Consider the following 128880-nt stretch of genomic DNA (forward strand, 5'->3'; position numbering starts at 1 on the left):
AATAATAATCCGCACCCTGCTTTCCTTTCTAAACTGGACATTGTCCTAGAAGGCGAGTTACTGATCTTCTAAGCACAAAAAATGTAAGCTGCATCAGATAAAACCCGAACATATGAGACACCCAGTCTAAAATCCAAAGCAATAAATTCCGATAATATCCCAAAAATCAAACACAGAAGGCAGCAGCGTAAAAACATTAAAATTAAAACAGCTAATTAATATCAGCTCCAGACTCGGAGGATGAACACAGCTGGCTCCATATTTCAGCTCCTTTATTTCGCTTGCAGCTTCCTGCCCCTGCTGCTGAGTCCGCACTGAAAAATTGCTGCCAGAGGGTAGGACTTGAACCAGTGGCTTCAAAGTCCTGGAACGAAGAATGCGGGGAGCACCGACCAAACCAGCTGGGAACTTGGGGATGAGGGGCGTGGTTTGTACCTGTTGATCCAGAAGAGAGGGGAGATCAATGCATGTTGTTGTGTTTAGTTGTTTAGTCATGTCCGACTCTTCGTGACCCCATGGACCAGAGCACGCCAGGCACTCCTGTCTTCCACTGCCTCCCGCAGTTTGGTCAAACTCATGCTGGTAGCTTCGAGAACACTGTCCCACCATCTCGTCCTCTGTCGTCCCCTTCTCCTTGCGCCCTCCATCTTTCCCAACATCAGGGTCTTTTCCAGGGAGTCTTCTCTTCTCCTGAGGTGGCCAAAGTCTTGGAGCCTCAGCTTCAGGATCTGTCCTTCCAGTGAGCACTCAGGGCTGATTTCCTTCCGAATGGAGAGGTTTGATCTTCTTGCAGTCCATGGGACTCTCGAGAGTCTCCTCCAGCACCATAATTCAATGATCAATGCGTAGCTGTCAACTTTTCCCTTTTCTTGCGAGGAATCCTATTCAGAGTAAGGGAATTTCCCTTAAAAAAAGGGAAATGTTGGCAGCTATGGATCGATGGCGGCCACGATGGCTCAGGCGGGGAGGCCCAGGATAGAGTAAGCAAGCGAGCAGAAGCAGGCTTTTAAGACTGTAAACATTTTGAGGAATGGATGAGTCCTAAGCGTGGGAAAAGAAGCGAAGGCCATTTCGACAGCAGAGGTGGAAAGGACCACGGAAGAGGAGATTATGTAGGCCGTTCCAAAGAGGGGAAAGCCCTTAAGTGCATTCTAGGAAAGCAGGAATTGCAAAGCCAGGCCTGGCTAAGGAAGAAGGATGGCTCTGGCAAAGAGTTGACACGACAAGGGAGTAACAGCTCCCAGACGACCAGCTGGGATGTTTGTGCAGCAAAAACCCCTGGCCCCTGGGAAGGCAGAGTTGATGGACTGTAGCACAAGCAATGTGGGCAGGAGACTCTTTCTTCAGAGGCAAGAACGGAGGTCCAAAAGGCATGTTTCTGTTCAGAGTGTCAGCCGGCCACGTCCTCCATCCAGAGTACTGTACTCCATTCCGTCTGTCCCCTGGTTTCCCATTCCCTGTTATGTACTGAAGTTCTCACCCTGGGCCAGCAGGAGGATACTGTAGATAGTTATGCAAATAAGGGATGGAAAGTGACGTTCAGTGATTGGACAGTTTTAGAAAATTGTTACAGTTACGTTGTACTGGAGCTCTATATAAGCAGGCTGGCTGAACCCTTCAGTTCAGTTTTGTTCTGGCCTGTGAATAAACAAGAACTGTTTGAAGAATTGCTGTGTCGTCTGATATGTTCACCCACAACATAACATTAGCGCATTTCTTATAAACGCCATCTCCAACTCCTCAAAAGATTCCATCAACCGTGTCTCCGAAAAATTCTACACATCACCTGGGAAGACAGGCGAACTCATGCCAGTGTACTGGAAGAATCAAGGATGTTGGAGCAATGATCCGTCAACATCAACTTTGTTGGACTGGTCATGTTATGCAGATGTCTGATGATCGTCTTCCAAAGCAACTACTCTATTCCAAACTTAAAAATGGAAAGCATAATGCTGGTGGCCAACAAAAGAGGTTCAAAGACTCTCTCAAGGCAAATCTTTAAAAATGTAGTGTAAACACTGACAACCGGGAAACACTGGCCTGCGATCGCTCCAGTTGGCAACCACAGTATCCATAAGGATATAAGGAAGACTTGCAGGATCAGGCAAAAGACCCATCTAGTCTAGCGTCCTGTTCTTGATCTAAGGTGGCAGCTGAAACGGCTTGTTCCCTGCACTTTTTTGTTTTGTTTCCTAAGTTAAACACAGTTATTGCTTCGATAGCCTTGGCCTTAAGGCGGTTTGCGCGTGTGATTTTCTGACAGGCAAAGGCAAAAGAGAGCCATTTGTTGAAACAAATTGGGCAAACTGAGCCTAATAGTTGCATAAACTACACAGGGCTCTTGTTCAAGGGCAAAGCCGAAAGGGGATTAAGAGGCCATCGCTAATGAGGTTTTCCTGCTCCTTGAAATTATATCCCTCCCGCAATGTGCTAAAGGCTGGGGGTCCAAGCCCCAATTTGCTTCAAAAGATCTGGGACCCTGAACACACACAAGCAAAGGGAGTAACTGATATTCTTAACATATATCCTATACTTGAAGCCATGTCCACATAATAATCCCCCTTCCTTGCCCATATGGAGAGCTCTCAACGACACAAAACGCAAAAACCTTTTAGCACGGGAGAGATTTGCTGTCTGAGCTGGTTTTCTAAATGTTCCCATCCTTCAGGCGTGAGGAAAGCTTTCAGTCAAGAGGATATTTCCAATGGAACAACATTCCCGGGGGGCTGTTTGCCCAGTGGTGGGTGGGACCAGGGGGGAAAGGTGGGGAGGAAGAGAGTCAAAAGTACGAGCAGCAAAAGACATGGTTCTTGCCTTTGTGCAAACCCCTACATCCCAGTTGTTGCAAAAATCAGGTGCTTCGATATCCCACACATCCCTTGATCCATGGGTGTGTTGTTGTTCTTTGGTCATTTAGTCGTGTCCGACTGTTTGTGACCCCCTGGACCAGAGCACGCCAAGCACTCCTGTCTTCCACTGCCTCCCGCAGTTTGGTCAAACTCATGCTGGTAGCTTCGAGAACACTGTCCCACCATCTCGTCCTCCATCGTCCCCTTCTCCTTGTGCCCTCCATCTTTCCCAACATCAGGGTCTTTTCCAGGGAGTCTTCTCTTCTCATGAGGTGGCCAAAGTCTTGGAGCCTCAGCTTCAGGATCTGACCTTCCAGTGAGCACTCAGGGCTGATTTCCTTCAGAAGGGAGAGGTTTGATCTTCTTGCAGTCCATGGGACTCTCAAGAGTCTCCTCCAGCACCAGAATTCAAAAGCATCAATTCTTCGGCGATCAGCCTTCTTTATGGTCCAGCTCTCACTTCCATACATCACTACTGGGAAAACCATAGCGTTGACTATACAGGCCTTTGTCGGCTAGGTGATGTCTCTGCTTTTTAAGATGCTGTCCAGGATTTTTGTTCTTTTTTATTGTTGTTGTTGTTAATGGATAGGACCTCCCTATTTTCATCAGGGAAATGTTGTAGGGTTATTTGCAGATGTATAGCTGAGTTCTTCAGGAACCCCTGGAACAAAATTGATTATTTTTTGTTTGTTTGTTTTTAAGAGTGTGATTTTATTCCAAATGCAGAAATCTGAATTTCCTTGAGGCAGGATTTGCAGGGACCGAGGACGTTTGCATAGATTGCAGCTGGTACTTTGGACGTGGGAGACATCCCACAGACTTATGTAAGGATCCGGTTAGTTAGACGATGAACCAGAAGGCTGCAAAAATCCCATCCATCTCTTTCCCCAAACTAAGCATAGGAACAGAAAAGGCATGTGCTACCCTCTTCAGGTAGTGACACCAAACTGCATGTAAGCAATTTTTTTAAGGACATAATTTTCATTTACCGGTATATTCAATTCTCTTTTTTCTCCACAGAGCTTTGCACAAGTTTTAAGTGGAGCCTTTAGCCTATCCCATTACGGCTTTGACATTTTGTACCTTTTAAAATCATAGCCACTGGGCCTATCACCTCCTGGCAAATAGAAGGGGAAGAAATGGAGGCAGTGAGAGATTTTACTTTCTTGGGCTCCGTGATCACTGCAGATGGTTACAGCAGCCACGAAATTAAAAGACGCCTGCTTCTTGGGAGAAAAGCTATGACAAACCTAGACAGCATCTTAAAAGGCAGAGACCTCACCTTGCCAACAAAGGTCCGTATAGTAAAAGCTATGGTTTCCCCAGTAGTGATGTATGGAAGTGAGAGCTGGACCATAAAGAAGGCTGATCACCGAAGAATGGATGCTTTTGAATTCTGGTGCTGGAGGAGACTCTTGAGAGCCCCATGGACTGCAAGAAGATCAAACCTCTCCATTCTGAAGGAAATCAGCCCTGAGTGCTCACTGGAAGGACAGATCCTGAAGCTGAGGCTCCAAGACTTTGGCCACCTCATGAGAAGAGAAGACTCCCTGGAAAAGACCCTGATGTTGGGAAAGATGGAGGGCACAAGGAGAAGGGGACAACAGAGGACGAGATGGTGGGACAGTGTTCTCAAAGCTACGAACATGAGTCTGACCCAACTGCGGGAGGCAGTGGAAGACAGGAGTGCCTGGCCTGCTCTGGTCCAGGGGGTCACGAAGAGGCGGACACGACTAAACGACTAAGCAACAACAACCTTTTAAAATTGCTGCTGCAACATTTTGCTAGTGGTAGTCTTATTGAGGTTTTTTAAATGAATGAGTGAGTGAATGAATGAATAAATAAATAAAAAATAAAATAAAATAAAATAAAATAAAATAAAATAAAATAAAATAAAATAAAATAAATAAAATAAAATAAAATAAAGTTTTATTGAATTTTATCTTTTTCCATAAATCACATCGAGGTTTGCTGCTTCCCAAACACAAAATCAATGACATTTTTATTCTTTCTCCCGTCAATAATAATAATAATAGTAATAATAATAATAATAATTTATTTATACCCCGCCCAATTCCAATGAAGCCCCGCCCACCGAGGCCCCGCCCACCCGCTTCCCCCCAATCCCAACCCGCCTTTTCCCCTAAGCCCCGCCTCTCCTTCCCAACCTTCTCTCCCTCGCAAGGTAAAAAACAGCGGTGGGAGCTTAGACGGAAACTTCCGGCAGGGGGCGCTGGAATCCTTCGCCCCTCTTCCTCCTGAGTCTGCGTCGCTCTAGGAACCTCGGCCTCCGCGCTGCAGGAAGCGGAAGCGGCCGGGGAGCTTCCGGTTTGGGACCGGAAGCGGCGGAAGCCACGCTGTGCGGCTGCAGGGGGGTCGCGCTCCCTGTCTGAGTTGCCCGTCAGGCGGAGGGTGTGGGCCGGGGGGGGCTGTGGGGGTGCGGCCCTCGCCCCCGCCCCAATGGAGGCTGCTGGGGTGGCCCCTATCAGAGCCCAGTGAGTATTAGGGTGCCCCCCTCCGCACCCCAAACCTTCCCTAGACCCCCCCCCTCCTTCTTTCCCTGCCCAGGTTCTGGACCCCAAGGAAGATAGTATCTCCTGCACTGACAGGCAGCGCCTCCTCTGGGATTCGGGGTGGGGGGCGTGTGACCTTGGAATGTTAATTATAATTATAATTTATTTTCTATTCCCTGCCCATCTGGCTGGGTTTGCCCAGCCACTCTGGCCAGCTACTATTAGAAGATTACCATGGGCCTGCCCAGTCCTAGGCTGATGCCCAAATTATCATCATCATTATTATTATTATTATTATTATTATTATTATTATTATTTTATACCCCAGCCATTCTGGGCAGCTCCCATTAGAATATTACCTTGGGCCTGCCCAGTCCTAGGCTGCTGATGCCCAAATTATTATTATTATTATTATTATTATTATTATTATTATTATTATTTTATACCCCGCCCATCTGGCTGGGTTTCCCCAGCTACTCTGCGCAGCTCCCATTAGAATATTACCTTGGGCCTGCCCAGTCCTAGGCTGCTGATGCCCAAATTATTATTATTATTATTATTATTATTATTCTTCTTATTATTATTATTATTTTATACCACACCCATCTGGCTGGGTTTCCCCAGCTACTCTGCGCAGCTCCCATTAGAATATTGCCACGGGCCTGCCCACTCCTAGGCTGATGCCCAAATTATTATTATTATTATTATTATTATTATTATTATTTTATGCCACAGCCATCTGGCTGGGTTTCCCCAGCTACTCTGCGCACCTCCCATTAGAATATTACCATGGGCCTGCCCAGTCCTAGGCTGATGCCCAAATTATTATTATTATTATTATTATTATTTTATACCCCGCCCATCTGGCTGAGTTTCCCCAGCCACTCTGGGCAGCTCCCATTAGAATATTGCCACGGACCTGCCCAGTCCTTGGCTGATGCCCAAATAATAATAATAATTTATTATTTATACCCTGGGTTTCCCCAGCCACTCTTGGTGCCTCCCAGCAGAATATTATACACACGGTAAATACATCAAACATTTAAAAACTTCCCTAAACAGGGCTGCCTTCAGATGTCATCTAAAAGTCAGATAGTTGTTTATTTCCTTGACATCTGAGAGATTTAAGATTGTGATCAATGGTTGCAAAGCAAATGGTATCTCGGTAGCTTTGCAAGATGTGCAGCAGGGCTTTCTTTGCAGGAGGATCCCAAACTCCTATGAATGCCTCTGTTTGAATGTTTCCTAAGCCCATAACCTTCGTTCATGACACAAAATCTCTGATGGGTCATTTTCTCTCTTAAAAAGACAAAGCTTCCGAAACATGTATGCACAGAGCTTCTTGGAGCATGTGGGGGGTTTTCATTTTTATTTGAGAGCCCACAGCGTGGTGTAGTGACTAGAGTATTAAACTAGGACCTGGGAGATAAAGGTAAAGGGGCCCCCAACCATTAGGTCCAGTCGTGACTGACTCTGGGGTTGCGGTGCTCATCTCGCTTTATTGGCCGAGGGAGCCAGCGTACAACTTCCGGGTCATGTGGCCAGCATGACTTAAGCCGCTTCTGGCGAACCAGAGCAGTGCACAGAAACGCCGTTTACCTTCCTGCCAGAGCGGTACCTATTTATCTACTTGCACTTTGACGTGCTTTCAAACTGCTAGGTTGGCAGGAGCAGGGACCGAGCAATGGGAGCTCACCCTGTCATGGGGATTCGAACCGCCGACCTTCTGATCGGCACGTCCTAGGCTCTGTGGTTTAACCCACAGCACCACCCGCGTCCCTAGGACCTGGGAGACCTGGGTTCAAATCCCCTCTCAGCCATGAAACTCAGTGGGTGACCTTGGAGTCAGTCACAGTCTCTCAGCCTTCACAGGATTGTGGGAAGGATAAAATGGGGAGGAGGCAGACGAACATGTATGCAATCCTGAGACCACTGGAGAAAAGATGGAAAATAAATGCAATAATGAATAAACTATAAAAAAGTTCTTGGGGGTTGGGGTGCAGATTCTTCTGATGGGAAGTATTTTTGTCACCGTGTGGTAAAATAGAACCCTTATACAGTGGTACCTTGGTTCTTGAACTTAATCCGTTCTGGGAGTCCGATTGACTCCCAAAACTGTTCAAAAACCAAGGCATGACTTCCGATTGGCTGCAGGAGTGTCCTGCACTCAATCGGAAGCCGCGTCAGACGTTTGGCTTCCGAAAAACGTTCACAAACAGGAAAACTTAGTTCCAAGTTTGCAGTGTTCAGGAGCCAATTTGTTCAACAACTAAGCTGTTCGGGAACCAAGGTACCACTGTATTTAAGTTGTGAGTTAAAAACCGGTAAATCACAAAAATGTAGCCCTCTAGTGACTCTATGAAGCGTCACTTGTAGGTGATGTGGTGTGGACACGGAGCTTCACAACTCTTCTCCCCTATAGGTACCTCTCTACGAAAGAAAAGTTCCACACGTACCTTGATCGGGAAGGGGAGGTGACGAATGAGAAAGATGGCGATGTGCTAGCTGCAGAGGACAGTGCAGAGAGTAATACCGGTGGAGACCTGAATGAGCCTCCTGCCAAACTGCAGAAGCTGGGAAAAGATGGAAGCAATGCAGAAGAAAAGAGCCTGCCGGAAGAGGAAAACAGAAGTGCGAAGGAGCCTCAGGGCCCAAAGAGGGCCCGGGGGCAGAATAAGGGCCGCCCTTGCATGAAGCCGACGCACTATGAAAAGAACCGCCTCTGCCCTTCAGTCGTCCAGGTAAACTATGTGTGAGGATGATTAGGACTTGATGAACAGATTGACAAAATTTGAGAGCTCCTAGCCCTGTTAATGGCATGGGGATGTGGGTGGCGCTGTGGTCTAAACCTTGCCGACCGGAAGGTTGGTGGCTCGAATCCCCGTGACGGGGCGAGCTCCCATTGCTCGGTCCCAGCTCCTGCCAACCTAGCAGTTTGAAAGCTCGCCAGCGCAAGTAGATAAATAGGTACCACTCCGGCAGGAAGGTAAACTACGTTTCCGTGCGCTCTGGTTTCCGTCACGAAAGCCAGAGATCAGGCATAGATAAGAAAGTAATAGGGATGAAGAAAAATTGAAAAGGTGAAAATAAAGATTCTTACTGGGAATATATGTATATAACAACATCGATGATGGTTTGTATTTCTTAAAAATCGAATGTTCTTGATAAGATTTTTGTTTTAACTCTATTCTTTCTTTTCTTTATCTTTTTCCTTTCCTTTTCTATTTTTTGGTGTAGATCTTTTCATTACAACAGAACATTGTATTTTCATTATGTGTAATTTTAAATGTGTAAATAAAGATATATTTCTTTAAGGTTTTTGCCACAGGTCACTTGTTAGACGTGATGGGATTAAGGGACGCGGGTGGCGCTGTGTTTTAAACCACAGAGCCTAGGACTTGCCGCTCAGAAGGTTGGCGGTTTGAATCCCCGCGACGGGGTGAGCTCCCGTTGCTTGGTCCCTGCTCCTGCCAACCTAGCAGTTCGAAAGCACCCCAAAAAGTACAAGTAGATAAATAGGTACCGTTCTGGCGGGAAGGTAAACAGTGTTTCCGTGCGCTGCTCCAGAAGCGGCTTAGTCATGCTGGCCACATGACCCGGAAGCTGTACGCCGGCTCCCTCGGCCAGTAAAGCGAGATGAGTAACCCCAGAGTCGGTCACGACTGGACCTAGTGGTCAGGGGTCCCTTTACCTTTTAAAGAGGAGGTTGCTGAATTGTAGGGTGTAAGATGACCAGGGCGTGACCTGCAACTTCATACTGTATATATATTTAAAAACCTATGCTACCCTCCTTTAAAACAGCCTCTTTCTCTTGTTGAAGGAACGGGCCGATAAGTGCTTCTTTGGCTCACGCTGCCGTTTCCTACACAGCGTCAAAGAATATATGGCCACCAAGCCGCCGGACCTGGGAGACACCTGCATACTCTTCAAGATGTTTGGCAGGTGCATGTATGGGGTCACCTGCCGGTTTGCTGCAGCCCACCTGGGCGAGGACTACGAGAACGTCATAGATGAAGGCCTCTTGAAGCAGTGGGAGGGGAAGCCGCCAGCCGTGAAGAACAGCCTGGGCAAAGACCTCCAGCAGCAGCTGCGCAAAAAGAAGTTTCCTTTCGAGAAGTCCAACCAGTACCTCTGCCGCTTAGCTAAGCCCAACCACGCGAAGGGGGATGGGAGCCAAGCAGCGGTCCCACACCCCGCCGTGGGGAGAGAGGCCGCGGACTCTTCCGCCTCCCCAGGAAGCGTGGATCTCAGAGCTCCAGGAGAAAAGGCGGCAAAGGTTGCTCCTTCCTCGCCAAAAGAAGGTCCCACGGTGGAGGAACCGGAGAGCCCAAGTCAGCCGCTGGCCGCAGTGGAATCCGCACTCAAAACGTCTGGGGTTGTGACAGATGAAGATCTTGTGAAACTTCGACCGTGTGAGAAGAGGAAGGTAAGGGCTGTTTGTGTTACCATACGCAGTCATACCTCAGGTTACAGACGCTTCAGGTTGCGTTTTTGTGGGTTACGGACACGCCGAAACTCAGAAGTACCAGAACGGTTTACCTCCGGGTTTCGGCTGTCGCGCATGCGCAGAAGCGCTAAATCGTGCTTTGCGCAGAAGTGCCGAATGGCAACCCATGCGTACGCAGATGCGACACTGCGGGTTGCGGACGTGCCTCCCGCATGGAACACGTTCGCAACCTGAGCATCCACTGTATATATTTTTTTAGTTATTCAGAGCGACGCAGAGGTTTCACCCTCAAACCTCAGGGATGAATTAGATGAATTAGACTCCACACACAGGACTTGAAGATGAATCTTTACAGTGGTACCTAGGGTTACATACGCTTCAGGTTACATACACTTCAGGTTACATACTCCGCTAACCCAGAAATAGTGCTTCAGGTGAAGAACCTTGCTTCAGGATTGCCAATGCAATTCTGGGCTGCATCAATAGGAGTATAGCATCTAGATCAAGGGAAGTAATAGCGCCACTGTATTCTGCTCTGGTCAGACCTCACCTGGAGTACTGTGTCCAGTTCTGGGCACCACAGTTCAAGAAGGACACTGACAAACTGGAACGTGTCCAGAGGAGGGCAACCAAAATGGTCAAAGGCCTGGAAACGATGCCTTATGAGGAACGGCAAAGGGAGCTGGGCATGTTTAGCCTGGAGAAGAGGAGGTTAAGGGGTGATATGATAGCCATGTTCAAATATATAGAAGGATGTCACATAGAGGAGGGAGAAAGGTTGTTTTCTGCTGCTCCAGAGAAGCGGACACGGAGCAATGGACTACAAGAAAGAAGATTCCACCTAAACATGAGGAAGAACTTCCTGACAGTAAGAGCTGTTCGACAGTGGAATTTGCTGCCAAGGAGTGTGGTGGAGTCTCCTACTTTGGAGGTCTTTAAGCAGAGGCTTGACAACCATATGTCAGGAGTGCTCTGATGGTGTTTCCTGCTTGGCAGGGGGTTGGACTCGATGGCCCTTGTGGTCTCTTCCGACTCTATGATTCTATGATTCTATTCTATGATAGGATAAGAACAGAAATCGTGCTCCGGCAGTGCGGCAGCAGCAGGAGGCCCCATTAGCTAAAGTGGTGCTTCAGGTTGAGAACAGTTTCAGGTTAAGAACGGACCTCCGGAACGAATTAAGTACTTAACCTGAGGTACCACTGTACTTGTCAGGATGTCAACAATTGAGCAGTTTGCATTATTCATATATATTAAGTCCAGTGCAATGCATTTCTCGCCCTTGTGCCCAAGAGACGGTTTAGTCCTTTTGCTTTCAAAACTCATTCATGTGACCCCCTGGACCAGAGCACGCTAGGCACTCCTGTCTTCCACTGCCTCCCACAGTTTGGTCAAACTCATGCTGGTTGCTTCGAGAACTCTGTCCCACCATCTCGTCCTCTGTTGTCCCCTTCTCCTTGTGCCCTCCATCTTTCCCAGCATCAGGGTCTTTTCCAGGGAGTCTTCTCTTCTCATGAGGTGGCCAAAGTAACATTCGTAGCAGTGCATAAATTATTAGCCCACACCTTACGCTTCCTGACACATGACTTGCATTTTCATGATTTTGTCTTACAGCTAGATCTCAGCGAGAAGCTCTATTTAGCTCCTTTAACAACGGTAGGTAGATGTTTGTTTGTTTGTTTTATAGATCTTCCGTCATTGTAGGGATAATCGCGGAGTGGGCATTGGGGTCCGGAGGGAGCACACTCCCCACCAGCAGGCAGCCACAGTCTGCCTGCATGTGTGACCCTGGGGTGCCGGGCACATCCCCCCCCCCCAGACAAGCCACAGCTGTCTGAACATTGTTCCCTCTGTCTGACCTTTTGCGGTCTCAGCAGTCTGCGGTGTCTTGTCTGTAACCTTTGTCCCTGAGACCTTTTGTCTCCTTCGTCATACACTGTGCAGGGGGAAAATGACGCTGTGGAAACAGGTGCCAAAATAACTTTGTACCACCCCACGATCTCGGGACTGGAAGATGTGTAAAGGTCACAGCCCAAAATGTATTTGCCTGGCTTGCATATTTGTCTCAATAAAAGGAGGCGCCACAGGGCTGGCGGGCAGCTTGCATGCAGCTCACCTGTGCGCAGCTCACTGATGATCACCCCCAGTCTTGTGCCTTCACTTCACTTCATCACAAGATCTCGGGGTGGTTTACAACCTAAAAATACAAGGTAAAAGCACACATAAATACAGTGGTGCCTCGCAAGACAAAAAGAATCCGTTCTGTGATTCTCTTCGTCTAGCGGTTTTTTCGTCTTGCGAAGCAAGCCCATTGACGGATTAGTGGATTAGCGCTTTTAGCGGCTTATCTGCTGATCGGATCAGCTGATTAGCGGCTTAGAAAAAGGGGGGGAAGGAGAAAAAAAACAGCAGGAACTCGCAAGACATTGTCGTCTTGCGAAGCAAGCCCATAGGAGATTTGTTTTGCGAAGCACCTCCAAAACAGAAAACTCTTTCGTCTAGCGAGTTTTCCGTCTTGCGAGGCATTCGTCCTGCGGGGCACCACTGTACAGTCGTACCTTGGTTCTCGAACAGCCTACTTCACGAACAACTTAGAACCCGAACGTCGCAAACCCGGAAGTGATGTGTGTGTAAGAGAGAGAGAGATCTCTCTTGAAAGATCACGCTGATTGGGGCAGTGGGGAGAAGCGTTTTAGGGGTAGTTTTTCAACAGCCTGGAACGGATTAATCCGTTTTGCATTACTTCCTGTGGGAAAGCGTGCCTTGGTTTTGGAACGCTTTGGTTTTGGAACAGACTTCCGGAACGGATTAAGTTCGAGAACCAAGGTATCGGAACATCTGGTTAGGAACAGGTGAAAAGCTGGAATTGTGAATTGGTTGAAATGGATGAAGAGGCCTGGCACTTAGCTGCAGCGCCAGCAGCTATTCCCATTCAGCCCTCACATGCTTCATGTTGTGAGATCGGGCCGTGTCTTTGTTTAGACGTGGTGTCTTGCTTGTGCTGGCTTGAGACCTGCCCCGAGGCAACCGTAACCCTCCATTCTCCTGATTTCTTCCGGGGATTTCAGTGCGGCAACCTTCCTTTCCGAAGAATATGCAAGCGGTTTGGGGCGGACGTCACCTGCGGCGAGATGGCCGTTTGCACGAACCTGCTCCAGGGGCAGTCGTCCGAGTGGGCATTGCTGAAGAGACACAACACGGAGGATCTCTTTGGCGTTCAGGTAGATTGAAGGCAGACTCGCAATACTGGGGGGGCGGGGGAGAGAGAACAGGAGTAAGCCGCTTCTGAGGCTAAGGGAGATGGCCTTGCTGGTCGTCTCCTGGCTGCCGTCTTCTGCCTGGCTGCCATGATGCTCAGAAAGTGGTCCCAGTTCCCCATGGCTGGTGGCAGAGGCCGGACTGTTCTCCCTTTCACCTCTGCCTTCCCACAACCGCTGGAGGTTGGAGAAGAGAGTTCTTCCTGTTGGGAGGAGAGGAAGAGAGAAAGCTCTCTGCAGCTCCTGAAGGAGCGTCTCCACCCCCATCGTTCTACCCAGACACTGAGGACCTTCTGGTGGTTCCCTCACTGCAAGAAGCAAAGTTGCAGGGAACCCGGCAGAGGGCCTTCTCAGTGGTGGCGCCCACCCTATGGAACGCCCTCCCATCAGATGTCAAAGAAATACCGTATTTTTCGCTCTATAACACGCACCCGACCATAACACGCACATAGTTTTTAGAGGAGGAAAACAAGAAAAAAAATATTCTAAATGAAACAGTGGATGTATAATTTTTGTGGTTCATGCTGTGGCCACAGACATGTGATCTGATGGTGAGTTTGGGGTAGCCCAATGCAAAAATCCTGAGGATTCATGTGGATCCGTGCTTTGTAACCATGTTTTTGCACCACTGCGGCCCCAGGCAACAGTAGATGCGTGATTTTTTTGGTGCAAGCTGTAGCCATGGACATGCTATGTGATCTGATGGTGAATTTGGGGTGACCCAGTGCAAAAATCCTGAGGATCCATGTGGATCCGTGCTTTGTAACCAGGCTCTTTGTCCCTCTCTTTTCCCCACTCAGTGGCTCTTCTCCCGCTTTGCTGTTTCAAAGCGAGCAAAGCGAGCCACGGAGGAGGGAAGGAAGGGGAACCATGGATCCTCTGCTCACGACTGCAGCAGATCCCCCCGTCATCCGTAGGCATTCGCTCCATAACACGCACAGACATTTCCCCTTACTTTCTAGGAGGAAAAAAGTGAGTGTTATGGAGCAAAAAATACGGTAAACAACTATCAGACTTTTAGAAGACATCTGAAGGCAGCTTTTAATATCTGATGAATTACTGTATTTTAGTATTCTGCTGGAAGCCGCCCAGGGTGGCTGGGGAAGCCCAGCCAGATGGGCGGGGTATAAATTATTATTATTATTATTATTATTATTATTATTATTCATCCTCCTCTGGCTGATAGATGCTCCCGCATGGGAAGCTAATAGGTCTCGCTTTCCCTCCCCTCCAGGAATTCCCTTTTAAGGCCATCTTTAACCAAAAGCCATTGCCAGCTCCATTTGGTAGCAGAAGTAAAGGTGGAAGATGATATACTTTTGTTGGGGGTTGTTTTGTTTTTAGTACTGTCTCCTTGTTCTGGGTATTATAAACCCTCGTTTGGAGTTGCCTTGTTCTCCTAAACGATGGTTGACACTGGCCATAGTTGGTTGCGTTTAGACATAGCAGGCTGGGGCCAAGGCAGAAGCTCCCAAACTCCTTGCAGCACTGGAGGGAGGAGTGGTGATCAGCCATGATGCTCATGCGATTTGCACTAAACCGTAGTCTTAAGTCTGCCATGCCTGTCTTTTCACTATATTCTATTGATACGCTTTCTTTTGATTTACGTAATTCATGCTGAGTGGCGTGCAGACCTCAAAAGGCAAGTTGGGGAATTCTTGCAGATAAATAGTTTGGCACACGTGCAATGCCTATAAGCTGCTCTCGTGAGTTGGGGCACCCCTTTGACCCTCTTTCACCCCACGCCTCTGCAGCTGGAAGGAGCGTTCCCAGACACCATGACCAAGTGCGCAGAGCTTCTCAACCGGACCATCGAAGTGGATTTTGTGGACATCAATGTGGGCTGCCCTATCGACCTCATCTATAACAAGGTATCCCATTAAGCCCTTCAAGCACGCTAGTGCTTTCAAGCACTAAAAAGGTAAAGGTAAAGGACCCCTGACAGTTAAGTCCAGTAGCGAACGATTCTGGGGTTGCGGCGCTCATCTCGCTTTATTGGCCATGGGAGCCGGCGTTTGTCCGCAGACAGTCTTGTGGCCAGCATGACTAAGCCGCTTCTGGCGAACCAGAGCAGCGCACGGAAACGCCGTTTACCTTCCCGCCGGAGCGGTACCTATTTATCTACTTGCACTTTGATGTGCTTTCGAACTGCTAGGTTGGCAGGAGCAGGGACTGAGCAACGGGAGCTCACCCCGTCGCAGGGATTCGAACTGCCAACCTTCTGATCGGCAAGCCCTAGGCTCAGTGGTTTAGACCACAGCAGTGGTGCTGGCCACATGACCTGGAAAAACTGTCTGTGGACAAACGCCGGCTCCCTCAGCCTGTAAAGCGAGATGAGCGCCGCAACCCCAAAGTCGTCCACGAATGGACTGAACTGTCAGGGGTCCCTTACCTTTAAGTTTCCCTTCACAATTCAACTCAGCCCGTTACTTAGCTTGGGAGCGATGGGGAGCCTCAAAGGAACTTCTCCAAGTCTTACAAAATTGCAGCCCACCTTTTTTTTCTTTTTAAAGTAAAAGTTCTGCCAAGTTGACACCTCTCCCTCCTTCAAGCTGATGGACCTGTGGCAAAACCTCTGGGAAGCCCAGACCATCAAGGACCAAAATAGGTTCTGAGATTATGACCTTCACCCTCCCGCCCCCAGTGATCTTTCAAAACGCGCTTCACTCTACTCTCCTTTCTCTTCCCAGGGGGGAGGATGTGGCTTAATGAGCCGTCCCAACAAGTTTGAGCAGATTGTCCGAGGCATGAACTACGTAAGTTGGTGTGTGTTTTTTCCCCCCTTGGCTGGCTCCTAGCAGTACTGGATTTCATTCGTGCTTCTGTTCCCCCGCGTTGCTCCTTCTTGCAACCACAGTCATCCTCTTCGTATCAGCTTTGCACAGCGTCACATAATCTGCAAGCTTTGACCCGTTTATTGGCCCCTGCTTTGTGGCGAATGTGTCCAGGGCCCAGGGCAGACCAGCAAGATGGGTGGCGTATCATAATCATCACAAGATTATGATTACAAGGCCCTTGTGGTGGGGCATGGGGTTCTTCGGTAATCGATACGATAATCTTTATTGTCATTGTCCCATACAGAACAACGAAATTGAAAACAATCTACATAAGACATTCAAAGGCCAACAAGCCTGCTATCACAGCTATCCCAACCTGGTTAGCCCCCTAAAAGCTCTGATACCCCATAATGCAATATACTCCCATAGGGACTACCTTGCACTGCGTTTAAAACCAAAATCGCATTTAAACAGAAAGTGTTTCTCAGGCGGCTAGTCCTAGTCTTTATAACCCTGTACCTACTTCCAGAAGCTGAAAGAGATCATTTCCGGGGTGCGCACTGTCCTGCGCTATCTCTGCAGCTTTCTTATGGCACCTGGAAGCGTAGATTTGATCCAAAGTGGGAAGAGTGCACCCAATTATTCTCTCCGCAGTCTCTACAACCCTGGACAGCATTGTGTTTTCCCTGACCGTGCAGCTCCCAAGCCACTCTCAGTCGTGTGGGGCTGGCTTTTGAGTTCCCCACCTGGTACAGAAGTCGCTGGTCTCAAAAAGGGATTGCTCTACTCTGTGGCCCCCTCTGTGCATTCTCAGAGCAGCTGTTGGGGAAAGCTTTCGGCAAAGGAATCTCCAGAGTCCTGGACTCGTCGCTCTCAGGTTCGGCTTCCAAGGCACACTTCGCTTGGCTCATCGTTCCTCTTTTCCTCGGCAGGTGCTAGATGTTCCCTTGACGGTGAAGATCCGGACCGGGGTGCAGGAGAAAACCAACCTGGCTCACAAGCTGATTCCCAGCATCCGGGAGTGGGGTGCCTCTATGGTCACGGTACCGTAGCCTTCCTTAAGCCACGTTCAGATGAGCAGTAACTTCATTTAAAAAATAAATAAATGCACACACCCTACTAGATCAGACTAAAGTTACACCATCTAGCCCAGGGGTTGTCAACCTGGTCGCTACCGCCCATTTGTGGGCATTTCAGGATTCTAGGTGGGTGGTAGGGAGTTCTACCGCACAAACCGAATCCTTCCATTGAGCACTGGTAAGGAAATGCGGGACGCAGGTGGCGCTGTGGGTTAAAGCCTCAGCGCCTAGGGCTTGCCGATCGAAAGGTCGGCGGTTCGAATCCCCGCGGCGGGGTGCGCTCCCGCTGCTCGGTCCCAGCGCCTGCCAACCTAGCAGTTCGAAAGCACATCAAGTGCAAGTAGATAAATAGGTACCACTCCACCGGGAAGGTAAACGGCGTTCCGTGTGCTGCGCTGGCTCGCCAGATGCAGCTTTGTCACGCTGGCCACGTGACCCGGAAGTGTCTCCGGACAGCGCTGGCCCCCGGCCTATAGATGTGAGATGGGCGCACAAACCCCAGAGTCTGTCAAGACTGGCCCGCTCGGGCAGGGGTACCTTTACCTTTACCTTTAAGGAAATTTTATCATCAAGAAAGATGCATCGGTGGGTGGTAGGTATAAAAAGGTTGACTACCCCTGATCTGAGGGACACAGGTGGCACTGTGGGGGTTGGTAGACCACATCTCTGTTCTTACCTAAACATTTCAAAAAGCGGTGTGTCAACTGTCCCTTTTCTTTTCTTTTTTTTAATAAATAATTTTTATTAAATTTCCAATTAACAAACCAATCTTATCACATTAGTTATACCAAGTTATACCAGTACATAATAAACTCCAAATAATTAGCCAGATTTTAAAATTTTTGTTGGGGGTACCCATGCTTTGAGTTCAGTAAGGGTCTAATCATCTCATATTTCTGCTGCTTTGATATTCACAAGTCCCATCTTCCCATCTCCTTGCTGTTATCCTTTTTCTTCTTAATAACCTCCGAGTCTTTCCACAAGCAAGTTGAATCAAGCATTATTTATGTTTCTGTGTGAACTTTGTAACACTCTCCCGTAATTCATCTGACACGGTGATCCAAAAGTCCAAAAGTCCTGTGCGAGTGGCAGACGCCATTTTTGACAGTTCTGATGAAATACAGTCTGAGCATCTGCTCCTTAATTTTCCCAGACCAGTTGCACCATAAATTAGCCTTTCCAGGGGAGTTTTCGCCCATTCAGATTTACAATCCTCACATAGTAGCAGAACAATGGCTCAGCGCCCCCTTTGACTATAAATATCGCAACAAAGTCTGTCTCGTAATGGCAAATCTCATAACTACGCAACAGGAAAGCCTTTCTCTTTCCAGATCTTCCACAAAACAAAGTCCTTAGTTAATGTTACAGATGGGTAGCCGTGTTGGTCTGCCATAGTCAAAATAAAAAAATTCCTTCCTGTAGCACCTTAAAGACCAACTAAGTTAGTTCTTGGTATAAGCTTTCGTGTGCATGCACACTTCTTCAGATACACTGTATCTTAGTTAATGTTTTCATTTCCACACAGTTTGTTTTCCAATCTCACTTGCTATCGATCAGTCATGTGACGGTTCTTCTAGGGGAGGGGTTGTTAAGTAAAGCATATTGAAAAAGAAAGAAGTATTTCCCCCCTTCCATTCCGTTTCCCCATACCGACATAGCTGTGATTCTTTGCTGCAGTCTTCTGTTCGTTCCATCCCATCACTCTTTAACTTCTCGTCGGTAGATTTAATTAGCAGATAAAACACCCTTTCCTTCGCTCAAAGCATGTGCATTTACTCACATCCGATTGTCAACTGTCCCTTTTCTGACCCCGTTAGCTTCATGGCCGGTCAAGGGAGCAGCGGTACACAAAGGCGGCAAACTGGGAGTACATAGCAGAATGCGCAAAAATTGCCAGTCCGATGCCTCTTTTCGGTAGGTAGTTCTACAGAGAGGGCGCCACCACTGAGAAGGCCCTCTGCCTGGCAAAACAGCATCTGAAGCATTGGGGATGGCTTGGGTGACCCCTGAATTATTATTTTTTTTTCCTTTTGGCGCAGGGAACGGAGATATCTTGTCTTTCGAAGATGCAAATCAAGCCATGCAGAGTGGAGTTTCAGGAATTATGATTGCTCGGCAAGTGTCTTCCCTTCGTTTTGGGTGGTCTGGAGGAGAAAGCACCTTTCGTTACCCTTGTGGGGTTTTTTCCAAGCGGAAGGTCCAGGTGCAATCTCTGCCTTCTCCAACTATGGTTGAGAAAAACTCACACCTAAAACCCTGGAAAGCCAGTCAATGGCTATGTTCAGACACAATTCTAAGCCTTGGATCAGCCTTGAGCAATTTAGTCTGTGTGTGATCTCTGCTTGTGCACGCAGCTCAAGTTCTCCTGCAGTTGGCTTACAGTTGTGTAGCTTGCTTTACTCCAAGTTGCAACACGCATTAGCATGCAGCTCACGTACAGATGTAAGGTCCTTTGTGGCTTAGGTGTTGTGTTAAAGCTCAGCCAGTGAAGACAGTACAGTCGTACCTTCGTTTTCAAACAGCTTAGTTCCCAGATGTTTTGGCTCCTGAGTACCACAAACCTGGAAGTGGCGGTTCCGGTTTGCAAACTACCGTATTTTTTGCTCTATAAGACTCACTTTTTCCCTCCTAAAAAGTAAGGGGAAATGTGTGTGCATCTTACGGAGCGAATGTAGGCTGCGCAGCTATCCCAGAAGCCAAAACAGCATGAGGGATTGCTGCTTTCACTGCTGTTCTGGCTTCTGAGAGTCAGAATATTTTTTTTTCTTGTTTTCCTCCTCCAAAAACTAGGTGCGTCTTGTGGAAGTTGAACGTCCGGGGCTTCCTTGGCTTCTGATTGGCTGCAGGAGCTCCCTGCAGCCAATCGGAAGCCGCGGTTGGGTTTCTGAACGTTTTGGAAGTTGAATGGACTTCTGAAACAGATTCCGTTTGACTACCAAGGTTCTACTTCCAAGGTAGTAACTTAGATGGTCCGGCACAGAGTTCACTGAGTTCCAAGGCTAAAAATGTACCGTATTTTTCGCTCTATAGGACGCACTTTTTCCCCTTCAAAAATGAAGGGGAAATGTGTGTGCGTCCTATGGAGCGAAGACGCCATAGCCCCGCGACCCTCTCCCGGCTGGAGAGGTGACGCGCGGCTATGGCAGGAGCCTCTCCGCTGCGCCTTTCCGCTGCTCCCTGACCTGCTCTTTGGGGCTGGTGGTGGGCTTCCCCCCGCCAGCCCCAAAGAGCAGGTCGAAAGGAACCTGAAGCCTGGAGAGCGAGAGGGGTCAGTGCACACCGACCCCTCTCACTCTCCAGGCTTCCAAGGTAGCCGCCTGAACGGCACCTTGTTTTAGAGCGGGAAAACAAGAGGGGGAAAGGTCTCCCCCTCTCTGTGCAGCGCCTCCTGCCGCTTCGCTGAAGGGGCGCTGGGCAGAGAGGGGGAGATTTTTTTGGTTGTTGTTCTCCCCCCTCTAAAACAAAGTGCGTCCTATTGTCTGGTGCGTCCTATGGTGCGAAAAATACGGTACCAGTGTATGAAGGCAGGTTCACAACTTCATTTCCCAGCCCCAAAGGACTAACGTTAAGATTGCCACTAGAAAATCATTTCCAGCTGTAATAGCAGAAGCAGGCGTGGCTGTCACAGAAGACAGAGGAGGCGTGGATCCTCATTTTGAAATAATACATGGAGCTAAACAGAAAGAAAAGAGAATAATCCTGGGCCTTGCTGAACATAACACTATACAGTAATGGTCGGGGGGGTGAGGAGGAGGAGAGACGTGCTTAAGATCCACGTGGTCGATCATACGGTAGCCTAAGACCACATTATAACCACGTCTTCCTAAAGGACATGGGTCAGGTATCTGCCACTGCCGCTGTTACTACCCCTGCACACAATTCCGTCTTTTGCTATTGTTCATTGGTCATGCATCTGTTTGCAAGGAGAAGGCTTCAGTTCGGTCCCTGGCATATGGGAAAAGGCTCCGAGGGGATCACCGACTGGCAAATTGCCCTCTCCCATTCCCTTAGATTTTGCTGGTGGTGGGGCTGTTTGACCATGGAATCACCTGGGGGTATTGAATCATAATGATGGGATACTTTTGAATCCCCATAGTTACCCTAGTGGGTTCTCGCTGTGCAATCTAGATGGCAAAAATATTCGGTGACGTTCTTGTGTTTCTCCTCGCACACTTACGTTCTGCCAGGGCGGCAGGAATACCGCTCGGGGACTTGGCTCTAGAACCTGAGCATTTCCGTGCATGTGTACGCGTGGATTCTGTTCATGGTTTTCTCACGGCGGTCGTTCTTCCGGGTCACAGGGGGGCGCTGATCAAGCCCTGGATCTTCACTGAAATCAAAGAGCAGCGGCACTGGGACATCTCGTCGGGAGAGAGGCTCGACATCCTCAAGGACTTCACCAACTACGGCTTGGAGCATTGGGGATCAGACACGCAGGGAGTGGAGAAGACCAGGAAGTTTCTGCTGGAGTGGCTCTCCTTTCTCTGCAGGTAGAAGCTCCTCCTCAGCCCTTACTAAGTCATTGCATTTCGCCTTTCCATCCAGGTATTAAGAACAGCTGGCCTTGGGTTCTTGTAAGGAACTTATGGCAGTTCAGGTGCGAAACTTTTTGTTAGGTAGCAAGACTGGATCCTGCAACAAACATCTTAACACACCACTAAGTTTCTGCTGTGTGTGACACGCTGCAGGGACTTCCTACCCATCAGCTGCTTCTTAGGCTTTGGAGATTTTGAGAAACAAGTCCATGTACTTTAAAAGCCTAGCTTGACACCGGGGAAAGCTAGAAGCTTGCTGCTAACGACGACCAGATACGGTGGATGTTTTTTAAAGCACTGTATACCATATTTTTCGCTCCATAGGACGCACCAGACCATAGGAGGGGGAGAATGGGGGGGGGATTTCTTGTTCTCCCCCTCTAAAACAAGGTGCGTTCAAGGTACATTCACCTGAGCTTGTGGGGTTGGCGGTGGAGGGAAGCGCTGCTTCCCCCCACCGCCAGCCTCAAAGATCCCTGAAGCCTTTGGAGCGCAGCGCCCCGCTGCCCTACAGAGGTTTGCGCGCAGCCGTCCCCAAGCTAGAGCAGCGAGATGGAGCCCTCTGTCTTGCTGTTCTGGTTTGGGAACAGCCTTGCTAGCTTCTGCAGGAGAGCGGGGTGAAGGCACCGTCCCCAAACTAGAGCAACGAGACGGAGCGCTCCGCAGTGCTCCGTCTTCCTGTTCTGGCTTTGGGCTTAGCGGCGCAGCCTGCATTCGCTCTATAGGACGCACACACATTTCCCCTTAATTTTTGGAGGGGGAAATGTGCGTCCTATAGAACGAAAAATACGGTATATGCCTGCCAAGTGTGAGTTCATAATATCACTGCAATTAAAATTGGGGCAGCATCAAGAGAGATAGCTGCTGCCGCTTCTTCTTTCTTTATTCCTCAGTGGTGTTTTCTCCTCCCACTTACTCAAAAAGGCAGGGCTTTGCAGCAGCCTTGTTTTGATTCTGCCCTGTATCTCCCATGCTTATAGCTGCAGCTAGATTTTGAATAAGCCTAACTTCTGGGGTGAGTGGGAAGAGCAACCAAGATGAGGCTGTTCTCCTGCTATCATGGAAAACGAGTCTTCCTTTCTTTCTTCTTTGGCACTTTGGCAGCCTGGAATGCGGTTGGCGCTGTGGTCTAAACCACTGAATCTCTTGGGCTTGCCGATTAGAAGGTCGGCAGTTCGAATCCCTGCAATGGGGTGAGCTCCTGTTGCTCTGTCCCAGCTCCTGCCAACCTAGCAGTTTGAAAGCACGCCAGTGCAAGTAGATAAATAGGTACCGCTGCGGCGGGAAGGTAAATGGCATTTCCGTGCGCTCTGGTTTCTGTCATGGTGTCCCGTTGCGCCAGAAGTGGTTGAGTCCTGCTGGCCACATGACCTGGAAAGCTGTCTGTGGACAAATGCCGGCTCCCTCGGCCTGAAAGCAAGATGAGCACCGCAACCCCATAGTTGCCTTTCTCTGGACTTAACCGTCCAGGGGTCCTTTACCTTTACTTTTTTACTTTGGCAGGTACATTCCAGCCGGCTTACTGGAACGCCTGCCTCAGAGGATTAACGAAAGACCCCCTTACTACATGGGCCGGGACTATTTGGAGACCTTAATGGCAAGCCAGAACGTGGGTGACTGGATTAAGATCAGGTAAAAAGGGTTTGAACGTTTGCCAAACAGTTGACAGTTTTCTGTGCATGTTAAGCACACAACTACATTAGCTATGTAGAAGTGAGGAGGAAGAGAGGGGGAGAAAAGATTATTTCAGCTGCTACGAAGGCAGAAATGTGGGTTTTGGCCCTTGAAGGGAGTGACTAGTTAAAGCTAGAAGTGGACCCTATTGCATCTGATGCAACATAAACCATGGGGCTTCCTATCTCCCAAATCCATAAGACGGCCAGTGGGAAGGGAACGTTTGTGTCCCAAACCAGGACAAAACTCTTCTAGCCCAGCTGTGTGGGAAGAGAAAGCTCAGATCACTCGGCTGTGAATCTCACTCAGATGACCTTGGGCTAGTCCTGATCTCCCAGCCTAATTTGCCTCACGAGCTTGTTGTGAGGCGCAAATCTCACTCTCAGCTCTTCCGAGGAACAAGAAGTACGAAAAGGGCAGTGCAAATTCTCTCCCAACATCCCAGCTGAATTGCCTTCCTCTCTGTCATTCTTTTCATAGTTCCTTATAGAAATTGGGGGAATGGCGTGCAGCGGTCTAAAAAGTGCACCTCTGAGATTTCTGTCACGGCATTTTTGCGCCCTATGGGGTTTTCATCTCGTAATAAGAGTTCAGTAGCCTGTCGCTACAGTGGGTTAAACCACAGAGCCTAGGACTTGCCGATCAGAAGGTCGGCGGATCGAATCCCCGCGACGGATTGAGCTCCCGTTGCTCGGTCCCTGCTCCTGCCAACCTCGCAGTTCGAAAGCTCGTCAAAGTGCAAGTAGATAAATAGGTACCGCTCCGGCGGGAAGGTAAACGGCGTTTCCGTGCGCTGCTCTGGTTCGCCAGAAGCGGCTTAGTCCTGCTGACCACATGACCCGGAAGCTGTACGCCGGCTCCCTTAGCCAATAAAGCGAGATGAGCGCCGCAACCCCAGACTTGGTCACAACTGGACCTAATGGTCAGGGGTCCCTTTACCTTTACAGCCTGTCATGCACAAAGTATCATCGCAGGTGTGTGTGCTGTTGGAAGAATCTAGAGACGTGTCTGCAGTTTTCCCAATTTTTCCTCCTTGCAGTGAGATGCTTCTGGGTCCGGTTCCTGCCAGCTTCACTTTCCTTCCAAAACACAAGGCAAATTCTTACAAGTAGGAGGACCGTCGTTGGGGGAAGCACTGTCTCCAATGCACATCTTGCATATCTCTTGGTTTTGAATAATAATAAAAAAGTTCTATTTTTGATTTGGCTGCTGTGTGATTTCCCCTGACAACCTCTCCTGGACATTTCAAGACTGCACCGATCCAGTATACATGCATTTCATTGTCTGATCCAGGGCGAAGGGGAGCGGTTGGCTGTTAAATAGCACATATGGAGTCCAGAGGGAAAAGTCTTAACAATGGTTTCAACTGGGGAAAGGGACAAAGAGGTTTTGCCCTGCCTTATGCATTGCAGGAAGACGTTCAGCGAAACATACAGGAGGAAAACTCCCGCAGAATCGCACAGCCAATTAGAGGAGTTTCAACCTCAGCATCATGCCACTCTCAACACTCCCCACTCCTTTAGGTGGAGAATGGTTAACCCCTTAAGTTATAAAACTCTTGGGGGCCAGTCGCCACCTCTTGTCAGCTGAACCTACTTACAGGGTGGTGGTTGTGGATAAAATGGGAAGGATAAATATGCCCATCTTGAGCAGCTCAGAGGAAAAGGTGGGTAGCAGAAATAATATTATTGCAGCATAGTATTATTTAGACCTTCCAAGTGTCCTTATTTTCCAGGGACAGTCCTGGATTTACTGAAGCCGTTCCGGTTTCTGATTTAATCCCGGGATGTCTTGCTTTTTCTTAGAACGCCTCTATTTTCACGACAGAAATGTTGGAGGGGATAGAGTTATCTGACCCCCGAGCCAAGAAGATAAGTCACTATAAACAGGAGTGCCCAAACTTTTTCCAAAGAGAACCAGATTTGATGAAGTGAACATGCGTGGGGGCTGACCAAAGTTGTTGAACTTTATTTACGATTTTATCCCATAGTTCTTGAGTCTTTTTAGGATTGAAGTTGTTGAGATTTTTATAGGATTTGACCCCAAGAAATAAACTGCCACAGGGGCTGAATAAAACCGGATTATGCCCCCAAAACGAACTTTGGACATGCTTGCTATAAAACCTTTGGAAGACACCTGAAGGGAAGTTTTTAAATGTTTAATGTTTCATTATCGCTTTTAAAGTCAAACCTCGGCTCCCGAATGCCTCCGTTACCATATGTCTCAGCTACCAGATACCGAAAACCCAGAAGTGTTCCAGTTTGTGAATGTTTTTCGGAAGCCAAACGTCCGACACGGCTTCCGATTGAGTGCAGAAAGCTCCTGCATCCATTGGAAGCCGCACCTCGGTTGTCAAACATTTCAGAAGCCAAACAGGCTCCCAGAACGGATTAAGTTCAGCAACCGAGGTTTGATTGTATATATGTTGGAAGCTGCTCAGAGCGGCTGGGGCAACCCAATCCGATGGGCGGGGCATAAATAATAAAATTGAAATGTTGGCTAGTATGTATCATTGCAGGCAAATGCTTTCTCTGTACGCTTGCTTAAAAAAAAAAACCTCACTCCTGCTCAGACAGCTCTAGAAAGTTGAGGTGGTTTTAATCTGTTTTATAGCCTTTTGACTTTTCTTATTAAAGTATGGCTGTGGTTATTGTTGTTATTATTTGGTCTTTTCATATACCTCTTTGAAGGTTTGTTTTCAATATTCAATCGATATATATATATACAGTGGTACCTCGGGTTAAGTACTTGATTCGTTCCGGAGGTCCGTTCTTAACCTGAAACTGTTCTTAACCTGAAGCACCACTTTAGCGAATGGGGCCTCCTGCTGCCGCCGCACGATTTCTGTTCTCATCCTGAAGCAAAGTTCTTAACCTGAAGCACTATTTCTGGGTTAGTGAAGTCTGTAACCTGAAGCATATGTAACCTGAGGTACCACTGTGTGTATGTGTGTGTGTGTATATGTGTGTGTGTATACACACACACATATATATGAAATTAATAATAATAATAATACAGTGGTACCTTGGGTTAAGTACTTAATTTGTTTTGGAGGTCCGTTCTTAACCTGAAACTGTTATTAACCTGAAGCACCACTTTAATGGGGCCTCCTGCTGCTGCCACTGCATGATTTCTGTTCTCATCGTGAAGCAAAGTTCTTAACCTGAAGCACTATTTCTGGGTTAGTGAAGTCTGTAACCTGAAGTGTATGTAACCTGAGGTACACACGCACGCACATATATAATAATAATAACATAGCAAATTAATATACGGTATAATAATAAATGAATGACTATAATAATTTATTAATAATAAATATATATTAAATATGTTAAATAAAAAAATATATATTAAATATGTTAAATAATAAATATATATTAAATAGTAAATATATATTAAATATGTTAAATAATAAATGTATATAAAATATGTTAAATAATAAATGTATATTAAATATGTTAAATAACATATATTTTAAATATTTTAAATAATAAATATATATTAAATATGTTAAATAACAAATATATTTTAAATATGTGAAATAATAAATATATATTAAATATATTAAATAATACATATATATTAAATATGTGAAATAATAAATATATATTAAAGATATTAAATAATAAATATATATTAGATATGTTAAATAACAAAAACATATTAAATAATAAATATATATTAAATATGTTAAATAATAAATATATATTAAATATGTTAAATATATATTAAATAATAAATATATATTAAATATGTTAAATAATAAATATATATTAAATAATAAATATATATTAAATATGTTAAATAATAAATATATATTAAATAATAAATATATATTTAAATATGTTAAATAATAAATATATATTAAATAATAAATATATATTAAATATGTTAAATAATAAATATATATTAAAGATATTAAATAATAAATATATAAATAATAATTAATGAATGGAAATAAAATAACACAAATCAATGAAGATAAAAGGCGAAGGAACTCCCCCTTCCCCGCTCCCCCCCCCCATTCCTCACGTCGAGCGCCTCCTCCATGAGGACTAGCGCCCCGCCTCGCCCGCCTCCCTTCCCAGCGTCCGTTACAGGGCAACGGCTCGCGCTCTCCCTCCGCGCCGTCTCCTCGGCGACGCGACACCCGCCTCCCCCTCGCCTCCCCATTGGTCCGCACCTCCTCCCCCCCTCCTCCCGCCATCGGCATCTCTCCATTGGCCCGGGCCATCCCGCGCCGCCATTGGCCGAGTCGGCTGCCCGTCCCCGGAGCAGCGGTGAGGGGAGGGGTTTCCGGTTCCGGCGTGGCGGCGGCGGCGGCGGTTGTAGCGCAGGAGGGAAAGGAAAAGGAGACTGTGGCTGGCGGGCGGGGGGTGGGAGGAGGGCAGGGCGAGCGCGCTGAGGCGAGGCCGGCGGGAGAGGCGCAGCAGGCCCCGAACCATGAGGCGGCGGCGGCGGCCTGAGGAGGAGGCGGAGCAGCAGCCGAAGCCGCAGCCCTGAGGGGAAGCCAGGCTAGGCCCGAAAGCCCAGCAGGACGGGAAGAGAAAGAGGCGGGCGGGCAGGCCGGGCCCAGCCATGGACAATCAGGTGAGGCGACGGGGGGGAGGGGCCGCTCTCGCCCCGCCCTCCCGCTCCCCAAGAAGGGGGCGTGGCTTGGCTGCATTGGCTGCCCTGGCAGGCCCCGCCCCCCGCCTGCTGGAAAGGGGGCGGGGCTTTGGCGGCCCTGAGAGGGGGCGTGGCGGTGCCGCAGAGCCCTGGCTCCTCCCCCGTGGTGGGCGGGGCCTTTTTTACCTGCTGGCCTTTTTCACCCTCGTCGCTAAGCCCCTCCCATCACACACACACGGAAGGGGGCGTGGCTCTGCCTCTGTGGGCTGCCAGCTGCCAAAGGGGCGTGGCTTGTCACCCTTGGGTTTGTGGAGTTGGGAAAGGGACCCCCAGGATCATCTAGTCTGACCCCCCTTCTCGCGATGCAGGGATTATTATTATTATTATTTTCATACCTTTCCGAGCACAATTAGTATGGACTGTCTCACCATAACGGTGCATGCTCTGGTTATCTCCCGCTTGGACTACTGCAATGCGCTCTATGTGGGGCTGCCTTTGAAGGTGACCCGGAAACTACAACTAATCCAGAATGCGGCAGCTAGACTGGTGACCGGGAGCGCCCGCCGAGACCATATAGCTCCGGTCCTGAAAGACCTATATTGACTCTCAGGATGTTTCCGAGCACAATTCAAAGTGTTGGTGCTGACCTTGAAAGCCCTAAACGGCCTCAGTCCAGTAGACCTGAAGGAGCATCTCCACCCCCATCATTCTGCCCGGATGCTGAGGTCCAGCGCCGAGGGCCTTCTGGCGGTTCCCTCATTGCGAGAAGCAAACCTACAGGGAACCAGGCAGAGGGCCTTCTCGGTGGTGGCGCCCGCCCTGTGGAACGCCCTCTCACCAGATGTCAAAGAGAAAAATAACTACCAAACTTTTAGAAGACATCTGAAGGCAGCCCTGTTTAGGGAAGTTTTTAATGTTTAATAGGTTCTTGTATTTTAGTGTTTTGTTGGAAGCTGCCCAGCCCAGAGTGGCTGGGGAAACCCAGCCAGATGGGCGGGGTATAAATAATAAATTATTATTATTATTATTATTATTATTATTTGCCCAACAGTATAGCTCCCTCCTCCAGTTACTGAAATGGGGAGAGAACAGGCCCCTCTCCTCCAGAGTTTGGAAAGAGGAGCTGCCACGATCCAGGAAGGGTGTGTGGCTTTGCTCCATCCAAAGGCTGGGAACCCCCCCCCAAAAAAAAAAAGAGTAAGGACTGGAATGCTTGGGGGAGATGAGTGGCTCCTCCTCCATCCCAGCCCATATCTGAGGGAGTGGAGTTTGTTTTCTGCTGCCCAAAGGCACAGTTCTGTTTTGTGGAGCTCCATTGTTCTGTTCTTTGCTCACCCCTCCATTCTATTAGCTGGGAAAAGAGGTGTTTCCACTCTTGGAAGTGGGTGTGTCTCCCTGAGAAGGGGAGGAGCTTGCGACACAAAATTAGGGTAAGTGAGAGAGACTTGGGGGAGTTTTGAGTTCTTGGAGCCCGACCCTTTCTCAGTGGGGATGGAGGATGCTTGGAGAAGGAGGGCGGACAGCTGCCCCCTCCCCTTTCATGTACAGACGCTTTGGGTTGTGCGATTTCGGGTTGCACACCGCACTGAACCCGGAAGTACTGGAACAGGTTATTTCTGGGTTTCAGCGCTTGCGTAAGTGCCGAAGCGCTAAACCGCGCTTTGCGCATGCGCAGAAGTACCGAATCGCAACCTGCGCGTGCGCAGACGTGGCGCTGCAGGTTGCGAACGTGCTTCCTGCACGGATCACGTTCACAACCCAAGCATCCACTGTACATGTAAGTATATCTCTGTGTGTATATACACTAGCATGTATATCTGCACGTACACCCCAAAAATAAGATGAGGAAAGAGGGTTTTGCTTGCACGTATTGTCTTGTTGCAGTCTATGCAGCAGCTTCGTACAGTAGACCAACTAGTATTGTTTTCATACTTCTCACGGTTGCCCAAGGCATGGCATGCCTAACGCTACCTGTTTTTAAGTTCATGGCAGAAGGCAGTGTTCAAACAAGGAGCTTCACAGCTGTTACTCATAGCATTCCTACTAGGCCTGCATGCCCGTGTTGCACAGATAGGCCTTTGCTGACCTCCTGTCTATATAGCTGATTATATACTGGATCACCATTACTGTGTATCAGTACAGTGGTGCCCCGCAAGACGAATGCCTCGCAAGACGAAAGACTCGCTAGACGAAAGAGTTTTCCGTTTTGGAGGTGCTTCGCAAAACGAATCTCCTATGGGCTTGCTTCGCAAGACGACAATGTCTTGCGAGTTCCTGCGGTTTTTTTTTTCCTTTTCCCCACCTTTTGCTAAGCCGCTTATCAGCTGATCCGATCAGCCGATAATAGCGCTAATCCGCTAATCCGTCAATAGGCTTGCTTCGCAAGACGAAAAAACCGCTAGATGAAGAGAATCACAGAACGGATTCTTTTCGTCTTGCGAGGCACCACTGGCTATAATAACAGCTTTGTGTATTTGAAATGCAGTTATTTAGATAGCAACTACTGTATGTCATATATGTGTATATTCAGCAAGAATGGGCACATGTGTCTGTATACACACTTTATATTTTATGTTTTTTGAATATCTTTAAATTTTCAAATCAGCAAACGCAGGCTACATGGGCAGCACGTTCCACACACATGCTGAAATATGCATTATATTGAATACACATTATATAAACACACAAGCACATACAACTGGCTACATGTGAATACTTCTGTGTTCATGTAAGCCTGTATCTAATTTATCTAAAACGTTTTGTAGCATGTAGCAAGGGGTACGTGATGTTTATATAAATGTATATTTGATACAGTTTGCATATTGGATGTAAGATAAGGAGGCAGACTTACTCTTCTTGGTTATCAATGAACTTGTTCCTACATGGCTGTTCCACCACTTGATATCTTAACTGCGAAGTAGTCATTACAGTTCTAACACCAGAGGCCCATTTTTCATATCTCCTCGAAGGCTGTGTGTGTCAGCAGTTCCCAGACATAGAGGTCTGATTCATTCTTGATTTCTTGCCTCCTGAATCACTGGTAGCTGAAAGGTGAATAGACTCCACTGCAAAGCCCTGTGTTTTGAGGAGATGCGAGGAATTCTCCTTGCAATGTTTTGTCTGCAATAGCCCATCCACACATGCAAGTTACTTGTGGATATTGCAGTTACCAAACAATAACCATGTCTGTGTCACCTAGAGCGGTTCTCAAACTCTGGTCTGCGGCCCACAGATTTCATTCATGTGGTCTGTGGCATTTCTGCAATAAATCATATTGATTTTAGCTGCAGTTTTATTGCTTATATTGTATTCTATTGCACTACAGTTTGTATTTTGTAGAATTCAACTCGTAATACCATAAAAGAAAAAGAAATAAAAGAAACAATTAGAAATGCAATTTAAAATCAGGCAGCACATTGTAATTGCTACAGTAGGAAAGAAAAACATTAAGTGATTCGCCAAGACCCCCAGCAGTTTTCAAGTGGTCCATGGCGAGTAAAGGTTTGGAAACCACTGCCGTAAAGGCAACCAGGACATCCCCGTTTGCAGTCTTCAAATAATGTTCATATTTATGTGACCTCTCTAAAACGCACACTGATGTTCTGGATGCATCACTGCACATATACAAGGATCCACCGGTAAATACATTTTTTGTTCTGGCACAAGCACAAAAGGAGAGTCTCTTCCTTTCTTGTGTTCCTGGAGAAACATGAGGACTCTCTGTGATGCCAGGCCCACATAAGAAGCATGGAAGATGGAAGTAATGCAAGGACTGTCCCTGGTGTTGTGTTGAACATGGGAGATGCTTGGGAGAGCCGTGAGAAAGCTTCCTGCTGAATATATGAAGCTTAGCTCCATTCCTATCCTCGGCTGCGGAGGAAGGCAAGGGGCTCACACACACACCTGGGCTCGCCCTTGAACTCATATCATGTCAGAAGACTCTTATCCCCTTTAAGGGGAGCATTTTGACAAGAGCAGGTTACCAAGGGGAGCCCAGATTTGTTGACACCTGCACAAATATTAGCCCTTTCATTCTCAGGGACTGTATTTTAACAATACAATTAAAGGGAAGACCAACCTTTGCCCTTCCTTCTTACATATTTTTGGGGATTTCCTTACTAGGAAGTGACCCAGGTTCACTTCCCTGCTCTGCCGCAGACCTTGCTGGGTGCTTGTGTTTCGGTTGAGGATGCTCAGCAAGACTGATACGGAAGCAGGACAACACTCGATCACAATAGGATGTTGAGTGAGAGGTCTGCACTATGAAGCCAGTAACAGGAGAGAGGAAGTCTTCTGAAAGTAAAATATGTCAGTGCCTCATGCTTTGCCATCATGTGTGTCCACCTTAATGCCCCCAAAGTATCTGTGCACTGCAAGATGCGCGTGGTTCAGGTGCATGTCCATAGCTGTCAACCTTCCCTTTTTTTGTGGGAAATTCCCTTATTCCAGCACTGCTTCCCGCTGCTATCCCGGATTGTTAGATATCGTGTAGACGGTCCCCGGGACAGGGGAGGCTGCTGATCCCTTATTTTCGAGGCTGCCAATCCCTTATTTTCAAATCTGAAAGTTGACAGCTATGTGCATGTCCAGCTTGTGCCCCTGTTCAATGCTGCTCTTTTGACTACAGTGGTGCCCCGCAAGACGAATGCCTCGCAAGACGGAAAACTCGCTAGACGAAAGAGTTTTCCGTTTTGGAGGTGCTTCGCAAAACAAATTTCCTATGGGCTTGCTTCGCAAGACGACAATGGCTTGCGAGTTCCTGCTGGGGTTTCCCCCCCCCTTTTTCTAAGCCGCTTATCAGCTGATCCGATCAGCAGATAAGCCGCTAATAGCGCTAATCCGCTAATCCGTCAATGGGCTTGCTTCGCAAGACGAAAAAACTGCTAGACGAAGAGAATCACGGAACGGATTCTTTTCGTCTTACGAGGCACCACTGTACTTGCAGTGGGAGCTCAAGGGACCCGTTCTTTTGGGGGGGAGTGGAAATGCTGGCTAGTTCCAAACATGCACCACCTTTGGATATGCACCTTATCCATATCTGCATTCAGTCATAGAATTGGTGGGTGACTTTCAGACCATCTAATTCAGGCGTAGGACACCCTCGGTCCTCAGGATGTTGCTAAACTATAACGTCTGTCAGCCCCAGCCACCTTAACCAATAGTCAGGGATGACAGAAGTGGCTGTTCAAGCAACATACAGAGGGTCAAAGGTTTCGCAGACATGACCAAATCCGGCCTCTTGCATCCCCCAAAGATGCAGCTTCCACTGGAAGACCAATGGAAGGCCAATGGTCCTGTTGTCAAACTCTTCCATCAAGAAGCTCCCACTGTTCAGCAGAACTCTGTTCTCCTGTAACTTCCATCCATAGTCCTGTGCTCCGAGGCAGCGTTCAACCTTTCGCCATGAGGCATACCGTATCAGGGGTACTGTATTTCTTCTTGTCGCTGCTGCGTCTCGACTTTGACATTCCTAGATGTTGCCTGTCTCCATTCCGTAACTCCCTTTGCCTCCCTAGTGCACGGTCCAGGTGAAGTTGGAGCTGGGGCACCGCGCCCAGCTACGGAAGAAGCCCACCACCGAGGGGTTCACCCATGACTGGATGGTGTTTGTGCGTGGCCCAGAACAATTCGAGATCCAGCACTTTGTGGAGAGGGTGGTCTTCCGGTTGCATCAGAGCTTCCCTAAACCGAAACGTGGTGAGTTCATGTGTGTGCGCCGTATTTTTCGCTCTGTAAGCGCACCAGACCACAAGACGCACCTAGTTTTTGGAGGAGGAAAACAAGAAAAAGAAATATTCTGAATCTCAGAAGCCAGAACAGCAAGAGGGATCGCTGCGCAGTGAAAGCAGCGATCCCTCTTGCTGTTCTGGCTTCTGGGATAGCTGCGCAGCCTGCATTCGCTCCATAAGACGCACACACATTTCCCCTTTTTAGGAGGGGAAAAGTGAGTCTAATAGAGCAAAAAATACAGTAGCTTTCTCTGTAGGTGTGTTCTGCCATACTTCAAAGCACACAAGCGCTCCCATTGGGGACAGAGTACACAATGCAAGCCCTGCCCTCATCCCCCCTCCCAATACCCAACTGCTAACACCAAGATATGCTCAGTCCCTGACAACCTCCATGTTGAATGGAATCTGCCAGGGGCTTCTCCTTGTCTTTGCTTGAACACAACCAAAATGCCTCTTGTTGTTGGGGAATCCTCAACCACAGAACAGTGAAGGGTACCCTGCTCTTCATCAGTAGAAACCCCCTGTAGACCTTCCCCAGTCAGCACAGGGGTTGTTGTCGGCTGTTCATGGGAGTGCTTTGGGGTGCGTGGCTTGCTTGAGAATTCCTGCACCACCCATCCACATATGCAGGGTTGGATCCAGCGCTGGTCGTACTCAGAGTAAGTCTATTGAAAGGATGTACATGGCCTGTTTGGGTCCGTTCATTTCAGTGACTGTGCTCCGAGTAGGATTTAGCTAGATTCAGCAGCCCACAGAATTCACAGGTTTTGACAAATGCCTGAACTCTCAGCGAGCTAGAAGTACCTGCAGGCCAGAAGTGAATGGCTCCTTTCTCACTGCAGTCCTGCTCCTTGAGTGAGAACAATTGTTGGCCTAACACGTGGGTAGAATAGAATAGAATAGAATAGAATAGAATAGAATAGAATAGAATAGAATCATAGAGTTGGAAGAGACCACAAGGGCCATCGAGTCCAACCCCCTGCCAAGCAGGAAACAACCTAAGGCCCGGGGGCTGGATCCGGCCCAATCCCCTTCTAAATCCAGCCCACGGACGGTCCAGGAATCAGCATATTTTTACAAGGACAGAATGTGTGCTTTTATTGAAAATGCATCTCTGGGTTATTTGTGGGCCATAGGAATTCGTTCATTTATTTTTTCAAAATATAGTCCGGCCCCCCACAAGGTCTGAGGGACAGTGGGCCGGCCCCCTCCTGAAAAAGTTTGCTGGCCCCTGGCCCAATACAAGGACGCTATGCTCGATGCGTTATCATCATCTCCATATTGGACTGTGAGAGACCCCTGTCTGAAACCCTGGAGAGCTGCTGCCGGCCCGTGTAGACAGTACTGAACTAGGTGGGTCAGAGGTCCAACAAGATACCAAGGTCCAAGGCAGCTTCCTATGTTCCTGTAATAGGTTATTGTTTTCAATAGTGTATCACTCTGTAAGCCTTGTAAGCCTTACAACAGACCTGCAATTGCGATCTGTATTGCTATCCCCATTCTCTAGGTAGGTGTGGAGATGCTCAGATTGGCAAAGAAAGAGAAGCTTGCCTAAGGCGACATAGCATAGAAGCTAGCCAACCTGTATGTTTCTTCTGCGATCCAACAGCCCTGAAGTTTTAATACTTAATTTCTGCTTTTCTTCTCAGTTTGCAAAGAACCTCCTTATAAAGTGGAGGAGTCTGGCTATGCTGGCTTCATTATGCCCATTGAAGTCCACTTCAAAAACAAGGTATCATTTCAATCTCTCCTCCTTGCCGTCCCCGGGCTCCCTTCTTGCGTTCCCTTAAAACATGCGGCAAACTCAGCGGGCTGGCCAGCCCCTACATCAATGTAGCTGAACCGCATTGGCCCAACCCAAGTTTTTATCCAGGTCCAGTTATCATTTAACCTGCTCGTTTTGAAGCAATGAGACGGTCTGTGCATTTCATGCACATTTTCATGCGTTGATCTATCATGGGATCTCCAGATAAGCAAATGACCTCCCTGATCTGCCTCTTTTCTCCTTGTCTTTCACATCTCTGCATCTCTTTGTGGGGAGGTCTCCAGTGTGCTGCTCACAGGCACAACAGCAACTTCAGACACCTCCCAAGACCCCCTGTCCCTCCAAAATTCTTCTTTTTTTAAATTAAATTAGTTTTTGTTGATGGGAGTGTTCGGTCTCTTCTGTTTGTTTCGTTTCTTAAGCAAATGTATTGATCACTTTGCAGCATAAAGCCACTGAAGCAATGTTCCATGTAACATAAGTGTTGGTATTTTGACTTTGTTGGGGCTGGTTCTGAGCATTGCCAGTTTTTCTTTTGCTAAATAGATATTCTGCGGTGCCCGCAACAGATTATTAGAATTCCAAATGTGTCCTGGGCCCAAAAAAGTTGGGATCCCCGCCTTGGTATTCAGATTTTAAAGCAGGCATTCCCAGACTCAGCCTTCCAGATGTTTTGGGACTACAACTCCCATCATCCCTAGCTAACAGGACCAGTGGTCAGGGGTGATGGGAATTGTAGTCCCAAAACATCTGGAGGGCTGAGTTTGGGGGTGCCTGTTTTAAAAGCAGGTAGAACAGTGAATAGATTGTGTTGGCCCCAAACCAACACCCTAGAATATGTAACCTTCCTCTGACTTTGGTTGGTACCTGATCTTTGCGCCGTTATCCATGATGAGATAAAAGTCCAGGCCCGATTGCTGTGAGGGCTGCCCCTAATACCCATCTGGGAAACCTTTCGGCTCAGTACTGCAGTCAGGCTGCAAACTGGAACCTGCAGAATGGAGCTGTGTTCTTGCCAGTCCTCCAGGATCCGCCCTGCCCACCACTGTGCCTGGAAGGTACACTTCAGAGTGCACATTTTGACCTACGCAGCCAAAAGCTTTTGGGCCCGGGATAGGCTGTTCCCATACAAGCCTTGCTGTGTTTGAAGTTTCAGCTGGGTTGCCCTCTATGTCTGCTGTGTTTTGTTCTGCGTTTGTTTCCTATCTTCCTAGTGTGTTTCAGGATTGTTCTAAGCCATGGCAGGGACCGGGGCAAAAAGAGAGTCATGTCTGAATGTCGGTACAGCAATAAGTAACCAAACAAACCCCTGTGTTGCAAAGAGAACGTCAGCAATGTCTAGGCAACACGATGATCATGTACATACGCAATAGACAATCTTTATAGAATTCCTTTAAACCATAACAAGTACAAAATCATCTTTAGTCTCAAAGTCTCTGAAAATCTTTACATGAAGTGAGGCACCAGACTTTGCACGATGAAAGACAAGCTGTGAAGCTTTGTGTGTTCAGCAAATATGATGTCCAACAGTAAGCAGTGACTACATTATTACACGAGCACTGTTCCACAGCAATTGATATTTTCATTTACATACATTCATTCAAAATAAGATGGGTTTATGAAGCAATTCTATATCTTCCCACCACGGTGACAAAGAATTCTACGAAACATTAGTCAGTATCCAGAATCACTGTTCAGTGTTGGACATCATATTTGCTGAATACACAAAGCTTCACAGCTTGTCTTTCATCGTACAAAGTTTGGTAAAAGGTAAAGGGACCCCTGACCATTAGGTCCAGTCGTGGCCGACTCTGGGGTTGCGACACTCATCTCGCTTTATTGGCCGAGGGAGCCGGCGCTTGTCCGCAGACAGCTTCCGGGTCATGTGGCCAGCAGGACTAAGCCGCTTCTTGCGAACCAGAGCAGCACATGGAAACACCGTTTACCTTCCCGCTGGAGCGGTACCTATTTATCTACTTGCACTTTGTGCTTTTGAACTGCTAGGTTGGTAGGAGCTGGGACCGAGCGATGGGAGCTCACCCCGTCATTGCGGGGATTTGAACCGCCGACCTTCTGATCGGCAAGTCCTAGGCTCAGTGGTTTAGACCACAGCACCACCCGTGTCCCTAAGGGAAAACTAGGGGGAGGGACTAATCCGAGGGGACTCACCCCGTCGCAGGGATTTGAACTGCCGACCTTCTGATCGGCAAGGCCTAGGCTCTGTGGTTTAACCCACAGCGCCACCTGCGTCCCACAAAGTTTGGTACCTCACTTCATTTAAAGATTTTCAGAGACTTTGAGACTAACGATTATTTTGTACTTGTTATGGTTTGAAGGAATTCTATAAAGATGTGGTCTGTTGCGTATGTACATGGTCATCGTGTTGCCTAGACATTGCTGAATGTCTGTATAGGCAACCCTGAGCTAGAAGTGCCCAAAGCCTGACTCAAGATAAGGCATCTCCCTGCGTTGGTATATATAGTTGTTAAAACCCCTTCATGAGGCTTTTCCTCCTTTGCTTTCAGGAGGAACCGAAGAAAGTTTGCTTCACCTACGATCTTTTCTTGAACCTGGAGGGGAATCCGCCCGTCAACCACCTGCGCTGTGAGAAGCTGACCTTCAACAACCCCACCAAGGAATTCCGCCGAAAACTAATCAGGGCTGGTGGGGTGAGTAGCCAAGACAGATGCGTCCTGGTCTTTGCATGCTCAGTGTCATGGCTGTTTGCTGTTCTTTGGATCGCTCTAGCCAAAAGCTCATAGCCGAATGGGTTTTGTGAAGTGCTGTTACGCTCTTTATTTCTAGGCTGGGAAACAGGGTGAGGGTGATAGAGGTTTGTTGTGTGGTGCAGAGAAAATGACTGGATAATATGATAAAATGACTGGAAAATATGAAGAACAGAGGTTCTGACGAACGGATTATTAAAAGCGTGTGAGGTAAACGGTGGAAGTCTTTTTTTAAAAAAAACTAAGGTAGGGACGCGGGTGGCGCTGTGGGCTAAAGCCTCAACGCCTAGGGCTTGCCGATCGAAAGGTCGGCGGTTCGAATCCCCGCGGCGGGGTGCGCTCCCGCTGCTCGGTCCCAGCGCCTGCCCACCTAGCAGTTCGAAAGCACCCCCGGGGGCAAGTAGATAAATAGGTACCGCTTACCAGCGGGAAGGTAAACGGCGTTCCGTGTGCGGCTCTGGCTCGCCAGAGCAGCGTTGTCACGCTGGCCACGTGACCCGGAAGTGTCCCCCGGACAGCGCTGGCCCCCGGCCAATAGATGTGAGATGGGCGCACAAACCCCAGAGTCTGTCAAGACTGGCCCGTTCGGGCAGGGGTACCTTTTACCTTTAAGGTAGGTAAGGACAAGATGAAATTATGCAATTGAATATAAATATAGATGGGAAATGGCTATGTATTGTGAGTACTTATCTACTTTTAAAAATTTTCACTTACGACCTTTTCTTTTACTTCTTTATTCTTCCTTTGTTCTTTTTTCTGATATCTTATCTTTCATTTCACTGCTTTATTGTGAATAGCATTTTATAGAGCTATAAATAACTGTAAATATGATAAGAGACAAAATATTCTCTAATTATTTTTCCTTGGTTAGATGTATTTTCTTTTTATTTTGTATTTTATTTTGTTCTGAATATGTATGTTTTCTAATTTGTACTTAATAAAAATATTATTTTTTAAAAAAAGAAAATGACCAGATAGGGGATTTCTGGAATTTGCTGGCACAAAGGTGTGGAACAGCATTAATATCCAAGTTGTCTCTCCTTAGGTGGTGGTCATGCCAGAAGGGGCCGAAACAGTGTCCAGGCCAAGTCCTGACTACCCCATGTTACCCACAATACCGCTCTCTGCCTTCTCTGATCCGAAAAAGACCAAACCGCCCCATGGGTCAAAGGTGAGTCGCTTAGGAAGAGTGTGGGAATATCCTTCCAAAATGATGAGGTCTAGAATCTTTCGTTGTTCCCATTCTGCAGAGACACTAAAGCCCTCCGAAGAGGCATAGAATTATGTGCACACTATATATACTGTATTTTTTGCTCTATAAGACTCACTTTTTCCCTCCTAAAAAGTAAGGGGAAATGTGTGTGCGTCTTATGGAGCGAATTGCAGGCTGCGCAGCTATCGCTGAAGCCGGAACAGCAAGAGGGAGAGCTGCGCAGCGAAAGCAGCGATCCCTCTTGCTGTTCTGACTTCTGGGACAGCCGCGCGAAGCCTCTTCAGGGCAACAGGAGGAACGCTTCGCTTCACTGGAGAGGCGCTGCGCAGAGAGGGAAAGCTGCACAGCGCCCCTTCAGCGAAGCGGGAGGAGAAATGGAGCCCCTTCCGTTTCTCCTTCCGCTTTGCTGGGGAAGCGCTGCACAGATTCAGAATAATTTTTTTCTTGTTTTCCTCTAAAACTAGGTGCGTCTTATGGTCAGGTGCGTCTTATAGAGCGAAAAATACGGTAGCTGATTATCTGAATGCTTCCTGCATGGTGGCTTTCCCTTTGGAGGAAGATTCCATTTTCTCCGCAGAACCCAATCCTTTCTTACAGGACGGGATAATTAAACTTTGCTGGTCTTTTCATTTCTCCACCGGTTCTTAGGAGGCCAACAAAGATGGCAGCAAAGCTTCCAAGCCACACAAGGTCACCCGAGAGCATCGCGAGAGGCCCAGGAAAGACTCGGAGAGCAAAAACTCCTCCAGAGACCTTGAAAGGGAGCCGGGTAAACCTGTGAAGGACTCCTCCAGGAAACCCACTGAGAACAAGGTGCCCAAAGAGGAGAAGACCCTCCCGAAAGCTGCTTTCAAGGAGCCCAAGCTGGCTCTGAAGGAGCCCAAGCTAGAGAACACGTCGCCAAAGGGTGGTCCTCCACCGCCGGACATGAAGCCTTCCAGCAAAAGGCCCTCTACGGTGGAGTCTCCAAAACCCAGCGCTAAGAAGCCGAAGAAGAGCAGCTCCAAAGGAGCCAAGACCGTCCCGGCAACGTCTCCTCGGACTTCGTCTTACGCCGAGAAGAAGCCAGCCAAGGAGAAGCCGAGCGCCAAAGTGGAGAAGATGAAAACGGAGACGGAAACGAAGGCAATCAAAAAACCCATGGAGGTGGCGGTGGCAGAGGACTCCAATTCCGAGGATGAAGCTTCCCTGAAGTCAGAGGTGAGGGGCCTGTTCTCTTCCCTGCAAGGCCAGGCAGGGCTGCGCTGTATGGTGTCTACTGAGTGTAGGCAATTGCTGTATTTTTTGCTCTATAGGAGTCACTTTTTCCCTCCTAAAAAGTAAGGGGAAATGTGTGTGCGTCTTATGGAGCGAATGCAGGCTGCGCAGCTATCCCAGAAGCCAGAACAGCAAGAGGGATTGCTGCTTTCGCTGCGCAGAGATCCCTCTTGCTGTTCTGGCTTCTGAGATTCAGAATATTTGTTTTCTTGTTTTCCTCCTCCAAAAACCAGGGGCGTCTTGTGGTCTGGTGCGTCTTATAGAGCGAAAAATACGGTAAATACAATCCATGCTGAAGACCTGGAGCTCTTGTTGAGTTTCAGTCCTGCACATGCCTTCTCTGCCCTCTAGTCTGCTGACATTTCTTCTTAGGATTCGTAAAGGCTTTTCAGAATGCAGGGAAACCCTAGAGGTGAGGTACAATGGTGGTTTCCCTCACTACCATCCTAAAATACTTAAGAAATGGCCAGTTTCCCCCCTCTAAGATTCCAGCCTGAGAGGGCTCCTGGGGAGCTGAATGGTTTTTCAAATCTTTTTCTTTAACCGTATTTAAAAACAAAAATGGTTATGCCACTCTTTTCTCCAATGTGATCAGGACATGCATAAATAAATAATATTTTTATTATTCCTGTGCAGACCATCTGACTGCTTGCCCCAGCCGCTCAACAAATATTAAAAATGCAACGAAACTTAGGGCATTCAAAACTTAATTGCAGCCACTGCATTGGCTGTCACAGGCAGCCCAAGCACTGACTAGACCAGAGTCGGCAAGGTTTACCCCGCCTGGGCCGGTTCACTCCAGCGGAGAGCCCTGGTGGACCACGATTTCTGGCGTCCTAGTCTGTGCAGACGCGATTTCCAGCACCGCAGAAGCGAGCCCCCGTGGCGCGCTGCGCCGGTTTAGCGCAGCGGGCGGGGACTTGCCGAGCAGGCAGCTTAGTTGGGGGGTGGCTCGTGGGCTGGTTAAACGACCCCCGTGGGCCCCCTTTGACCCATGGGCCCTAGGTTGCCGACCCTTGGGCTAGACTGTCAGGGAACTGACATCAGAGGCACGGGAGAAGGAGAGGGTCTCTGATTCTGCAGGAGAAGGTCCCGGCGCTAGGGGGAGACTCAGCTGGGAAAGAGGGGAAGAGAATGAGTGTAACACCAGGGATCCAGGAGAGCAACGGGACAGGGAGGTGCAGGGCCTCCAGGACTCTTCGTTGGAAGTGAGTGAGGAGAGCCCAAGCACCCCGCTGCCCACACCCACCCTGCGCAGGAGACTCCCGCGCAGTGAGAGGAGGAGACGCTTAGGCGTCAAACAACTCTTATGTTGGCAACGCTTTAAGAAACGCCCGCAGACAGATTCTACGAGTGACTAAGGGCAGCCACGCTGAGATGGGCTGTGCAGTCCGGAGGGTTTAACCAGGCAATCCGATGCTCAAACGAGGCAGGATTACGCACGAGTAACTCCCAACCACTACATAGACCCTGGTCACTTTAGCTTGTAACCTGCCCTGGGACCTCAGGGTGAAGGCTGGGTAATAAATTGTGATTGTTAGTAGTGGTCCATAGTGCCACCCCGTACTCTCCATCATTCTTACCACATGTTCCAGAACTGGGTCACGGAAGAAGGTCTGGCCTTCCACCCTAGGAAACCTTGGCTCCAGTCAAACCACCCGCACACCACCCTCGGGCTCAGGGTGGATTTGATTTAAATTACAGTGGTACCTCTGGTTACGTACTTAATTCGTTCTGGAGGTCCATTCTTAACCTGAAACTGTTCTTAACCTGAAGCACCACTTTAGCTAATGGGGCCTCCTGCTGCTGCCGCACGATTTCTGTTTTCATCCTGAAGCAAACTTCTTAACCCAAGGTACTATTTCTGGGTTGGCGGAGTCTGTAACCTGAAGCATCTGTAACCCGAGGTACCACTGTAATCGATTTAAATCACTAGTCAGTAAGACTTGATTTACATCTTCTTTTTACAGAAAGACTCCTTCTTGCTGGTATAATCTTACTATTTAAAGGTAAAGGTAAAGGGACCCCTGACCATTAGGTCCAGTCGTGGCCGACTCTGGGGTTGCTGCGCTCATCTCGCTTTATTGGCTGATGGAGCCGGCGTACAGCTTCTGGGTCATGTGGCCAGCAGGACTAAGCCGCTTCTGGCAAACCAGAGCAGCGCACGGAAATGCCGTTTACCTTCCCACCGGAGCGGTACCTATTTATCTACTTGCACTTTGAGGTGCTTTTGAACTGCTAGGTTGGCAGGAGCAGGGACCGAGCAATGGGAGCTCACCCCGTCGCGGGGATTCGAATGACCAACCTTCTGATCGGCAAGTCCTAGGCTCTGTGGTTTAACCCACAGCGCCACCCGCGTCCCTTAATCTTACTATTTACAACCAGACAAAGGTTTCATTTTTGAAATAATAAAATTTCAGAGTAGCTTTTACAGTTATATAAAAAAAATACTGATTTGGTTATAATATTAGAAATTCTATATTATTATTGTGAGGTTTTATAAGTTAACTGTTTATATTTGGACAGCTTTCCTGCTGTACTTTATTGGAAGGAGAAAAACAATCATTTCCTTTGTAACAATTTAAACTATATTTAACTAAAAACTGTAACATTATAGCATTTGTATCCATGTTTGTTAACTGATGTGGTTAAACCTTTTTTTTAAAAAAAAAAGACTGGGTTTTAGCACACATGAAAAACTTGAAACAAATCCTTATTTCCTGATGAATAGTCTTTGGACTATAATGTAACTTAAATTGAACACTATCTTTAGAAAGATATTTTTTTTCTCCAAAAGTATTTTATTTTAAAAATCCACTTTAAATAAAAAAAAAAAATCGGATTTAAATTTTTAAAAATACTTTTTTATTATTTTTCATTGATTTTTCTCCACTCTACTCTGGCTCTTACACCTTAAGTCACCCTTGGACAAACAAAGGAAAGGAAGATAGGAATGCTTCCAAAGTAAGGAAATAGCAAGATGAATAAAGAAAAAAGAGTAAGAGGAGGACAACCTCCTCTTGTTTGGGGAGAAAAAACTTATTAGCAATGAAAGTTAGGATGCATCAAATGCCATGTACTGAGAGCAGGGGTCAGCAAGCTTTTTCAGCAGAAACACTATTTACATTCCCGCCAGAGTGGTACCTATTTATCTACTTGCACTTTGACATGCTTTCGAGCTACTAGGTGGGCAGGAGCAGGGACCAAGCAACGAGAGCTCACCCCGTCACGGGGATTCGAACCACCGACCTTCTGATCAGCAGGGTTAGACCACAGAGCCTATTACAGCTGTGTCCCTCCCCCCAACAACATGAGGATCCAACTTATCCCTATCTTTCTTAAGTCCTGAGAAGAAGCTTGACCAGACTTCCAAGTCTGTGATGTAATCCTCTTGGTTACTAAAGGACAAAACTGAAGAACCTTCCATAGGAAATAAAAGAAATTGGGCTGGGCTGCCATCTCTCTCTCTGCCATTCTGCTATAAGGACCAAAGGGTTGAAATTAATTCTCTCTCTTCTTCCTTTCTCTGTGCCGACTGAAGTCCGCCCCATCCAGCCCTTCCAACTCCAGCTCCAGCTCCGACTCCAGCTCCGACTCTGATTTCGAGCCATCTCAGAACCACAGCCAAGGTGCGTTGCTGTTTGGAAATCTCACGTGAGTCTTGGTGTCAATTAAGCCTACGATGCCTCCCCCCCAAGTGTGAGGTTTTTGCTTGTCATACTGGCCCAATAATAGCCACTGGTTCATAAAACCCGGCAGTCAACGTTGTGCTGCCTGAATGTTTGAAAGCACTTAGCTAAAGGCACAGAAAAGCTTGACAAGGGCTGATGTAAGTCAAGTGACTGAGCTGGAAAACTGGAAGCGCCCAGTTTAGGCCCCCTTAGGTGGTCCAGTGGACCATAAAGAAGGCTGATCTCCGAAGAATTGATTCTTTTGAATTCTGGTGCTGGAGGAGACTCTTGAGAGTCCCATGGACTGCAAGAAGATCAAAGCTATCCATTCTGAAGGAAATCAGCCCTGAGGGCTCACTGGAAGGACAGATCCTGAAGCTGAGGCTCCAAGACTTTGGCCACCTCAGAAGAAGAGAAGACTCCCTGGAAAAGACCCTGATGTTGGGAAAGATGGAGGGCACAAGGAGAAGGGGAAGACAGAGGACGAGATGGTGGGACAGGGTTCTCGAAGCTACCAGCATGAGTCTGACCAAACTGCGGGAGGCAGTGGGAGACAGAAGTGCCTGGTGTGCTCTGGTCCAGGGGGTCGCGAAGAGTTGGACACGACCAAACAACAACAGGTGGTCCATGGCAAGTCATTCTCTCTCAGCCTCAATTGGTGCTGAACTAAATCCACCTACATCAGCCATCTTTTAGCACAACCCTGTGAGGTGGTTCAGCGCCAACTGAGGCTGAGAGAGAGTCACTTGCCCTTGGCCACCTAAGGGGGACTAAACTGAGTGCTTCCAGTTTTCCAGGTCAGTCTCTTGACTTACATCAGCCCTTGTCAAGGTTTTCCTGTGCCTTCAGTGAAGTAGCTTCCTTTTTTAAAATACCGCCGCTGTAGAAAGTCGTGCCACTTGGCTAGACATAAACGCGGCAGCCTCACCAGTTCCCCGAAAACCCCAGACAGCTGCTGTCTGCCAGCAGAGACCAGCCTCCTCCAACCCTTTAGGCTCCCGGTCTTTCAGTCAGCATGGCCGGTCATCGAAGAGTTGCAAAAATAACTGCTCGCCTGAGGGAATCTTTAGAAAAGTTGCTGCTTTTTCCACCTCCCTTCGCAAAAAAAGGCCATGTTAGGCTAGCAAAAGACTGCCAGGGCAGGAGGAACTGATTTGCAAAGTTAGCCATGACTCGCTTCACCTATATCCTTTCCACCTGGCACAATTTCACCACAATTAGGTGCAGTAATACGGCGGGGGGCAGGGGGAGAGAATATTCTGCTTTGGCCAGATGTTGCAGGTGTCGAGGTCCTCAAATTGTTCATCTCTGGTTACTTGGGAAGCAGATAGTTGCGTGTTCGCCCCACCCCTGGTGGGAGCCGTAACATGGCTGCTCTTCTGGGTGGGGGGGTTATCAACAAACGGAAGCAAATGTGGGTCTACATCAGAAGCAGCAGTGGTGATAAGTGATAAGCTTCTAGCCTTTGAGGCTGTCAAGGTGATAGTCCTGACTGATAAAAACAAATCGTTAGTATTAATTCTGCCATTTTTTGGTACTAAACAATAATACTTAGTATTTGTCAGGGGCTTCTCTAAAGTGTTTTGCATTATCTTGCTGTAATCCCTACAACAAACCTGCAAGGTCAGTGTGATCCCCGGATGGTTTGACGGGTGGGGTTTGAGTCTGAGAGAAAAGGTCTTGCCTAAGTCTGCCTTTGCCACAAGTCTGTGGCAGATGCAAGATTTGAAATGAGGACTTCCTGAATCACAGTGCCATCTCTCCACTGCTATGTCAAATCACCTCTCTGACATATGTGCTTGCCTCTTGCCTCTTCTCTCTCCCACCCCCCTTAAAAATGAATTCAGGACACAAGCTGACGGATGGGTTAACTGGCGTGCAGGTGGGGGCACCCAAGGGAGAAGGCAGAGCCATGTGATCACCAGTCTTGGAGCGGACAGCTTCAAATAGTCAAATGTTTGCAACCTTCTCTCTTCCTGGAATCCGGAAGACAGTCTTCCAAGCTTCTACTGCTTGGGTGGGAGACCTTTGGCTCTCCATATGACTCTAAACTGGGTCGCGGGTGGCGCTGTGGGTTAAACCACAGACCCTAGGACTTGCCGATCAGAAGGTCGGCGGTTCGAATCCCCGCGACGGGGTGAGCTCCCGTTGCTCGGTCCCTGCTCCTGCCCACCTAGCAGTTTGAAAGCACGTCCAAGTGCAAGTAGATAAATAGGTACCGCTCCAGCCGGAAGGTAAACGGCGTTTCCGTGCACTGCTCTGGTTCGCCAGAAGTGGCTTAGTCCTGCTGGCCATATGATCTGTACACCGGCTCCCTCGGCCAATAAAGCGAGATGAGCGCCGCAACCCCTGAGTCGGCCACGACTCGACCTAATGGTCAGGGGTCCTTTCCCTTTATGTCTCTAAACTACAGCTCCCACCAGTCATCTCTGGCCATTGGCCATTCTTGCTAGGACTTGTGGGGGTTGTAGTTGAGTGTCTGGAGAGCTATAGATTCCCCACTCCTGCTGTACTCGGCTCCTTGTATCACACTTAACTACCACCACCATTGCAGGTGCAACAAACAGAGCAACTGTCCACACGTAAAAGTGCCTCCACAGATGTAAACAAGGTTTATTTATAACAGGCTTCCCAATGGTGTTTAAAACTCTGTGGACAAGTATTTTGGAGGCAGGGAACTTGTTGTTCGGTTTTCGAGCGTCTCGGAAGCCAAACTTTTCAGTTTCCGAACCCCGAAAACCCGGAAGTAATTGCTTCCGTTTTCGAACGCGCCTTGGAAGTCAAATGGCTTCCGAAGCGCGTTTCTCCATTTTCTCCATTGAAATGGCCTACCGTCCATTGCGCCTCAATCGTTGAATGTTTCAGAAGCTGAAGGATCTTCCGGAACGGATTACGTTCAACAACCGAGGTTCCACAGTAGAAGGTTTCTAAACCCGTTTCTTTTTGTTCTGAAATGTCTGATGGTAACACAGTGATTTTGCTGTCAAACCGGAGAGATGGGAGGGGGACTTGGGAGAGTCTCAAAATGTCTGCTTGCCTGTAGGGCAGACCCAAACCACCTGTGTCTCTCCATGCTTGTATGTGTGTTCTGCATTGTGTTCTGTGGCTCAACAGCCACCCTGTTTACTGTTCTAGACAGGTAGAACAACAAACTAAACAGGCCTTGTGGTGGGCCACTCTTCCTGTCTTCGGTTAGGCTGTGTTTGGCTTGGGGAGCCCTCAAACTGTGCCAACCTGTGGCACAGTGGGAACTGAACAGAGCCCAAATGGACAGTGCCTGGTAAGCAGCCCAGCACAACTCCGCTTAGCGTTGAACCTTAGTTTCCCTGTCCTGTGCCCATTTTTAAACTGGCTTTCCTGGCTTCTGAACCCCAGGGCCTCTACGCTCCATGGTCGAGGACTTGCAGTCAGAAGAGTCTGACGACGATGACAGTTCTTCTGGGGAAGAGCCGGCGGTCAAGGCAGCTCCCATCAGCAGGGATGCGAGGTGAGAGCAGCCCGGGTTTATTTATGTGCTGTTTTTGCCTGTGTTTAAGGGCAATCATGGTACCCCCAAAACAGCTCACAGTTCGGCTTACAGAAACACAGAATGAAAGGCAGGGGAAAATGGAAATGGAAACTGATGGAAATGGAAACAGGAAGAGATGCCCACGAAAGAAGAATGGAGGATGAAACTGATGGAATACGCAGAAATGGACAGATTGACGGGGAGAATTAGGAACCAACGTGACCAGAGATTCTCCGAGGACTGGAAGAAATTTACAGAGTATAGCAGAGTATATCAAAAATTTCTGTGACGAGCAAATAACGTTCGTTGGCTTTCAAGAAGCTCTGTGAAATTACTGTTAGAAATATTGTTTTAAAAAATATGATGTGATTAAGAGTATTTGAGTGCAATATAATATTGGGAAATGTGAGACGAGGATAAAAAATAAACGGAAAATTATCAGACAAGCTGAGGGAAGTTCTGGAAAAAAGGGTTTAAGTTAAAAATGGATGTATAAGTTTGTAAAAATGTTGTTTTTTTATGGAAAATCTAGTAAAAAATATTTATTTTTTAAAAAAGAATGAAAGGCGGGGGGACAGGTAGAGAAGGGAGTTTAGTCCTCAAGGCCAGAACTGTTGGGGCCACCTGACCTTCCAGTGATTTTGTTTGAACAGCAGTTGTTAGCTCTTGTACATTTGGCTGATGAATGGGGTCAGGGTGGCCTTTCCCCCTCCCTCCTGCAGCCCCAGAGTAGCTATCTGTTGGCACACACTACTCTCTCTGGCAAGGAGGGAGTCAGGGGAGTCTCTTCCCTGCAGCCTTCTTCTTTTCTGGCTGGTGGTTGGGGCTAGGGTGGTCTTCCAGGCAAGCAGGGGGAGCAGCCCCTGGCAGTTTGGTTCGCTTAGCCAGTGGCAGAAGCCAGAGTTCACTGCCCTTCTTTTCTGCCGTCCCAGCACAACCGTCGGATGCAATTGGCCGTCTTTTGTGTAGCTGTTGCCTAAAGCAAACAAAAGACGTGGGGGTCAAGCTTTCGTGACTTATTTGACCTGAACAGATTGTTCAGGGTTTTCATAAGAGTGCGTCACGGGGCACGTCGAGTTTTAGCCAGTTCTAGTTCTACTCAGAAATGAACGAATATGATGAAATTGGGCCCATTAATATCTGGGAGTGCTCTGAGTAAAACCGGCAGTGAATGCAACCCTTTGCTGCCTGTGGAGGGGATGGAAGAGAAGCAGCAGAGGAGGCAGCCTTTTGCCGTCACCCCATCAAGCTCAGGATTGTGTGCACCCGGCATTAGCCAACGTGGTGCCCTCCAGATGATGTCAGCCCCTTCCAGCTCCCATCGGCCACAGCCAGCATGGCCCAGTGGTCAGAGGTGATGGCAACTTTTGTCCAGTAGCTTCCGGAGGCTGCCGCAATGACGAACCTCAGCTCTGCACTGGCTGGTTGCTGCATTCTGGGCATTCATCCTCAAGCTGCTTGCTTACAAAGCACTGGCTGCAGCCACTGAGCTACTGGAGACAGAGAGCGACCTGTCCAGAACGTGGGAGCGGAGCTTCCTGCTTAACCTTGCAGCCTTCCAGGGCAAGTGTGGGAAGCCTGTAGCCCTCCAGTGAACTACAACTCCCAGCAAGCGCGGCCAGTGGCTACGGATGAGGATGAAAATTATATCTCAGCAACATCTGGAGGGGGAAAGGTTCCCCCATACCTGTCCTGGAAGGCTGCCCCCATCGTCCAGTCCGGACACTGAGGTCCAGCTCCGAGGGCCTTCTGGCGGTTCCCTCACGGTGAGAAGTGAGGTTACAGGGAACCGGACACAGGGCCTTCTCGGTGGTGGCGCCCGCCCTGCGGAACAGCCTCCCATTAGATGTCAAGGAAATTAAGAACTATGTTTGACTTGCTTGGATGGCATTTGAAGGACGAGGAGGTTAAGTCTGTTATGATTCACTGGGCCAAAGATTTTGGGTATAATATACAGCTGAGCGATTGGGTAAAATTATGGAAAGAAGGTTTGAAATTTACTGCATGCAATGCCCTAAAAGAAAATGTGATGAAAATGATGTATAGATGGTATATAACACCTGTTAAGTTAGCAAAAATTGGGAAGTTTTTGATGTTTGTTGTGTTATTGTGTTTTTAATATTTTGTTGGGAGCTGCTAATCCAGTCAGATGGGCATTGTATTATTATTATTATTATTATTATTATTATTATTATTATTATTATTATTACCTCTTCAGGCTCAGCCACAGCGATAGCGACAGTGACAACAGTGAGGACTCCTGCCTTCCAAGTCGGGAGCCTCCGCCCAACCAGAAATTACCCCCTTCTAACAATAAGGTAATTGTGCAGCAAAGGCAGTTTGGCTTCCTACTCACCCCAGCTGTCTGGAATTTGGCCCAGGTATACTAAAGGAGCGCAAGGCTGGGGTGCAGGGGCGGGGAACACAGTTGTAGGAGTGGCTGTTTTTGTTTCGTAAGCAGCGGAGAAAGTTGAGCAGAGGAAACAGAAGGAGAAAGGACCAAAGGGAAAAAGGCTACAGATAGTAATAGCAAGGGAAGATTGGAAGAAGTTCATTTATCGGAGGAAGCAGGGAAGGAATTGGAGCTGTTTGGTCCTGTCCTCTCGAGGGGACTAAGAACACCTGTGAGGGTAGGCATAGGCAAACTCAGCCCTCCAGATGTTTTGGGACTACAATTCCCATCATAGAATCATAGAGTTGGAAGAGACCACAAGGGCCATCGAGTCCAACCCCCTGCTAAGCAGGAAACACCATCAGAGCACTCCTGACATATGGTTGTCAAGCCTCTGCTGAAAGACCTCCAAAGTAGGAGACTCCACCACACTCCTTGGCAGCAAATTCCACTGTCAAACAGCTCTTACTGTCAGGAAGTTCTTCCTAATGTTTAGGTGGAATCTTCTTTCTTGTAGTTTGCATCCATTGCTCCGTGTCCGCTTCTCTGGAGCAGCAGAAAACAAGCTTTCTCCCTCCTCTATGTGACATCCTTTTATATATTTGAACATGGCTATCATATCACCCCTTAACCTCCTCTTCTCCAGGCTAAACATGCCCAGCTCCCTTAACCGTTCCTCATAAGGCATCGTTTCCAGGCCTTTGACCATTTTGGTTGCCCTCCTCTGCACACGTTCCAGTTTGTCACATTCCAGTTTGTCATCATCCCTGACCACTGATCCTGTTAACTAGGGATGATGGGAGTTGTAGTCCCAAAACATCTGGAGGGTCGAGTTTGCCTATGCCTGTGCAAGGATGTTGAAACAAGGCAGGAACAGAAATCAGGGTGCGTTGCGAGCTCGTTTCAACAAATCGTTTAACTAACCGCAGTTCGGGTTCAGGCATAAGCTGCTGTTAGTTTTAAGGCAGGCAGAGGATGTTCCAAATATCTTCCTTGCAGCCACCCACAAGCCAAAGGCTTGGTCACATAGGGTCAGTGCTATGTTTTGGTGGCGGGGTTTGTAAATAGGGGCGCAAGACACCCAAACAATTGATGACCTCCCCTCTCAGCAGAGACAGAGTACAGAACCCTGTAGGAGAAACCACTATCCCCATTTTGCCATCTTCTCCAAACTGGATGCAGCTCTTGGGATTGAAATCCATGGAGGATACTGGGTTCAAGAAGGCTGCTGGTTGGCATGAGGGCATCTCTTGAGATCATATCTGAGTAGAGATTTGAATGAGGACCTTTGCTTGTTTCCTGCTCCTTGCCCCTACTCCCACGCTGAATCGATCTTGTTTGGGGAGCTCTGGCTGGTGGTGGGGAAATTCCTCATGGGGGTGGGGGGCAGAATTGACTCCTCGTTTGTTATAAGAAGGGGAGAGAACCTGTTTTTGTGCCTGGTTTCCAGTTTGAAGGAGCACAGTCTTTGCAGCTTATCGTGGCTCTGCTGCAACGGTTGCCCTTTGTCCCCTCTGAGCTGGCTTGTGAGCGCGTTCCCCTTCTTTAACTGCTTTCAGGTAACTGGGAGGAAGAGTCCAGAGTCCTGCAGCAAGCCAGAAAAGATTCTGAAGAAAGGGACCTATGACAAGGTACCTCCATGGAGAGGGGCATTTAAATTGCGGGAGGGAGGGAGGGGAAGAAGGAGAAGCCATCTGTTGGCAGAGGGAGCCCTTTGCCGCTCAGGACAAACCAAGCCAGCCCTAACAAGGCTCAAGCCACATCTTTTCAAATGTGCAAAGCTGTCTTCTGCAGAGCCAGGCCATTAGTTCATACCCAATATTGTCTCCTCTGGCAGGCAGCAGCTCCCTGGCTGCCTTTCCTAGCCCTGCTAGATTTGAGAGCTCCCAGTACTTCTCCTCCCACACCCAAGCTTCTCCCTGGGCAGCAGGAAGGGGATATACTGATTCTTTTTTACTTGATTTCGGAGGGGGCCCATTTATTGCCTTTCTGTCATCAGGTGTGGCCAAATCCCAAGAGACTGTGATCAGAGAGTTTAAAACTGGCAGTGATCTACCCCATTTTGGGGGGGTTCAGGTCAAAGTTGTTGAGCTTCTTTGGGAGTCAGTGATCTACCACAGACGTCCAGTGATCTACCACCAGTAGGTCACAATCTAGATCTACCTGTTGGACGTGCCTGATCTAGATGGTGGGTGCAGGAAATCAGGTTCCTTTTTATTTTTCTCCTTTGAAACAAAAGGAGAGGATCTGGTCTTTTTATAAGGAAACTTCATACAGAGTAGGTGCGTTGCTGCTGCTTTTGTTGTTGTTGCTGGAGCAAAGCTTCAAATAGCCCTGTTGTTCAGCCCTAGCAGCAACACGGGCTCTGCTACCAGAGACGCTTTAATGCAATTGTGGCCCTCCAGACATTGCTGAACAACAACTCCCATCATCCCTGGTCATTGGTCATGTTTGCAGGGACCGGTGGGAGCTGTAGTTCTACAACATCTGGAGACCCAAATGTTCCCCCATACCTCCTTTAATGGATGCCAGAGATTATACCTGCACTGCTTGTATGCATACAAGACTTGCCTTCCCATTTTCTTTTCGGCTGGTTTTTGCTTTGCCGTTTCCCCTCCAGCCCCCAACCCTTTGCACAACTCCACAATGTGCTAATTTGTAATACAGGAGTTCTAATTCACTGGACATCACTCCTAACCCACCCAACCCACTGAGTCCATTTTTTTTTTTTTTTTTTTTGCAAAGGAGGACAAAATCCTTCCCCACTGTCCACCCGAACTGGCACCAGCGTATTTGCCCTTCAGGCTATGGGGGGGGGGTGAGCATTAATCAGCTTTTTGTTGGCGAGAGGTCTGAAAACCTCAAGATTCAGAGTTCTCCTTGCTAATGTTCCTTCTTCCCTCTCCCAAGGCCTACACTGATGAGTTGGTGGAACTTCATCGGAGGCTGATGGCTTTACGGGAACGAAATGTTCTTCAGCAGGTAAGGACATGTTAGGTGGTTTTTTGGTGTGGGATGCAAGTTGAAGCCAGAGTAGAATGTTAAACGGTCTCTTTTGCCACAGTGCAATGAGTGGTGCTTCTTTTGCTGTTTTCAGATTATCTTCTTCAGGCACCTTATGCATATATCCAACAGTAACCTGTAGTTATTATTATAATTAGTAGTTTTGTGGCCCTGCAAATTCAACAGAAGCTGTCCTGGGAGCACATACGGGTCTCAAAAGTTGGATAGGCTAGCAGTTTGAAAGCTAAATACAGAGGTGCCCCGCAAGACGAATGCCTCGCAAGACGGAAAACTCGCTAGACGAAAGAGTTTTCCGTTTTGGAGGTGCTTCGCAAAACGAATCTCCTACGGGCTTGCTTCGCAAGACGACAATGTCTTGCGAGTTCCTGCTGGTTTTTTTCCCTTCCCCCCCCTTTTGCTAAGACGCTAAGCTGCTTATCAGTTGATCCGATCAGCAGAAAAGCCGCTAATAGCGCTAATCCGCTAATCCGTCAATGGGCTTGCTTCGCAAGACGAAAAAACCGCTAGACGAAGAGAATCACAGAACGGATTCTTTTCATCTTGCGAGGCACCACTGTACTGAAATGCATCCCCCCCCCCCAATAACTATATGGAGGCGAAGGACAGAGAGATTTCTGATGAAGTGATTCTGTGATTTTTTTTCCCCCCTTGAAGTCCTCGGAAGACTTTTTGTGAGTCTTCTTGTTCCTGCCCCCAGGCAGATGTGGGGTCTTCCTTTGCCTTGCCATGGCTGTCTTCACACCTTTCAAATCAGCAATCCCGCTTGAATTACAGTGGTACCTCGGGTTACAGGCGCTTCAGGTTACAGACTCCGCTAACCCAGAAATAGTACCTCGGGTTAAGAACTTTGCTTCAGGATGCATTCGTGCTCTGGCGGCGCGGCGGCAGCAGGAGGCCCCATTAGCTAAAGTGGTGCTTCAGGTGAAGAACAGTTTCGGGTTAAGTATGGACCTCTGGAACGAATTAAGTACTTAACCCGAGGTACCACTGTACTATTAGCCTTGCCCACAAGTAATGTCTAATTGGGATAAATACATCTCTAGCCAGGAAAAGTGTTCTGCCAGCAGGACTTAGATAAGCATCAGGTACCAGTCTTTGATGTCTCCCAATTTGCTATTGCCTTGTTGTTCTGCTGCAATACAGCCAAGGTAGTTTGTGTCCTATGCCACGAAGCAGCCTTTCATGGAGACAAGAGGGTCAGACCAAGGAAGCGGGGGGGGGGGGAGCACTGCACATGGCTTTTTAAAATGGCGCACAAAGTGTGGACGATTGGTCCCCGTCTGAATTTCCGCAGTGGGACAGGCAGTGAGAGAGAGAGAGCAAGGGCAGAGAACAAACTCTCTGCGTTGCGTTGGCACAGAATATTGGTGTCTCACAGACCTAACATATAGAATAAGAGAACAAGAAGAGCATACGTTTAAAGAAGATTGGAAAACATTTATTGAATATATGGAGGGAAATTGTGCACATTTGAAAACGCTGGCGGCATTAAGATAAATTCAACTGCGTAGATAAGTTTTGATGGATGGAATAATGGAATACCGAATGGTTTAGTTTATGTAAAATATGCAGGGATTTATGTTATGTGAAATGAACCGTGGGAAGAGAAGAAGGGAAGTCATTGATATTTTAAGGTGGTTTAAATGACTCTTCTAAAATGTAAAACAGAAAATTTAATAAGGGGGGGGGAGAATATTTGTGTCTCACTCCGATCCTTTTCCTCCCCGGCCCAGATTGTAAATCTCATTGAGGAAACGGGACATTTCAATGTCACCAACACAACCTTCGACTTTGACTTATTCTCCTTGGACGAAACGACCGTCCGCAAGCTGCAGAGCTACCTGGAGGCCGTGGCTACGTGACCCTTGGCTTCCGAAGTGGGACGCTTTTTTTTGAAACCAGAATCCCCGTCTCTTCGGTACCAGGAAATGGACTCGTGGACCTTGGCCGCCGCCTTATCCTCTCGATTCACCTGAAGCACTGCCTTAGGGATCAGCCACGCTCTAGGAACACGCTGTTGTTGCTGCTGCTGCCGCCGCCGCTTCTGCCGCTGCCGCCACCAGCCACGCTCCTCCTCTTGGGCTTCAGCCTGAGCGCTCGCCCTTGGCGGACCTGTCCTCCTCCGCTTCAGAAGCTTTGCTTGGAATTGGTAGAGTAAAAGCTGCGCTGGTCCTAGCCGCGACACCGCGCTCTCCTTGGTTGTTTGGTTGTTGCTGGTTTTTTAATTCCGGCTTTTTAAATTTTAGAAACGAGATTCTCTTATGTGTGTGTGTTTTTTAAACAAAAAGAAATGCACGTTGGAGGCATCCTCTTTTTAAGTTCGGGATAAAACTCAGCTGTCGTTTCTGCGCGGAACCTACGGACGTGAAAGCAACCTGGCCTGCAGGCGTCGCGAGGCTTGCCCCCCCACCCCCCTTTGTCTCTTCCCGCTGCCTCTCACCCCAGGTCACATGGAGAGACGATCAGATCAGGGCAGGCGTTGGTGCAGCCGACTTGCCCAGAGGACCGCCACCCTTGTTGGGGCCAGTGGAGTATTGTGGGGCGGGTTCTGTGTCCCGGGTGCAGCAGCACCCCGGCCTGAACTTGCTCCTCTGCGTGTGGGACGATTTCCGAAACGTACTTGCGCCCGCTGACGGCGCCCGCCATCTCGCACTTGAGGCTTTCGATGTGGTGCTGGAATCTGGTTCCCCAAGCAAGAGCCTTGTTCCTTTTCCCCCTGTTTGATCTGCTTTAACTGTAAGGACTATGTTACTGTACGCTGTCCTGTCCTGTCATTCATATATATGTATATATGAATGACGTATACATATCTATATATATGTCATTTATATATATATATATAAGTGTAAGAAGGGCCTAATTGGGTCTTAAGGTCTCAAAAGGGGTTGTGTAGGGGTTTTGCGTGGGGGAGGCATTGATATTTTGTTTCTGTTTCCGTTTCGTTTTTTAAAAGTTGCAGGGGGAGGGGGGGTAAAGTACAGCTCAACCCGTTTCTTCAACATACCTGTGGGCAGATATATATATTTTTTGCATATGGAAACCAAGCAAATATCCTGAAGATATCTCTCTTTTTTTCTCCCTCCGTTCCCCAAAAGGGACCGATCTGTGTTGCTCTTTCTTCTTTTCCTTCTTTGCCATCAGTGTTCAAATAACCTTTTGCCAAAATGCGTTTACCGCCATTGCCCGTTTTGCGGAGAAGCGTTCCCCACCCACCCACACCCCCCGCTGGTTTCTGCGAAAGCAGTTGGCCCAGGGGTGGGGAAGAGACGAACTAACTCTGAGAGTTTGTCTTTCTTTTAAAACACCTGCACGGTTTTGAAAACAGACTTTGGCAGGTGCTGGACAACACTAATTGGAATATTTGTCAGTATTCCTTGCTTGGCTAAGTTTTGGTGCAGGGGGTGTATCCGGTAGGGGGAGGACCCTGAAGTATGCAGAAACTCCCCACCCCCATACGCAAACACACACGGTTTTAGCATTTTGGAGGCGCAGCTTACCTTCCAAACCAGAGTCTTAAATCTTTTGCCAAATGTTACAGGACTACTGGTGGTGGTGGTGACGCTGTTTGTGTTGCGGCAGGTGGGATGGGGGGTGGCCAGAAGATTTTGCTTTGAGCTCTCTTAGGAGTCCTAAAATGAGTGCGGGGGGGGGGGGTTGGGGCTTTGCGGCTTGTGTGTTGAGTCACGCTAGTTGTGTTGGGGGGGGCGGAGGCGGTGTTTTTTAAACCTGCCACTCTTAGTCTCTTCCGGGTTCCTTCCCCACTTCCCCCACCCCATGCAAAAGTTACAACTCTTATGTGGCAATAAGCTGATCTGCGTTAGGTCATGTTGACCCCGAATCCTGTTTTGAGCTTTCCTTTTTTAACTTCTTGTCCGTGTGGTCTTGTTTGTCTTTATAAAATGCCAACTTCCAGAGCTGCTCTGTTGCAATGACTCATCTGCTTCTCGTATCTGGCCAGTCGTTCCGAGCCTCAGAATTTGGGGAATTCCAGAGAAGACTCTGCTGTGCCAACAGAAAAGAAACTGAGAATAGTAGGAGAGCTTTCTGTGTTTGTGGAGGTGCTTCCACTTTGATGGGGGCGCTGCTAGTGGAGGGAGGGGGCTTGTGAGGCATGGGCGCCTAGTTCTTTCTCAAAGTTCCCCAAGGGTTTCTGGGTGCCTAATGAATTGGGCTGAAAGGGGTTCCCAGTGTGGCAAAATTTTACTTCTACACCACTCTTTACCCAGGTGGGGGACGTACTCTTAAATAAAACACAGAACCAGTTCTTACCACACCTGGCAGGATGGAAGAGACTAAACAACCCTTACCTAGAGATGATTTGTGGTTAATGACTGGGGGACATAATTGAGGAAGAAAATTGACCTTGAGCAGCATCTGCTGGGGGAAATGGAATTGGGGTTAAATGGAATTGAAGAGAGAATGATTTGGGATGGGATGCAATTTAACTGAATTAATTTATCTGGGGCTTGCCTCTGACTGGCTCGCCTCTAAATTTGTGTGTATACCTATGTCTGAGCGTGTGTATGTATACGTATAGATATACACCCACACACATTTGTGCCCCCGGATTTGTTACAAGGACCTGGCAGCACCCCTGGAGCTCAGCAACGCTGCCTTGCTGGGCTTGGGGTTAGCAGGCAACACGGATGCCGTGGATGAGGCCTGCTCCCAGCCGTGGGTACTGTGAGGCCTCCTCCTTTCCAAAGCAAGAACAGGCACAGCTCTCTCCGGCTCCCGAAACACTCCGCTTTTGCCAGTATCCATTCATTCCAGATGTTGTTGTCTCTTTGCGTTTGGAAGTTGCCTTGAGAACAAAAGGCGCCCGAGGGGGGTGGCGGAGAAGCCTCTCCCCTCCGTGCTTCCTCCTAGATGTTGCCCCCCGCTAGGCAGCTGCGTTCTTGGGTGAGCGAGAAGAGGTGGGGGCTCTCTTTGGTCAGGGCAGCCTCGCCCGAAACTTAAGTATTAATCGCTCAGGGGGGTGCGGAATGAACATTTGTAAGAAGTTGGGGAGGGTGTTTTCTTCCACTATTTAAAAATGTATTTTATAGGTTTTGTTTTTTAAAGAACGACCCCCACTTCCTCTCGCCCCATTGGTGCCCCTTGTAGCTGTTTTGGTCACCAAAGGACTTCCTTGTGATCTGATTTCCCCCCCTTCCTTTTCTCCCCCAACCTCCTCTCCTACTCCTTTTTATTTCCAAAAGCCTTTGAGGCTTTACAGCTGGGACTGGAGCCCAAATGCCGGTTGCGCAGACTTGGGGTTTTATGATTCTGGTGTTCCATCTTCCTCCTTCTCCTCCTCCATTCCGTTGTAGATTCTTTCTCTTAGAATGGCTGCTGTGTTTGTGGGTCCATTGTGGTGTTCGTGTGTGTGTGTGTGTGTGTGTGTGTGTTGAGTGAGAGCGTCCATGGGTAGCTGTAACACAGATGGGGAGACTGGATGGTTTTACCTATCTCTGGCGTCTGAAAAACCGCCCCAAAGGGAAGCGTAGTGAGGAATGGGGGGGGGTCTTTCCAAAGGGGTGTCTTCTTTAGGATCTTTCTCTCTCTCCTCCCCCTCCTCTTTCGTTCCTTGAAACTGACAGCGCTTTAAGTCTGTTACCTGTCTTTCGGTTTTTGTATTAAAGGGCCTGTTTCGGGGAATGGTTAAAATGGATGGTGTTTTTGGTTGGGCAAACCCGATCTCTCTCTCTCCACCTAAATCTTCGTATTCTGCTTGTCCTCTTCATTTTGGCCCAATGGTGTTAAGTAGATGTGAGATGTTAGGAGTTTTAAAGCTGTGGGATGGGTGGGGAGGGGGAAGGAAGTGTTTTCAGTAGATGTGGAAATTTTAGAGACTTGAAAGCTATTTCCCCCGTTTGTTTTGTTTTTAAGAGGAATTTGGGGAAAAGCAAAATATATGCAATGCTGCCACTTTAAAAAGAGTCTGGAATGAATTCTATACATCTCAGAGCACAAAAACCCTACAGCTATAAGCATGGGCTCTTTCCGTTTTCCATTCAAATAATTATTATAGATACGTTTCAGTGTTAACAGCTGCACAGTACCTGATTCAGGCATCTAAATGGCTGCTTGTATGATCCCCTGTGGCAGTGCTACAATCTGGAGGTTCTTACGCCATCTGTGCGCTGCTAAGATTTAACGGGTAGGTCTGGGGTGATAAAGGGCTCTCTTTTAAAAGCAGAAATGCAACACTGTAGAGTGGCAACGTAAAGACTTGTTTCACGGGTCCACAAACCACTCTGCGGTTTTTACAATCCAGTGGTGTACACAGTTTTATGAAATAAATCAATACGCTTGGCAGCGCTGAGCGCATGTATAATATTCTGACAAGTGTGGCACAGAAGAAAGGAGGCAGCCCCTACAGTCATGCGGAGCTTTGGAGGCGCTCAGATAATAGGAAATACTGTATTTTTTGCTCTATAGGATGCACCAGACAATAGGAGGGGAAGAACAGGAAAAAAAATTCTCCCCCTCTGCTCAGCGCCCCTTCAGCAAAGTGGTAGGAGAAACGGAGCCCCATTTCTCCTCCCGCTTCGCTGAAGGGGCGCTGCGCAGAGAGGGAAAACTGTGCAGCGCCTCTCCAGCGAAGCCTGGAGAACAAGAGGGAAGCGCTCCGGGGGCTTCGGGCTTCAGGCGGCTATCCGCAAGCCTTCAGAGCGCAGCGGGAACGCCTGCTGTGCTCCGAAAGCTTGTGGATAGCTGCCTGAAGCCCCCGGAGCACAGCGGGAGTTCCTGCTGTGCTCCGGGGGCTTCAGGCGGCTTCAGCGAAAGCAACGCAAAGCCTCCGGAGCGCGGGGGGAGCTCTCCCTCTGCGCTTCGGAGGCTTTGCGTTGCTATCGCTGAAGCCAAGGAGCCTGCACTCGCTCCATAAGACGCACACACATTTCCCCTTAATACGGTAGATGAAGTTTGGCCTTTGAGACTCTCTGCCACGTCAGATGAGATCCCGGCCTTCTGTGATTTGAGGGGGGAGCAACCTGGCCTTATGTCAGGCCCCAGTAGCTGTGCCATTTCAGCTGGCTGCCTCCCAAGGCTAACTGATGAAATTGGTGGGCTGGTCTCGCAGCTTGGCTTCATCTACCAGAATGTTTTTTAAGCCTGGCCTCTTTTTTGCCACTTAGCAAATAGGACTGAAAATGAAAATAGGAACAAACTGACGGTGCAATTCAGCCAGAGTGCAAGTTCTGCTTGAGCTGAGGAACGGTAGGAATGGAAGGAATGTTTTGTTTCTAGTGGGGAAAGCTCACAGGGGGGCACCCTTTTTAATGCAACAAACGTTAATTTTAGCTACTGCTCAGAACAAATATTTCAAAAGTGTTTGGTTCCCCCCCCCCCAGACTTCCCATTTTTAAATGTGCCAGGCAGAAGGAAAGATTTGTGCTCCAAATTCGCTTGGGTTTCCCCGCAGGCCTGGTGTCCATTCCTGGTACTCAGCAGAGATTTAGAGAGCTTCCATCTGCTGTACCCATGACTTACAGGAAGCATTTTAGCCACAAGAACCTTGGAACCAGCTGAGAGACACACAGCTTTTCCGTTACCCATTTCAGCTGCTCCGTCCTCTCCCCCCAGCTGTTGGGAAGAGATGAGGGTCTGAGTTCATCGCTCAAAGTGGGACCCGTCTCCAAAAAAAAGTTCTGCCCTCCGTGAAGTTTGCCCCCCACCCCCATGTTCTGTCCCAACAGCAAGCCAAAAGTGCCCCCCAGTCTGTTTCCACTTTGGTGATGTTTTTTGAAACACCGCTGCTACTTCGACAGGGGAGGTGCGCCCACCCATGGAAAGAAATAGGATTTTTAAAGTGTTTTTAATTATGGCCAGATCTGCGCCATCGGAGGTGCTTCTGGTCTTCGAAGCATCCTAGGAAGATCTGTCCGTCGTGTTAAAAGTTGTGTGTCCACTGCCATTTCGTGCTAGAGCAGAACTGAGTTTGAAAGGTGCTGTCGGTTCCGGAATTAATCTTCCTGAGAATCTCAGGACTTTCCTTTTTTCCAAAAAAAAAAAAAAAAGTTAAAATCGGCAAGATTCCAGTTCGTATTCTTACCAGTAGGTGGTGAGGGCTAGCTAAGGTTTCCTGTGGTTACGGGAGGAGCTTTTCATATCTCTTTGCCACTCCCCCTGATTAGCAATACCAGAAGAATATGCAAATTAATTAAGAGAAATTGCATATAATGTATACAGGTTGCAGTATTCAGATTCCCCCCTCCCTTTTTATTGTAAAGTACGCATATCCCTAACCATGCTCCTTGAATAGTCATAACATATATCTAATTTTAATTGGCTGTGGGTGTCATGAGTGTGTAAAGGCCTTGAGAACAAAAAAAAAAAAAAGAGGTGGGAGTTTTGCACTCTTGAAGGAAGCGACGGAGTACTTGATCCTCTCGCTGGTGTGTAATTTTTTTAAGGCTGTCTTCTGCTGGAAGCAAAGGTATTAAATACCTGGTCTATGTACAGAGGATATTAAAAGTACTTTGGGGCTGGGGAGGGCGGGGAAGGGAATTTATTTGGTCTGGTGTAATAAATGAACCCTAGCCCATTATTCCGAAATGAAACCTGGAAAGGCGGGAGGGGTGGGGGTGGGGGAATGTTTGTAATAAGTTAAGGGATTGGGGTTTTTTTTTGTCCTGACTTTTACGCCTTTTTTTTGTTTTGTTAAATTTGTGAAATTTATGGAGGAGTTTTATAGGAAAAAGAAAACATGAAATAAAGGTGAGAGTCACAAGCGGCGGCATTTTTTGTGATGTTTCTCTTGATGGTCTCCATTTCCACCACCACCACCACCTAGAGCAGGGGTCAGCAGACTTTTTCAGCAGGGGGCCGGTCCACTGTCCCTCAGACCTTGTGGGGGGCTGGACTATATTTTGAAGGGGGGGAAATGAACAAATTCCTATGCCCCACAAATAACCCAGAGATGCAAGCACACATTCTACTCATGTAAAAACACGCTGATTCCCGGACCGTCCGCGGGCTGGATTGAGAAGGCGATTTGGGCCGGATCTGGCTCCCGGGCTAGTTTGCCTACCCATGCTGTAGACCAGTGTTTTTCAACCACTGTTCCGTGGCACACTAGTGTGCCGTGAGATGTTGCCTGGTGTGCCGTGGGAAAAATTGAAAAATTTGAAAGATTTTTTTAAAAAAGTCAATTTTTCGCCCACTTGGCGGGCGCCGGACTGTGTCCACCCTATTTTCCATCCGTCCTGGGTGGGGATCAGATCGGATGGGATCGGATGAGAGCGGACAGGCGGTCCGCTCTCATCCGATTCCCCATAGAGAGCAGCGGGGCTCTGACATCTCCCTCTCCGCACACAGTGGTGGTGTGCCTCGTGATTTTTTTCATGAAACAAGTGTGCCTTTGCCCAAAAAAGGTTGAAAAACACTGACCTAGAGCTTCAGCTGGAGCCTGTTTCCTTTGGACTCTACTTCCCCCATAAGTTCCCACCCATCTCTTCCTGTGTGTTCCAAATTTCTTGGAGTACATTTTTCTTAGAAATGTTGTGAAAGTGGCCACCTCTGAAAAATCTGCCACCATCCTTTCTCTCTCCCACTCTACACACAAACACACACGCTGTCCCGGAACAATGCTAGTAGGTCTGTCGCATTGTGGAGGATGCAAAACCTGAAAAGGGGTGGGGGGAACTGTGCTTCTCACCTCTGCTAACAACATCCCATAACTTGGAACGGAAGGCAGCCATCTTGGTTGTGTGAGAAATGGGACCTAAGCAGAGCCCAGGCAGAACATACAGTAGCTGGCGCTCAAGAAGAGTTTGGATTTGATATCCCGCCTTTCTCTCCCTTTAAGGAGTCTCAAAGCAGCTAACATTCTCCTTTCCCTTCCTCCCCCACAACAAACACTCTGTGAGGTGAGTGGGGCTGAGAGGCTTCAGAGAAGTGTGACTGGCCCAAGGTCACCCAGCAGCTGCATGTGGAGGAGCGGGGAAGCGAACCCGGTTCCCCAGATTACGAGTCCACCGCTCTTAACCACTACACCACGCTGGCTCTCTCAAGCAATGGTTTCTCGCCCACATAAAAGTAAAGGTACCCCTGCCCGTACGGGCCAGTCGTGTCCGACTCTAGGGTTGTGCGCCCATCTCACTTAAGAGGCCGGGAGCCAGCGCTGTCCGGAGACACTTCCGGGTCACGTGGCCAGCGTGACGAAGCTGCTCTGGCGAGCCAGCACCAGCGCAGCACACGGAAACGCCGTTTACCTTCCCACTATAACATACACACACACACACACAGATTGTGCCTTTTAAGTTATGAGCATGACAAACTCCATGAACAATCGGAGATAGTTGAAAGATACAGATAATTGTGACTCAACTCATCTTCCCTGTAACAGTTGTGCCCTGGTTTTGAACTGCATCTCAGTGTTTGACTCTGCCACTAAAACTTAAGCATAAAATTCATCTGAGTTCCACCCATGAGGCAAGGTGAGGCAACTGCCTCGGGCGGCAGGATTCAATGGGGCAGCAGATTTTATTTATTTTTATTAAACTTGTATACCGCCCTATACCCGTAGATTTCAGAGCAGTTCACACACACAAAAATCACAGAAAAATCAAGTTGCAGAACAGTTTGTGGGAATATTCTCCCCAAATTTCCCAACTCTTTTTTTTTTTTAATCATGAGATACAATTGCCTTGAAGTTTCAGAATGAAGGTGGAAAATAAAATAAAACCTCCAGCAAGTCTTAATGGTTTATAAACTGGTAACGTTTATAATGTCATCAATGTCATACATTTTTATTTTTTTGTATTTTTATTTTTATTTTTCAAACGTTTTCACTATAATCTTCACATTGTTTCATGAGTTGACTCCCCACCCCAACTTCCAAAGTGTTTCTGCTCAAACCTTTTCTCGTTTAATACACATTTAAAGCACACTGGGCTCCCCCCCCCCCAAAGAATCTTGGCTATTTTAGTTTGCGGAAGATGCTGGGAATTGTAGCTCCGTGAGGGGTAAACTGTTCTCGAGACGGGGACGAAAACCATGTGCTTTGAAACTGTTATATGTGCAATGTGGATGCAATTCCCCACAGCTGTGAGACCTGGGCCATATAATAATAATAATAATAATAATAATAATAATAATAATAATAATAATAATAATAATTTTTATTTATGCCCCGCCCTCCCCAGCCAAGGCCGGGCTCAGAGCGGCTTACAAGCAATAATAAAAACAAGTTGAATGATTACAACTTAAAAACAAAATTAAAATACAACATTAAAATATTGAAATATTAAAATGTAGCCTCATCGCAGGAGGAGAAAGGAAAAGGAAAAAAGAAAGAGCGGGAGGGAATCAAAATGGCTCCAAGCCAAAGGCCAGGCGGAACAACTCTGTCTTACAGGCCCTGCGGAAAGAAATCAGATCCTGCAGGGCCCTGGTTTCATGAGGCAGAGCGTTCCACCGGGCCGGAGCCAGTGTTGAAAAGACCCTGGCTCTGGTTGAAGCTAATTTGACTTCCTTAGGGCCCGGGACCACTAGGGTGTTGCTATTTATGGACCTTAAAGTCCTCCGTGGGGCATACCGGGAGAGGCAGTCCCGTAGGTACGAGGGTCCTAGACTGTGAAGGGCTTTAAAGGTCAAAACCAGCACCTTAAATCTGACCCTGTACTCCACCAGGAGCCAGTGCAGCTGGAAAAGCACTGGGTGAATATGCTCCCATGGCAGAGACCCCGTGAGGAGCCTCGCTGCTGCATTCTGCACCCGCTGGAGTTTCTGGGCCAGCTTCAAGGGCAGCCCCGCGTAGAGCGAATTGCAGTAGTCAAGCCTGGAGGTGACCGTCGCATGGATCACAGAAGAGTTTGGACAGGAAGACCAAAACAATCAGCCAGGCAACCTTCAGTGGAGATTTCCTCATCTTCTACAGTCTGCTGGCGATTCCCAGAAGCCTGCCTGGCTAAGGCAATGAGCCACAAGGGGCTTTGTGGGTGTTTTGCTCTAACTAATCCACAAAGTAGCCTGTTAATAATGATCGCCAAATGTTGCTGTTTTAAAGAGCAAAGTCTGTACTCTGCTTTTTAAAACAGCAACATTGTTAAATATTTTTAAATAACAATTGCAAAATGGTTTTTGTTTTTTTTAATAATAAACCATTTAGTAAGGGCTTTGTTTTTAAAGGGAGGCGGGTGGCGCTGTGGGTTAAACCACAGAGCCTAGGACTTGCCGATCAGAAGGTCGGTGGTTCGAATCCCCGTGACGGGGTGAGCTCCTGTTGTTCGGTTCCAGCTCCTGCCAACTTAGCAGTTCAAAAGCACGTCACGTGCAAGTAGATAAATTGGTACCACTCCAGCGGTAAGGTAAACGACGTTTACGTGCGCTGCTCTGGTTCCCCAGAAGCGGCTTAGTCATGCTGGCCACATGACCCGGAAGCTGTACACCGGCTCCCTCGGCCAATAAAGCAAGATGAGCACCGCAACCCCAGAGTCGGTCATGACTGGACCTAATGGTCAGGGGTCCCTTTATCTTTTACCTTTTTTAAAAAAGTAGCAGGTGATTAAATACAGTGCAATAAATGTTTCCGAGAGGAAACTCCCATCATATAATTATATTGCCCTTCACAACAGGATACAACAGGGACTCTTACCGTGCCCATAACAACATTATTTTTCTTGGGGGAGAGGGTTTCCTATTACGATCATTTCACTGGAAGATAACGGATATTTCTGCGGAAAATAATAATCATATCGGGTGCCGCCTCCCACCTTGAACAATCGTTTGAATACGGATATCATATAGTAAATGAGACCATGGGCGTAGGCAGGAATTTTGTTGGCGGGGTCGGGTGGGGGCAGAACTGACGTGACTGCTCAGTTAAGTATTTAAATATTATTTCTATCGTTTTACTTTATCTAGTGGGGGCAGTTCCCCCCCCGGCAACGCCCATGGATGAGACCATTTAGTTTGGAGGGGCGGGTGGGGAGAATCTGCACTGCGCTTGGGGAAAAAATCAATAAAACTTCAGCTGCTACTGCTTTCGTTTGTTTTTTAGTTAGTTCCGGGCGTTTTGTGAAAGAGTCTTGCGATAATAATAAATAATAATATTTTTTTTATTTATACCCCCCCTCCCCAGCCAAGACCGGGCCCAGGGCGGCTAACAACCAATAATAAAAACCAGTTGATTAAAATACAATTTAAAGAAAGACCTCACAAAATAAACAACTTGTAGCATGCAGGGAAGCTTTTAATGTTTTTATGCAGTATGTATTTTAATATTTTGTTGGAAGCCGCCCAGAGTGGCTGGGGAAGCCCAGCCAGATGGGCGGGGTATTAATTAATTTATTATTATTAAAATAAAAAATTCCTTCCAGTGGCACCTTAAAGACCAACTAAGTTAGTTCTTGGTATGAGCTTTCGTGTGCATGCACACTTCTTCAGATACACATTTATTATTATTATTATTAGGCTTGCATCAACCACTACCGTCGCATCACGCAGCCAGGAGTTCCGCGGGCCACTCGCCTTATACTTAAAACTGGTCTCCCGCCTCCGGTTTTCACCCCCCCCCCCTTCATTCCCCCTGCCCCCCTCGTCCAGGAGCCACAATCCAGAGACACGTGGCGGCGGGCTTCCCATTCATTCGCTGCCAGCCGCTCGCCCATCCATTCATTCATTCACTCATTCATTCAGCTAAGCGGGGAGGTCAATGACCGGGGGTTACTCGGCAGCGATACATAAAGAGGCGCTCGCGCGTGCGCAGAAGGAGGGCGTGGCCGCCGGCTGGTGAATGAAGCGCAGCTGAGCCTCTCGCCCGCTCCCAAGATGGCGTCGCCTGCCTCGCGCGCCCGCCCTCCAGCCAATGGCAAGGGCAGCGACCGATGTGGAACTGAAGGCCACGCCCCCCGTTTTACAAGCCACGCCTCCAGCCTATTAAAGGGGCCGCGCACGCCGCTTGTTCTGCGGCAGAAGCTATTCTCAAGACGGCAGGTAAGAGGTGGGGAGATTTAGCTCAGTTTTTCCTCCTTTTTTGCGGGTGGGGGAGGTTTGTGGAGTGGAATGTGTACTTTTTGGAGCTGGGGACAATTTTGTGTGCTTCATTTGCCTCTATGGGAGGAGGGGTTAAAAATACAGACAAATTCAATTAATAATCATAAATGTTTGGGAGGAAATAAGACAGTAAAGAACAAATGAGAAACTAAATATTGATGTATGCATTTTTTATTTGGTAATTAGATTTACCAAATAAATCTGTATTGTTTCTTTGTAACATATTGTTACAATATGTAACAATATGTTACATATTGTATTGTTTTTTGTAACATAAAATCATTCAGTAAACATTATTTGTAAAATAATAATAATAATAATAATAATAATAATAATAATAATAATAATAATAATAAATATGAATGGCTGCAATTCAGCTTTATTGTACATTCCTTGATAGTTGAGGAAGCTGCCCTGGGGTTTTATTGTAGGGTAAAGAGAGTTGTAAAACATGTCGTTCCCCCCAGTGGTGTAGCTTGGGGGGTGCAGGGGGGGCCGGCCACACCGGGTGCAACATCTGGGGGGGGTTAGGGGCACAAATCCACAGGTTAGGGGGCGCAAATTACTTGCCTTGCCCCGGGTGCTGACAACCCACGCTACGCCACTGGTTCCCCCCCACCTCTCAACTTTTGGTTAATTATAAACCGTTTTTAAAAATATTGGCGTTTTAATATTAACCCGCCCTTGGAACTTAGGTGTGAAGGTATATGAGTTAATGATATATAGGGTGTTATAGCTGCTTCTGGGAGTGGTAGTAAAAAATTAAGAGCACATTGCATTTAAATGGGGTGTATATGAGGCTTCGGTTTCCTGGGGGCTCTTCCTTTTAAACTGGTTTCTGGGTGGGGAGGGGGGCTGTGTACCGTGGTTTATAGCAACTTTTTTTCAAGAGCTCCAGGATTTGGGGGGTGGCTTGAAAAACCCCTCATTGAGGAAACTGGCTGCGCCTGTACCTTAAGGGTCCCTAACAGAGAAAGGGGAAAAGGGGTCCACGCAGTGTTACTTTGGGTGGGTGGGGGTGAGTTGAAGCTTTGTGAGAAATGGGTGGGAAGGGGGCTGGCTGGGGGCAGATGTTCAGCCCTGATAGACATTTGTACCCTAAACGCTTAAAGAAAAGGGGGGAACAGCTATAAATTGAACTGTAAGCAGCTGCAAGGCATTAAAATAATGCCCTGAAATGAGTTCAGGTTTGCAGGAGTTCAGCCCGCCCCCTGCTAAACCTCCCAGTTTTATCAACCCTGTGAGGTAGACTTAGACAGATGGAGATTAGTTATCCCCTGAGCATTGCAGGATGGCAGAACTGTGCCTCCCCCCCCAACCCATGTTATGAGACTCCATTTCCCAGCAGCCAACACGATCAATCGTCAAGGAACGATGGGCTTTATTGGGAACTGAATTAATTGACTCTCCCTCTTTCCTTCTTTTCATATACAATCGTTGAATGCAACTCTTTTCTGGGTTTTCTTCCCCATTGTACCTCCATTTTATTTATTTTTCCTGTTCCTATATGCATTTTTCATCTGTCACACTTACCGTTTTTACTGTGTTCGTATTATCATTTATTTCAAGCGGGGGTGAGAGCTGTTGTTAAGTCACATTTGAAGCAAGGGCAGAGTGAAAACTGAAATTCTGGGCTCCCGTTCTCCCCTGCCCCATCCACTGTCTCTTGCCTGTACAGTGGTACCTCGGGTTAAGTACTTAATTCGTTCCGGAGATCCCGTTCTTAACCTGAAACTGTTCTTAACCTGAAGCACCGCTTTAGCTAATGGGGCCTCCTGCTGCTGCCACTGCGCCGCCGGAGCACAATTTCTGTTCTCATCCTGAAGCAAAGTTCTTAACCTGAAGCACTATTTCTGGGTTAGCGGAGTCTGTAACCTGAAGCGTATGTAACCCGAAGTACCACTGTATGTGTATTTTGTATGGAAGCCTATGTATCTTTATCTCTCCCACGGAAAACGATGCTCTTACCGTAAACCTCTGATCCTCCTTTTAAAATGAAGGCTGCTGAGAGGCGAGCTAGCCGTCTTATTTTGAGAAAGGAGGTCACTTTTTGCAAAGCGTTTTTCGTGCCCCTTTCCTCTGCGATGTCATCCATTTTGGGGGGTGGGTCAGATTTGGGGGCTGAGGTCTCCCTTCCGCAGAATCAGCCGGGGTGTTTTGGGGAGAGGAAGAGGGACAGCCCAGAGTCGACGTACCACACTTTGAAGCAATACTTGCTAAAGAAGGGGCCATTTAGGTGCGACATCCGGAATTTGAAAAATTACCTTTGCTTCAGCACATTTGCTGCGAGAGAGCAGGAAATGTTGTCATTTTTAACTCCGGGAGAGGTGTGTGGGTGTCTCTCTTCTGTGACTGATGTCGCTGGCTTTCGTCTCCAAAGCAGAAGTCGCTGGTGTCGATGCAAAAATACAACTTGCTTTTTCTCTTCCTCTCTTGGGAACTGGCTCTCTTGCAGACAAAAATGCAGATCTAGCGAAGCCTTCCTTTTTCTCAATTCATCTGCTAGTAAAAAGGTAAAGGGACCCCTGACCGTTAAGTCCAGTCGCAGATGACTCTGGGGTTGTGGCGCTCATCTCGCTTTACTGGCCAAGGGAGCTGGCGTTCGTCCGTAGACAGATTTTCCGGGTCATGTGGCCAGCAAGACTAAGCCACTTCTGGCGAAACCAGAGCAGCGCATGGAAACACTGTTTACCTTCCCACTGGAGTGGTACCTATTTATCTACTTGCACTGCATGCTTTTGAACTGCTAGGTTGGCAGGAGCAGGGACTGAGCAACGGGAGCTCACCCCGTCATCGCGGGGATTCAAACCGCCGACCTTCTGATCAGCAAACCCTAGGCTCTGTGGTTTAGACCACAGCGCCACCCACATCCTGTGCTCATCTGCTGGTAGTTCCTTGTTACTCGTCGGTTAGCGCATATAGTCCAGCATTCTGTTGGTACCTCGGGTTAAGTACTTAATTTGGTCCGGAGGGCCGTTCTTAACCTGAAACTGTTCTTAACCTGAAGCACCATTTTAGCTAACGGGGCCTCCTGCTGCTGCCACTGCGCCGCCGGAGCACGATTTCTGTTCTCATTCTGAAGCAAAGTTCTTAACCCGAGGTATTATTTCTGGGTTAGCGGAGTCTGTAACCTGAAGCGTATGTAACCCAAGGTACCACTGTATGGTGAACTCCAAATGCACAGCATATTCTTAAAAAAAAAATTTAATCTGAAAGTTGGTGGGTGTTGACCAGGCTGTAACTCACCTTTTGTGCCCAGTGCCTGTAGCTTAATTTGCTCAGCGCAGCTGATTTCAGTTAACAGCTTTGTAACACTAAAGGGGACGTGGGCGGCGCTGTGGGTTAAACCACAGAGCCTAGGACTTGCCGATCAGAAGGTCAGCAGTTCGAATCCCTGCGACGGGGCGAGCTCCCGTTGCTCGGTCCCTGCTCCTGCCAACCTAGCAGTTCAAAAGCACGTCAAAGTGCAAGTAGATAAATAGGTACCACTCTGGCGGGAAGGTAAACGGCGTTTCCGTGCGCTGCTCTTATTCGCCAGAAGCGGCTTAGTCATGCTGGCCACATGACCCGGAAGCTGTACGCCGGCTTCCTCGGCCAATAAAGTGAGATGAGCGCCGCAACCCCAGAGTCGTCCGCGACTGGACCTAATGGTCAGGGGTCCCTTTACCTTTACCTTACTGTGTTTGCTGCTCGCCCCGCTCCAAAAAAAGGTCTGGTTAGCTTCTATCTTTTAAATTTAAGCAATAAGGACAATAGATGCGTGAAAAGAAGGCAACTTTTAAAAAATCGCTTACAGTAAGGCTTTATTGCTCATAAACAAGATGAATTGCAGTGATGTCTGGTCAGACACTTTCTGGCTTTGGCTGTTTTTAAGATTAGGTAATTAAAATTGCCCCATTTTCCTGTATTTTGCTGGTTTTACTCTATTGGACCAGATTTGCTCAAAACAGTTACTTTTTGCCACTTTTTGGCATTGTAGCTCCTTCCTCTTCTGTGGGACGGCAGAGCCATCCCCTTTGCATGCACAAAAAAATCTTAGTTCCAAATTTTGTTGTCTCCTGACTGGGCTGAGCGAAACAACTTCTCGGAAGCAGGTGTCATTTAGTGTGGGCAACATAAGGTTGCCTGTGCCTCCATGGACAGCTGTGAGTCCAAAATGACTCCCAGGCTTCGCACCCGGTCCTTCAGGGACACAGTGACCCCATTCAGGACCAGGGAGTCCCCCACACCCGCCCACCCCCTGTCCCCCCAAAACAACCGTACATTTCCATGAAAAAGCTTTACGGCAATTCCCCCCCAGTTCCCTGGAGCGGTAAACAAAGTAAGGGCAAAAATATAACCGAGAAGAGGGAGAGAAATCACCCTGGAGACCTCACTAGGGTATTTTTCCCCAAGAGTGGAGATGTTGGTCTTACTGTTAACATTCGATATCTCATCAAACTTTGCAGTTTTATCACCTTGGAATAATACCCCGGATCCACATACAGACCCTCTTAAACTTGTTCTGACCCATTAAAAAACTGGGTACATAGGTGATGGCATCATACACTTACAGTGGTACCTCGAGTTAAGTACTTAATTCGTTCTGGAGATCCGTTCTTAAGCTGAAACTGTTCTTAACCTGAAGCACCACTTTAGCTAATGGGGCCTGCCGCCGTGCCACCAGAGCACGATTTCTGTTCTCATCCTGAAGCAAAGTTCTTAACCCGAGGTACTATTTCTGGGTTAGCAGAGTCTGTAACCTGAAGCGTACGTAACCCGAGGTACCACTGTATTCTGAACTTGCACAGTTCAGAACGGTCTGCACTGACTGTGGATCTCGGAGACTCGAGACAGCTCTTTGCAAAATGTCCACCAGGCATATTTTGCGACTGGCGCAGGTTCCAATTGTGAACCCCGTGGAGAGCTCTGGATGCCAGGTTTGCAACTGACCTCTCCATCTGGCTGGTGAATGTTGTTGTTTAGTCGTTTAGTCATGTCCGACTCTTTGTGACCCCCTGGACCAGAGCACTTCTGTCTTCCACTGCCTCCCGCAGTTTGGTCAAACGCAAAGTCTTGGAGCCTCAGCTTCAGGATCTGTCCTTCCAGTGAGCACTCAGGGCTGATTTCCTTCCGAATGGAGAGGTTTGATCTTCTTGCAGTCCATGGGACTCTCAAGAGTCTCCTCCAGCACCAGAATTCAAAAGCATCCATTCTTTGGCGATCAGCCTTCTTTATGGTCCAGCTCTCACTTTCCGCACACTGGGAAAACCATAGCTTTTACTATACAGACCTTCCGGTGAATAAGAAGAGCTTATTCATTGCATTTATCTCCTGCCTTTTCCTCCAAGAAGCCCCCCCCCCCAGTTAATCTCTACAACGACCCTGTGAGGAAGGCGAAAAGGCTGCGACTGATTCCAAGGCTTCATGATGGAGTAGGGATTCAAACCCTGATCTCCCAGGTCCTAGTCCGATGCTCTAACCCAGGAGCCAGCAAACTTTTTCAGCAGAGGGCCGGTCCACTGTCCCTCAGACCTTGTGGGGGGCCGGACTATATTTTTTTGGGGGGGAATGAACTGATTTCTACGCCCCACAAATAACCCAGAGATGCATTTTAAATAAAAGGACACATTCTACTCATGTAAAAACATGCTGATTCCCGGACCATCCACGGGCCGGATTTAGATTGTAATTGGGCCAGATCCGGCCCCCAGGCCTTAGTTTGCCTACCCATGCTCTACCCACCCTGTCCTTCTGCTATGCGGCATTTCTATAAACCGAGTAGACAAGTATGGGAAAAGCAAAACACCCTTTATAGAAGGATGTGAAGTATTTCACTGGAAGCTTGAATTTCTTTGACGTTTCAATGTGTTGTAAACCACTCGGGTATTTTTCTTCTTTAAAATATAAAGCAGTATAGAAATGAGATTAATAATAAATTTTATTGGGGGGGGGAAGGCCCCCAAGCACCCTGTTGTGGTGACCATAACCTAAGTTCAAGGTGCCATTATCTTTCTGAGTTTCTAACGCTGATTGCTTGGCCTTGAGCAAGCTGTTCGGAACAATGGGAGGTTGCAGCGGTCTTGCTCCATGACACATGATCTGTTATTTTAACCTGTTTGGCAAGGGCAGCGTGGACTCTTGTGTCCCCATACACTGCATTCCCCCCCCCCACTGCAGGTGAAAACTCTCCAAAACACCCTAGTGACCTACCGCAGTTGCGTAAGCCATCTCTGTTGACAAATTGCGGCATTGTTTGAGTATTTGCATAAGGAGGCGGAAACGCAAAAACTAGATCAATTCCCCCACCTCCCTTCTTAAAAAAGAAACCATTACAGTGGTACTTCAGGTTAAGAACATAATTTGTTCCAGAGGTCCGTTCTTAACCTGAAACTGTTCTTAACTTGAAGCACCACTTTAGCTAATGGGGCCTCCGGCGGCTGCCACTGCGCCGCCGGAGCACGATTTCTGTTCTCATCCTGAAGCAAAGTTCTTAACCCGAGGGACTATTTCTGGGTTAGTGGAGTCTGTAACCTGAAGCGTCTGTAACCTGAGGTACCACTCAGTGGTCAAGCATCTACATTGGCAGATGCAAAAATTTGCACACACACCCCCCCCCCAAGTTGGGCTGGCAAGGAGCAGAAACTGTGAGCGGCCGCCGAGACCACATAACACCGGTCTTCAAAGACCTACATTGGCTCCCAGTACGTTTCCAAGCACAATTCAAAGTGTTGGTGCTGACCTTTCAAGCCCCAAATGGCCTCGGTCCAGTATACCTGAAGGAGCGTCTCCACCTCCATCGTTCTGCCCGGACACTGAGGTCCAGCTCCGAGGGCCTTCTGGTGGTTCCCTCCCTGCGAGAAGCCAAGTTACAGGGAACCAGGCAGAGGGCCTTCTCGGTGGTGGCACCCGCCCTGTGGAACACCCTCCCACCAGATGTCAAAGAGGAGAACAACTACGAAACTTTTAGAAGACATCTAAAGGCAGCCCTGTTTAGGGAAGCTTTTAATGTTTAATAGGTTATTGTATTTTAGTGTTCTGTTGGAAGCCGCCCAGAGTGGCTGGGGGGACCCAGCCAGATGGGTGGAGTATAAATAATAAATTATTATATTATTATTACTCTGCCGCAAGGAGCATCCAATCTGGATTCCCTCCCTTGAGAGATGCATTATATTATTGGCGTGTTTTATGGCACTGTAGGCGGGACGCGGGTGGTGCTGTGAGTTAAACCACAGAGCCTAGGACTTGCCGATCAGAAGGTCGGCAGTTCGAATCCCCGCCACGGGGTGAGCTCCCGTTGCTCGGTCCCTGCTCCTGCCAACCTAGCAGTTCGAAAGCACACCAGTGCAAGTAGATAAATAGGTACCGCTCCGGCGGGAAGGTAAACGGCGCTTCCATGCGCTGCTCTGGTTCGCCAGAAGCGGCTTAGTCCTGCTGGCCACATGACCCGGAAGCTGTACGCCAGCTCCCTCGGCCAATAAAGTGAAATGAGCACTGCAACCCCAGAGTCGGCCACGACTGGACCTAATGGTCAGGGGTCCCTTTACCTTTACATGACACTGTAGACTTTTCGTTCATCACCTTTGTATTCCTCTGAGGAGCTCAGGGTGGCAAGAATCACCCGTCGCCTTCCTCTACCCATTTTGCCCTCTCGGCACTGCCCTGCGAGGTATTTAAGGCCGAGGGGGAAAAGCAGCTAATTATTTAGAAGAAAGGAAGAAAGGCAGCCAGGATAACATGGGCTTAGTCTAAATCCATTACACGGTAGCATGCGTTTAATGTACGATTTCAAAGCTTTCATCTCTGATGTGTCACTGAACAACGAATTCCCTTGTCACTGAAAGGGAGACGGAACATTCTGTTGGTTATTCCACGAAGTGGAGGATTATTGCTTCATTATGTACTGTGTTTTTATGTTGTAAACTGCCCTGTGATCTCTGGATGAAAGGGTGGCATGTGAAGTTAATAGGTAAAAGGTAAAGGGACCCCTGACCATTAGGTCCAGTCGTGACCGACTCTGGGGTTCCGGCGCTCATCTCGCTTTACAGGCCGAGGGAGCCGGCGTACAGCTTCCGGGTCATGTGGCCAGCATGACTAAGCCGCTTCTGGCAAACCAGAGCAGCGCACAGAAACGCCATTTACCTTCCCGCCAGAGCGGTACCTATTTATCTACTTGCACTTTGACGTGCTTTTGAACTGCTAGGTTGGCAGGAGCAGGGACCGAGCAACGGGAGCTCACCCCGTCACTGCGGGGATTTGAACCGCCGACCTTCTGATCGGCAAGTCCTAGCTTCTGTGGTTTAACCCACAGCGCCACCCGCGTCCCTGTGAAGTTAATAAATAATAATAAAAATGGCTCGTAGCCAGTGCTGGTCCTACTCCGCGTAAACCCACTGAAACTGGTTGGCTGGGCTCCCTTGGTGGCGACATCAATGGGTCTGTTCTGAGTCAGGCCTGGTAGAGGGCAAGCCAGAACCTGTATCTGGAACCCTGGGACAGAGCTGTCTGTATCGACAACATCAGGGTCACAGGTCTCAGCTTTTAAGGGGGTTCGGGAAGCTTCCAGCATTCAGGTGCTCCATCCTGGCCCACCTGCTAGGTGTAGGTGACAAGAATTCCAGGTAGGCAAGCAGGCTCACAAAGCACGCTTGCAGTCCTCCTTGTGTGGAGAAGCAAACACACGTTATATTTCCACAGTTGTGACAGTGCTGAGGTTTTTATGTGTACTTATAATGTGGGACGCTCCAGCGGGGAGGTAAACGGCGTTTCCATGCGCTGCTCTGGTTCGCCAGAAGCGGCTTAGTCCTGCTGGCCACATGACCTGGAAGCTGTACGCCGGCTCCCTCGGCCAGTAAAGCGAGATGAGTGCCGCAACTCCAGTGTCGGCCACTACTGGACCTAATGGTCAGGGGTCCCTTTACCTTAAAATGTGGGAATGCACCTGCTTTAAGTGGTACCTCAGGTTAAGTGCTTAATTCGTTCCGGAGGTCCGTTCTTAACCTGAAACTGTTCTTAAGCTAATGGGGCCTCGCACGGCCGCCACGCGATTTCTGTTCTCATCCTGAAGCAAAGTTCTTAACCCGAGGTACTATTTCTGGGTTAGCGGAGTCTGAAACCTGAAGCGTCTGCAACCAGAGGTATCACTGTATGTGTTTTGGAAGGTGCTATTTTGCATGCATGCACCAAAACCGACAACAACTGCAGTGCAAAGTGCAAAACTGAGTCAGATCTGCTGACTGTGGCTCAGGCAGGAGTCACGGCTGCTGAGCTCACCGCTGCTAGTAGGTGAATGCGCTGTAGTAACCCCAGCTTGCCGCTGCGTCTGGAGACCCAACTTCACATGACGGGAGCTGGGATGATGCGATGCAGCCCTCCCATTGGCTGAAACGGCTTGGATGATTTTGGCAGCAGTAGGGTGGCTGGAAGTGAGGAGGCAGCAGGTGCAGCGAAGTCTGTGTTGAGCAATGTGGTTCCCCACCCCCCCCCCCATCTCCTCTCTTGTAGTATCATCTTAGGAAGGAAGGAGAGAGAAACTCTATATACTGCAGTTCATGTGGGAAAGAGCTTTGCATTTCCAGCTGGAAATCTTCTCAACGGAAGATTGAGAAGCTAATAAGTTGCGAATAAGCGGCCAGCTCTTTGTTTCCTCCTTTTTTAATAATATTTTAAAATTACATTTTCAACAAAAGTAACAAAAATAAACAACAAAGGATACAAAAAAATCCCAGTATCAAATCCATAAAATGGGATATTCCAAATCCCGTGACTTCCCTCCCTTAAATTTCCTTTTTCATCTCCATATCGTTTCCACTCCAAATTATTTTTAACCTCAAGTTTCCTGGGCCGTTTCTAAAATTACAAGTGCTCTTAAAATCCTGCCAATGTTATTAACTATACTTTTGCAAATACATAATAAACATTTCCCATTTTTTTAAAAAAAAATCTTGTCATCTTGATTTCTGAGCTTTCCACAGTTAGTTTCCGCCATTTCGGCGTAGTCCATTAACTGGCCAGCTCTTCTCCTCATCACGGAAACGAGACAAAAACATGGGCCAAGTTGCAGCGCGGAGTGATCCTCGATCGGGGTGCCCTGTCCCAGGTTACTCCATTCCAGTTCCCTGAAAATAGACCAGTGGCATTTTGTGGCCACAAAGCACAAACGGTCCCTTTATTGGGCTGTTTTGGGGGATTTCCCCACACGTAGTGTTTCTGTTTCTTCTTCTAAAGTTATTTTTTTGTACTTCCGCAAGCCTCGGGAGTTTCCCAAAGTCTGCTGATGCGAAAGGGAGCATTGCTAATCCGAACCCTTTCTTTCCAAAGCTATGGTTCACTGTGACGGGGGGGGGGGGACAAATCTCTTGCGCTGGCTTTGTGTGGGTTCCAAAATCTTAAAACGGAACCGTGTTGTGACTTGGGTCTGTGCATTTTGGGTCCTGACAGGTTTAGGTCTGCTCCGCCTCACAAACCACTTCTTGCCCAAACTCTGGAACTGCTCCTTAATTTTTAACCAGGTAATCGGACAAGTGAGCAAATTAGACAAACAGGACTGTTGAAACTGCACGCCTTCCTGCGACTGTGAACTCTGATATTCCTTCTTGAATATGTCCGATCTGTCTGTCTCTCTCTCTTTTTTTTGCTCAGGCCTGATATGCAAAGAGTTTTATTTGTATGGAGTTTTGCATCATGTTCCGCCCGGGAAGTTTCTCAGCCGCAACTGAATTTCCCATGAACAGGCAGAGGAGGGTTTCTGGTGTTGCAACTCTCTTTGCATAAATGGAAATTGCTTCCATTGAATGCTGAGCTGGGAGATGAAATTAGCTGGGGGGCGGGCAGTTCTGCAGCCATAAAAGCTGGGGGGTGAATAGAGGAGGGTCGGCCAAGGGTGGCAAGGCAGGAAATGCACGTGGAAGCCAGTTTCTCCCATCTCTCTCTGATGGGGGCACAGTTGCAGTTCCACAAGTAAAGGTAAAGGGACCCCTGACCATTAGGTCCAGTCATGGACGACTCTGGGGTTGCGGTGCTCATCTCGCTTTATTGGTCGAGGGAGCCGGCATACAGCTTCTGGGTCATGTGGCCAGCAGGACTAAGCCGCTTCTGGCGAACCAGAGCAGCGCATGGAAATGCCGTTTACCTTTCCACCGGAGTGGTACCTATTTATCTACTTGCACTTTGATGTGCTTTCGAACTGCTAGGTTGGCAGGAGCTGGAACTGAGCAACGGGAGCTCACTCCGTCGACCTTCTGATCGGCAAGTCCTAGGCTCTGTGGTTTAACCCACTGCGCCACCCGTGTCCCTTGCAGTTCCACAAGAGTCCTCCTTAATCTAAATGGGCGGCTTTCCTTACAGAGAGGTGCTGTGCAAGATGGCAGCTCAAGTGGCGATGGCGAATGGCTCTCTTGGGGTCTCCATGCAGTCTCCTGTCCAACAGCCCTGCAGTGTGTCCATCGATGATGTCGTTGTCGCCGCTTCCCCCAGGTTGGTTAACCCTTTCTCTCCCTTGCGTGTCTGTGCATGCAAGTTTTGTTTTGTTTGAGTTTTATATACCCGAAGGTATATATTATTCCCCTCTATAAGTTTGCAGCATCTCCTCACACGCTGGTGTTTCTGTCAAATCCATCCCAAGGTCTTTTTGCTGCTGGCAGCTGCCATCTTCACTCAGTTCTGATGAAATCAAGTCTAAGCGTCTGCTCAGTAATTTTCCCAGACCGGTTGCATCAAACGTTAGCTTTTCCAGGGGAGATTTACCGAATCAAACAGGAAATACAAATATAATGACATATTTAAGGCTCACCTCCCCCTATGACTTATTTGTAGTTTTACAGCCCGGTCTTGACTTCCATCAGGGTGGATTTCCAAATTACCGTATTTTTCGTCCCATAGGACGCTCCGTCCCATAGGACGCACCTAGGTTTTTTTTTTTGGGGGGGGGAATAAAGGAAAAAAAATTCCCTTTATTTCCCCCCCCCCAAAAAAAAAGCAGGTCGGGGAAACCGAACCAGGTCGAGGAACAGCGGGATGGCGGCGCTGCGCCTCCCTGCTGTCCCCCGAGCTTGTGGGGCTGGCCGATGTCTGCCAGGCGCGGTGGGCGCTCTGCTTCAGGGCGCCTCGCGCGCCGGGTGGCAGGCTGCTATCCGCAGCACGGGGAGCCCTGCGGGAACTCCCGTGGGCTCCCCAGGCTTGCGGATGTCTTCCTGAAGCCTGGAGAGCGAGAGGGGTCGGTGCGCACCGACCCCTCTCGCTCTCCAGGCTTCAGCAAAAGCCTGCATTCGCCCCATAAGATGCACCCAGATTTCCCCTTCATTTTTGGAGGGGGAAAAGTGCGTCCTATAGGGCGAAAAATACGGTAAAAGTGCAACGCAGCACCCACATGGATTCTAGGGAAGCATCCAGGTTTTGTAACACCTCTCCAGCGGCTAATGAGATTCTGCTTCTGTCTGATATCAACAAATTGGAGAATCTTTTATCCTAAAAAACCACCACGTTTTAAAAGGGCATAGGATGTAAATTGGATCAACCAAAGGCCTGTTTAAATGGAACGTTTTTGCCTGGCGCCTAAAGGTGTATAATGAAGGTGTCAGGCGAACTTCCTTGGGGAGAGCATTCCACCGACGGGGAGCCACTGCAGAGAAGGCCCCGTTCTCGTGTTGCCACCCTCCGGACCTCTCGAGGAGGAGGCACACGAAGGAGGGCCTCGGAAGATGATCTCAGGGTCCGGGTAGGTTCATACAGAAAGAGGCGGTCCTTGAGGTATTGTGATCCATTTAAGGCTTTATAGGTCAGAACCAGCACTTTGAATTAGGTCCAGTAACTAATTCGTAGCCAGTGCAGTCGGACCAGGATCGGTGCAATACGCCCAAACCATTTTGCCGTCCGGTGAGCAACCTGTCCGCTGAATTCTGCACCGGCTGAAGTTTCTGAACCGTCTTCCGAGGCAGCCCTACGCATTGCAGTAATCTAACCTTGAGGTTACCAGAGTTTGCCTGCCCTTGAAGGTGATCTATCTCCCGCTTGGACTACTGCAATGCGCTCTACGTGGGGCTGCCTTTGAAGGTGACCCGGAAACTTCAACTAATCCAGAATGTGGCAGCTAGACTGGGGACTGGGAACAGCCGCCGAGACCATATAACACCGGTCTTGAAAGACCTACATTGGCTGCCAGTACGTTTCCGAGCACAATTCAAAGTGTTGGTCTGACCTTTAAAGCCCTAAACGGCCTCGGTCCAGTATACCTGAAGGAGTGTCTCCACCCCCATCATTCTGCCCGGACACTGAGGTCCAGCACTGAGGGCCTTCTGGCGGTTCCCTCACTGCGAGAAGCCAAGTTACAGGGAACCAGGCAGAGGGCCTTCTCGGTGGTGGCGCCCTCCCTGTGGAATGCCCTCCCACCAGATGTCAAAGAGAACAACAACTACCAGACTTTTAGAAGACATCTGAAGGCAGCCCTGTTTAGAGAAGCTTTTAATGTTTGATGTATCATAGTATTTTAATATTATTTTGGAAGCCGCCCAGAGTGGCTGGGGAAACCCAGCCAGATGGGCGGGGTATAAATAATAAATTATTATTATTATTATTATTATTATTTATCTATCTAGAGAGGCTTTAGGTATAAATGTTCTGTGACAATTCAGCATGCTCAGTTCTCGTTGGGAGGTTTTTGAGATGTCTTCCCCCTTGCCTTAAGAAGTGTACGTAGCTCAGGTTTGTGTGATTTCTGGCACACATGCCCTCCACAATCACAGTGGAACGGTCTCTCTCAGGAGGCTGTGGACTCGCCTTCCCTGGAGATTTTTAAGCAGAGGTTAGTTGGACATCTGTCATGCATGCTTTATCTGAGGCGTTCCTGCATTGCAGGGCGTTCGACTAGATGACCCCCCAAGTCTGTGATTCTATGATCACGTTTCTTCTAAGCGAGTGTCCGTAGCCATGGCGCACTCAGGACAAACTCCCGGTACTCTGATTACTGAAGTTGGGTTTCCAAACGAGCAATCTTAAATATTGTTGTACGTTTGCTGCCTGGGGGTTGCGGTTAGTCTCTATGCCTGAGTGCCTTTTAATTCCCCGAAACAACAATGATCCAATCGCTGGAGCAATCAGACAAGTTAATTGGGAATGGCCTAAGTATGGGTCGTTAAGGTAACAAAGGAACTGGGTTCTGTGCCAGATGTCAATTGGGAGCCCCTGGCTAGCAGGTACTTTGGAAAAACAAAAGCCAGAGTTGAAGCAGAGAAACCAAGCTATGCCTGATTTTGGGTGGAATCCCAGGCTGTGGCTATGGGAGAAGCAATACCTTTTTGGGTTTCTAATGCCATGAGCGCTTCTATCTTAGGCTCAGGTTGTATATATGTGTCAAGAAACCATATATACTAAAGATAAGACACTCTCCACTGTGCCTCAATCCCAAAAGGAGACATGGACCCTGGAACCTCTGTTAGCTCCATCTGGTACGCAGGATGAGACCCTCCCTGCCCGCAGACTGTCTGGCCAGAGTGGTGCATGCTCTGGTTATCTCTCGCTTGGACTACTGCAATGCGCTCTACGTGGGGCTACCTTTGAAGGTGACCCGGAAACTGCAACTAATCCAGAATGCGGCAGCTAGACTGGTGACTGGGAGCTGCCGCCGAGACCACATAACACCGGTCTTGAAAGACCTACATTGGCTCCCAGTACGTTTCCGAGCCCAATTCAAAGTGTTGGTGCTGACCTTTAAAGCCCTAAACAGCCTCGGCCCGGTAGACCTGAAGGAGGGTCTCCACCCCCATTTTCTAGCCCAGACACTGAGGTCCAGCTCCGAGGGCCTTCTGGCGGTTCCCTCCCTGCGAGAAGTGAGGTGGGAACCAGGCAGAGGGCCTTCTCGGTGGTGGCGCCCTCCCTGTGGAATGCCCTCCCATCAGATGTCAAGGAAATAAACAACTATCTGACTTTTAGAAGACATCTGAAGGCAGCCCTGTTTAGGGAAGCTTTTAATGTTTGATGTTGTATTTTTAATATTTTGTTGGGAGCCGCCCAGAATGGCTGGGGAAGCCCAGCCAGACGGGTGGGGTATGAATTATAAATTATTATTACTTTTCGAAACTTATATACAGTGGTACCTCAGGTTAAGTACTTAATTCATTCCGGAGGTCTGTTCTTAACCTGAAACTGTTCTTAACCTGAAGCACCACTTTAGCTAATGGGGCCTCCTGCTGCCGCCTCGCCGCTGGATCACGATTTCTGTTCTCATCCTGAAGCAAAGTTCTTAAACTGAAGCACTATTTCTGGGTTAGCAGAGTCTGTAACCCAAAGCGTACATAACCTGAAGCATCTGTAACCCAAGGTACCACTGTATATATAAGCTAGACACCAAACGTCTCCTTAAAACAAGGTTACAGTCACCAAAAAGGAATGTCTAGTTGCCATTTCTAGGCAAGACAGCTCTAAAGTCTTATTTTTTCAAAGGATGGACTGGTGGTGATCGATTTTCAGTGAAACATCGGACTCGTTCAGAGGAGAACCTTGAGCTCAGTTAAGAACTTTGAGAACTTAAAGAAGAAAAGTCCCTTTATCCAAGGACATATTGGCCTGTTCCAACCTTTTTCTTCATGGTGACACGGTCCATTCATCTTTTAAGGAGGAGAGAATTCTTTCAATCCCAAGAAGCAAGACTTAACCGTGTTCTTGTTCTGCTAGGGTTCCATCAACATTTTCCAGGAAGCTTGCGTGCTCTTGGTGTCTGCGCCATCTTAGAAAAAGTTGGCCAGCCTTTTTCCTCCTCACCGCACCATAAATCCGCTCAATTTCTCAATGTTCCCTTCTCTTGAGATCTGAGGGACTGATGAAGGCAACAAAGGAATCTTGTCCTACTTGAAAAACTTCAGCGACATTTTTGTGGCTTTGAGCTATTTGTGGGACAGGGTCAATTTTGTCAGATGATGGTGGGAAGGCACAGAATGGGTGGGTGGAAATAATGGTTTTACTTTGGAACACAGGAAGGCTACTTCGTGGAACGTCAAGCCAATTGGTCCTCCTAGCTCATTTTCCCAAACTTGGTTCTCCAGCGCTTTTTTTACATGTATAATTTTTTGATTTATACTTTTCAGGTTTATACGTTTCACTAATTCTGCACTCATTTTGACATTTCAAAATGGACTTCCTTCCCCCTCTTTCTGTGGTTCCTTAAATTTATTTTCAATATCTTCTGCATATCCAGATTTACTTAATTTGCTCATTTATTCATGTTCTTTAAATATATATTACGAAACTGCAGGTTATAGCAACGATCCTGCCAATGTTCTCATCTGCTTACGATTTATCTGTAAATACTCAAAAAACCATTTCCATTCTTTTATAAAAAGTTTATATTGATATCTTATTCTTCCGCTAAGTTTCACCATTTCTGCATATTCCGTAAGTTTTTGTATACATTCTTCCGGGGACTACTGCCACATTCTGGATTCGTTGTAGTTTCTGGGTCACCTTTCAAGGCAGCCCCATGTAAGAGCGCATTGCAGTAGTCCAAGCAGGAGATAACCAGAGCATGCACCACTCTGGCAAGACAGTGCACAGGCAGGTAGGGTCTCATCCTCCGTACCAGATGGAGCTGGTAGACAGCTGCCCTGGACACAGAACTGACCTGCGCCTCCATGGACAGCTGTGAGTCCAAAATGACCCCCAGGCTGCGCACCTGGTTTTACAGGGGCACAGTCACCCCATTCAGGACCAGAGAGTCCTCCACACCTGCCCACTCCAACCCAAAAAAACAGTACAGTCATACGTCGGGTTACAGATGCTTCAGGTTGTGTTTCTTCAGGTTAAAGGTAAAGGTAAAGGGACCCCTGACCATTAGGTCCAGTCGTGGCTGACTCGGGTTGTGGCGCTCATCTCGCTTTATTGGCCGAGGGAGCCGGCGTACAGCTTCCGGGTCATGTGGCCAGCAGGACTAAGCCGCTTCTGGTGAACCAGAGCAGTGCACAGAAACGCTGTTTACCTTCCCACCGGAGCAGGACCTATTTATCTACTTGCACTATATGCTTTCGAACTGCTAGGTTGGCAGGAGCAGGGACCGAGCAACGGGAGCTCACCCCGTCACGGGGATTCGAACTGCCAACCTTTTGATCGGCAAGTCCTAGGCTCTGTGGTTTAACCTACAGCGCCACCTGGCAGGTTAAAGGTAAAGGTAAAGGTACCCCTGCCCGAACGGGCCAGTCTTGACAGACTCTGGGGTTTGTGCGCCCATCTCACATCTAGAGGCCGGGGGCCAGCGCTGTCCGCAGACACTTCCGGGTCACGTGGCCAGCGTGACAACGCTGCTCTGGCGAGCCAGAGCCGCACACGGAACGCTGTTTACCTTCCCGCTGGTAAGCGGTACCTATTTATCTACTTGCCCCCGGGGGTGCTTTCGAACTGCTAGGTTGGCAGGCGCTGGGACCGAGCAGCGGGAGCGCACCCCGCCGCGGGGATTCGAACCACTGACCTTCCGATCGGCAAGCCCTAGGCGCTGAGGCTTTAGCCCACAGCGCCACCCGCGTCCCTCACCTGGCAGGTTACGGACTGCCAAAACCCGGAAGTACTGGAACAGGTTACTTCTGGGTATGGCTTCGGCAGAAGCGCTAAATCATGCTTTGCGCAGAAGAACCAAATCGCAACCCGTGTGCAGACGCGCCGCTGAAGGTTGAGAACGTGCATTATGTTCGCAACCCAAGCATCCACTATAGTTCCGTCTTGACCAAGAGTAGGCAACCTAAGGCCAAGGGGCCAGATCCGGCCCAATCGCCTTCTGAATCCGGCTGGCGGACGGTCTGGGAATCAGCGTGTTTTTACAAGAGTAGAATTTTATGTAAAAGGCATCTCTGGGTTATTTGTGGTGCATAGGAATTTGTTCATTTCCCCCACCCCCAAAATCTAGTCTGGCCCACCACGTGGTCTGAGGGACGGTGGACCAGCCCACAGCTGAAAAAGGTTGCTGACCCCTGGTTTTGACAGGATTCAACCTCAATCTGTTAGCCACCATCCATCCTCCAACCGCCTCCAGACACTCGCACAACGCGGGTCTTGAACCCTCGCGCCTGACAGAGGGTGGCTCTGTTAAGTTGTGGGTGAACGTATCAGACGACACAGTGATTCTTCAACCGCTCTTGTTTATTCACAGGCCAGGACAGAACTGAACTGAAGGGTTCAGTCAGCCTGCTTATATAGAGCTCCAGTACAACGTAACTGTAACAATTTTCTAAAACTATCCAATCACTGAACGTCACTTTCGATCCCTTAATTTGCATAACTATCTACAGTATCCCCCTGCTGGCCCAGGGTGAGAACTTCAGTACATAACGCGCTTGTGCTTTACCGACGTGAGCTATGTCAGGACACGACTACCTTACGTTTGCTGGTACCCTCTCTCCCAGTGGTGTAGCGTGGGGGGGTCAGGGGGGGCCGGCCGCACTGGGCGCAACATCTGGGGGTTAGGGTTAGGGGGCGCAAATCCACGGGTTAGGGGGCGCAAATTACTTGCCTTGCCCCGGGTGCTGACAACCCACGCTATGCCACTGCTCTCTCCGGCGGCGCATGCTCCCGTTTCGCCGATCGGTCCCTGCTCTCGAATGTGTTGCCTTGCGGCTTTGGACCACACCTCTAGGTCGGCTTTGCCGCAGGACCCACGAAGTCTGGAACCCTGGGATGCGCATGTGGCTGTAGTTGTGGCGGCGACATCACAAGCGTGGCGTTCTAGAAGGGGGGGGTCTCCCCTTTGGCCTGCAGTGGCCGGAAGATCTCTGCCGGAGAAACACCCTGGGGGGGAGCGGGCAGGGGAGGGGACAAGTTTTGCAAAGGCCGGCGCCAGGACCACCAGAACGGAGGGAGGAAATACCCCCCACCCCGGCACTTGTTCCCTCCCTGCAGCCTGAAAGAGAAAAAATAATAATGCCACATTGACATGGGAAGAAGGCGCTTGAAGGCAGAACATCACCCAGCTTCCGGTTTGGAGAGTCGGGAACAGCGAGGAGGCAGGGTGTGTCTGTGGCTAAACACTGGGGTGCTCAGTCTCTCAATCTCCCCCCGCCCTGGTTTCTTTTGCATGCACAGGTTGACGCATCACTGTCTGTGCAAGATGCTTTTCTTTTGCAATACGTGCACCTTAGAATCATAGAATCATAGAGTTGGAAGAGACCACAAGGGCCATCGAGTCCAACCCCCTGCCAAGCAGGAAACACCATCAGAGCACTCCTGACATATGGTTGTCAAGCCTCTGCTTAAAGACCTCCAAAGTCGGAGACTCCACCACACTCCTTGGCAGCAAATTCCACTGTCAAACAGCTCTTACTGTCAGGAAGTTCTTCCTAATGTTTAGGTGGAATCTTCTTTCTTGTAGTTTGGATCCATTGCTCCGTGTCCGCTTCTCTGGAGCAGCAGAAAACAACCTTTCTCCCTCCTCTAGGTGACATCCTTTTATATATTTGAACATGGCTATCATATCACCCCTTAACCTCCTCTTCTCCAGGCTAAACATGCCCAGCTCCCTTAGCCGTTCCTCATAAGGCATCGTTTCCAGGCCTTTGACCAGGAGTGCTCTGATGGTGTTTCCTGCTTGGCAGGGGGTTGGACTCGATGGCCCTTGTGGTCTCTTCCAACTCTGATTCTATGATTCTATGATTCTATTCTATAAAATCAGTTTAAACCAAATTAATGGCAACCAATAAATTATTATTTTAATGTTGAAGGTGGTTGCCTCCTGGCTGCAGCCTGGCTTTAAAAAAAAAAAAGTATTAAAGGAAGCTTATTGGTTCCTTTGACTTAAAAACACACATGCACACCTTTTTGAAGATTTGCCAGGCTTGTTTATATTGCTGCTTTGCTTCTAGAAACTAGATTGGGGAGGTTGTCCGTCCTGCTCGCTATCAGTGAATTAGATCAAATCTCTCTGCTTTGCTTTTTTTTCTTTTCTTTGCAGAATGGCGTCCTCCGACACAGAGGAACATGCCTGAAATCCGTCTTCCGCTAAAGATTAAATAGAGTGCCCCGGGGTTGGGGGGATAGCGTCTGGGGGATGAAAAACAACTTAATCTGCTTTGGGTCGCATTGCTGCAGTGACCTGTCTTTTTCTCGTCCCCTCCGCAGCGTTGAAAACCACCACCCAGAACCAGCGGAAGAAGCAGATTCGCCGGCGGCAGAGATGTTCCGGTCCAAAGGTAGGCAAAAGTTGCTGGTGGTTTTTGTTTGCATGTTGGGGAGCGTTTGAGACAGTGACGTGGGTGCAGAATTCTGAGAGGGGCACAACCAGTTACCCCCATGACAGGCTCCCTTATCGAGGCATCCCTTATCGATGACAGGCATCCGGGGAACATTCAACCATCATCCTAATAATAATAATATTATAATAATAATGATGATAATTTATTATTTATACCCGGCCCATCTGGCTGAGTCTCCCCAGCCACTCTGGGAGGCTTCCAATCAAGTGTTAAAAACAGCACAGCATTAAATGTTAAAAACTTCCCTAAACAGGGCTGCCTTCAGATGTCTTTTAAAGATAGGATAACTGCTTATTTGCTTCACATCTGAAGGGAGGGTGTTCCACAGGGCGGGTGCCACCACCGAGGAGGCCCTCTGCCTGGTTCCCTGTAACCTCACTTCTCGCAATGAGGGAACCACCAGAAGGCCCTCGGAGCTGGACCTCGGTGTCCGGGCTGAACGATGGGGGTGGAAATGCTCCTTCAGGTATACTGGACCGAGGCCGTTTAGGGCTTTCAAGGTCAGCACCAACACTTTGAATTGTGCTCGGAAACGTACTGGGAGCCAATGCAGATCTCTCAGGACCGGTGTTATGTGGTCTCGGCGGCCGCTCCCAGTCACCAGTCTAGCTGCCGCATTCTGGATTAATTGCAGTTTCCGGGTCACCTTCAAAGGTAGCCCCACATAGAGCGCATGGCAGCAGTCCAAGCGGGAGATAACTAGAGCATGCACCACTCTGGTGAGGCAGTCTGCGGGCAGGGAGGGTCTCATCCTGCGTACCAGATGGAGCTGGTAGACAGCCGCCCTGGACACAGAATTAACCTGTGCCTCCATGGACATGGCCGCCCCCAGTCCAAAATGACTCCCAGGCTGCGCACCTGGTCCTTCAGGGGCACAGTCACCCCATTCAGGACCAGGGAGTCCCCCACACCCGCCATGTTGTTCATGCTACGTGAAAGCAGCGATCCCTCTCGCTGTTCTGGCTTCTGGGATAGCTGTGCAGCCTGCATTCGCTCCATAAGACGCACACACATTTCCCCTTAGTTTTTAGGAGGGAAAAAGTGAGTCTTATAGAGCAAAAAATACGGTAAGTTTGAGAACCAAGGCACCGCTGTATATAAAAATCCGCAAGTAAGAACAGTTGATGATCCGTTGGCCAGTATTCCTACGATGCCTGTTTTAATGCTTGAAGGACTTATTTAGGCTGCCCATTTAATACTTTTTCATGGCCCCTGTTTCCCCCCCCCCATCTTGTTCTCTCTCCCTTGGACACCCCAGCTCCGCCTTCTGTGGGACTCTGGACCTCGAAGAGGGATGGGGAAGTCCTCCTGAGGATGGATGAAAGCGGAATCGGTTGCGAGACCCCCATCACCATCCACGAACTTCTTCTGAACTCCGTCTGTCAATTTGGTGACTATCCTGCCCTGTCTTCCAAGAAAGATGGCAGGTGGACCAAACTCACCTTCAAGGAGTACTACCAGGAGTGCCGGGGAGCCGCCAAGAGCTTTCTAAAGGTTCGGGGGTCCGTGGGGACAAGGCAGCTCTTTTTTGACCCCCATCTTCTTCTCTTGACCTTCACAGGGACCCTGTGCGGTAGACCTGGCTAAGAGATAGATACATGGCTAAAGGCTTGCCCAACTCTCTGGGAATTTGGGACCTAGAGCCTTCCCAGTCTCGGTTTAGTTGGGGGAAACCCAGCCACATTATTTTACAGGTGAAACTCGAAAAATTAGAATATCGTGGGAAAGTTCCTTGATTTCAGGAATTCAGCTTGAAAGGTGAAACTAATATATGAGACAGGCTCGTGACATGCAAAGCGAGATATGTCCACCCTTGATTTGTTATCATTGCCATGATCATGGCGTACAGCTGGTGAAAACCCCAAATCTCAGAAAATTAGAATATTCAAGGAAATCAGCAAAACAAGGATTGCAAATCGAGCAAGATTAGACCTATGGCAAGTAGAAGCACATCTCACTTTGCATGTCACAAGTCAATCTCATATATTAGTTTCACCATTCAAGTTGAATTCCTGAAATCAATGAACTTTTCCACGATATTCTAATTTTTCGAGTTTCACCTGTATATCTTATATATATTATATTATACAGTAGTACCTCTGGATGCGGACGGGATCTGTTCCGGAGCCCTGTTCGCAACATGAGCAGAATACAACCCACATCTGCCCATGCGCAGGGTGCGATTCGCTGCTTCTGCGCATGCGCGTGAGCGTCTGCGCATGCGCGAGCGGCGAAACCCGGAAGTAACCCTTTCCGGTACTTCCGGGTCACCGCAGGACACAACCTGAAAAGATTTAACCTGAAGCAAATGTAACCAAAGGTATGACTGTATATACATTACATTACATTACTTAAAAAGGTAAAGGTACCCCTGCCCGTACGGGCCAGTCGTGTCCGACTCTAGGGTTGTGCGCCCATCTCACTTAAGAGGCCGGGGGCCAGCGCTGTCCGGAGACACTTCCGGGTCACGTGGCCAGCGTGACGAAGCTGCTCTGGCCAGCCAGCACCAGCGCAGCACACGGAAACGCCGTTTACCTTCCCGCTATAAAGCGCTCCCTATTTATCTACTTGCACTTGAGTGCTTTTGAACTGCTAGGTGGGCAGGAGCTGGGACCGAAAGACGGGAGCTCACCCTGCTATGGGGATTCGAACCGCCAACCATGCGATCGGCACGCCCTAGGCGCTGAGGTTTTACCCACAGCGCCACCCGCGTCCCATACTATACTATACTATATTATATTATAATTTATTTTATAAATAATACAATTGCTCTTATAGCATATTTAAGCCACCGCAAACAGGCGGCCCCTTTTGAGGGCAGAAACCGTATATTCTCTTTTCTATGTATAATTTTTATTTGATTTTACAACTCCGTTCACACTCATAATCACCAGTAATAGAAATTACACAAGATTCTTCCATACCTGAAGACTTCCCTCCTCCCTTCCGTGGGTTCTTTGAATAACTGTTTTTCAAAAACTGCGTATTAGTTCATCTAATTTACAATCCTCCACTGTATCCGAAATCTGTGTAACGTTGCTAGAGTTACTTAAAACCTGCCAAAGAGTTCAAGTTTTTACAGTGGTCTTTCAAATATAATATAAATTTGTCCCATTCTTTATTGAAGTTTTGATCTTCCTGGTTTCTGGTTTTCCTGGTTAGTCTTGCCATCTCTGCGTAGTCCAGTAAATTCATCTGCCAGTCCATCCTAGTAGATATAAACAGTCTTTTCAGTTCCTTCGGTATCTCTGCACCTACAATTCCTAACAAAAAGCCTACTGTTTTTTAAACAAAAGTTATCTCAAACATTTTTTTTTCCAGTTCATTGCAAGGTGGATAAAAATCAGTGATATTTTTTAAAAAAGGATTTTTAAAATTTAAATTGGATTTTTAAAATAAAATGCTTTGGGAGGAAAAATCTTTCTAAAGATAGTTTTCTATTTAAGTTACATTATAGTCCAAAGGTTAAACTTTTGATGTGGTTTAAAAAACCAAAAAAAACCTCAGACTGAGTTTTAGTACACATGAAAAACTTTAAACAAATCTTTATTTCCTGATGAATAGCCTTTGGACTGTTGTTGTTGTTTAGTCGATTTTGTCCTTCTCTCGTAGTTTGTCTGTTAGCTTAGCCAATTCTGCATAGTTCATCCGTTTTTCTTCCCATTGTTCCTTTGATGGTATTTCTTCCGTCTTCCAGTATTGTGCAATCAAGATTCTTGCCGTGGTTGTAGCATAAATAATGTCCATTTTCCTTTTGGTGGCTCTTGATTTGAGATACCTAACAAAAAGGTTTCAGGATGTTGAACAAAATTCATTTTGAACATTTTTTTCAATTCATTGTATATCATTTCCCAATCTTTTTAATCCATTTGCATTCCCACCACATATGATAAAATGTTCCTTCCTTTTCCTTACATCTCCAGCAACTGTTATTTTCCTTCCTAAACATCTTTGCCCAAAAAATGAGTGCATTTTGGAAGATGCCTTCTTACCCGAGTCTCTCCTCTTTATGTTGCAGTTGGGCCTGGAACGCTTTCACGGGGTTGGCATCCTGGGATTCAATTCTGCCGAATGGTTCATAGCGGACATAGGAGCGATTCTGGCTGGGTGAGTTTGACCGTTCCGAAAAAGGAAGCGTAACTCCAAACTGGACCGGAACCCTCTCGCTGTTTCTTTTCTTTTGTTGTAAATTTATTTATTTGGTTTTTCAAATTAAACTTTGAAAGTCACGTATCAACATACAATAAAAAAAGGTTCCATAGAATCTCCAGGGCTTCCCTCTTCCCCTTTGTGGGTCCTATTGTTAATCGCTTCCTCCTGCATCTTTTATTGTTGTTGTTGTTTAGTCGTTTAGTCGTGTCCGCCTCTTTGTGACCCCCTGGACCAGAGCACGCCAGGCCCTCCTGTCTTCCACTGCCTCCTGCGGTTTAGTCAAACTCATGCCTGTAGCTTTGAGAACACTGTCCCACCATCTCGTCCTCTGCCGTCCCCTTCTTCTTGTGCCCTCCATCTTTCCCAGCATCAGGGTCTTTTCCAGGGAGTCTTCTCTTCTCATGAGGTGGCCAAAGTCTTGGAGCCTCAGCTTCAGGATCTGTCCTTCCAGTGAGCACTCAGGGCTGATTTCCTTCAGAATGGAGAGGTTTGATCTTCTTGCAGTCCATGGGACTCTCAAGAGTCTCCTCCAGCACCAGAATTCAAAAGCATCCATTCTTTGGTGATCAGCCGCCTTTATGGCCCAGCTCTCACTTCCATACATCACTACTGGGGAAACCATAGCTTGAACTATATAGACCTTTTATAATACAATCCAAATCTTTTACATCTCCATGATACCCAAAATTTACCATTAAACTTATTCCAATCCCACAAACAGTTTTAGCTATTTACAGTGGTTTTTAAGACAGGCATAGGCAAACTCGGCCCTCCAGATGTTTTGCGACTACAACTCCCATCATCCCTAGCTAACAGGACCAGTGGTCAGGGATGGTGGGAGTTGTAGTCCCAAAACATCTGGAGGGCCGAGTTTGCCTATGCCTGGATTATAGCCCCCCCCCCCCCATTCCTTATTAAAGTTTGGGTCTTCCTGATTTCTGATTTGTCCGGTCATTGTTGCCATTTGATGGCATGATCCCATCAACTTGAGAAACCTACTCGCTTCTGATCCCTTGGCCCGTCGAAGGATACCCGCTGCCTTAAGATGGGCCACTGGGGATGTCCAACTTCCTTTTGGGAAGACAAGATTTCAGGGCAGTTCACTGGAAAAACATGCCTTGCGCTGAGACCAGACCACAGTAGTCCACCTGTCAATCATTGCTGCTTAAGCCGACTTGCAGCAGTGCTCTGGGGGTTTCAGAGTAAGGAATTATTATTATTATTATTTATTTATTTATTTATACTCCGCCCATCTGGCCGGGTTTCCCCAGCCACTCTGGGCGGCTTCCAAAAGAATATTAAAATACTGTGATACATCAAACATTAAAAGCCTCCCTAAACAGGGCTGCCTTCAGAGGTCTTCTAAAAGTCTGGTAGTTGTTGTTCTCTTTGACATCTGGTGGGAGGGCGTTCCACAGGGCAGGTGCCACTACCGAGAAGGCCCTCTGCCTGGTTCCCTGTAACCTCATTTCTTGCAGTGAGGGAACCGCCAGAAGGCCCTCAGTGCTGGACCTCAGAGTCTGGGCAGAACGATGGGGGTGGAGACGCTCCTTCAGGTCTACTGGACCGAGGCCGTTTAGGACTTTAAAGGTCAGCACCAACACTTTGAATTGCGCTCGGAAATGTCCTGGGAGCCAATGTAGGTCTTTCAAGACCGGTGTTATATGGTCTCAGCAGCCGCTCCCAGTCACCAGTCTAGCTGCTGCATTCTGGATTAATTGCAGTTTCTGGGTCACCTTCAAAGGGAGCCCCACGTAGAGCTCATTGCAGTAGTCCAAGCAGGAGATAACCAGAGCATGCACCACTCTGGCCAGACAGTCTGCGGGCAGGGAGGGTCTCATCCTGCGTACCAGGTGGAGCTAACACAGGTTCCAGAGTCCATGTCTCCTTTTGGGATTGAGGCACAGTGGAGAGTGTCTTATCTTTAGTACCACTGGCGAGACAGTCCGAGGGCAGGTAGGGTCTCATCCTGCGTACCAGGTGGAGCTGGTAAACAGCTGCCCTGGACACAGAACTGACCTGCGCCTCCATGGACAGCTGTGAGTCCAAAATGACTCCCAGGCTGCGCACCTGGTCCTTCAGGGGCACAGTTACCCCATTCAGGACCAGGGAGTCCTACACACCTGCCCGCCCCCTGTCCCCCAAAAACAGTACAGTGGTGCCTCGCAAGACGAAATTAATCCGTTCCGAAATTAATCCGTTCTCTTTGTCTTGCGGTTTTTTCGTCTTGCGAAGCACGGCTATTAGCAGCTTAGCGGCTATTAACGGCTTAGCGGCTATTAACGGCTTAGCAGCTTTAAGAAAAAGGAAACAAACTCGCAAGAACTCGCAAGACGTTTCGTCTTGCGAAGCAAGCCCATAGGGAAATTCGTCTTGCGGAACGACTCAAAAAACGGAAAACTCTTTCGTCTTGCGCATTTTTCGTCTTGCGAGGCATTCATCTTGCGAGGTACCACTGTACTTCTGTCTTGTCAGGATCCAACCACAATCTGTTAGCCGCCATCCATCCTCCAACCGCCTCCAGATCAATGCCTTTTCCAGCCTTACCTGGAGACATCTGGAATTGAACCCGGTACCTGAGTGAAAAGCAGGAGTCTCCGTTTAAATCCTCACAAAGTCTCCATATAAATCCTTGCAGCCAGGGACGGATTTAGGTTTGTTGAGGCCCTAAGCTACTGAAGGTAATGGGGCCCCTTATATGTCCAGCTGTCCTTTGTCAACAGCAAATTGTCACAGTTTTTTGTGTTGAATATATGCTCTATGGTAATTTATGGAGGCAGTGGAAGACAGGAGTGCCTGGCGTGCTCTGGTCCAGGGGGTCACGAAGAGTCGGACACAACTAAACGATGAAACAACAATAATTTATGGACCTAATAATATCTAGAGCCATTTGCACATAACGGAATATGTATTTAATCAAAGGAATTGTTGAACTGAAATACAATTAAGTATATTAATAGTGAAATAAAATTCAGAAGTATATGAAGTGTGAAATAATTAAGCTCTAAATGATTTTTTTATTCGTAACAAACTTAATAATGCAAACACATTGGCATCTGGCAATAACAAAAGTTCCTTTAGAAAAACAATTTAGAAAGGCTCATAGTCTAGTCTCAGTCTCTAGACTTGCAATAACATGAAATGATAATTGTTTTTTATCTTACATTTTGGAAATGTACATCCAGTTTCCCCCCCCCTTTACATTTTTTGGGGGCCCTAAGCTATAGCTTGTTTAAAGTAAAGGTAAAGAGACCCCTGACCATTAGGGGTTGCGGCGCTCATCTCGCTTTACTGGCCAAGGGAGCCGGCGTACAGCTTCCGGGTCATGTGGCCAGCAGGACTAAGCCGCTTCTGGCGAACCAGAGCAGCGCATGGAAACGCCGTTTACCTTCCTGCCGGAGCGGTACCTATTTATCTACTTGCACTTTGATGTGCTTTTGAACTGCTAGGTTGTCAGGAGCAGGGACCGAGCAACGGGAGCTCACCCCATCGCTGGGATTCGAACCACCGACCTTCTGATCGGCAAGTCCTAGGCTCTGTGGTTTAACGCACAGCGCCACCCGCATCCCACATAGCTTGTTTAGCTTATACGTAAATTCAGCACTGCTTGCAGCACTCCAGAACAACCTCAGAAGGAAGCTTTTGAATTGTGCACCCCCAAAAATGTTCAAGCAGGGACGCGGGTGGCGCTGTGGGTAAAACCTCAGTGCCTAGGACTTGCCGATCGTATGGTCGGCAGTTCGAATCCCCGCGATGACGGGGTGAGCTCCTGTCTTTCGGTCCCAGCTCCTGCCCACCTAGCAGTTTGAAAGCACCCCTAAAGTGCAAGTAGATAAATAGGTACCGCTTTATAGCGGGAAGGTAAACGGCGTTTCCATGTGCTGCGCTGGTGCAGGCTCGCCAGAGCAGCTTCGTCACGCAGGCCACGTGACCCGGAAGTGTCTCCGGACAGCGCTGGCCCCCGGCCTCTTAAGTGAGATGGGCGCACAACCCTAGAGTCGGACACGACTGGCCCGTATGGGCAGGGGTACCTTTACTTTTTTTAAAATGTTCAAAACCGCCTGTTGCTCGTCATTTGGAGGGCAGGGAAAGAGGGCCGAGAGCTTTGGTCTGTGGCAAAGTTTGCAGCCTGGTTCCTCTGTGTTCAAACCACATCTCAGATGTCTGTTGCACCCAGATTACAGGGTTTCTCTTTTTTCCCCACACACACGCAGAGGTTTTGCTGTTGGCATTTACACAACCAACTCCCCGGAGGCCTGCCAGTATGTCGCAGAGAACTGCGGAGCCAATATCATCGTGGTGGAGAACGACCGGCAACTTCAGAAAATCTTGGAGGTGACGTGGGGTCGTGAGCTGTGGCTTGGGCTTGCTTCAATCCTGTGGGCATTTGAGTGTTCGGGTGTACGCTAGCTTGTGGAATTATACTTTCAGGGCCGTAAAGGGGGCTGCATCAATAGGAGTATAGCATCTAGATCAAGGGAAGTAATAGTGCCACTGTATTCTGCTCTGGTCAGACCTCACCTGGAGTACTGTGTCCAGTTCTGGGCACCACAGTTCAAGAAGGACACTGACAAACTGGAACGTGTCCAGAGGAGGGCAACCAAAATGGTCCAAGGCCTGGAAACGATGCCTTATGAGGAACGGCTAAGGGAGCTGGGCATGTTTAGCCTGGAGAAGAGGAGGTTAAGGGGTGATATGATAGCCATGTTCAAATATATAAAAGGAGGTCACCTAGAGGAGGGAGAAAGGTTGTTTTCTGCTGCTCCAGAGAAGCGGACACGGAGCAATGGATCCAAACTACAAGAAAGAAGATTCCACCTAAACATGAGGAAGAACTTCCTGACAGTAAGAGCTGTTTGACAGTGGAATTTGCTGCCAAGGAGTGTGGTGGAGTCTCCTCCTTTGGAGGTCTTTAAGCAGAGGCTTGACAACCATATGTCAGGAGTGCTCTGATGGTGTTTCCTGCTTGGCAGGGGGTTGGACTCGATGGCCCTTGTGGCCTCTTCCAACTCTATGATTCTATGATTGGGCCGGATTCGGTAACCCAGGTTGAAATCAGACTCCTAAAACCCTACCGTGTTGAGGGAAACTGCAATCACAACATTAAGTTGCATTTACAGTGGTACCTCGGTTTTCAAACTTAACCTGTTCCGGAAGTCTGTTCCAAAACCAAGGTGCACTTTCCCATAGAAAGCAATGCAAAACAGATTGATCGGTTCCAGACTTTTGAAAACAACCCCTAAAACTGCAATTTAATATGAATTTAACTAACGAGACCATTGATCCATAAAATGAAAGCAATAATCAAGGTACAGTGGTAGCTCGGGTTACATACGCTTCAGGTTACATACACTTCTGGTTACAGACTCTGCTAACCCAGAAATAGTGCTTCAGGTTAAGAACTTTGCTTCAGGATGAGAACAGAAATCGTGCTCCGGCAGCGTGGCAGCAGCAGGAGACCCCATTAGCTAAAGTGGTGCTTCAGGTTAAGAACAGTTTCAGGTTAAGTACGGACCTCCGGAACGAATTAAGTACTTAACCCGAGGTACCACTGTACTGCATTATAAAATAAATAAGGCAGTATTGTAGATTATAAAAATAATTTATTTTATTTTATTTTTACCTGCGCTGATGATAGTCATGTTTTCGATGGGGGGCTTTTATCCATTTCCACAGTCACACAATCAGTAGCTGAACTGGGTTCCACACAGTCGCGAAGAGAAATGAACCGAAAAAGCCTCAAAAACAAAAACGCAAAATAAATAGCAAAAACAAAAGCGCCAAACTTAATCCGTTCCAGAAGTCCATTTGACTTCCGAAATGTTTGAAAACCAAGGCGCGGCTTCTGATTGGTGCAGGCGCCCCGGAAACAATAGCCGACAGCCGCATCGGATGTTCGGCTTCTGAAAAACGTTTGAAAACCAGAACACTTCCTTCTGGGTTTTCGGCGTTTGAGAACCAAGGTGTTTGAGAAGCAAGGTACCACTGTAGTGTATTGAGCCATCAGAGCACAGGGATTTCCTCATGGAAATGATTGCAAAGCTGTGGGATTGCTGCATTGAGTTAGGGGGCTGGGATGGATGACCTCTGAGGTTCCCCCTCTCAGTTCCTGTTGTCTTTCTTGCTCTAGGTTAAAAGCCAGTTGCCTCTTGTGAAGGCAATCATCCAGTATGGCGAAGAGCTCAAGGAGAAAAGGCCAAATCTGTACACGGTGAGAGTCTCCTCTTTTCCTTCCGTTCCTCCTTCTCTAAACCTTCCCTGAGTGCTTCATTGAGTTCGAGAGTTGGAATCCCAACTTCCCGGCAACTTCTCTCCTGCATTTCGCTTGCCCAGGTGACTAGCAATATCTGCTTTCCTTTCCTTATATAATTTTTACTATTTTTTTCTGTTTTACCATTTCAAGTAAACATATTTTTTTAAAAAAAAGATATTTATTGAAGGTTTTTAAAATATAACACACACAAAAAGAAAAATAAACATACAAAATGAAAAACAGTTAAAAACACACATTAATTTTCAATAACATAACTTCCATACACTTATTTCCCCGGACCTCCTCATACCTCCCTTCTTTGTATTCCAGTTCAATTTGTTAGTTCAGCAAATCCTTACCATTAAAATTTTACCCATTTGTGAAACCTTTCCCCCCCCCCCATATCTCTTAAAACATTACAGCTGGAAACCGCTTAGTTTCTATCCAACATCCTTCTAACATTGATTAATTTTACAATGTTTCTGTAAGTAGTCTTTGAATTTCTTCCAATCTTCTTTCACCGACTCTTCTCCCTGGTCTCGGATTCTGCCAGTCATTTCTGCCAATTCCATGTAGTCAATCAAATAAACATTTTTACATCCTTAAGATATCTGTGACTTCCCCTCTTCTCTTTCCGTGGTTCATTTTGCATATCTTAAATCCCTGCATATTTTACAAAAACGATAGAGTCGTGCCTTGGTTCTCGAACAGAAGGCGTTCGAGTCTGTTCAATTTCCGGAACTGTTTGAAAACCAAGGTGCAGCTTCCAATTGGCTGCAGGAGCGTCAGCGCTGGATGTTTGGCTTCTGAAAATGGTTCAAAAACCGGAACACTCACTTCTGGTTTTTGATCGTTCGGGAGCCGAAACGTACAAGTTCTGGGGCGTTCGATAACCAAGGTACAACTGTACCAATCAATTTTCCATTATTGCCTCCATCAAAGCTTATTTACACTGTTGAATTTATCTTAATGCTGCCAGCATTTTCACCTGTGCACAATTATTTCCCATCTATTCAATGAATGTTTTCCAATACACTCTAAACGTATATTCTCTTATTCTATATGTTAAGTCTACAAGTTGTGCATATTCTGTCAAATTAAGTTGCCAATCTTCTTCGGTTGGGACCTCGCTCTTTTCCCCATTTTTGGGCTAACAAAACACACAGGCCACAGTTGTTGCATCCATAAATAACCTTTTCTGACACCTGGGAATTTGAGTCTGAATTATCGCCAACAGAAAGGACGGGGGGGGGGGCATGGAGTCTGGGAAGTACAGTGGTGCCTCGCAAGACGAAAAGAATCCGTTCTGTGATTCTCTTCGTCTAGCGGTTTTTTCGTCTTGCGAAGCAAGCCCATTGAAGGATTAGCGGATTAGCGCTATTAGCGGCTTTTAGCAGCTTTTAGCGGCTTATCGGCTTATCGGATCAGCTGATAAGCGGCTTAGAAAAAGGGGCGGGAGGGGAAAAAACCCCGCAGGAACTCACAAGACATTTTCATCTTGCGAAGCAAGCCCATAGGAGATTCGTTTTGCGAAGCACCTCCAAAACGGAAAACTCTTTCGTCTAGCGAGTTTTCCGTCTTGCGAGGCATTCGTCTTGCGGGGCACCACTGTACATTTAAGCGTTTTTTTCCAATTCATAACGATTTCCCAAGGTTTGGAACTGGTTTTCAACTTTGTGATATTATTGCCAGCTATACATCACAATATACCGATATATCACAATGTCTGGAACAATGAAGAAGCATCACATTTTCCCTGCATCGTGATTTTTGCATAGCACTCACACAAACACACACCCTGATTCACAATACTGTATTGGCCCGAATATAAGTCGCACCTTTAAAATTCGAAGGGGGGGGGAATACCCGAATATCCAACAGAAAATTCGGGTATTTTCTGTTGGGTATTTTACGACAAGATGGGAAGAAAGAATTGAGGATACTATTTATGTATGTGACGACAGCAGCAAGAATTTTAATAGCACAAAACTGGAAGACGGGAGAAATACCATCCAAAGAACAATGGCATGAAAAGTTGATGGAATATGCAGAATTAGCAAAATTGACAGATAAATTGCGTGGAAAAGATAATAGTAATTTTGGAAAAGAATGGGAAGCTTTTGTAACATATTTGCAGCAACCGTGTAAAGTATGGACTCTTTGGCAGGGTTTAAATAAACATATATAATGTAACTAGAGAGAACAAGAAAGAGAACAATGTAATAATATACTACTATATATAAACAGCAGAATGCAAAAAGTGGTTTTACAAACCAGAAATGGAAATGGGAGGAAGCCAAGGAAGAGAGGGGAATTCATAAAACGATTATATGGTTAAGTTGAATAATGTATGATATATGTATGAAAACTAATAAAAACTGATTTAAAAAAGAAAGAAAGAAAAGGAAAATACCTGAATATAACCCGCTCCCTTAAATTCCGCAGGCACTCACACCTGTTCCATTTATGTTTCAGCAGCAATATCGTAAAAGCCAATTTTTGTCAGGTCGCGAATTTAAGCCGTGCTTTAACTTTTCACTGTTGGAATTTGAAAGAAAAGAAAAAAATGAGGCTTATATTCAGGCGATTACGGTATACTGCCAGGTCATAAATTAAGAAACCAATATCATGATATGGACTTCAAACCAGTTTGGGATGATATATTGATATATCACCCAGCCCTCATGCGGTCCTGAGCCATGTAAGACTTTATAGGTCAACACCAGCACTTCGGACTGGACCCAGAAACTCGCTGGCAGCCAGTGCAGTTGGGCTGGAATTGGTGTTACATGCTCGAATCACCTTGTTTAAATCTTGTTTAAATAAATAGAGTAAATAGAAATGTAGACCCTTCTTAATCAAGTTCTTCCCTTCTGTGGTTCTGTCTTTTGGTAAAGGAAAGGGGATGGGTAGTGCTGTTGTCTAAACCACCTAGCCTCTATGGCTTGCTGATCAGAAGGTCGGCGGTTCGAATCCCCACGACACGGTGAGCTCCTGTTGCTCTGTCCCAGCTCCTGCCAACCTAGCAGCTCGAAAGCACACCAGTGCAAGTAGATAAATAGGTACCACTGTGACGGGAAGGTAAACGGCGTTTCCGTGCGCTCTGGTTTCCATCACGGTGTCCCGTTGCACCAGAAGCGGTTTAGTCATGTGGCCACATGACCCGGAAAGCTGTGTGCGGACAATTGCCTGCTCCCTCGGCCCGAAAGTGAGATGTGCGCCACAACCCCATAGTCGCCTTGGACTGGACTGAACCATCCAGGAGTCCTTTACCTTTACCCTTGTGTCTCTTTCGTTCATGCAGTGGAGCGAGTTCATGGCGCTTGGGACCAGCGTCTCGGATGACCAGCTTGACAAAATCATCGCGTCCCAGAAGCCCAACCAATGTTGCACCCTGATCTATACCTCGGGGACAACGGGTCAGCCCAAGGGAGTCATGTTGAGCCACGACAACGTGAGTGAGATTCGCCGCTTTGGGAAACTTTCAGGAGAGTCGCAGCCCTGGAGATGAAATCTTATCTCTCTCAAACTGGTCTCTCGTATCAGATACCGGCCACTTGAGTTGTGCAAGAAATCGCCATGGGTGAAAAAGGAGGAATGCAGTTATAATTAAGCCCATTTTGAAACTGGGGGCATGTGGGCGCCTCTGGTGGGGAAGGGCAAAATAATAATAATACAGTGGTGCCTCGCAAGACGAAATTAATCCGTTCCACGAGTCTCTTCGTCTTGCGGTTTTTTCGTCTTGCGAAGCACGGCTATTAACGGCTTTAAGAAAAAGGAAACAAACTCGCAAGAACTCGCAAGACACTTCGTCTTGCGAAGCAAGCCCATAGGGAAATTCATCTTGCGGAACGACTCAAAAAACGGAAAGCTCTTCCGTCTAGCGAGTTTTTCGTCTTGCGAGGCATTCGTCTTGCGGGGCACCACTGTAATAATAATAGTTTGTTTGTACCCCGCCTATCTGGCTGCGTTTCCCCGGCTTCCAACGAGATTAAAAATACATTAAAATATCATACATTAAAAGCTTCCCTGAACAGGGCTGCCTTCAGATGTCTCCTAAATGTCAGGTAGTTGTTTATCTCTTTGACATCTGGTGGGAGGGCATTCCACAGGGCAGGCGCCACCACCGAGAAGGCCCTCTGCCTGGTTCCCTGTAGCTTTGCTTCTCGCAGGGAGGGAACCACCAGAAGGCCCTCGGCGCTGGACCTCAGTGTCTGGGCTGGACGATGGGGGTGGAGATGCTCCTTCAGATATACTGGACCGAGGACATTTAGGGCTTTAAAGGTCAGCAGCAACTCTTTGAATTGTGCTCAGAAACGTACTGGGAGTCAGTGTAGGTCTTTCAGGACCGGTGTTATATGGTCTCGGTGGTTGCTCCCAGTCCCCAGTCTAGCTGCCGCATTCTGGATTAGTTGTAGTTTCTGGGTCACCTTCAAAGGCAGCCCAACGTAGAGCGCATTGCAGTAGTCCAAGCGGGAGATAAACAGAGCATGGACCACTCTGGCCAGACAGTCTGCGGACAGGGAGGGTCTCATCCTGCGTACCAGATGGAGCTGCCCTGGACACAGAATTGACCTGTGCCTCCATGGACAGTCCAAAACGACTCCCAGGCTGCGCTCCTGGTCCTTCAGGGGCACAGTTGCCCAGCACAATATTTTGCTGGAAGCCGCCCAGACTGCCTGGGGAAAACCAGCCAGATGAGCAGGGTATAAATAATAAAAACAATAATTACGTGTGTGTGTGTGTGTGTGTGTGTGTGTGTTGCGTTGTTGCTGAAGTGTCGTGCCTTTGCAGATCACCTGGACGGCCCGGGCAGGAGGCAACTACGTCGGCTTGAGCAAAGCGACGGAGCGTCAGGAGGTGGTGGTCAGCTACCTGCCCCTCAGCCACGTGGCTGCCCAGATGATTGACATCTGGCTGCCCATCACGTTTGGAGTCCACATCTGCTTTGCGCAACCGGACGCTTTGAAGGTGATGTTTGGGAAAATTTAAAACCAAAACCCAGAACCCACAGCCCTGCAAGAACACACAGAAGCACTTGAGTGTTTTTTTCCCATTCCCTATGTCATTTTTTATTAAATCTCCAAAAAGATTCCCCAAAAATTAATCATCATACACAATCTCTTTTTTTTAAAAAAAACCCACAGATTCTTCTTCCTTTTAAAATATTTTTTTATTGCAAAACAATTTACATAAAACAACACAAACATAAACACAGTACCTCAGTAACAACTACACACACACTAACAACAAATGGTATAACTTCACACACTTTTGACTTCCGAATCACCTTATTGTGCTTTCTACACATTCTTAACCTATACACACTTCCTGTTTTATCTATTACATATCACGAATAAATTTTTAAGTTTCCAGCAATCCTTAATATTCAAGATCCAACCTAAACCTGTCAGGAGATCTGCATTTTCACAGAATTGTTTTATATATTCTTTAAAAATTATCCATTCTATACTCATTTCCTGATTTGTATTTCTTCTTATTCTCCCAGTCATTTTTGCAAGTTCCAGGTATCTTATCATCTTCACATGCCAGTCAAGCTTTGTGGGAATTGTCAAGAGTTTTCCAGTTTTTTGCTATTAGGATTCTAGCCGCCGTAGTCACATACATAAAGATGGTTCTATTTTTTTTTTATTTTTTTTTTTTGTATTTCAGTGGACATGATGCCTTTTTCCCCCCTCAAATTTTTTATTGATTTTCAACCTTTAAAACATCACATAAACACATAAAAACATAAAAACACTCAACAAAGAAAACACAGCAATAAACTAAACACAGAAAAAAAAATATTTCTTCTGGTACCCAATTTCTTCACATTAATTGGTGACTTCCTCAAATCCCCACTAACCGAATTTCATTATATCACTTTTATAACAGTTCTCCAAATTCATATTTCTAATAATACTAGCTCCTTTGGTTTACTAAGCTCTTCTCCTTTACTATTTTAATCCTTAATACTTACTAAAACCTATTCCTATTCTACCCCTAAGCCTATTTGATACTTCCAAGGATTTTCTATTTATCTTACCTTATACCACATATTTATCTTATACCATATTTATTTTATACCACAATATATAGCTAAATATTCTTTAGATTTCTTCCAGTCCTATCAGTGGACATGATACCTAACAGAAAGGCTTCTGGGGTTTTCTGGGGAAGGAGAATTTGAAAACCTTTATAAGTTCGTTGTATATTATGTCCCAGATTTCTCGTATCCTCACCCAGTCCCACAAAGTTTCTTCTTGACTGTCCACCCTCCCTTTTCTGATGTTTCCCATTTTAACAGCTGTGTTTACAGCACATAAAAAGGTAAAGGGACCCCTGACCATTAGGTCCAGTCATGGCCGACTCTGGGGTTGCAGTGCTCATCTCACTTTACTGGCCGAGGGAGCCGGCGTACAGCTTCCGGGTCATGTGGCCAGCAGGACTAAGCCGCTTCTGGCGAAACCAGAGCAGCGCACGGAAACGCCCTTTACCTTCCCACCGGAGTGGTACCTATTTATCTACTTGCACTTTGACGTTCTTTCGAGCTGCTAGGTTGGCAGGAGCAGGGACCAAGCAACGGGAGCTCACCCCGTTGCGGGGATTCGAACCGCCTACCTTCTGATCGGCAAGTCCTAGGCTCAGTGGTTTAACCCACAGCGCCACCCGCGTCCCGTTTACAGCACATACATTTTTACTAATCTAAACTCCAGGTCTGCCACTGCAGAATGAACCCCGGACCCCTTTGCTCCCACCTGACCTTCAACTCCCTCTCTCGAAATTTTATGTCCCGCCAGGGCACTTTGGTGGAGACCCTCAAGGAAGTGCGGCCCACGGCGTTCCTGGGGGTCCCTCGCGTCTGGGAAAAGATGCAGGAGAGGATGAAAGCCGCCGGGATGAAGTTCTCTGCCTTGAAGAAGCGGATCGCCGCCTGGGCAAAAGTCGTCGGTCTGGAGACCAACCTGAGACGAATCAATGGGTAGGAAGAACGTGGTGGCATTGTATTGGGTCCCAGACCCCTGGGGGTAGAACAGCAAGGGACCTAATGTACAAAGGTAAAGGGGCCCCTGACCATTAGGTCCAGTCGTGGCCGACTCTGGGGTTGCGGCGCTCATCTCGCTTTATTGGCCGAGGGAGCCGGCGTACAGCTTCCGGGTCATGTGGCCACCATGACTAAACCGCTTCTGGTGAACCAGAGCAGCGCACGGAAACACAGTTTACCTTCCCGCCAGAGCGATACCTATTTATCTACTTGCACTTTGACGTGCTTTTGAACTGCTAGGTTGGCAGGAGCTGGGACAGAGCAACGGGAGCTCACCCCGTCATTGTGGGGATTCGAACCACCTACCTTCTGATCGGCAAGTCCTAGGCTCTGTGGTTTAACCCACAGCGCCACCCACATCCCATGATCTAATGTATAGCGTGCTTTAAATTTCATATCTGTGATCCATAATTTCTCCCGAGCCTTTTCAATATTATGACCTATAGCGTGGTGTAGCGGTTAAGAGCGATGGACTCGTAATCTGGTGAACCGGGTTCACTTCCCCGCTCCTCCACCTGCAGCTGCTGGGTGACCTTGGGCCAGTCACACTTCTCTGAAGTCTCTCAGCCTCACCTCACAGAGTGTTTGTTGTGGGGGAGGAAGGGAAAAGGAGAATGTTAGCCGCTTTGAGACTCCCTAAGGTGAGTGAAAGCCAAGATATCAATCCAAATTCTTCATCTTCGTCGTCTTCTTCTCCTCCTTGTCGTCGTCCTCCTCCTCAACGTATCATTGCTGAATGAATGAATGAATGAATCTTTATGCGTCAGCCATCGGTCATAGCAATAAAACAACAATACGATGTACAAAGAATAGAAATAAGAAGTCAATTATATAAAATACATTTTAGAGTTTTGAATCAATAGTCAAATAGTGGGTGTTATTCTGATTGCCCCAGCTAGAAACCTTGACACCTTTGCTGTCGCCTTCTCATCTTGATCTGCCAAGAGAAAGGACACTGGGGCATATAGGGTGGTCTCAGTGGCCGCTCTGTCACCAGTCTTCCCTGCAAGAAGTGAGGTTACAGGGAACCAGGCAGAGGGCCTTCTCGGTGGTGGCACCCACCCTGTGGAATGCCCTCCAATCAGATGTCAAGGAAATAAACAACTATCTGATGTTTAGAAGACATCCCTGTTTAGGGAAGTTTTTAATGACTGATGTTTTAATGTGTTTTTAATCTTTTGTTGGAAGCCACCAGCCAGATGGGCGGGGTATAAATAAATTATCATTACCATTACCATTATCATTATCCTTACCATTATTACTTTTCCTTCCAGTAGCACCTTAAAGACCAACTAAGTTAGTTCTTGGTATGAGCTTTCGTGTTCTTCAGATATTATACTTCTTCAGGTATCTGAAGAAGTGTGCATGCACACGAAAGCTCATACCAAGAACTAACTTAATTGGTCTTTAAGGTGCTACTGGAAGGAATTTTTTTATTTTGACTATGGCAGACCAACACGGCTACCTATCTGTAATTATTACTTTTATTATTATAGTATGGCAGCTACCATTATTACCATTATTATTATAGTATGGCAGCGTTCCGCTTGGACCCTGCAAAACTCAAGAGCTTCACAAACTTGTGAAACTCCTGATAAGATGAGGGGGCCTTTTCTTCTTCTTTCCTCCCCCCATTCAGACTTAAAACTGGAGGCTCGCAACGCTCAAGGGAAGAAGACAGGTATAACTTTTTAAAGAAGTTTGTATGGTTAAACCTGCACTGTTGAGAAGCACCCACCCACCCACACACCAGTTGTTGTTGTTGTGCCTCTTTATCAACAGGATTTTGAAGCCCTGCTGTGAAAGGCTGTAACTGTTTTTAATATAGAATCATAGAATAGAGTTGGAAAGGGGACCATGAATTATTACTATTGGTGTTTACCGGCTTAAGGAGACTATCAGAAGAGATCATAAAGAAAGAAAGAGAAAATATATGAACAAGATGTGATGTGGAAACAGCAAGATAAGATGGGATAGAATTATGAACTGATTTGGGCTGATTGGGACATTAACACAGCGGCAAGAAGATGATCAGAATTCCCCTTCGGATCTTGAAATATGGGTCCCCCCAACAAAATTTGAAAATTTGGCTTTGTAATTCGGAATTTATGCGATATGATTTAATTTGATGTGATTGGCCAGTTAATAAAAATTATTTTTTAAAAAAGGAAAGGGGACTCTGAAAATCATCTAGTCCTATCCCCTGCAATGCTGGACTGTACAGTTGTCGATCGAACCTGCAACGATCAAATTCTTCTGATTATTTCACTACTTGTTGGTTGCTGCCCTGGTCTAGTCTGGGAGGAAGGGCACAAGAGGCAAACTCAACAATTGAAATAAATACTGATTTTAAAGAAGAAAATGTTTGCAGGATATTGGTTTGGTCCCCGTCCCCCCGTCCCCCCCCCCCCCGCGATCATTTTAGCGATTTCCTCCCTGACGGCCAAATCCCAGCTATGTCTTGGGAATCTCCGAACATTTTAAGTAACCCTTACTTAAAAAATCAGTGTCAAAATGTTAGGGAGCAAATCGGATTTGAAGTGAGAGCAGCAGCGGGGAGTGAAATCTTCATTTTTCCTGTGAGATTAGGTGAAGGTATAGCGTAACTCTAATACGCAGCAGAAATTGAAATTTTGAGGGAACCATGGAAGGAGGGAGGGGAATGGTGGATTGATAAATCTGAAACGTTGTTCAAAAAAACACATAAAAATAAATGAAACAGTAATAATATATTGGGAGCTGTTGATCTCCCATCATAGAATTGTAGCATTGTTAAAAGATAAAGGGACCCCTGACCATTAGGTCCAGTCGTGGCCGACTCTGGGGTTGCGGCTCTCATCTCGCTTTATTGGCCGAGGGAGCTGGCGTACAGCTTCCGGGTCACGTGGCCAGCAGGACTAAGCCGCTTCTGGCGAACCAAAGCAGCGCACAGAAACGCCGTTTACCTTCCCACCGGAGTGGAACCTATTTATCTACTTGCACTTTGATGTGCTTTCGAACTGCTAGGTTGGCAGGAGCAGGGACCGAGTGACGGGAGCTCACCCTGTCGCGGGGATTCGAACCACCGACCTTCTTATCGGCAAGCCCTAGGCTCTGTGAGGCATCTTAAGTCCAACTACCTGCAATGCAGGAATATTTTTACCCGATGTGGGGCTCGAATCCAAGACCCCGAGATCAAAAGTCTCAACCGGCGCGACACAACCACGCAAGCAGAACGAATCGTTGACACTCACTGAGAGAGTTCTAGCCATGGACTGAACCTAGGTTCTTTTCTGTAAATTGCTGTCTGTCTAATTTCCACAGTTCCGACGAGCTTCCTCTGAATTTCCGCCTGGCCCGGAGCTTTGTCTTCAAGAAAGTGCGTAAACAGTTGGGCCTGGACCGCTGCACCAAATGTTACACGGGAGCCGCTCCCATCACAAGAGACACCCTGGAATATTTCCTGAGCCTCGACATTTGTATATATGAGCTATACGGCATGAGCGAGAGTTCAGGGCCTCACACGGCTTCGTTCCCGAGTTCGTACAAACTGGGAAGGTAAGGGCGTAATTTGTATTTATTTTTGTTTTTGTTTTTAAATGATATTTATTGAAACAAAAGAATTAAAAAAAATACACAAAAAAGACAAAATTACAAAAAAGAAAAAAGAATAGAAACATAAAAAGAAAAAGAAAAAATAAAACCATCCTTTTCAAATTCTCCACTTTCTTTACCTTCTTTCCCTGACCTCCTCCCCCTCCCGTCTCTTGTATCTTGATTAGTAGTTGTCACAGCAAATCCTTTCCATAGTTCATAATATTTTGTCATTGTTATCTTACTCTATTCTCATTTTATCTTATAAAAACGACCTTAAAGCTTAAAGCTTAAATCTTTTTTATCAATTTCTCAAAACCATTACCCTTTTACCAAATTCTTTAAATATTTTAACCAGAGCCAAGTTATTTCATTTCAACATTTTCCCAACATTCATAAAACTTTTCTGGTAATAGTAATACTAAAAAAAAAAGTTCAATCCAATCTTCTTCCAGTAATTTGTATTTATTTTGGGAGAGGGGGTGATCCTGCAACTTTTGTTGGAATCAATAGTCAAATAGTGGGTGTTGTTCTGATTGCCCCAGCTAAAAACCTTGCCACCTTTGCTGTCGCCTTCTCATCTTGATGTGCCAAGAGAAAGGACACTGGGGCAGTGGCTGGGCGACCCGGAATGGACAATAAAAGAGGGGTGATAATCTCATTCCTCAAGTCTTTATAAAGAGGGCAAGCCAGAAGGGCATGCGCCACCGATTCATGACTGCCATCTCCACAGGGACATAAGCGTTTTGCGTGTGGCATCTGTTGGAATCGTCCCTCAAGTCCAGCCGAGGGCAGTACATTCAATCTTGCAAGAGTAAAAGCGCGTCTATATTTTAGAATTGCTAGGTTACGCAGATAGGGTGGTCTCAGCGGCTGCTCCCAGTCACCAGTCTTCCCTGCGAGAAGTGAGGTTACAGGGAACCAGGCAGAGGGCCTTCTCGGTGGTGGCACCCGCCCTGTGTTTTGCGGATTTAAAAACGACAAGCCCCCTCCCCGATTGCTTTTAAATTGGGCCTGTTCTCTGCCCCGTACCAAAACTGTTTTGCAGAATTCGGAGAAGCCCGTAATCCGACCGACCCCTGTGTTCGGATCTGCGTGCAAACCCAGAATAATTGAACTAAGTCTTGTTTGCTTTAAAATAAGGACCGCCAGAACAGTATCTTCCCCCACCACTGCTTATGAAAGCATGCGTACTCAACTTTTTGGCCTTGAAAGGACAGACGGACACACACCCCTGACCATTTTGGGCAGCGTCTCAAAAACTTTAAAGGCAATAAAATAAACTTGCAAACTATAAGAAACAGGAGTTTGATAAAAACCAACCAAAACATAAATTGGGAGGCTTAGTGTAAGCCGCACCCCTAAATAAGCCTTGCACCTTTGAAATTTTTAGAAATGTAATTTGGAAATGTATGTAATATTGAGCAGCAAACAATAAGGGTGGTTAGTGAAACATCAAGGCAGCGGAGCAGGAAGACGACTTTTTAATTTGTATTAGATGTGACTCGATTTGATGTTACTTCGTTTTGTAAAGATGAAAGGGGATAGAAATCGATAGGGGAAGAGGGGGAAGCCCCATCGTATCAGACAGAGCATGCGAGCTGTTTTCCTTTTGGGAAAGGGGCAAGTCAGTTGGTCTCGACTGCTCACAAGCCGCTTTTCCTGCATTTCCCCCAGTTCCGGCAAAGAGATCACGGGCTGCAGAACGATGCTCTTCAAGCCGGACTCCGAAGGCGTCGGGGAAATTTGCTTCGCTGGGCGCCATGTCTTTATGGGTTACCTGAACATGGAAGACAAGACCAAAGAGGCCATTGACGATGAGGGCTGGCTCCATTCGGGAGACCTTGGCAGGCACGACACAGACGGGTTCCTGTATATCACGGGAAGAATCAAAGGTAAAAAAAGGCCCCCTTCTCAGTCCTCGGAAGAACCAGAATCCTTATTTTTTTTTGGAATTTGCATTTTAGTTATTTGTTAACATTCTTATATTACAGTGGTGCCCCGCAAGACGAATGCCTCGCAAGACGGAAAACCCGCTAGACGAAAGAGTTTTCCGTTTTGGAGGTGCTTCGCAAAACGAATTTCCTATGGGCTTGCTTCGCAAGACGACAATGTCTTGCGAGTTCCTGCTGGTTTTTTTCCCCTTTCCCCCCCCTTTTTCTAAGCCACTAAGCCGCTTATCAGCTGATCCGATCAGCAGATAAGCCGCTAAAAGCCTCTAATAGCGCTAAGCCGTTAATCCGTCAATGGGCTTGCTTTGCAAGACGAAAAAAAACCGTTAGACGAAGAGAATCACAGAACAGATTCTTTTCGTCTTGCGAGGCACCACTGTACATCGGTAAACATCATATTACATTTCAGGACTTACTATAATATAATTTCCATCATGTATACACAAAGTGCCATATTTTTCGCTCTATAAGACGCACCCGACCATAAGACGCACCTAGTTTTAGAGGAGGACAACAAGGGGGGAAAAATATTCTCTCCCTCTCTGCTCAGCGCCTCTCCAGCGAAGCGGGAAGAGAAATAGAAGGGGCTCCGTTTCTCCTCCCGCTTCACTGAAGGGGCGCTGCGCAGAGAGGGAAAGCTGTGCAGCGCCTCTCCAGCGAAGCGAAGCCAGGAGAGCAAGAGGGGATCAGTGCGCACCTATCCCTCTTCATCTCCTGGCTTCAGGAATAGCCGCCCAAAGCCTCCTGAGCTGTGGTGCCCGGAATTGGACACCGTATTCCAGGTGTGGTCTGACCAAGGGAGAACAGAGTGGTACAGTGGTACCTGGGGTTACATACGCTGCAGGTTACAGACTCCGCTAACCCAGAAATAGTGCTTCAGGTTAAGAACTTTGCTTCAGGACGAGAACAGAAATCATGCAGTGGCAGCAGCAGGAGGCCCCATTAAAGTGGTGCTTCAGGTTAATAACAGTTTCAGGTTAAGAACGGACCTCCGGAACGAATTACAGTGGTACCTCGGGTTAAGTACTTAATTCCAGCAATTAGTAATAATAATACATTTCTATTGCTGCGATTAAATATTTTTTATTAGGTTTTCAAATACATAAAGCAGAGTAAGTTATCGTTGGAAACAAGCAGATATAATTATGCTTCCCTCAGTCAGTAAACAAACATACACAGAACTACTATAACAAATAAACGAATTCATTTAAAACAACCTAAATCCCACCCACAAACTAAAGACCTTTTGGTTCTAAGTACAGTGGTACCTTGGGGACGCGGGTGGCGCTGTGGGTAAAACCTCAGTGCCTAGGACTTGCCGATCGTATGGTCGGCGGTTCGAATCCCCGCGGCGGGGTAAGCTCCTGCCTTTTGGTCCCAGCTCCTGCCAACCTAGCAGTTCGAAAGCACCCCTAAGTGCAAGTAGATAAATAGGTACCGCTTTATAGCGGGAAGGTAAACGGCGTTTCCGTGTGCTGCGCTGGTGCAGGCTCGCCAGAGCAGCTTCATCACGCTGGCCACGTGACCCGGAAGTGTCTCCGGACAGCGCTGGCCCCCGGCCTCTTAAGTGAGATGGGCGCACAACCCTAGAGTTGGACACGACTGGCCCGTACGGGCAGGGGTACCTTTACCTTTACAGTGGTACCTTGGGTTAAGAACTTACTGTGTTCCAGAGGTCCGTTCTTAACCTGAAACTGTTCTTAACCTGAAGCACCACTTTAGCTAATGGGGCCTCCCACTGCCGCCGCACCGCCGGAGCACGATTTCTGTTCTCATCCTGAAGCAAAGTTCTTAACCCGAGGTATTTCTGGGTTAGCGGAGTCTGTAACCTGAAGCGTCTGTAACCTGAGGTACCACTGTAAGTACTTAACCCGAGGTACCACTGTACTATGAAATGTAGCTCAGGTGTGTTTAGGTTCCTGATGGCTCATGCCGTGTCGTCTCCTTCCAGAGCTAATCATCACAGCCGGTGGCGAAAACATCCCTCCAGTCCCTATCGAGGATGCCATTAAAGAGGCCGTCCCCATCCTCAGCAACGTCATGTTGATAGGGGACAAGGCCAAATTCCTTGCAATGCTCATGACTCTGAAGGTAAGTCCTGCTATTTCCTGTCTCCTTCCCCAATCTTTTTTTTTTTAATAATTTTTATTGATTTTAACATATAAATTATAAAATGTACCACAAACCGTATCACTTATACAATCTTTTTAGACTTCCATCAGCACCTCTGATGATCCACCGTTTTAACCACTTCTTAGGCATTTCTTAACTTTATATTGCCTTTACATCTCTTAACAAGTTACAGATAGGTAGCCGTGTTGGTCTGCCATGGTCAAAATAAAAAAATTCCTTCCAGTAGCACCTTAAAGACCAACTAAGTTAGTTCTTGGTATGAGCTTTCGTGTGCATGCACACTTCTTCAGATACACTGAAACAGAAGTTGCCAGATCCTTCTATATAGTGAGAAGGTGGGGAGGGGTATTACTCAGAAGGGTGGTGGGAATGGGAGATTGGCAGATAGCTGAGATGAGCCTGTTGACGACTCTTAACGACTGCAATAGGTCTTACATCTCTTAACAAATCATCCTTCCCCTTCTCCATTTTTGCAATACTTCCAATAATACTCCTCACAAAACGTCTTGCAAACCTACAAACGTCGTCTGTTCTTCACAATTACTTTTCAAACAGTCCGTAAATTTACTCCAGTCTTCCGTGAATTTCTGGTCCCGCCGGTTTCGAATCCTTCCTGTTAGTTTATCTAGTTCTGCATAGTCCATTAACTTCATCCTCCATTCTTCAATCGTCGGTGTCTCCTTTCCCAATCTTGACGTGTGTTTCCGTGTCAGGGCCGTTACTGCGAGTGGGACAGCCGCAAAGCTTGTTATAAGAAAAAACTGCTCCCTTTCCGCAGTGGTGTCCAAACTTTTTTCAAAGAGGGCCAGATCTGATGAAGTGAAGGGCCGTGAGGGCCGACCACAGTTGACCTTTTTTTTAGGATTGAAGTTGTTGAGGTTTTTTTTTTTAGGATTTTACCCTAGGAAATAAACTTTGAAGGTGACCTGGAAACTGCAATTAATTGAGAATGCGGCAGCTAGACTGGGGACTGGGAGTGGCCGCCGAGACCACATAACACTGGTTCTGAGAGATCTGCATTGGCTCCCAGTACGCTTCCAAGCACAATTCAAAGTGTTGGTGCTGACCTTTAAAGCCCTAAACGGCCTCGGTCCTGTATACCTGAAGGAGCATCTCCACCCCCATCGTTCAGCCACTGAGGTCCAGCTCCGAGGGCCTTCTGGCGGTTCCCTCATTGCGAGAAGTGAGGTTCCAGGGAACCAGACAGAGGGCCTTCTCGGTGGTGGCGCCCGCCCTGTGGAACACCCTTCCAGCAGATGTGAAGGAAATAAGCAGCTATCCTATCTTTAAAAGACATCTGAAGGCAGCCCTGTTCAGGGAAGTTTTTAATATTTAACACTGTACTGTTTAACACTTGATTGGGAGCTGCCCAGAGTGGCTGGGGAAACTCAGCCAGATGTACGGGGTATAAATAATAAATTATTATTATTATTATTAGGACCAGATTAAACTGACCTGTGGGCCGGATTAGGTCCCCGAAACTGACTTTGGACATGTCTGCCTTATGGGGTATTCCGGAGCCCTTATAGAGCCCTTAAGTGGGTTCCCTATCCGTAGGAGGAAATAAGAGAGGCCAACCAGAGAATATTGAGAAGCAAAGCAGCTAGTAAGCTTGATCTTTATTAAAGTTTTGCAACAGGGTCCCCACTCACCACACGCAGGAGAGAGGAGAACCCCAAACAATGGTACGCAAGCCCTTATATAGACTCTTGAAATTGTTCTCCCAAGACCTCCCCCCCAAAAAAACCCCACACATCATACATACATCACAGAATGGGGCGGTCTACAGCAGAAATCCTGTCTGCCAGGATACCTGATAATGGTCACTGATGGCATTACCTGGGCAGCCTGGTCATTCTTTTTTTAGCTCCTGAGTCCAGGTCACAGGCTCACCCTATTCATTCACAAATACGCCCTTAAGACAGGATTTGCAAGTGGAAAAGCAATGGGAAGACATTCCCCATTTGCCTCCCTTTCTGCAAAGGAATATTTGACGCCACTGGGAGAGTCAAAATGGCTTCAGGATGGCTCTCCCGTACTATTTCAGACACATGGTTCATATATTTAGATAGATGAATATGAGCATTTATGAATATTTATTCTATATTTGAGACCTTAACATTCTGGTAACAAGCTGTTCATGAAGTTGACTCTTTATTCAGCACAGCACAGACATAGAGAGCACAGCAACTCTTTCCTGTAGATCTTGCCTCTCCCCTCCCCAAGGCAGTTGTGTCAGGAGTTCAGCCTACTCTCGAGTAGGACCCTTGCAGAGATACATGCCCAACTGGCATGTTCTCTCCCTCCTGGTCAATCGTTTGGGAGGTTCATAAGCTTTCTTCAGCCCGAACATCACAGCAACCGATGCCAACCGACACCAGCACACTTAGGGATCCGCAGAGTTTGTGTAACAGAACTCAGCATTTTGGCTAATCTACTTTATTTACATATGAACACACACAGAGCCCTGCAACATGGCTCCCTCTCTCTCTAGCATCAGACAGCAAAGAGAAAAAGAACAAAGGACAAGAGTCCCACTTCACGGAACACAGTAACACAAACATCCTGTCTCCGTCACTTCCCACGCTGTGGAGTCAAAACATACACCGTCATGTGATAGACAAGAATCCCATGACTGCAATCGTGGAGCAGGAATCCTAACAAGTTGCAGGGACTGTGTCTTCCCACAACTGGCTGTGCTGCTCCTGGGTCCTTCCCAAGCGATCTGAGATTCTGCCAGCGTGTCTGTCTGTACTACACCCTCTTCACACCTCTTCTGGTTCTGGGAGACTAGCAGGGAAGGGAGCAGGAGGGGGAGACCTTTCATCTCTTGTCTCCTGGCTCCCCTTTCCTCCAGCCTGATTTCTGCACTGCTCTCTGCCACAGACTCTCCCTTCTCCCGAAGCCCTGTCACTCTTTCAACTACCTCCTCCTCATTCTGCTCCCTTGTTTTCTCCCTCTGAGAGGGGGAGAATATGGCCTAACTTCTTCAGTCCAGTAATTCAGCAGAACTTGGGTTGGAAAGCTGTGTGGAAAGGATCTTGGTCCACGTTGTGGCCTCCTGTGTTGGCTGACGCACCTGCGCCGCTCCTTTTGAATTCTCCCGTTCCAGTGCATGGTGAACCTAGAAACCGGAGACCCGGAAGACGCGCTGACGCCTCAAGCCATCGAGTTCTGCCATAAACTGGGCAGCAAGGCCACCAAAGTGTCCGACATTGTGAACAGCAAAGACCCGGCGGTGTACAGCGCCATTCAGAAAGGGGTCACGTCCGTCAACGAACGAGCCACTTCGAACGCTCAGAAAATCCAAAAGTGGATGCTTCTAGACAAAGATTTCTCCATCGCAGGCGGAGAACTGGGTGAGTGGGTGAAGCAGGTATCCTTTTCCTTCAATAGTCGCGTTTTTATTGAACTTTAAAATCTTACCATACGTACAGTGGTGCCTCGCAAGACGAAAAGAATCCGTTCTGTGATTCTCTTCGTCTAGCGGTTTTTTCATCTTGCGAAGCAAGCCCATTGAAGGATTAGCGGATTAGCGCTATTAGCGGCTTTTAGCGGCTTATCTGCTGATTGGATCAGCTGATAAGCGGCTTAGCGGCTTAGAAAAAGGGGGGGAGGGAAAAAACCAGCAGGAACTCACAAGACATTGTCGTCTTGCGAAGCAAGCCCATAGGAGATTCGTTTTGCGAAGCACCTCCAAAACGGAAAACTCTTTCGTCTAGCGAGTTTTCCGTCTTGCGAGGCATTCGTCTTGCGGGGCACCACTGTATTCCAAGTTCCACATTTGTTATGTTTCTCTTTAAACTTAAGAACAGCACTCCAGGCTGTTCTTACTTCCTATCCCTGACGCAGATGGCCCTATCGTCTAAACCACTGAGCCTCTTGGGCTTGCCGATCAGAAGGTCGGCGGTTCGAGTCCCCGCGACGGAGTGAGCTCCCGTTGCTCTGTTCCAGCTCCTGCCAACCTAGCACAGGAGTAGTCAACCTAAGGCCCGGGGGCCAGATCCGGCCCAAGAGCCTTCTAAATCCGGCCCGCGGACGGTCCGGGAATCAGCGTGTTTTTACATGAGTAGAATGTGTCCTTTGATTTAAAATGCATCTCTGGGTTATTTGTGGGGTCTGCCTGATGTTTTGACATGAGTAGAAAGTGTGTTTTTATTGAAAATGCATCTTTGGGTTATTTGTGGGCCATAGGAATTCGTTCATTCCCCCCCCAAAAAAAATCATAGTCCAGCCCCCCACAAGGTCTGAGGGACAGTGGACTGGCCCCCTGCTGGAAAAGTTTGCTGACCCCTGAGCAGTTTGAAAGCACGCCAGTGCAAGTAGATAAATAGGTACTGCTGTGACAGGAAGGTAAACGGCGTTTCTGTGCGCTCTGGTTTCCGTCCCGTTGCACCAGAAGTGGTTTAGTCCTGCTGTCCACATGACCCGGAAAGCTGTCTGCGGACAAACGCCGGCTCCCTCGGCCTGAAAGCAAGATGAACGCCACAACCCTAAAGTCGCATTTGACTGGACTTAACCGTCCGGGGTCCTTTACCTTTTACCTCTCAACCCATTTACATCCTGCCTTCTTGTAAACATTTCCCCTAAGAAATATCCCTCTATTTCATATGTTATCAGTATTTCAAATCCTGCTCGTGATTTCATCTGATTACGGTATTTTTTCAGATATTCCAAAAGGGGCTTTCATTCTTCCATGCGTAGTCCATCGTGTTGGTTTCTTATTTATGCTCTGTAGTTTTCTTAAAGGTAAAGGGACCCCTGACCATTAGGTCCAGTCGTGACCGACTCTGGGGTTGCGGCGCTCATCTCACTTTACTGGCCGAGGGAGCCGGCATATAGCTTCCTGGTATGTGGCCAGCATGACTAAGCCACTTCTGGCGAACCAGAGCAGCACACAGAAACACTGTTTACCTTCCCACCGGAGGGGTACCTATTTATCTACTTGCACTTTGATGTGCTTTTGAACTGCTAGGTTGGCAGGAGAAGGGACCGAGCAACGGGAGCTCACCCCGTCGCAGGGATTCGAACCGCCGACCTTCTGATCGGCATGTCCTAGGCTCTGTGGTTTAACCCCCAATGCCACCTGCTTCCCTTTTTATGCTCTTAGTTTTTGCTTTAAAATCCATTCTTCTTTTGTTGGTGTTTTCTCTTCTTTCCAGTTCTGCATATGCAAGGTTCTGGCTGCTGCTGTTGCATGAGTAAATAAATCTTTAGTTACTGTTTTGCTTTGCAATGGGCTGGATTGGATTACCCTCGGGGGTCCCAGTGCCATGATACTATGAAAAAACACTACAGAAGGTTAAAAATTCTGAAATGGGTAAATGAAGGAATGGTTCGCCAAGACGCATCAGCAAAATTCCCAAGTAGTTTTTGGGTGGAGTGGGGTTGGCAGCCCCTGGTCTGCACTGAGTAGCAGCTGCTGCCCAGGGTTTAAAACGGGACCCTCACGATCATCCAGTCCAACCCCAAGAAATATGCAACCTTGTCCCTTCCGGGGATCAAACCTGCAACCTTGGCCTTAAAAAAGGTAGAGGGACCCCTTGACCATTAGGTCCAGTCGTGGCCGACTCTGGGGTTGCGGCGCTCATCTCGCTTTATTGGCCGAGGGAACCGGCGTACAGCTTCCGGGTCATGTACCCAGCATGACTGAGCCGCTTCTGGCGAACCAGAGCAGCGCACGGAAACGCCGTTTACCTTCCCGCCGGAGTGGTACCTATTTATCTACTTGCACTTTGACGTGCTTTTGAGCTGCTAGGTTGGCAGGAGCAGGGACCGAGCGACGGGAGCTCACCCTGTCGCGGAGATTCGAACCGCCGACCTTCCGATCGGTAAGTCCTAGGCTCTGTGGTTTAACCCACAGTGCCACCCGCGTCCCTTTGCAACCTTGGCCTTATCAGCAACAATTTGAACCCCCTGAGCTATCCAGGAAGCTCCTTGGAGACGGTGCCAGGAATCGAACCTGGACTTTCTTCGGAGAAGCCTTGTGTTTTCTCCAGCCTTTCTGGACAGATCCTAACACTTTCTCTTGTTTCCAGGCCCCACAATGAAACTAAAGAGGCCCGTGGTCGCCAAGATGTACAAACAGCAAATAGACCAGCTTTACGCGAACTAAACGAGCACCTAACGATCGCCGGCCCGCCGGCCTGCCTCTATCAGAAGTCCAATCTTCGCTGCACGGACCGTCTTCCTATGGAAAGAGAAGCGCCGCAGTCTCTCGCTCCTCTTTCCTCTACCCTTATTGAAAAACGAGGTTTCAATAAAGGCAGCTCCCCGAATTCAGCTTGGTTTCTCTCCTCGCCAGTTGCTCCCTGTCCCTCCCACCCCTTCCAAAGCCAAGTATTTCGGCTGCAAAACACCAGCGGCCTTTTCTGCTTTTCTGTCTCTCCCTCACACTTCCTGGGCTTGGTTTTGGAACCCTGTTTTGGCACAGGACTCCAGCCTGCTCTTGTGGCTTTGCACCCGGGCAAGGTCTCTTTTCTGCCACCTCTGTGTCTTTCACAACCCACCCTCACCCTTTCTTGAAATTGAATGTACAGAAAGTGTGGCTTTTGTCCCCTAACTGTGCCTTGCAGGGGGGCGGGGAAACCCTGTGGTTTAGACATGCAAATAATGCACGTCTCCTGTCCCCACGGTCTAAACAGAATTCTATTCTAGCAAGCGGCTGGCGGGAGTTGCAGTGAAACCATCTCTCCACTGAACCGACTTCCTTTCTTCTTTGGTGAAACGCGGCACAACTTTATAGTTGTGTGAGCTTTCCCCCACCCTCTCCCACAGAGACCCACGACCCACCGAGAAACAACCACAGATGTCTTTCACGTGTGGATAAAAGGAAATCCGGTGCACTCACTAAAATCCTTATTATTATTATTATTTATATTTTGGAGTCTGTTCACTTGGTGAGACTCGACTGTAGCATCCGTTCGCGTGGAGCCTTTTCCGCAGAAACACAGGCAGCAGCGACTCTTACGAATGTTTCCCCTGTCCTCCTGGCAACCAGATTTTAGCGGTTCCTCCTGCGCCACTGAGGAAACGTTGGAAGGTGGTGGGACCTTGGAAAATCCTTGCCTGTGAACATGCTTTTTGCCCTCTGGGGGAAATGAGCACATGGGGACTCCCTGGCATGCAAGAAAGGACTCTAAAACTCTTATCTGAAAGTTGTGCCCATTCAATCATGCCACAAGCGTTGCCAGGCTGGGAGAACTTCCGTGTAGCTTTCTGGGGCTGGTTCCTGTTGTTTTATTTCCCTCTCCTTTTTTTCCTGTACTTGCTACCTTGACTACAGATGTAAGTCCTACCCACAGCAAAATAATTCTGGGAGATATTTGCTCCCCAATGCCTCTTGTTTATGCTGAAGCTGTTAAACCTCGTTGTGGAGAGACACAATATGTTCTGGCGTGCTGCAGAGTTGAGAAATAGCCTTATGGGGGTATTGTTGTAGGGTGTTTGGGGTTTTGTTTTGTTTTTTTTTTTTAGAGAGAGAGAGAGTTGTGCCCGTGCAGGGATAGAGGGAGGTGTTTGGGGGTAAAGCGAGGAGCTGTTGACGTCCAAAGAAAATACTTCCGGAATGTAAATTGCACTGGGTATTTGGTGTTGTGGTTAAATCATGTTTGCAATTGAATGTATTGGGATTAAATTAGCGGGGCAGGAGAGAGTCCTTTTGTACCCCCTCAAAAAAAGACAATGTTTGCTATGAGCCCAAGGTTTATGTACACCTCTCCTACCCTGTTGGAATGAGTGTTTAATAAAATTTCCGAATATCTCAAGCCTTGGCCTTTGTTTTTCCCCTTTCGTTCTCCTCCTAAATAATACTGCTCCTTAGTGTGTGTTCTCCGGTTTTAAAGGGTACTGCTTCTCAGTAAGCAAACACCTTGGACTTAAGTTGTCCGGGCTGAAACATTTGCTGCATTGTGGGTGTGGAGTTTTAATTGGCTATTTTATCGGTGCTTTGCATTTCAATAGCTTTACTTCCCTTGAGCCGAACAGAGAACAGGGCAGAACGCAAATAGCTTCTGGGCCAAAGTCATCTTTAGGTCTGCCATCTTGATTCAAAATGGCACCCAAACATGGACAAAGACCACTGCCTCCATCTTGGGAGCCGTTGCGGCAACTTGGGCAACAATATATTCGGAAGCATCCAAAAAAGACACAATTGCGACCCATTGTGTCAAACTGGGCAGCCACGCCTTCAGAATGCTCCAAATCGCCGCAGTTTGGACCTAAAATGGGTGCAGTGATGTCAAAATGTGCGGGGATATCTTTAGAGACCTACATGTTGGCACAGTTGGGGCCTGTCATGCCAAGAACTGGCGAAATTCGTACCAAGCGCAGGTTTTGGTCCGCCATCTTGATTCAAAATGGCGGCCACTGGATCAACGTCAACACAAATTCCACGAGCAACCCTCCTGCTGAGTTCGAAATTGGCGCAATTTGGACCCGTTGCGTCAAAAACCAGACGTAAGTCGCATCCAAGTCATGTTTCGGATTAGCACCGTGGTTTGAAACGACAGCTGCCATCCCATCCAAACATCGAGAACGGCTGTTCTCTTGCCAGGTTTGGTGGTCCAAGCGCACTACTTTCCAAAAACGCATCGTAAATCGCTCAAGTCCTTTCTGTTGTTGTTTTGGTGCTCGTCTATAATGAATGGAGATAAATACTGTGGGTGCCAATGCAAAATGGCTGCCATTTGCGGAAGAAAAAGAGGGGACTTTACTTTGTACCAGTGAGTAAAGGTAAAGGGACCCCTGACCGCTAGGTCCAGTTGTGACCGACTCTGGGGTTGCGGCGCTCATCTCACTTTACTGGCCGAGGGATCCGGCGTACAGCTTCCGGGTCATGTGGCCAGCATGACTAAGCCACTTCTGGCGAACCAGAGCAGCGCACGGAAACGCCGTTTACCTTCCCGCTGGAGTGGTACCTATTTATCTACTTGCACTTTGACGTGCTTGCGAACTGCTAGGTGGGCAGGAGCAGGGACCGAGCAACGGGAGCTCACCCCGTCATTGCGGGGTGTACCAGTGAGTACAGACGCACAAAAATCCCTGTTTATATCTACCGAACACACACCGGCAGACATTCACACACAACAGTCCCTTGCTTTCAACCGGGGTGCAGGGACGCCGTCTTGCAGTCTTGATTCACAAAGAGCAGGGGTCAGCAATCTTTTTCAGCAGGGGGCTGGTCCACTGTCCCTCAGACCTTGTGGGGGGCTGGACTATATTTTTTTTTTTTGGGGGGGGGGGAGATGCACGAATTCCTATGCCCCACAAATAACCCAGAGATGCATTTTAAATAAAAGGACAGTCTACCCATGTAAAAACATGCTGATTCCCAGACCGTTCGCGGGCTGGATTTAGACGGTGATTGGGCCGGATCTGGCCCCCGGGGCCTAATAATAATAATAATAATAATAATAATAATAATATAATTTATTTATACCCCACCCATCTGGCTGGGCCTCCCCAGCCACTCTGGGCGGCTTCCCAAAAAAAATAATATCTTAGTTTGCCTACCCATGGCAGAGTGCATGGGATGATTTAATGCAATTATTTCCAGGGCCACAGATAAAGGCGAATGCTCTGATTTGCAAAGCTTAAGCTGTAATAAATGCATAGATCTTTTTTTTTTTAGAGGACTTAAGGATCTTGTTTTTGCTGCAGCTGACAATGTCTGCCCCGTAAGCTACATGCAAGGCTCAGCAAGTTGCGCTCTTGACTAATCCATCCTTCCTTCCTTCCTGTTCATACGCACAAATACAAGATGGGTGACACCTGGCTTGAGAGCAGTACATGTGAAAAGGATCTAGGAGTCTTGGTTGACCACAAACTTGACATGAGCCAACAGTGTGACGCGGCAGCTAAAAAAGCCAATGCAATTCTGGGCTGCATCAATAGGAGTATAGCATCTAGATCAAGGGAAGTAATAGTGCCACTGTATTCTGCTCTGGTCAGACCTCACCTGGAGTACTGTGTCCAGTTCTGGGCACCACAATTCAAGAAGGACACTGACAAACTGGAACGTGTCCAGAGGAGGGCAACCAAAATGGTCAAAGGCCTGGAAACGATGCCTTATGAGGAACGGCTAAGGGAGCTGGGCATGTTTAGCCTGGAGAAGAGGAGGTTAAGGGGTGATATGATAGCCATGTTCAAATATATAAAAGGATGTCACATAGAGGAGGGAGAAAGGTTGTTTTCTGCTGCTCCAGAGAAGCGGACACGGAGCAATGGATCCAAACTACAAGAAAGAAGATTCCACCTAAACATTAGGAAGAACTTCCTGGCAGTAAGAGCTGTTCGACCGTGGAATTTGCTGCCAAGGAGTGTGGTGGAGTCTCCTACTTTGGAGGTCTTTAAGCAGAGGCTTGACAACCATATGTCAGGAGTGCTCTGATGGTGTTTCCTGCTTGGCAGGGGGTTGGACTCGATGGCCCTTGTGGTCTCTTCCAACTCTATGATTCTATGATTCTATGATTCTAAGCCTCCAGCTTTGTGGCCTCGATGCCCTGATCAACGCGAAGCACCTTCGCCCAGCTGCGAGATTAATTGCCACAACACCTTGGGACTCTGTACAGGAAATTAAATACGTTGCCTGGAGCCCCTCTTGCAAATGTCCTGCAAAACTCCAGGTTTTTCCCCTTTATCTTTGCATTCTTCCCCCTCTCCTAGGACTTTCAGGGGTAGAGTGCCCATGAATGTGGAGGCTTTCTCTATAGCTCTTGTAGCCAACAGCCTTTGTGTGCGTTTATTCTGGGTTGGGGGCTACCTTTTCCAGTATTCTGGAAATAACATGAATAAATAGCGTGGAAGGTGGGAGAGGAAATAAAATAAAATAAAAGCATGGAAGGTACGGGATTGTGGGGATAGGCCATAAGATAAGATAAAATTGCTTTATAGAGGTGTAAATAATTATAAGCATGAGAAGAGGTAAAATGTTTCCTATTTTTCCCTTGGTTTCATGTATTTTCTTTATTTCCTTGTATATTTTTTTCCGTTTTGTACTTAATAAAATTTAATAAAAAATATTGTTTTAAAAGGATAAGATAAAATAAATGTATAAGTAGCATGGAAGGTAGGGGAGGGTGGAAAATAAGATAAGATCAGATCAGATTAAATAAATAAATAAAATAAAATAAAATAAAATAAAATAAATGGCATGGGAGAAGAGACGGTGGAAGAGGACTGGAAAAAATTTAAAGACTATCTACGAAAATATTATAAGCTGCATGAATGTTAGGAGAATGCATGACAGAAAATAACATGGCATCAGTAATTTAGCTATAAGAGATATGAGTAAGTGATGTTTAAGAAAATGAGGAAATTTGAGGTAATATTATGCTTAAGTCAACTACTTTAATATATGATAAAAATATCGATAATTGGGGACATAATATTCAAGAACTTTTAATAAGACTTGAAACAAGGTAATAAATTACTGTTTATAACTGCATGACTGAGAACACAGGAAAGGGTGATGCGAGGAAGTCCAAAGATTATGGAAATATGATTTATGGATAAATTGCTTTTTATGTACTTCCCCCCCCCCTTCTCTTTATTTTATGCTTACTTTCTAAATTTCTTCTGTTCTTTTCTTTTTTGTTGGGTTGTATGGTATTTTATATGTTTGTTAATCTCTCTTTTTTGTCTAAAATTTGCAATAAATATTTTATTTTAAAAAAAAAGGAAAGTAGGGGAGGAAATAAATTAAAGCAAAAAGCCTGGAAGGGATGGGAGTTGTAGGTGGAGGAAAGGAAAGGAAATAAACAGCGTGGGAGCGGCTGGCACTCTGCACGCGCTCAGAAACCCGCCGCCCTTCCCAGCTCCTCCTCCTCCTCCTCCTCCCCGAGCAGCGCCGCTCCCATTGGCCGCCGCGAGCGCCCAATCAGCGCCAGCGTAGGCCTCGAGGGAGGGAGGGGGGAGGCTAGCGCCGCCCTCGAGGGGGCGTGGCCCGGGGGCGTGGCCCGGGCGCCGACGTCACGCGGGAGGCTAGCAACAGTTGCCTCGAAACCCCGCGCGAGGAGGCGCCATAGTGACTGTAGCCCTGGAGACGGTTACTTGCCAACGGGAGCCGCCGCCGCCGCCGCCTCGCGCAGCCCCGACCGACGCCGGAGCCCCGCGCAGCCCTGAGGGGCCAGGTAAGCCTTCCGGGGGACGGACGGCGCCTTTCCCCCCCCTCGCTCCGGTTCCACTCCGGAGTCACTCCGGATTAGTGGGGGTGGGGGGTGGGGAGGGAGAGCGCCGCCGCCGGAGCCCCGCGCAGCCCTGAGGGGCCAGGTAAGCCTTCCGGGGGACGGACGGCGCCTTTCCCCCCCCTCGCTCCGGTTCCACTCCGGAGTCACTCCGGATTAGTGGGGGTGGGGGGTGGGGAGGGAGAGCGCCGCCGCCGCCGGAGCCCCGCGCAGCCCTGAGGGGCCAGGTAAGCCTTCCGGGGGACGGACGGCGCCTTTCCCCCCCCTCGCTCCGGTTCCACTCCGGAGTCACTCCGGATTAGCGGGGGTGGGGGGGTGGGGAGGGAGAGCGCCGCCGCCGGAGCCCCGCGCAGCCCTGAGGGGCCGGGGAGCCACCCAGGTAAGCCTGCCGGGGGGACGGACGGCGCCTTTCCCCCCCCTCGCTCCGGTTCCACTCCGGAGTCACTCCGGATTAGCGTGGGGTGGGGTGGGGAGGGAGAGCTCTCCCCGGGCGGGAAGGAGGAGCCGGGGAGCCACCCAGGTAAGCCTGCCGGGGGACGGACGGCGCCTTTCCCCCCCCCTCGCTCCGGTTCCACTCCGGAGTCACTCCGGATTAGCGTGGGGTGGGGTGGGGGGAGGGAGAGCTCTCCCCGCTCCCCGGGCGGGAAGGAGGAGCCGGAGTGACGAGTTTGGCGAGGACGAGTTTCCTCTTCGGAGGAGCGGGGGGAATCCGGAGTGACTCCGGATCGGGGGAGGCGGAAAAGGGTGGGGGAGCCCAGAAGGGAGCTGGGGGGTGGGCGTGTGCGCGCTTGAGAGAAAGGGAAAGTGTGTGGGGGGGGGGGCGGTTGCCTTTGCAGCGAATCCGGAGTGACGTCGAGTTTGGAGGGCTGGGAACTTCGGGGAAAAGTTTTTTATTCTTATCGTTCCTGCCGGGGGAAAATGGAAACTGGAGCGAGCCTGGTTTCGGATGAGGGCGAGCGGAGTGGCGCTCTGTTCTGTTGTAAAGATGGGTTTTGAATTCGGAGTGGCTCCGGATTCGGGGGGGATGAGTTAGGGGTGAAGCCGCTAACGGGAGCCCGGTTGCCCCAGGCAACTCTGGACTCAAAGAAAAGGGCAGGAAGAAGGTGCGGTTTGCAACTAGAAGAAGCCGATCTGTCCAGAACAAGAGCTCCATTTCTCCACCTGAGGCTCACAATTGCCTGCACTGGCTGGCAGCCTCCTGGACTCGAACCTGGAACCTCCTGCATGCAGTCCGTGCGCTGGGCCACCGAACTGCAAGAGGAAAGAGAGCGATTCAGGTTCGGTGGCGCTCCAGAGCAACCCGCTTCTGCAGCAACGACTCCTATTTGGTGTGACTCCAGATTGGTGTGTGTGGAAACGTAGGCACTTCCAGATGAGTGCAGTAAGAAGTTGGCTGCACTTTTATTTTCTTTATTTATTCTTTGGAGGAGGGCGAATGCGGCAGAGACGTGAAACCCCAGGAAACTGCAATAAATAAACGGTGGCCCCACGAAATCCGGATTAAGTGGGGGTCTGCTCTGTCATCCTTTGGCTCCCGACCTGCCTGAGTCGTGAGCTATGGGAAGGCCACTCATTGGCAAGGCTAGACATGCGTTCCCCACATACCCCACACCTGTCAGTAATTGCTTTTCCTTCGCAACAACAGTTCTGCAACCATCATTGCAAAAAAAAAAATAAGCTCTCCGTGGATGTCGGCCACTGCGATTTCTCTTTGATCTCGTCTTCTATTCTGTCCCGTTCTTTACAGCAGCCTCTGCACCGTTATCCATCTCTCTTTTAAATCTTTGCCACCCCTGCTTTTCAGGTATAAGGTTTCCCAAAGCGATTTGCAAAAGAGCTTCAAAGCCAGCAACTACCGAAAAGAAAAACTAAAGGAAGAGTTGTGTTCCTTGAACTTTTACTTTCAGTCTTTTCCCCTCGCTTTCTCCAATAATCCTCCGATAAACTTCCCGCCCATTTATTTATAAACAGCCTAAAAATTGCTCTGTCGTTTACAAAAGCAACGGCCAGGACAACCCAGACTTTCGCAGGTCTGGAATCGTAATGCTCTCGTGTCTGTGCGCCTTGTTTAGTTAATTCCAGCTGGAGCGATCCAGAAAAACAGCTTTATTTCCACAAAATTGTGTGTGGCTTGGCTCACTTGCGTCGAGTTATCGCCTCTCGTATCTCTTTGCTTGCAGCAATCAGGGGTCGTGGCTGAACTGGAGGTGTATAGGATTGGGAGCAGAGATTGTGTTCCGTTTACTGATTTATAGTTCCTTGTTGAATATTAAAGTTTTATTAAATATATATTAAAGATCAGACTGAATCAGCGCCCCCCCCCCAAAAAAAAAACAGGTTTATTGCTTACATCCTTTCCAGATCGGATTCCTGTTTCTCAAAACAGTGTGACAGTTTTTAATGCAAGGCGAGATAAGGCTAAGCAGAATCCAAGAGAAATTCTAGTTAGCGTCATGGAGTTTAAACCTTTGCAGTAACAGGGTAAGGGCCAGGTCGTTTCCATGGCAATCGACTTACACAGATATAAGCATCGCGCAAAATGTCCAATTATCGTTCTCCTTCATCAGGGACAAATGGGGAAGAGAAAAAAACCTTTCAAATTCCTAGGCGCCATCGCCAGATTTCCAAGCTGCAGGCCTGAATGAATGCTTCAAATTCCTGGGTGGCTGCTTCAAATTATTAGAATTTATCTCCCCATCCCTGCTTTTAAGGGATATGAAGCAACTTGCAAGGTCTACTTAACTGAGACATTTGCAGCCTGCTATACCCTGGATTACAAATTGCGTTAGTAGCTATCGTCAGCATCCCGTTGTCGCTTGCCAGAAAATGCCATTTCCTTCTAAAAGTCACAAACCGTAGAAACACGATGAATTATTCAGCGAGCATAAAACTACTTCCTTGGTGCGGATTTTGGAGTTTGCATCGGAGGCCAAACCTGCGTGTGTGAAATACCGTATTTTTTGCTCTATAAGACTCACTTTTCCCCTCCTAAAAAGTAAGGGGGAATGTGTGTGCGTCTTATGGAGCGAATGCAGGCTGCGCAGCTATCCCAGAAGCCAGAACAGCAAGAGGGATTGCTGCTTTCGCTGCACAGCGATCCCTCTTGCTCTTCTGGCTTCTGAGATTCAGAATAATTTTTTTCCTCTTGTTTTCCTCCTCCAAAAACTAGGTGCGTCTTGTGGTCTGGTGCGTCTTATAGAGCGAAAAATACGGTGCATAAAACCACTTTCTTTTGCTGCCGTTTGCAGGGCGGGAGAGGGATCGCGGGGGCGGAATTTACAAAACTTTAATAGCTCTGCCCTCCTTTCAGAACTCATTGATTAAACATTTCAGTCTTCAGGCTCCTCCGCCGTCAAATGTACTCCAGACCAAACGGCCTTTTACAAGGGGCGAGATGTGCAGCGGGGTGGGATGGCTTTATCTTCCTATTCAGCGAAGGGTTTCTTTCCGATGGCTGCCAAGATATATTTAAAACGTCCACTCCCCTCTCAAGTCTCAAATGCCAGCACAGTTAAAAGTCTGGCTAACATTCCTTCTGGAGTTGATTTCAGTCTGGTTGGCGTGCCAGGGCTTGCTGCTCGGAGAGCAGAACCTCTCCTGACTTGAGATTGTATTTCGGATACGCAAAACCATGGCTTCCTTTCCGTCCTTGTGCCTGCCCTCTGATTGTTCTGCCGTATCTCTCGGCGCCTCAACTTGGAGTGGACCTTAGCCCAAATTCACATCAGCGAAGCAGCTGGCTTTTTCAAGTTTGGGCTGCCCTGGATCGATCGGCATGAAATCAGATATATTGTTGTAACTCACTCTGAGATTTTATGTCAAAAGGGCTGGCGGGAAATCAAATAAACCCAGAGCTTTGGTTTCTACGTTAAATCAGAATCCTTGATGAGATTTCTGTTCCCTTCGTAAATGCAAACGTGGCTTAAATAATCTGAGCTGCTGTTGCTCAGATCTAAGGTATCGCAAGCAGAAGATTGACAAGTTATCTGAGTTGTCATATCTAAGGTCTTTCGGGCAGAATGAAGCTAAGTAATCTGAACTTCCCAGTTCATAAATCTCATGGGCGGGACTTAATGTCTTCCGGTCTGCCTGATCCGGAGAGTTGGGTAGCATTTTGGCCCTCACCTGCAAACAGCCCGGGCCAAAGTTGGTCACTGAGAGTGAAGTCGACTCTCCATGCCATTTTCATGAGCTGCGTACATCTTTACGAAGTGATGCCATACTGCATGACTTGAGGGGTCAATCTTCCAGTACAGTGGTACCTCAGGTTACATACGCTTCAGGTTACAGACTCCGCTAACCCAGAAATAGTCCTTCAGCTTAAGAACTTTGCTTCAGGACAAGAACAGAAATCGTGCTCCGGCGGCAGCAGGAGGCCC

The 128880-nt window shown here is 47.8% G+C and overlaps 4 protein-coding genes and 1 long non-coding RNA gene across 10 annotated transcripts in view; 4 read left to right on the forward strand and 1 right to left on the reverse strand.

Moving 5' to 3' along the window:
- Window positions 1–5190: 5190 nt before the first annotated feature.
- Window positions 5191–24340, forward strand: DUS3L (dihydrouridine synthase 3 like). The gene is made up of 13 exons (XM_082206392.1): window positions 5191–5347; window positions 7788–8106; window positions 9186–9791; window positions 11427–11468; window positions 12881–13033; window positions 14824–14940; window positions 15760–15825; window positions 16779–16889; window positions 18743–18839; window positions 18965–19040; window positions 21227–21415; window positions 22964–23092; window positions 24174–24340. Exons 1-13 carry the CDS (start codon window positions 5313–5315, stop codon window positions 24244–24246), a joined length of 2013 nt encoding a protein of 670 aa, XP_082062518.1. The 5' UTR covers window positions 5191–5312; the 3' UTR covers window positions 24247–24340.
- A 3215-nt stretch (window positions 24341–27555) lies between these two features.
- MLLT1 (MLLT1 super elongation complex subunit) lies at window positions 27556–55220 on the forward strand. Its single transcript, XM_082206456.1, has 12 exons — window positions 27556–27724; window positions 33259–33439; window positions 35121–35203; window positions 37762–37905; window positions 39008–39133; window positions 39824–40375; window positions 43974–44061; window positions 47479–47590; window positions 49830–49929; window positions 51563–51634; window positions 52914–52985; window positions 54761–55220. Exons 1-12 carry the CDS (start codon window positions 27713–27715, stop codon window positions 54887–54889), a joined length of 1671 nt encoding a protein of 556 aa, XP_082062582.1. The 5' UTR covers window positions 27556–27712; the 3' UTR covers window positions 54890–55220.
- Window positions 55221–56048: 828 nt separating this feature from the next.
- LOC309523106 lies at window positions 56049–59916 on the reverse strand. Its single transcript, XR_014215255.1, has 2 exons — window positions 59803–59916; window positions 56049–59730 (listed from the first exon to the last, which is right to left on the reverse strand). It is a non-coding gene; the product is annotated as an uncharacterized lncRNA (long non-coding RNA).
- An 18391-nt stretch (window positions 59917–78307) lies between these two features.
- ACSBG2 (acyl-CoA synthetase bubblegum family member 2) lies at window positions 78308–120082 on the forward strand. 3 transcript variants are annotated; one of them, XM_082206346.1, is made up of 15 exons: window positions 78308–78464; window positions 87075–87145; window positions 88467–88702; window positions 91227–91315; window positions 95575–95695; window positions 97491–97571; window positions 100918–101067; window positions 102408–102584; window positions 104414–104595; window positions 106298–106339; window positions 107962–108195; window positions 109909–110126; window positions 112135–112274; window positions 115429–115675; window positions 118355–120082. In XM_082206346.1, exons 1-15 carry the CDS (start codon window positions 78316–78318, stop codon window positions 118429–118431), a joined length of 2214 nt encoding a protein of 737 aa, XP_082062472.1. In that variant the 5' UTR covers window positions 78308–78315; the 3' UTR covers window positions 118432–120082. The 3 variants fall into 3 exon arrangements, with proteins under 3 accessions (XP_082062472.1, XP_082062473.1, XP_082062474.1); XM_082206348.1 differs by lacking the exon at window positions 78308–78464 and adding an exon at window positions 85724–85968; XM_082206347.1 differs by lacking the exon at window positions 106298–106339 and having other exon boundaries at window positions 78315–78464.
- A 4754-nt stretch (window positions 120083–124836) lies between these two features.
- Window positions 124837–128880, forward strand: part of RFX2 (regulatory factor X2) — a 46063-nt gene continuing 42019 nt past the window's right edge. For 2 of the 4 annotated variants that reach the window (XM_082206360.1, XM_082206363.1), the window contains exon 1: window positions 124838–124880. The gene's annotated coding sequence lies outside the window, so the exon portion shown is untranslated. Of the gene's footprint in view, window positions 124881–125004; window positions 125022–128880 lie in introns of those variants that run through there. The other 2 variants (XM_082206362.1, XM_082206361.1) reach the window with 2 other exon arrangements.

The sequence above is a fragment of the Podarcis vaucheri genome (assembly GCF_965113315.1).
Source record: "Podarcis vaucheri genome assembly, chromosome: 18".
In the NCBI taxonomy this organism is placed as follows: Eukaryota; Metazoa; Chordata; class Lepidosauria; order Squamata; family Lacertidae; genus Podarcis; species Podarcis vaucheri.

Bases quoted from the DNA above. Each gene is read 5' to 3' on its own strand.
- DUS3L (XM_082206392.1), top strand. From the start codon at position 5,313: ATGGAGGCTGCTGGGGTGGCCCCTATCAGAGCCCA. The intron at 11,469-12,880 runs GTAGGTAGATGT...CGGGGATTTCAG, and splicing joins ATTTAGCTCCTTTAACAACG to TGCGGCAACCTTCCTTTCCG. The intron at 23,093-24,173 runs GTAAAAAGGGTT...TCCTCCTTGCAG, and splicing joins GGTGACTGGATTAAGATCAG to TGAGATGCTTCTGGGTCCGG.
- MLLT1 (XM_082206456.1), top strand. The intron at 33,440-35,120 runs GTGAGTTCATGT...TTTTCTTCTCAG, and splicing joins CTTCCCTAAACCGAAACGTG to TTTGCAAAGAACCTCCTTAT. The intron at 49,930-51,562 runs GTAATTGTGCAG...AACTGCTTTCAG, and splicing joins TACCCCCTTCTAACAATAAG to GTAACTGGGAGGAAGAGTCC.
- ACSBG2 (XM_082206346.1), top strand. From the start codon at position 78,316: ATGGGCGGCTTTCCTTACAGAGAGGTGCTGTGCAAGATGGCAGCTCAA. The intron at 87,146-88,466 runs GTAGGCAAAAGT...TGGACACCCCAG, and splicing joins AGAGATGTTCCGGTCCAAAG to CTCCGCCTTCTGTGGGACTC. The intron at 104,596-106,297 runs GTAGGAAGAACG...CCCCCCATTCAG, and splicing joins AACCTGAGACGAATCAATGG to ACTTAAAACTGGAGGCTCGC.